At 38.2% G+C, this 129446-nt stretch overlaps 2 protein-coding genes across 5 annotated transcripts; one reads left to right on the top strand and one right to left on the bottom strand.

Annotated features, from left to right (window-relative positions):
* The first annotated feature begins 23449 nt into the window (after nucleotides 1-23449).
* On the top strand, nucleotides 23450-53978 carry RHBDD1 (rhomboid domain containing 1). 4 transcript variants are annotated; one of them, XM_082056816.1, is made up of 9 exons: nucleotides 23502-23519; nucleotides 24683-24814; nucleotides 25777-25866; nucleotides 31172-31690; nucleotides 33171-33303; nucleotides 33769-33857; nucleotides 35485-35535; nucleotides 39499-39618; nucleotides 51663-53978. In XM_082056816.1, exons 4-9 carry the CDS (start codon nucleotides 31258-31260, stop codon nucleotides 51779-51781), a joined length of 945 nt encoding a protein of 314 aa, XP_081912942.1. In that variant the 5' UTR covers nucleotides 23502-23519; nucleotides 24683-24814; nucleotides 25777-25866; nucleotides 31172-31257; the 3' UTR covers nucleotides 51782-53978. The 4 variants fall into 4 exon arrangements, with proteins under 4 accessions (XP_081912944.1, XP_081912941.1, XP_081912942.1 ...); XM_082056818.1 differs by lacking the exons at nucleotides 24683-24814; nucleotides 51663-53978 and adding an exon at nucleotides 41879-42258 and having other exon boundaries at nucleotides 23450-23519; XM_082056815.1 differs by lacking the exon at nucleotides 24683-24814 and having other exon boundaries at nucleotides 23455-23519.
* A 6904-nt stretch (nucleotides 53979-60882) lies between these two features.
* Nucleotides 60883-124839, bottom strand: COL4A4 (collagen type IV alpha 4 chain). Its single transcript, XM_082056348.1, has 46 exons — nucleotides 124746-124839; nucleotides 123285-123324; nucleotides 121161-121238; nucleotides 110405-110539; nucleotides 109648-109692; nucleotides 108039-108155; nucleotides 105225-105293; nucleotides 104966-105001; nucleotides 104127-104189; nucleotides 103613-103648; nucleotides 103409-103450; nucleotides 102380-102460; nucleotides 101066-101119; nucleotides 99804-99863; nucleotides 99127-99171; nucleotides 97996-98049; nucleotides 94316-94385; nucleotides 93046-93150; nucleotides 92315-92479; nucleotides 91674-91766; nucleotides 91189-91352; nucleotides 90399-90471; nucleotides 88819-88925; nucleotides 88097-88280; nucleotides 87242-87310; nucleotides 86072-86176; nucleotides 85295-85513; nucleotides 84248-84409; nucleotides 83449-83619; nucleotides 82445-82588; nucleotides 81639-81746; nucleotides 81201-81379; nucleotides 79963-80026; nucleotides 78303-78377; nucleotides 77745-77852; nucleotides 77306-77413; nucleotides 73281-73352; nucleotides 72371-72499; nucleotides 70419-70526; nucleotides 69405-69560; nucleotides 68648-68746; nucleotides 67334-67465; nucleotides 65095-65211; nucleotides 64175-64363; nucleotides 62116-62402; nucleotides 60883-61499 (listed from the first exon to the last, which is right to left on the bottom strand). Exons 1-46 carry the CDS (start codon nucleotides 124799-124801, stop codon nucleotides 61236-61238), a joined length of 5037 nt encoding a protein of 1678 aa, XP_081912474.1. The 5' UTR covers nucleotides 124802-124839; the 3' UTR covers nucleotides 60883-61235.
* Between the last annotated feature and the right edge of the window lie 4607 nt (nucleotides 124840-129446).

Genomic DNA, 129446 nt, shown 5'->3' with positions numbered 1-129446 from the left:
GCAAAGTTTCATCACTGTAAGCCTGTAAGAAAAGCAGCATGACGACTCTTTCATCAGCTTGGTCAATTCACCCTCCAGACCCAACTGACTGACAAAGTCTCTTAGTGTAACCCCCACTCCAGCTCTTCCTCAAACACTTGATCTCATCTTCCACCTCCAGCTCCTCAGTTAAAATAATTGTGAAAAACTCTACTTCTGGACAGAATCTCATGAAAAAATAAACAGGTCAGGAAATCAAAACTTTCTGAACATTATTTTCTTCCATTTCCTTCTGAGTTTGAGTCAAATTGTCTAGCAGGAGAAATGAGTCACTCTGCAAGGGAAGGGCAGCTGGGTGCCGGGGCAGTGACCTCCCCAGGGGCAGCCCACTCCTGGTGCACACAAACAAGGTGAGCAGAGCAAGCCACCGACAGAACCCAGGATCACACAAGAGGTGAGGTTGCGAGGGACCTCTGGACATCATCCAGTCCACCCTCTGCCCCCATTTTAAGCAGGGTAAAGCACAGCAAGTTACTCAGGTCCTTATCCAGTTGGGTTTTGATTACCTCCAAGGATGGAGATCCAACAAACTCCCTGGGCAACCTGCTCCAGTGTTTGACCAGCCTCACAGCAGGAAAGATTTTTTTTTTCTTACAGAATTCCCTGTATTTCAGTTTGTGCCCATTGCCTTTTGTCCTGACACTGAGCACCATGGAGAAAAGCCTGAGTCTGTGTCCCTCCCATCACATGGACACAGTTATGTTCTGGCCATCATTCCAATGTTAATTTGATTGCATATTTTATTTATTTAAGCTCATTTGCAGTATTTGTTTTTCTACATTCAACATTAAGGATGAAACTTGTGTAACTCCTCCTTCAAAAATAGTGTAGTTGACTCTAAACTAGTTAAATCATTACTTAAGTAAACAAGTTGTTTAATTTCTCTGTTAAAAGAATGGTAGTAATATCATTATTACAATGGAAATGCAGAACAACAGATCTTATGGCCCTGACTTCTACTGTCATCTCTTTTAGGCAAATCAAGAGCACAGATGGAATGACTAATTAGAATCTTCAAATGTATTACATTATGAACAGTAAGCATATCTGATTATTAGCAGCTGTATTCCACTGTATCACAGTAACTAGAACTAGAAAAGTCTAAGTCATCATTTCCACACCTCACTTATTAGGATTGTTTCTATAGTGTATTCTTCACTTCATGTATAAAACAGTTCTACTCATATCAGCATTTAGAGAACATACATCAATTATATGAAATATTTAAGTCATGTTCTTGTGATCGGTTAACCAACTTTGCTCTTAAACATACTATTCAGTCATACAGATTTTTTTTTTAAATTTTCCTACCTCCCTGTGTACCTTTGTATGTCTCTGAAGCAGCCAGAAAAGATAAAACATCATTCCTAGGCTTTCCATCAAGGAATATGGATATCTCACTGAAATATCACTACACTAACAGGAAGCTAAGCAATGCTTTGGGATAATTCCCAGACTACACTGATCAACCTTCAGTTCTGCATCTATTATCTTCAGATTTCCATCTTGTAATATGTTCAGAAAAGGCTTCAATGCTTCCCAGGCTTTTTTTTTTTTTGCTTTAATTTTGTCTTCTTCGCCACAGACAAAATTGCCTGGAGCATGAATTTCAAAAGGAAAGTTACAGAATCTTTTATCCAATTTATAATAATTTTTGTCTGTGCATGGCTTAAAGCAATGGTCTCAAGCAGTTTTTGACTGAGAAAAGGAGTTTCATAAGTCCATGGGGTTTTATTTTGTTTTTTACCTCTGTGGCAAAGTCCACAGCGGTATGAAAATGAAAGCCAAATAGAAGGTTTTGCCCATGGTTACTTGGTGATAGCAGCAAGTCTTGGTCTTACTGAGAGTCAGCTTTATTTCATCTTTTAGGTGTCGTAGTGTTTAATTGTCACGGAGGCACCCCGAGGTTAATTTAAGGGACAACAGAGTCCAAAACAACTTTTATTAAACCGGAAAGAGAAACAGGGTTTTAGCACTCCAAAAGTGACTTAAATAAAGGTTTGGATATCAGTTGAGGAAAATTATTGAGGGGCAGCAACTAATACAACAGGCGGTCCACAGTGTGCATGCACATGGCTTCACCAAAACAATGCCGGAGCCGTCCCTGAGTCCCGGAGAAGTACACACTTGCCTAAACACGGTGCGGGATTATTTTTAAAGAGATACACGCACTCGTAGTGAGTACGGGAAGTGTACACTCGCGATTCCGCGAGGGTAAATTTATAATACACTCGCAATCCTGCGAGGGTTAATTTACTTACACGTGCAAGTGTGCACGGAATCCTACACGTGCTTATGTGGAAGCATGGGAGGAAAATACACTCACGATTGTGCGAGGGGCTCTCGGCGGCCACTCGCGATTGTGCGAGGAAATAATTTATACACGTGCAAGTGTGCACGGAAGAAAAATACACTCGCGATTGTGCGAGGAAATAATTTAAAGTACACGTGCAAATGTGCACGGAAAATACATGTGCAAATGTGCACGAAAAGTATAAATATACTTGCAATCCTGCGAGAAGTTTTACTTACACACATGGTGGCAAGGCAAGCGGAGTCTCAGTCCTGGGGAGGGGGGCTCTCAGCAGCAGCATCTTGCTCGTGCTCCGAGGGACCCGCGACAATGGGCGGAGTCGCCGACGAGAATCCCATTTTTATACTGACTGATCAGATCTGACTGTGGGCACTCTAGAAGCTTCTCTGCACCCCCACACTGTTTGTGGGATGCCCCTGAAGCCTTCCATCATCCCCCACACTGGCCGCAGGCACCCAGCGGCTGGGCACTCCCCTCTTCTAATGGCCCTGGCCAGGGTGCTCTGGGGCCAAACAAAAGAAGCTGTTAGCCTCAAGTAGCAGAGAAGGAGGGAGATGTGCCCACTCCTTCCAAACTGAAGGAGGGAGGGGGAGAGAAGGGGGGTTGCATTCTGCCACATTAATGAATGATAAATAAAGCAGAAGGTAATGTGCATGCTACTGCCTGCAGTGGTATTTAGCAATTACAGAAGAAAAGGAGAAGAGGTGTTGCTCCCTACCAGATCCCATAGGCCTTCTGAGGCACAAATCAGCTCCTGGTCTGCAAGTGAATGGAGCCCAGCGGTGCTGACCCATCTGCTCATACTACGTGCCACTGGGGTGAGTTAACAGCACTTTGGGGTCTGCTGTGCCAGAAACCACATGGAAAGCACGTGGCATGAAGTCAGAGATCCTTTCCTTGGCCATAAGGAAGCTGCCGGTGACCGATCATCTTTGCTGCTAGTCCTTGTGCTGCGGTCTACTCTCAGGGCTGATTGCTTCCAAGCCAGACATGCTGCTGCTGTTGGATCCTTACTGATTCCTTGGTTGTGTCAGCCAGGAATGGGGGACTGAAATAGGATAACAGAGAAAAAGAGTAAGCAATGGTCTAGAGAAAAAGAAGTATTAATGTGTTTTTCAAAGAATTTAGCAGTTGAGCTTATCTAAAGACCTGGCTTATATCCAGTGACAGGGGACTGAATTTATTGATTTTTATCAACCTGAGAAGGCACAGACTAATTTTGCAGGCTCCAGCTGTGATTCAGGGTTCCTTGAAATTTCTCTTGTGTGATAGGATCAAGCTTAATGATGGCCTGCTGATCATAAATGCAACATACTTTCTTGGTCTGTGTTCTTTCAAAGGATCACTAAAGGTTCAAAGAGTTGCAGAAAACCTCATGCTACTATGTGATGCTGCGCAATAAAATGGAAAGGACAAACACATGCAGGAAAAAGCAATTCTGAATTTACATATTCAGTGACGGGCTCTCAGTTCATTATGGCTGCTTTCGAAGAAGCTCTTGGAATTGTAAGAGGTAGCTCTATGAAAACATCAGCCCAATACTCTTATGCAAGCAAAAAGAACATCAGGAATTATCATGTAAAGGAGAGAACACAAAATAGAGAACAATATTTTTTAGCTGCATCATCTATTGTGCACCTTGTCCTTGCTTACTGCGGAAAAATTCTACTTTCTGGTCTTGAAAACAATACTAAAGAATGGGAAAAAGATAAGAGTAGATACAAAGACAGTCTGCTAACTCAGTTTGAACTAAGATTTTTCAGGTTGGAAAAAACAGTGCCTGAGAAGGGATGTGACAGATATCCAGAAATATCGTTACTAGCATGGAAAAGGTGAAAAGGACTGATTGTTCCAATATAAAAGGTAAAGGACATAGACTAAAACTAGAGGGTTCAAAACAAATACAAAGTTACTTCTTCAGACAATATCAGTGGCCCCAGGAAATAAATCACTGTCACAGGATGTTGAAACTTGACAAACCAGTGGATTAAATACTTGGGGAAAGCCTGTGCATACATTAAAGACACCACAGAAGTTCAGAGCTGCAGGAGGCTGTTGTTGTTATGAGAGATGGTCAGTGGAGTCCAACGTTCAGCAGGTTTTGTCAGACTAAAGAAACGTTGCTATTCCAAAGCACAAGCTCAACAAGCTGTATCTCAGTAATCCTCTGGGCACAAGGCACAGCCTAAGAGAGGCAGCAGCAAGTCCAGGCTCTGAGTAATCTCCAGAGTTAGAGCATAACAAATGATGAAGCAGTGCAGATGAGGACATCCCCTTCCATCTTGCAACAGTTACTGCATTGTACTGTTTTAAAACACTAAAGAAAAAAGACAAAATAGTTTCCTTCATCCAGGGAAATTCATAGGAATATTTGTAAAATTTGTTTTCTACATTTAAGAAACACACTGAGTTGCAAACAGTGATATTAATTTTACATTATTTAGAAAGGAACATTGAGGAGACTGCCAAATATCCTTCTAAGTTACTGCAGTAGGGAATCCGCTGACTTTTTTAAAAGAGCTATTGGACAGGGAATGATTCAAAGTACAAATTAAATTACTTGCTTAGTATGGTTTAGGAGAGGTATGGGATTCTATCTCAGCAGTTTCTGGGATGAGACCCAGAAAACATCCATGTGCTTCGTGTATGATGCAAGCAGCACCAATGTAGTAACTTCAGCATTTATGCACTCTTCTTTACACCTTCCATACAAAAAGCCTTTGTGTACGGGAATCAATACCCCAGAAAATGTCATCAGGACGCCTTCCTCAGCAAATGGCCTTTCTAGGATGGTCTGAACTGGACTCATGTTGGAATCACCTGAACTGGATGCAGCTGTTACCAGTCTTCACCTTTACCACTTCCTATTTGCAGATTTCTGCTACACATTTTTAACTACTACTTCCATAAGGAGGCCTAACATCAGGGATCAAGAAGTTGTCTGGTAAAACGCTCAGGCAGAAGTTGTCACCCAGCCTCTGTTTTTCCTTTGTTTTCTAGATGTACCTGTTGCTGATTCAAGTGCAGGTCATTAGCTGCAGTGTTTCAGAGAGCCCTCTTTGAACTTTAAATATAAAAATATGGCATAAGTGCACTTATGTATGTTAATTCCTATGCTTTATGCTTTAGTTTGCTCCAGTTGCCAAAAGGCATTATCCGCACTGGGGAGGATTTGCAGGGTGGATGGGGGGTTGTATGTATATGTATGTATATTTACTTTCACATAGGCCCACAGGTAAGTGTGCCTGCAAGCTGATATGCTTTACCGTGCAAAGTAAGGCACTGGAAGAATTTAAATCCCTTTTTCACATTATTCATTTTTCTTCGTATTTTCAGGACTCAAAATTTTCATGACTGATCGCAGACAAAAAGCAAATTTAGGAAATATTAGACAAAAATGATCAATTGTTTTGAGTTCTGTCTGCATGAAAAAATAACCCAAACTACATTTTTCTTTTTTACCACTATTCAAATGTTTCCTTTTCTAGCATGCTCTGAATAGTCTAGTCAAAATCCATTAATTTCTCTCAACTCCTACTTAGTGCAGGTTTCTTGTATAAAATGGAAGGTATCACATGCATTTAAAATGTTACCACAGTAATTACCACTTAAATGATACAAGCCAAATTAGAACAGTCATTTTTGGGAACATTGCTGAAGAAACTGATTTCAGCCTAATGGAAGTTAATAGCTGCTACTTGGCACATTATTATTATGATTGCCTAAATAAGGTCAAATTTAATTAATAGGTCATGAGCAAGAATATTCTCAAAAGTGATCCTGGTCCCTGCAAGTATTTTACAGCCCCAGGTGAAGGTGCAGAGAGGAAGCCCTGCAGAGACTCCTCCAGAAGTACCACAGTCCTATGAGGCCATGGCCAATGCCCCCCAGGCCTGTGCAAACACTTTGGACATGCTGAGCACCCAAAATGGCACCAGCCACCCAAGAATGGGCACCTGCCCCAAAGCATCTCAATGTCCTGGTTGCCCCAAAGAGGTGATTTCTCAGATGAGAAATATTGATCTGATTCAAGAGCACAGAATTGGGTGTGAAGTAATGGGGTTTAGGGTTTAAAAGTTCAGGAACGCCAAACAAAATGGATTATGTTTCCAGAAACACATCAGTGGGACTCCAATCAATGGAAACTACTCTATTCAATGGAATATTTAGTAATGGTAACAGCAACTTTTCTTTTTTTGTAAAGGCAAATGAGCAAGAAAAATCAGCTGTGAAGAAATCTTAAGTTTACCTGCCTTCTTAAAATGTTATTTCTCTTTACATTTTAGTATGTCAAATGTTTTAGACTTAAGCAAGAAAATCAGACACTTGGTCCCAGAAAGACAGTAGTTTTGCCTTGTAGGCTAAAATTTCTAAGATATTTTTAAAAATCATTGTAGAATTGTACATAGATTAAATTACTGAAATACTCAGAATTAGCTTATGTGTCTAAGATCTACCAAGTTTGGAAAAGTCTGTGATAAAATAATGTGCTTTGTTTGTCATCTTCAATCCTCCATCGGAGGTGGTCTGAATTAGAGATGACTTTAGGACTATCATAATAAAGGTCCAATTTTCATATTTTACCACAGAAGCAGGCAACTCGAATATATGCAGCTAAAAGCCATTTACCAAGCCAGTACGTACATTTATTCGTAAATGAATCTGTTGAACAGTGCTGTTACATAACTATTCTTCAAAGTACTTGCTAGAAACAAGTTATTTAACAGATACTGGAACTTCCTTCCAAAATTGCCTTTCGAGAGTTTTGGGAGCTTAATCATAGAGAAACAGATCATTCTGTTTGAATATCAGAAACAAGAAGATAGGAAACAGCCTGTCATCCAAGTACAGTGTTGACCTAGCCATAAAACAATTATTGAGCCTATTTTTTAATGTAAAAAAAGGGGCTTTTTGTATCTCAGTCCAAACTCTGTTTCAATAGTAAATTGGGGAGATCCAAGTTCCTGTTAATTCCAGGGCCAAGGTAAACTGTTTACCCTGAAAGCATTCCAGCAGAAAAGTGTAGTAGATCTAGAAAGATTTATGCACATTATCTGGAAAAGCTGTATTAGTTGAATTAAGAAAAATCTCATTGAGTAGAATGAGACAGAGACCATTAACATTCACCTAATAGTTTTTTGGTTTTTTTTTTTAAATTCTGATAGTCTTTTAGCAGACCTATACCATGTCACATACGAGCCTCTGAAGTTACACAATGAGGATAAAGGGGCTCTGCTCTTTCTGCAGGGGAGTTCTCCGGCTCTTGCATTCTCTCCTGTTTCTCAGCCAGGATCTGCACTCACACCCGGACATGCATCTTAAACCCTACAGCTATAATTGTAAATAAAAACAATCTGAGGAACTGCTATTATTGTCAACAGCAATTGCTCTTCTCAAAAATTAAGCAAAGTTATCTAAATTAAATGGCATCTGATTTCCTTACTGTGTATGCTACAATTAGAAACAAACAAACGAACTTGCTTTCCTAATACTGTACTAAGCACGATGTAGGTAATACAAAGCAGGATTTCCATCTCTTTCACAGACCAGTCCTATACATTTAAATAAAAAAATAAGCTGACAAATCCATTTTCTTAGAACAAAAATAACATTTTTTTGTTAACTTTGTACACCAAAAGCCAGATCTTTAAAGAAATCCAGGTGCCTAATTCTCATTAATTTCAAAGGGAACAGAGACAGTTTCCTGCAAGAAATATTGCCCATAAAAATGCTAATAAGTAATCTGTTTTGCTAATTCTAATATGTAAAACAAGTACATTTCTTATTCCTTTTGCTATGCACTCACATACAGCCACATACGCAAGTATTAAATAATAGTATTTATACATACAAGCTAAATACATGAATACAACATATTGCTCTAGAGTTATTGCTATTGGGTGATTTTTAGTGCTGAAAATTATTTTGCATCTGTTTGACATGCGCAGTGCTACAGGAGCTTCAACCATTTCATAGTCTCTACTGACAAATAGGAGAATGTCTCCATGCTTATTACCCTCTGCTAGCTTTTTTAACCACTTTAACATATTAATTTTTGAGGATGTTTTATTTAATTAATTTACATAAATACATCCTCTCCTCCTATTTTGTTATTAGATGCATTACATATATATCTATCTATATATTTTTACAAAGCATTACTGGGCATTATTAGTAGCCAACACATACCAGGCAACACACTGTCTTTGCCATACGGTCCAAAAAAAGAGACAAGTTATCTGTACACTGTTTCCATGGTCTCCTTATCCAAATGTACATGCTGGTGTTTACACTGAAAGTACAGTGAGCAGCTGTTTTTCACCCTGGACATGACACCAGTTATGGAGAGGAGGGTCTCAAAGTGGGTAATATCTGCATTTTTTTCTTATATGGACATGGGAAAAAAACCTTTCCCAACTGATGGATTTAGGTAGCCAAAAAGGAGCCAGAGTCCAGTTAAAAAATCTGGGAGAATCAGGATGATTATAAAATGGAGAAAGGGGGAGAGCAACTGGTAAAATTGGTTGCTTATATCTGATTTGCAGGGCTACCCTTTAGGTAACTCCCATGCGATCAGGAGATGTGCTGTGCAGCCCAGCGCACAGACTAGCAGGACTGTGCTTTTGACTTTGCACCCTGTATTTGAGAAAAGCCAGAGCTAAAACTGCAAAACTCAAGGGCTGAGTTGTAGAACAGAATGCTGAGGTTTCCTCATACCATATAGTTTGTACATACAAGTCTGTTCCCTGCAGGAATCCTATCTTTGTTCTTTTTTTGAGGGCTCTTAGCTCAAGGACCTCATTTCAAGTAAACAGAGTAGTTTCACTGATTTTCTCACCCAAGTTCTCCCCAGGTTCGCACCAGCTGAGTTTATCAAGCTATGTAATTGCTTCTGTATTTATTGTTTCATGTTACAAGTACAAAACTAATGTAAATACTGTGAAGTAAAATATCTGACTTTATTCAGTATATTTTGCACCCTATCATTTCCTTGTTGTTACTGTCAGCATTTATAGAGGCTGGCTTCAGACACCCCTTTGGTGTCCATCTGCAGTTCCTCTGCTTGCTTCCTCAAAGATAAGCCTTCAGGACCACACAATTTTCCAATTTGAATATTGTTACCAAAAAGAAAATCAGAACATGCTACTAAGGATATGCCAATTTCCACAGATGACTACATCTGCCTTACTTCTTCCTCCTTTCAAAAGATTAAACTACAAATGCAAACATAGTTGTTAGACTGATTTCTCTGTTTCCTCTATTTCTAAAAATAGCACCCAGGAGATAGGAACAGATAAATACTGAATTTCATATAGGGACAGGATACCTCTCGGGCTTTTTAAGCCTCTAAAAATTATTTAGCAGCGATGACAGATGCAAGACTGTCATCTCAATACAATGAAACCCTCAATTTATCCATGCTATCAGCAAGTCTCCAGTTATATAGCCACGCAGTTGGCTGCTGAATTAATACTTTCCTATAGAATAGTGATTAATAATCTCAGCTTCTGTTGTTTAAAGCAGATGTTTCTGGCCACACAATGACAAAGATCAATTTAAACACATGAACAGAGTATAAATAACATCTTCCTGAGTCTGCAGAACAACCTGAAAAAAAGTTAATGGAGAGGTTTGCTTCCCCCTAATCATCTGAAAGGGTTATTGAGTCTGGAACTGAAAGATAAGTTAAACTGTTGCCCTCAGTAATTATTTCTATGTGGAGAATTTCAGCAGAAGCATCCAGCTTTTGTTCTTAACCTCTAGTCCAAAGCTGCCCATGTGGTGGGAAAAGTAATAAAAAAAATTAATATCCCAGAGGAACTCATTCTCATTATGAAATACTTCTGTATTTAACTAACTTCAAATGTCTTCTTTTGACTTTAGTTAAGCTACTGCAGAATATTGAGTTCCTTATGTTACATTAGACTGCTACAGCAAACTTGGTATAAAACAACGGTCCAGCTTGCTGAACAGCATTAGTGTCCTGAACACATGTGCCCCAAGGTCCTGCATAGATGTGCTCCAGCAGAGTAAAGCTTCACCCATCTGCCACCACCTTGCCCTGATTTCAGTAGGAACTACCCTCACTACCCTCCTTCTATTGCCAGAGAACTCCAAAAACCAAAAAGGGAAAAGATTTTAGTCATGCCCTCCCTCCCACCTGAACCTGGTGACTCCAATACTGGCATTGGTCACTTAATAAACCCATTGGTTACTTTATAGGTGTCCTCTGCACAAGGTTTACAGCTGACAAACTGGATTGCAATGGCTACCTCTGCTATCCAACTGGAGATGCACCCTGTGCTTCTTGCCCCAACAGAGCAGCAGTACAACATGGATGCCTACCCCACAGTTTTTAAGTCCTGTGTTTTATAGCTATGACTTTTGCACATCAGAGCTCATACAGAAAGCATGCCTATATGAAATAGGTGTATTATTTGAAGTCTTAGGACTTGCAAATGAAATATATCTGTTTAGAAGTGCAAAACCTTCACCAGAGAATAGAATCATAGAATTGTTTCAGTTGGAAGAGACCCTTAGGATCCTTAGTCCAAGCATAACCTAACTCTGGCACTAAACCATGTCCCTAAGAACCATATCTAAATGCCATTTAAACACCTCCAGGGATGGTGACCCCACCACTTCCCTGGGCAGCCTGTTCCAATGCCTGACAACCCTTTTCATGAAGAATTTTTTCCTAATATCCAATCTAAACCTTCCCTGGCACATCTTGAGGCCATTTCCTCCTGTAGGGGTTTGCTAGGGGAACTGGAGAACTGCAGTGGGCTCGGTGGAAGCAACCTTATACAGCCAAGAGGCATTTTTAACCTGCGACGACAGTCTTCCTTGATAGCTGCATTCCTCAGAAACGAAGTGACCACTGTCCTGGATGAAACTCCACTGAGCAGGAAAAAAAAACAACTACCCCCCAGCTCTCCCCCCAAACCTGTTGGCTTGAAACTCCTCATGCAGATGAAATTAGAATGACCACAAATTCAGGTTTAAGTGTTAAAATAATTTAACTGTGCCTTCCCACAGCAACAGTTAATGGGAACAAAGGACAAAAATACAAAAGTAAGTGTGAAGTAGGAGCTAAGAAATACAGGAAATACTCTAAAGTCAGACATCGCATAAGCTTGGCCCATACATATGCCTCCCCTTGCCTTGTGAACGGGAGAAATCAGACCTTTGAGTTCTGTGGTTTCTGTATTTGAGAACTGGGATACTATGCTACTAGCTGTGATTATAACATTTCATGTGGGTTTCCAGGTCATTATGCACACCCAAGGTCTTTCACTATAGGAGCACACAATTCCCACTGAAGTCACTTCACTGGGAAGAGGGTCAGATATTATTCAGTCCAAGGAACATCCCAACTCTTTTGCATGCTTGTCTTATTCGGTATGCGAGTTGGACTATGCACAGTGAAGACTGCAAAAACCAGAAGCCCACTGCCCAGCTCCTGGCTAAATCCTTTCCCACAGTTGCATGAAAGGGAAATAATTTCAGCGGAATCAGCAATGAGTTTGATTCAACATCAGTGCAATATTCAGTAAGTGTAGTCTTTAGTGCAGAGCGCGAGAGACAGATCTGTTGCCATCGACCTTAATACTACCGATTACCATGTGATTTGTTGAGTAAGCACTGTGTAAGTGAGCAAGTCAGAAGCATATCCTCTGAATAAAGATAAAACTACGTCAATATGCCATTAAGATTAGGCTAGCAACCTAAAAATATTTGTTAAAGTAGTAGAAATTCAACCATATGAAGCCCTCTTTCAGTTCAATTCTAGCACAAAAATTCTCTGCAGAGTGACCGTGCAAGCAAAGACCGCAGGATCGTATAAATAACAAGCAACAGTTAGGGTTTGCACATATAATTACACCTTTGTCATCTCCTGATGTTTATGAAAAAGTGTATTTTTTCCTAAGATATTTCAATCCTTCAAAAATTTTTGATTGTGCTTAATTTCAGTCCACCGAGGAATGCCTTTGTGGGGACTACTGTCTCTAAGAACGATTTCTCTGCAAAGCCAAAGACTTCACACTATTACATGAGCAGATGACTTTCATCATAACATAGTGCTGAGTTAAATAGCTCTCAGTAATCTTGCAAGAAAACAAACAAGAACACGTTGTATATTACTATTCTGAGACTTGTCTACACAAAACTAACGATGCAACATGACTGAAATGGGCAGTGCCACTTTCCATTTGTTGAAAATGTGAGTGGCAAAGGACCTGGAAAAGCAGTACCGGCAGGGGTCACCTCACTGAGCTGTTTTCAAACCTTGCATAATTAAGTGGATGACACAGCCATTAACTTGCATATGGTTTTGTATATGTCAAAGCAGACCAGCTTAATCTAAAGGTGAATTCAATAATGTTATGCTGAATCGCAGTCCAAAAAAGCCTGCAAAAGCCTATGATTATGGGTCAGCACATCCGGCTTCTGATTTGATGTCAGCTGCTCACCTTTCTCTAACCTTATCCCCTGCAGACTTTCTAACTGACTATTACTAAGGATATTTTACAGTGTCATCTTGCTGACTTTCACTGTGCAGTGAGAAATACCATCACCTTTGCTAAATTAATCTCAAAACCTCTTCAGTGCACCTGGAAAACTAACATTTTACTTTAATTTCCTAAACCTGCAGTAAATTGTCATCTCACATCAGGAGGACATGAATGGAAATTATAGGAAAGCTTTTTTTTCCTTTCAAGATAACTATTTCATCCATTAGCCAGCATGATCTCTGGAGTTTGCATGCATTTCATAACTGCACTGGTGACAAAAAATTAATCATCCTTAGTGTACCTGTGTGGAAAAAAAAAAACAGCAGAAAATTTTGCTTATGCTATATAGGAAATCATTCACACTGTGTGAGATTTCCTACTTTACTGACTTTTATTGTTTTTCTATTTATTCATGTCTCTATATTTGACAGGTTAGTGTCTCACTTCTGGTGTTGATAGGCTGAAGCTTGTTTATGCTTTTGAGTAGGGCAGTCCAAATCTGCCAAAAAATAAGGACAAAGTCTGAGAGGCTGTATCCTTCCACATAAAAATAGAAACTCTCTCTCAGCTTGGCTTTCCATTTGCATCAGAAAACAATCTGTTCATTAGAAACATTTTGTAATCTTAAATGTTTCTCTAAGCTCCATACTAACTGATTCTTGTTACAAAACAAACAAAAGTTATAATTTACAACAGTGAAAGGTAGATAATAATGGTAGTACACTCAGTTATTATATCATTTCCAAGTACAAAAAAAGGATATGAATGGTTTGAACACCCATATACAATAGCACACTTTTCTTCGTGAGAGTAAATGAAGAAGTTTTTCGGCACAATGAACGTCTCAGTGCACCACAAAGACTTACTTGATAGTAGAAAAAAGATACATGAAGAATTTCATATCTAAATATTTTAGGAACACTGATCAATTAGGGCACACCTTGGAATTGTTCACAACATCCTCAGTTTTTGAGAATTACGTGCTTTAGGCTGATGTACAAGAAAAAAGGAATCACTATTTGAAATAATATGCTAGCATTCACCAATTTTTAAAGTCTGTTTAGATTTGTAAGAGCCTCAAAAAAAAGTAGCTATCCAATACTGGAGTTATGCATTAAGATACAGAACACAAAAGATGGGTTTTAGAATTGTACCAATTATCCCACTCATTTCACCCCTCCTGCCACATTTAGGGAAAATGGGGCTTAATTATAGAACCTAGCAGCTGTTGTAGATCCATAATACATATAAATAATACACCAAAAGACTGAGGGGCCTTTTGGGGTTACTATTTTAATGAAGCAGTATCACAAGTTCTAGCTTATTCCTCCATTTCCAGTGTATGTATCAACAGTAAATCTAATCAACTACATGCAGCATCACTGAATAACAGACAAAACCTACTGGGATGTAGCTGAAACCAGTGTGAATTTAGAACTATACCATCCATAGCAGAAGCTGCAAGTTCTGAGCAGGGACTGGGCTTGTTGCATGCATCATGGCCATTTCAAAGTATCAAGTAAATAAGCATCAAGCAAATAATAATAAAGTTCAATAACTCGGTTATCAATGTGACTAAGCACAGCTTTCATAAACATAATAGATCCATGCCTGCAAAGCCTGATAGTCAGTTTGGTCTTTACTTTCAGCCAAAAAGCAAACCTTCATTATCACTTGAAGTCCACCTGGTTCTCAAAACAGGGCTTAAAACACCTGTGCTGCCATTCCACAATAGAGCACATTTAGTCCCACTTCATTGTCATTTTTGTTAGATTGGAACTGCCCCCCAGTCTATCTGTCTCTCATTAACAAAGCCTACCCCATTAGTAACCAAAAGGGCTTTCTCATATATGGCAGATAAAGAGAATGTGAAGATATTTGCGGGATGTCACACTGTCACTGACTCCTATGTCCTCCTCAGTAATGCAAACCTTCTATAAGCATCAGTAACTGCATATGCACAAAACACACGTTTTGCTTGCTTCCCATGCAGGCTCTGGTTGGCACATGCAGGAGTCTCATTCTGTTTGTGTGAAAGTTTCATATCTTTTCCCCATTACTAGTCCCCACAGCCCTGATTGATAGTAGACCCAGCTGTCCTTCATAATTACATTTTAATGACTTAGGATGGTTGTTTGCATTTTGGCAACTTGTTTAATAGTGATGACATTTAAATTGTCACAACTAGGCTTCAAAGTTATCAATTTATTAGATGATCAGGAAACTTCACACCTATGCTGGTACAGTTTTTTGGCTGCAAACTCAGTAATCCATCAGCACACTGATTTATATAATGAAGGCTATTTCATAGGGATATGCTTTAGTTAATTCAGCCCTGAATGGGATTAACTTGCACAAATTAAAAAGGTTCTGTTTACTTATTTATTATTACTTTAGATTGACAGATGCTCTAAAAACACACAGATTGTGTTTTATCTTCTGTTGCTTTCTTCATTTCAGTATATTGACTTTTCTATGCATACATCTTTATTTCTTCTCCTTCTGCAAATGAACCTGGGATTTGCAGAATCACATCCAATTCCTTCAGAGAAACACTTCTCTGATACATCAACAGAAGTACTCAAATACTGCATAGATTATACACTTGGTAGATTTTTCTGCTAAGTATTTCAACAACAGCACCCCCCAATGCTGCATCAAAACAGGTATTCAACTTCCTATATAAATGCAGAAGTCATGAATAGCAGAAAAATTAACTCTGATTTCCTGTTATGAATATCAGGTTCAACCATTATACTGTCAGAGCTCCCCACATTCTGCTTGTTTATCCCTCTCCCTCCTGCTGCTTTCCATTTCCAACCCAATGATTTCAAGTCTCACCAAAGCCTCCTGCCCATCTGTCTTTGACCTACTGTCTAGGAAAAGAACTTCCACATGGTACGGGCCAATAAGGCTGTGCGAGCGAGCTCACAAATCCACCAATGCACAGAGCCCCAGCTGCCCAGAGGGTATGGATAAAATGATCAGTGTAGGACAGGCCTCTTAGACAAACTTGGTATCTTCTGCCATGTCTCCAGCACCTAAATTCAGCTCTGGGATTTGCATGCACACCTTGGCCATTCCCATCACACAGCAAAGAGCAGCTCTCCTCACCAAAAAGACTGACTGGAGGTGGTGGACCTGCAGCCCATACTTCTGGCAGATGACACTGAAACTGGTCAGTTGATCCAGAAGTTACTGGGGGAGACCAACATGCAGGTAATTGCCACACATGATTTTTTCAGGAAATCAACTAAAATACACTCAAATACATAGCTGGTGATTGATATCAACATGGATATGCCAGTCATCACTGGGGAAAGCAGTTCAGGCAGGAGGGGCACTGCTCCTCACTGCCAGGTCCCCCGTAGCACAAATGGCACTGCTGAAAGGCACTATGCAGATGCAGGGTAACATCTTGTAAGCTCCCACCTACCTCAGGGACTTGGCCCAGTAAAGGGTCTGCCATATAATTTTTCACCTGAGAGAAAACTGGTTTTTATACACAAACAAGAGGAAAAAAAAAAATCTAATGAATGTAGTTCTCTTTACATTTTTGACTGGCTTTTCCTCCTTATCAGTGGTATTACCTTCAAGCAAGCAATCATTAAGTAAACTGATCTCAAAGAAAAGTCATTTCAAGTACAGATTTCTTCCACTAAATTCTCTGGAGTGCCCACTCTGTAGCCCTTGGGTAAAATCCAGCATGAATTTATCTCAAGAATAAGCCGATGCTCATTAATCAAGTGAAGGCCTGGCTGAAGTTTTCACAAGTGGCTGCACAGAACGCTGAGTCACCTTGTTGTAACTGATTGAGGTACTCTGCAATTGCAAAAGCCAAAAAGCTGCCAGAGATTATTATTTTACAGACAGAAAGCCAGTAAAGAGAACAAGGAAAGTAATTAAAAAATATATTTCTCAACCTCATTGGACATAGATAAAAATTAAAACACAGAGTGAATAATCAAAATAAAAGTGACATGCAGCAGAAATATATTTTTCAGCTGCTGAAAGAAAAAGCTGCAAACAGACTCACAAGTTTTTAGGAGAGGATGAAGAGGTCCCTGGGGCAATCCCCATGGGAGTTATTTGGCTCTGGGAAGTGGGAGGGTTCATTGCATTAATGGCTGAAAAACTTGCCCTTCTACCTAGAAAGCTGGAAGATCCCCAGAAACCTGAACAAGTCCTAGAAAGTTTGCATAAACACCCACACAGATGGATGAGCACTATCTTTATGCCCTTGTCTGTGCTCATTCCATGCCAGTTGCAAGCCCTCTGCCCCGACCTCTGCTTTGTTCCAGAAGTGGCCTTTGAAGTGTGAGATTCCCACTGTGGAAATGGCTGGTGGGACAGGACAGCCCAGGGCTGTGGTACTTGTTCTAGCTGGAGCTGTACTGTCTCCTCTCAGCACACACAGAGGATGGAGTGAATCCTGCCAGCACCAGCCCCACCCAGCCCCAATCTGATCCCAAGCCCCCAGCCTTGTGATTTTGTTTAAAGAAGATTAAAGACCTCTATCAGCAGAGGGCTGACAGGCAATCATCTCCAGCAGAGTGGAAAATAAACCAGAATAGCAGGACAGCAACCTGTTGCAGCGGTTTGCACGGGCACAGCACCATGACATACGGTTTCTCAGCCTCAGCCGCGTGTGGTGAGAGGCAGGCACAGAGGTGCCACATGGAGGCACCTCCCAGTGCTGCCCCAGGTCTGAAGGAGGGCTTCCCATGAACTTGTTGATGCCACCACCAAGAGGTACTACATCTGTCTTCACACTTCTGGCTTTGTCCTAAGGAGACCAGTACACCTACAGCAGCCCTACCACAAAAACAGGTGAAACTTGCTATTTGAAAACAAGCTAAAGACTGATGCTTATTTCCAATACATACACAAGTGTCATCCCCAACAGACTCACCAGTTATTTCCACCCAGGTGCTATGTATAACTTCCAGTATACTTTAATCAAGAAAAATGGCCTTCAATTTTTATTTAACATTGAAGTCCACTGCTTCTATTTCAGATCTGAATAAAGCATCATGCACCTGAAAGCTTGTCTACTTTTCCCAGCTACATTAGCTGATCAAATAAAATATATTTACCAGAAAACTGTGTTTTGCCAGGTTAGAGTGAAATTTCTGTTAAGCTAAACCTGAGTAATACCCAGCTACAAAATACAAGCTCTCAGATTTAGTGATATTCAGTAGTTTTACTTAAGTTTGATTATAAGTCACACATTAATTTCTATGCTACAAATGCTTAAATGCTTCATAATAAGTTTGATCTTCATTTCATTTACCTTTCTCCTTTCTACTACATCTTTATAATTTCCACTGAATGTTTTAAAAACAGACTAATAATGAGAAAAAAATAAAGTTTTGGTAGAACTTACCAATTTTTAATCATAACTTTCAGATTCAATGTCTTGAATGCCATATTCGCTCCCTTCCTCCTAGGGGACAAGCAATGCTAAGGGGGCCCAGTTCCAAGGCACCTGAGCATGGGGTAGAGGGTCCAGGGGTGGCAGCTGAGCCCAGCCAAGGGTTCAGGTCACAGACCAGGCCCACCACAATGAGGCAGGTTGGAGGCAGAACCAGGAGAGCGAGACAGAGCCATCATCCCCCAGAGGCCAGGCCCAGCTCAGCAGGGCTCAGAGGCAGAGCAAGGCCAGAGTAGAGCTGAGACTAGCACTGCTACAGCCCTGCTCAGAGAAGAAACAGAGGCCTAGGGCTCACCTTAAATGGAGCCCATGGGCAGAGGTGTGTGGGAGGACACAGGTGATGCTGGTCAGGACAACTAAGGCCCATCAGTGCACTCTGGGCCATGACAGGTGCCTTTGTTAGGCTTAGTGTCATTAAATAAAACTTAGTATGTTAAAGATAGCTTTAGAAAGTCCATTAAGTTAAAACAAAGAAAAAACAAATAATCAGCTACCATTTCCATGTTATACCATACTATGCCTCTTCTCTGAGATTCAAACTTCCAAGGGAAATACAGCTTCTTTCATTGTATGAAAACAGAAATAGAAGGACTAAATCATGTAATAAAATTTTAGGACCAGGTTTCCAGTGGTATCAGCCCATCTTCAAATGCTTCCCCACCCATGCTCTGCCTCTTCACCTCCCTGCAGGGGACATGAGTCAGGTTGGTGAGTGTGTACGCTGCAGAACCAAAGTCAGCATAAAAAGACAAAAAGCACGAATTCTATTCATATATCCATGAGAAAACACAGAGCAAGAAAAGACTTCCAAAAAGGGGCTTAATGTAATTTCTGGAGAAATTCCTTTACTATCTTTGACAAATCCCTCCTTACAAGGAGTGCCAGATAAAGCCCGTCAGTATTGCCTCTGGATTAGCCCAACTTTGAGAGCTGGGAATGTGGGAGTACTACAAATGGACACTTCACCTCCCTGGGGGAGCACGCTGCTTCCACTGTCCTGGCATCCTGCAGGCCAGTGGAGGACACAAAGATGTCACCAGATTATTGGTATATCCTTTCTATAAAGCAGTTAAAATTTCATAAAAAATTGGATCAAACCCCATGGTAGAAAAGGAAAACATTATGTGAATGCTTTATAGAAATGGGAAATAATAATAAAATTTTCACAGCTACAGTATTAACAAAAATTCCCTGCCAGCAGCAGAATACAGTTTAACTTCACGATTTGGATAAACTGTAAGTGATGAGATGTAAATTATGTTGCCACTGAAAAAATAACCGTATTCAACAGAATATTTTCTGCCTATAGTAGTATTTTGGTTAACAACTTTCAGACTCTTTTAGTAATGATTATTTAACATTCCTCTGGTCAAGCAAAATGTAGATAAATGTTTGCATATACATGTTTTAAAATAAATTTTAGATGACAGCAAGTTACTCTCTTGTTATTCCATAGCCAATAACTTTTTACGTTACAGTTTGCTTTCACCAGTGATCTCAAATTATGTTCTCTTTGATTTTGATATCTTTTTTAGAAAGCCCTTTAGTTGTATAGAGGGATTGCCTGGTACCATCATCTTGGCACATTTCACACATTCATTTCCTGAACATTAGCTTTTGGTCTGCTCTCTTCTGATCCCATGCAACAGCTCAAGCTTTTGAGGATGAAAAAGCCTTGGTTTAACTGGAGTGTCTCAATGCAATGTGGAAGTATCTGGATAAGCAGGAGGTGACTAGATGATCAAAGGCCCTTTTGGCTGAAAGTGTTATGAAACCTTTTTGATGTTAGTCCATTTCTTCTAGCCCACATTCAGACCAATACACTCTTTTATTTTCCACCAGATGTTTCTCCTGTTTCTTCCGGCAGACTGTACGAACAGATCAAGAACCTCCAGGATATATTCCTTTTTATCTCTATAAGCTGGAGGGAAAGCATCTACATTTTTCACTCCACTTGTCCAAAGTGTATTATAAAGTTACAGTGTTGATGATGATGGCAGCTGAACTGGAGAAAGCGCAACACTAGCTAAGGAAAAGTTACCATGGGTGGGCTACACAGCAAAGACAACATTACTGCAGATCAAAGACTGCCAAAGGGTAAGCCCTGAAATTCATACAAAACTGTTGCTATCAGATTGTATTTCAGTTTGGATCTCTCAGAAGGGCTTGCCTCCACAGTTTCCAAAGTGTTGCGTTGTTTTCAGAACCAGAATGGTAACAGTGGTGCAATAGCTGTATATAAACTAATAACATGTTTAAACCAATCTTTTAATCATCTGTAACTCGTTAATTTTCTGTCAGACTCATAATATTCCATGTATCAAATTCTGGATTACTGCTTCTCTCTTCTACTATTTGTAAACGCTGTCATGTACTGACAGTCTAGGGAAGTCACAGCTCCTTTACTTTATGCTTTGACATTCTTCTTACTTTTGAAGGCTAGTCCTAACTAGTTCCTGCAAATTAACATAAACAGTGTTTCAAATATGCTGCTATCAGATTCCCAGCATTAATTTAAAAATATCCTTTAGATATGGATCTAATTTGCATCCATGTATTCCATAGCAGGCTGTTGCCTTCCAATTTTTTCATGTTGAAAAGCCTCAGTATAAATCTCAGAAAAATGACTGAGACCTACTCTACTGCTCCTAAAACCTGTTTAAACCTTGTGTTATTAAGCAAAGGAAAGATCTCAATGTCACTTTTTCATTATGAGTCAACATATGACTAAGCTGCATGTTTACACTGATAATAGGTGTATTATAAATATTTACACGGATTATATAGTTAGCATTAAGGCGTAAGCAGTGCTAACCCTATGCGTCACTCCTGTGCTACCTGTACAGGGGTTATGAAAATTATGTTTTTGTTTATCTCTTCTTTATTTTCTTTCCAAGTATTGAATTCTCTTTAGAAAGAGCCAGGCATAACTAGGAAACAGAACCTACACTGTTAGTAGTCACTTGAATCGAAAGGGATATTGTCTTATATGAACTCAACTAACCTTTTATGTGCCAGCCCTCCAGCCCAATTAAATTGCTATTCTTACTCAAGAACATCTTTCCTATTGAGGAAGACCAGTAATTGCACATATGGGACATGTAAGAGCAAGGATAAAGGAATAAGTTTCATCAACATTTGACTTTTTCCATTAAAAAAAGCTGTAGTTTGTGAACAGTATTTCTCATTTTATTCAATTTTATTGATAAGAAAAATGAACATTCAGTCAAAAAGGTAAAAGAAATCCATGAGGTAAATAGTAGCATGAAATTAAAGAAAGAGAGCAGCAGGTGTGTTGTTTTATTATTTTCTAACCAGCTATTTATGTAAGCACAAAATAATTCAAAAGATCTGGGGTTTTCTAGCAAAATTTGCGTAGAATAAGAACAAATATTCAGAACTTAACGGGTATCAAATCCCACACTTGGGCAAAGAGTACAAGAACAGTGTATTTTGTTTTGCTTTTCAAATGTCTCTACATATGTGGCCCATTATTTCCAGCATCTAAACACGTAGTTAATTTACTTAGTCTCCCACTTATCCTGTGATTTCTATTATCCCTGCCATATCAACACGGACCTGAAAAGATGGAATATTAATAAACACTTCCTCAGGTTGACCCAGGAAGTGAACTAGGAATGAAATCCAGCTCTTCTAGGTCCCAGAAGAGAATCACAACCTGGTGATTTATACATCCAGTAATAAGATCTTGACCTGTACATAAACACTCCATCGCTAAGAATTATGGACTGGAATTATGATTGCATGAAAATGGAGTACATTATTACAGAAAATGGTGACAATTATAGAAAACCTCATGTATGTTAGAAAATCTACCAGTCTAGGCATGAATAACTCCCACATCCTGTGACTTCTATGAATTATTATTAGCATTAATTGAGGTAACAGATCTAAATGTGCCAAAACTACGGAGCTTAAGATAACGTGTCTAAATGGTGGCACACACTGAATCCACCCTCCTCTTTTGGCTTCTGTTCATTCTTGGAACAGGAGACTATGCTGAAGTTGCTTGTTTTGGCAAAGTTTGCTCCTTTAACTTGATCTCCACCCTATTTCTAGGAATTCAGACCCTTTCATGCCTGCCAGTCTGCTGAGCTGTGTGCTGGTTTTGGAAGGGCAGAATAAAATTTTCTTATAAATTCTATGACATACTTGTATGAACTACCAAAATATTATATGAAACCTAAATGCCACATAAATGACAGCAAAATAGAGCCATTTACATATAGCTTTGGCTATGGATTTTGTATGATTAATTTCTAGTCACATATTTGCACCATCAGTTTGCCAACATTTCCATGATAACCTATTATTTTAGCCATTTATAATTTGCTCAATGTACTCCCTACTGAATATTAATAACAAAGCTCCCAGCCTAGATATCTGTATCAAATTCGGGGAGTAATATTTAACGCCAGTGACTAATACCCTACACAAGTGAAACTATGTTCATCTAACTGCCTTTAATGCATGAAAAAAATAAAGTAGTTGAACTATTAAACTTACAGAACTAGCTACTGTTTTGCACGTGCACTAAGGCATTTTCAAAGGGAATATAATTATGGATTTTAATGGCAAGTAGTACTAGTAATCGATATTTTGACAGATGTCGTTAAACACAATTTAAAGCCTTCCAACAGGGATTGGGCACCTTTTATCACCTGTCCCGGTGTGTCACCAGAACGTTTTCACTGAGTATCCGGTGTGTTATCCACCCGCTCTTACACACTCCCTCATCTATCTTAACTAATTTGTATTCGCCTCAACGCCCTCCCACAGCCTGTACTGCAGATAAAACTCACAGGAGGGACTCGCCCCCTCCTCAGTAATTACCTCAGCTACTGGGCGGAACTTCACTGAGCGACGCGGCGGCACCAGGCGGTTGCCGACTGACAGACGGCCTCCTGTCGGCCTGCCACCCCGGGGCTGTGCTACTCTCCAGGCCTGGCCACTATGCGTCACTTTTAACGCCCACGCCACCCTCGCAGCGATGCCGAAGGTCTCACCGGCCCTGTCCTATTGTCATCCTCCGCTCCCCTCACTGACTCACTGACTCACTGACCGACTGTCTGACCGTCCGACCTGCCGGCCGCCCCCAGCGCACGCGCGGCCCAGGCACCGCCCCCCTCGCTGCTGAGTGGCGGCCGCGTCACGTGGTGCGGCGCGAGGGCCTGGGCTGCGGTTGCCGGAGAGCGTGAGTGCGGAGGCGGGAAGGGGAGGGGGTTCGGGCTGCCGGAGCGGCCGCCGCTCTTGGCTGCTGCCAGCTGCGCAGCCGTCTGCCGCCGCCTCCCGGCGGGCCTGGGCCCCGCGCCCTCAGCCCGCCGCGACGGGCCCCGCGGTGGCCGTGGCGGCGGCTGCCGGGGCGGTGTGAGCACCCCGGCGCCCGCGCGTCCATGGCGGAGGGCGGAAGTCGGCCGTGGGCTGCGGCGGCCGTGAGGGGCGCAGCCCGAAACTGGTGTGGTGTCCGGAGAGCCGCCGCCCTCCTGTGCCGGCGGCTGTCCGGTGCGCCGAAACGAAAGCGCCTCAGAGGCGTTTGCGGTGGGGAAGGCTTCCCCCGAAGCCGTGGGCTCTCCGGAGCCTGTCCCTAGCGAGCTGCGCTCCGCCGAGCTCAGCCCGGCGCGCCGCACTGGGAGCGGAGTTGATGGAAACGAATTGAGTTTCAGAAATAGCAAAAATGCTTCATATTTCGCACTAAAACCTCAGCGTGTCCTCCGGCCCCGTGTCTGGGGTTTGCTCTGGCAGAGGCAGCTGAGGCGGCAGCAGGAAGGGGTACCCGTGTCGTGACACAGGGCCAGGCCGTGCCCGCTGGTGTCCGCGGTCCGGCCCCGCTGCCCGTGTTATCAGGAAACGGCAGCGGCACCTTAGTATGTGCTGCGTGTTAACTCCGGTAATAATGTTATTTATTTATTCCGTTTCAGTAGTATTTTTGCAGGTTATGTAAATAATCGGCGAATTAAAAAAAAAAAAAAGACCAGAACTAATATATCTTTCTTTCCTTGTGAAAATGGTAAAAAAACCAAAAACATGAAATAACTTACACCTGTCTCGAAGGAGAAGCAGTAACAATGTACCTCAACTATATTTGGTAAACTTTCTTATGTGTATGTAAATACCTAGTTTAAGTAATTCAAATGTTTATAAAATTGATTTAATGATGCCTGAGTTGGTTTAATTTCCTGAGATAGTGCAGTGGTGTTCTTTGTGGAGTTGCATTTTGTTAATACAAAGAGATGTGAGGTCTTGACGAGAATTAACGTTAATGCTAGAAAGTATATATTTCTGAATGGTTTACATATTTAACTAATATTATTTAAAATGCATTGCAGTAGGAAGAAAGCTTTCTGTCCTTTCTCCTAGAAACTGCAGACAAATATTCCTTCAAAACAGCACAAATGCTAAACTTCTAAGAGCCTTTGTGCTTCACCCTTCTGAAGTGGAGTCAGGGAAGCATGGGTTGTTTCATTTTAATTATATTACAAAATTCTTGAGGTAAATAAAGGAATATGCTCTTCTGATTTAATTGTCCGTTTTTAGGATTATGCAAGTGTTAAGTATTGCAATCAAACTGAAAAAATAATCAAAACCCCTGACCCTAATTAAAGTAATTAAACATCTGTGAAGTTAAAGCTCTCTGTGGCCTTATCAGAAGTTGACTGTTGTTCTGATGTATCTTTATTTAAGCTGTGACCAGACCTCACCTTTACTAGTACAGTGATATAACTATAAATAGTCACACTGATTCTACTTCTCTAACTTGAATTATGTGTAGATGCATCTTAGCGTTTTGAGTGGTAGTTACTAATTACTATCTATTATGAGATGGGGATAGAAAGAATATTTATCAAAACTTTCAGTGTCACTTTCCTTCCACAAAACTGGGAAGGGCTTAACATGTTCATTATCTGCACTCAAAAAGTTATGACAAAATAGTTCTAACTGACTGCAGAGGTTCAGCAACAGCTGATGCTTCTAAGAAATAAATCATCTATTGAAATATTATTTTTCTTTTTAGCTTGGTCAAAAATGTTTATCTGTTTGATTTTATGTGGCGTATACATTTAGAAGTAGAGAAAACTATCTCTATGGTGCTTTTAGGTTTTCTAACAAAAAAAAAAACCAACCAAAAAGTGTTAACACTCTTGTGGCTCCTGTACAGATCCTGAAAGGATTTTTTTTTTTTTTCAATGAAGGAAAACTTAGCAATTTCTAAGGAGAGTTGATAAAATGTAGACTTTCATAGGTTTAAATTATAAAAATCTATGAAGGCTTCTGGTTTTTCTGTCTGTTCTGTACTAAGGTGACATACTGATTTGGCAATTGCAGCAGAATTTCTTTTATATAGAACTTAAGTAAGCAAAAACTACTCCTTTTGATAGTGTATTTATAATCATCTTCTTGACTAGAATAAGGTATACAATTAAAAGGATTTTTATTAGATGGTTCTGTTTCAGGAGCTGATTTGTATTGTGCTGTGAAAAGTTTGGTGTGATCTTTGTCTCCAGAGGAAGAACTAGAGAGTGTCTCCAGTAAATGTGTGACAGGTAAATCCCCTTCACCATAGATTAGGCCTTGGCTTTGAGGCATGTTTACAAACAACTCCACAGGGATTGCCTACCGAAGGTAATGGAGAAACAGATCAGAAAGTCATGTGTTTAGTGGTAGATTAGTCACATAATGAATACATTTTCAATAATTGCCAGTATCACAACATAAAGAAGTTTTCAGTAATTGTTCTGATTTTTCACAAACTGCAGAGGTTTTGAAGACTTTGTTGCATGAAATAACATTTCTCATGTTGCTACTAGGGGTTTTTTTTGGACCCTTTTTTTACTTCTGTCATTTATTCTTCTTGCAACTTGGGATCATGGGCTTTGTTAAGATTCGAGCTGCTTAAGTCATGGTTGTTTAATGTCCAATGTGTGAGTTGTCTGCAATATGTCATATCAGCTTGAAGGTCAAACTGGTGTCTGAAACACTTAATGTAATTTCCAGAAAAAGTTTTCTAGTCCATGCTTAGTCAACATTGTTGACTCTGAGGGAAGTTCTGACAGAGGTAATGAGGAGCTGATTCTCGCTGTACGTGGTAGGGCAGTAGCTCCTTAGAACTTTAGGACCGTTTGGACAATCAGTCTAACGTCTGCTAGTATTAAAACTTTCAAGTTTCTGTCTCCCTGAGAGTGGCCTGAGGAAGCCCATTGGATCTCCATGCTGTGTTCTTGCGTGGCATGAGGAAGTTTTGTGTGTTATGAGTTCAATGTCATTGTAGCTGAGTGAGTAATCTGAAGACTTTGAATTAGAAGTGGGTGCCATGTAGGAGATAAAATACAGTTATCTTAAACACATTTTAGAGATAGTGTTAGTAGTCTCAAATGATGACAGAGAATATAAACTGGTCTGCATAATGATAAGCCTTAAAGAAAAGTCCAGTGGATACTTGTTCTGATGTTTAGCTTTCTATATTCATTCTTATTAAATATATGATAAATATATATAAAGTAAATAGATTTCTCTTTTGTGAATGAAAACATTAATCCAAAATTGTCAAGGCTTCCAGTGATATTACAAGTTAATAATGATAATGAAACAGTTTCAAGAACTCTGTATTTTAATTGAAGGAGGTACAGGTTGCAGTCTTCCAGTATTTTTCTTTCTAGATTAAATAGCAGTAGTCCAACTACTGAGGCAATTAAAAGTTTAAATGCATAGTGTCTCAGATGTTCATACTTAAGATGTGAGGCAAAGTATGAGATTTGATCTAGTCTGTTCCATTCTTTCCTTTGAAACCTTTCTCCTTTTGGGATAAGGTGTACAAAAGTATTGTTGGCATGTATTGTTCAACATGTATATTTCAGCGTGAATAGTATTTGTCACAGCCTTCAGAACAAAATTCTAAGTTTCAAGTTGAATTTTGTTAAGGCCTCCTTTTTAGTAGTGCTTCGGAGGATTTAAGAACTATAAAACTTTTTCAGATTTCCTGCTGAAGCAGACATAAGAGGCAGAGGAACTTTCTCACAGAAGACTTTGAAGGACATTTCATATAATATGTGGCGTATTAAAGACTTGGTGATATAGCTTTTTATGCAGTCATTTTACGTTGATATTTAACTTTGTGTTGTTTCCTTTCAGCAAGGTAGTTATGGACTTGAATGATTTTAAAATATTTGTATTACAAATGTATTACTTCTCATACCAAATTCTGAAGCGTGTTTTTTCAGTTTAGAGTTCAGTATTCCTTTGTGAATGAAAACACATTATGCCCTTTAAAGGCACATTTGATTAATCCAGAAGTCATTCTTTATGAAGTAATTACTTTTACAATTAGGTCAGAACCTTGCCTTTTGTTATGAACGATGTAATGGAATATACATTTCAAAGCTTATTGTAACTGACAGGTTGTGGTTGACCTTCTCCTTGCATACATATTAAATATAAACAGGATGATTCATTATGTTTCAAGTTTGTGAGTTTTTTCTTATGTTGGTGTGGTGTTTTTGTTTTTTCTCTCCTGTTGTGTTGTGCCTTCCTTTTTCCACCACCTTCCAGAGTTTGAGGGCAATAGTAAAAGGGTTTACAGTTTGTTCTGCTTCCTTTGCAGGATTCTTCTTTTGCCCTAAAGACACTATTTCTGTTTCGGTCTTTATTTGGATAAGTCTTTATATCCTGAGACTGTATCTTCATAGACAAATAGTGTGTGCCTGTTGAGGCTTATCTGTAGTGTGGGATGGTTTATGCTCAGGACCTGTTACGTGCTTCAAGTATTTTTTAAATTGGTCCAACTCTAATCTGGACATGTAGGTTGAATGCCCATTTTTTTTCCCAGCACACTGGGTTCTTTGCTGGAATATGTATTCTGGTTTAATTTAATCTAAAAAGAGACTAGTTCACCCACACTTGAGCCACTCCACGTGTGACTTTTTGTGTGTGTGGTGGGGTTTGTTTGGTTTGTTGTTTTGTTTGTTAGTTTTAAGGGGAGATTGATTGTTTTTAGTAGAAGGGTAATGGGCTGGGCTTTCCTTCACATAAATATAAATCAAACTATTAGGGTAGTTCTGTTGGTTTTGAGGGGAACAAAGGTACAGAGAGATTCTTTTCATTTAACTTCAAATTAGAGCTATAGGAAAGGCAGTTTAACATTTCATTTTAACTTGTATTTACTAAAATATTTACTTTGTTACGTGAATTTTCAGTAATATGAAGTCATAATATTTTATGGTTGCCAAGTGAGCAAGGGGGCTGTCACTGTAAAATACAAGTTAAAATCCTTTGTACTTGGTTAGTACAAAACAAACAAACAAATTCTGAGAATTTTTAGTTCAGACATTTATCTTGAGTAGGTGACAAAAATGCAGACACGTGGCAGCCTAGATGCAAGACAAATGTCCACTTCAAGTCTGTTCTGGAAATTTGTACATTTTGAAGTGGGTGGCATGTTTTCAAAAAAGAAAAAGGAATAAGTGCTTATTTGTTTCAAGCCTCATTAGACTTTTAATAAACAGAGTAGAGGCTGAGTAAGAATGTTCAAAGACTTGAAAGTCTTGTGTATTTCAAGTGAGTTGCATTCCAGAAGATTCTCAAATAACTACTGTTTTCTTTCTTATATATTTTTCATTTATAAACAAACATATAATGTGGCTGACGTTTTTGATTACTCCCAATTACTACTGTAATCATGGTGTAAACTATTTCCAGTCATGTTACAAGATTATGGTACAGATGTGCTGTATGAGGGTATCTTTTCCTAGGTGCATGTGTCTTAAAAATATGTAAATTTGGTATCAAAAGGAGGGGTGGGGGGAGAACCTTAAAAAGTAAGACATTTGGCAATTTGAAAATTGTGGTATGGCAAGATTTTGGGGTTTCCACATAACTTGGGTTTAAATTATAGTGACTTTAAATTCTAACAGTTTTATGTCACCTGTTTTGTGGTGGGGAAAAAATTTAGCAGTGTCAGCGGTGTGAGAAAAGTCAGAGGTTTGGGCAGATGCACATAAGAACAGTTTGGGGATGTACCTGGGATTGGAGCATGTACTGTGGAAAAAGAGATTGACATTGACTAAACATTTGGTTATCTAAGTACTTTTTTTAACATTGACATGAAAAAAAGTCAAAGGCTGACAATGTTAATTACCATCTGCAACAATCAATTTACACTTTAAGAGGTCTTAGCTCATTTGAATTTTATAGGAACTACAGCTATGGTCTCTAGTTAAATTGTGAGGATTAGAAACTGTTTTTTAAAGGTACCAGTGTAGTTAGAGTTACATGTTCAAGAAGCATGTTTCTGCTATTTCCACCCTGATTTGGGCAAGACTTAGACATTATCTTTCATCTTTGAGATTAGACTATGGGAAAAAATACAGTGAACTTCCGTTTAATGCTTCAAATAGATTTACTTGCTTTCTATTCTACTACAGTTGTCTTGAGGATTCTGGCATGGTGTGTTGTGGGGTTTTTTTGTGGTGTTTTTGTTTGTTTTTTCTTTCTTGGAGTGCTATAATAACCATAAATGCATTTTAGAGATAAATTCAGAGACTACAATAACTTAATTTGATTAATTAATCAATGCCACTTCTTGTGATGTGTGTGAGGAGGTATGTGTTCCTTTCACTTACACCAGGTAGAGGAGGCAGTCTGGCCCTTAGATTGTCTTCTTTAATTTCAGCCCTGTGCAGGTTTCATAGTTCCTTTTGCCATTGTAGTAAGGTGTTTGCAGGCATACCAATGGTCTGTAGAAATGTGCAGTTTGCTAAATCCTAATAGACATAATGCGAAATGTTAAACTTCACATCTTGAGCTGTTGTCCTTTTCTCTTTACAAAGGTGTAATTTTTTTCTGCTGTCTTCCAAAAGTATTAGATTGTCGCTTGCTTGTCTGTTAAAATGTTTACAGAGGAAGCATTTGATGTGATGATTGGAAAGGAATTTAAACTAAATAAAAAGTATATTAGCAACTTATTCTAACAATTTTATAATACAATGGAGAAGGTGATGAATGGGGTGTTGAGATGTGGGAGAAGGCCCAGAGGAGCCACAGAAGTGATCAGAGGCTGGAACAGCTCTGCTGGGAGGACAGGCTGAGAGGGGTGGGGTGTTCAGCCTGGAGAAGAGAAGGCTCCAAGGAGACCTTATTACGGCCTTTCCGTACTTAGGAGGGGCAGTAAGAAAAATGGGGACAGACTCTTTAGCAGGGCCTGTTGTTACAGAACAAGGGATAATGGTTTTAAATTAAAGGAGGGGAGATTCAGGCCAAACATGAGGAAGAAGTTTTTTTACAATGAGGGTGACTTCTAGTCACTAGGAAAGCAATTAAAAGCTTGCATGTAGGAGTTCTTAGGTGTGTCTCTGTTACTTTTTGAAATTGTAACTTAATTGTCATTCTTGGCTTGTATTGAATACTTGTGAAAAATGGAAAGATGATCATGAAAAACATTATACATGTAGCAATGATGTGAAGCATGAAAACTGAGAGTCTAGGGAAGAACTTTTAACTGGTTTCCTTCCTAAAATTTTAGTAATTGTTAGTGAATCAGGATATTAATAACATGTCTAGAACACCCAGGATTTTAACAGATAAAGTAAAGCCTGTCCAGGGACATGAAAGAGAGGTTGCAGACTCCTTTTTCTCACAGTGCTTGTCCAGTTTATCGTTTATCTGTATAAGTCCCTTTTATGTGTTTTATGCTATTTTAAAATTATGGTTCTTCCCCCCACCCTGAATTTTTGTTCTGATTTAAAAAAAAAAAAAAGTCTCAGTTGATTAGCTTGAAGAATTTGCTTAAAAAGCAGTGATGAGCTTGAAAACACACATGTATATGTATAATAATGCAGCTGTCTTTTTTTCTTTCAGAGTGTCCAAGGCTTGTATGGTTTTGAATTTGAACAAAAGATTAGAAATCTGAATAATCTTCATATTTCTTTGATTAAGAAGTAGCAATGCAACGAAGGCAGGGAAGAGTCAGTGCTGGACTACTTTTGCTGCTTTATCAAATTTCTCAAGTTGGACTCCAGAACATTCCCTCTGTTACCCTTGGGGTACTTGCACTGAATATTTTTCTCTTTCTGAATCCTGTGAGACCTCTGCACGAAGTGTGTATCAGTGTAAATGAAGGCTTCTACAAGAGGAACTGGCAGCGTTTATTGCTTTCTCCTGTCCACCATGCAGATGACTGGCATTTATACTATAACATGGTTTCCATGCTTTGGAAGGGGATAATGCTGGAAAAAAAGCTTAAGAGCGTATGGTTTGCGTACATAATTGCAGTATTTTCAGTGCTCATTGGGATTGTTTATATGATGTTGGAATTCATGCTTGTGGAAATCCTGGATGATCCTTCATATGGAATGAATTGTGCTGTAGGTTTTTCAGGTAAGGCACATACTTAGTCCAATTTATATATGTAAAATTAATATTTAAAGGTAGTATATGGCAATATTTGTTGAATGCAGAAAATGGAGATATATATATATCCATAGGCATGTGTGTTAGTGTTGTGTCAGTGATCTTATTTTTTTGATTTAAAGCATGTACTCTGGTTATGACCATTGTGGTTGATTTCATGTTCTTGTGACCAGCTTTGTCTTTACCTGAGAACATGAAAAATATGATTATCCCAGTACAATAATGTTTTGTGTTTAATGTCACTGACTATTTGAAGTCTAAAGCTTTTAATTTTCCAATGTCAGTAATGCTCATTAGGTGAGTTATTGAAAGGCCTATCACTTTATTATGATTATTTCTGAACATATTTTCTGGTACCAGCTGTAGACTTTAAAATTTTTATCTTCAAATTACAAATTATACATGCTTGTCTTTAGAGTGACTCCAATAGATTTGCTTCTGCTAGAAACATCTAAGCACCTGATTTTGGTCATCTTCCAGTAATGGTCTTGTGTTTTCATTCAGGAGATCAAAGTTGTAAGTGAATGAACTCCTGTTTAGAAAAGACACCTGTAGTTAGTGGAGCAGTAGCACCACTTCCCATGCCTTATGGCAAAAGGGACCAAGTGACTGAGCAGCAGTGGTACCAGCAGGCAGGGCGAACACTGGTGATGGGCTAGAGGGGATCCCCATGTCATTCCTTGTGAGAGATTCATGCCAGCCATGCTATCATTTTTTTAAGTATATCTGTATTGATGTTCAACTCTGCTATCTTTTCCATGTCAAATCTTTCACTTGTGCATTTTTCCAGATTTTTTTTTTCCAAACAACTGTGTGAGCTTTCTCTTGAAAGGAACATTTTCAAAAACATTTTGGAAGTTACAGTAAATCATGTGAATTCATTCTGTCACATTGGCTATTGCTTGCATGATGAAACAGTTGCAGTCAATTGGAAATGGATGATTATTTATTGTCATTAAAAGTGATTTATCTACTTTTTTTCAGAACAAAGTGATTCTGGAGTATATGTAAGATGACTTCCATTAATTCAGAATTTGAACTTGCTGTTGAGCTTCACATGCATCTGTTTGTCTTGTTTTTAGTAATGGCTTTTCTCAGCTCATGAGACTTTTTAGTTCTATAATTTTGTCAATTACTTCAATTAGAATTCCCATTTTAAAATTGCTTGTATTATTTTGAATACCAAAATAGCTACAGTGAGTAAGCATCTTAAAAAGCGTCTTGTGTTATCCATATATGTAATTTTTAATCCTTCTATTTTTTTAAATAAGTTACTGAAAATTGTCACTGAAAAACACCTTAGAACTGTTGTTCCAGCATGCCACAGCATGCTTTGTGGTGCTGTGAAACTGCATGGTACTTCCATTTCAGTAGTTACGTTATTTGCATTTCTTTATTATTTAGTCACAAGTACTTCTCTCTTCATGTGATTTCTTCTTGTTTGCAGGAGTCTTGTTTGCTTTGAAAGTTCTTAACAACCATTACAATCCAGGAAGAGTCAGCAGTGTCCTTGGTTTGCCGATAGCCAGTAAATATGCTTGTTGGGTGGAGCTGGTGGCTATTCATTTGATCTCTCCAGGGTGAGTGCATTTCATATTTCAAAGTTAGGCAAAGGGCTGTCTTGAAGTAGTTTGAAATTTATAAGGAAGTATGTGTAGTGTTAGCTGGCATCCAAATTGAGTGTTGAGGCTACAGTCTGTTTTCTTCCTCAATATCCTCTATTTTGACCACATTTCAAAATGTAAAAAAAGCCCTGAAATACTGTGCCCAGAAGATATGATTAAGTATTTGAGGGAAGATAACAAAAGTTGATGGGCAAGGAAAAGGGACGTGTGATTTCAGCAAAGGAACTGAACATACGCTGTAGTGCCGACGGCCTCATTAGCAAACCAGCATTCCACTGTTTGCTCGCTATTTCTGTCTACTGATAGTGCAGTAGAAAGTAGGTTTTTATGCTTTCACTTGAAACTAAATTATTTTGGTAGACCCTACCTAGACATTTCAGTGTAATTCTGTGGGTTTGCAAGACTTTTCTTTTTTCATAGGACTTCTTTTGCTGGACATCTGGCAGGGATTCTTGTTGGATTGATGTACACTATGGGACCTCTGAAAAAGATCATGCGAGCCTGTGCAGGTACATAATTTTGTCCAGTTTGTCAAATCTGTGTAAGAGACGCTTTTAGCTGCAAAATTCAGTAAGTCTTGCATATAGACGTTCAAGTCATTCCTGCAAGCTTTTGGGCAGTTAAAGATATGCTGATTATTGAAGTGAAAGCAGAAGAAAAAGATCAACTCTTTTTTAATTAAACATGGGTGGTAAGAACCAGATATTTTTACTTACTTTCAGATATTTTTACTTAGAAATACCTTTTACCCTTCTTTTTAAATGCTTAGAGAAAATGTTTCACATAAGATGTCAATGAAAACGTCACTTTAAATGAAGCGTGATGAAGCCACTATATTGATTTCTTCTACTTGAGTCCATTTTAGTGGAAGTCCCTACAATTTGAAAAAGGTTCTGGGATGCCTGAGAAATTTTTATTGAAATTCTGAAGCTTTCCAACAATGTGTTACTACAGCTTTTCATATTGTAGTTATACTTCTTTTTAAAAAAATATTTTATCTTTAGACATCTTTAATCTAACAATTGTTTTAAATATAGCCCTGCAATTTTTTTACATGAACACTCCCATAAGTTTCAATGTTTTAATTGGAAGTCTAAGCCATCTCATGACAGCTGTGCTGGGGTTGGTTCTCAGAATATTTGTTTTTTGTGTCTCACTACTTAATATGTTGAGTACTTTATTCATGACTATGCCATCAAGTTGACCATGGATATGGGGTTTGTGTAGTGGGAAATAATTTGTTTAGATGTATCTGCTTTTCACAGGAGATTTTATCACAGTTTGGTGATAGTCTGTAAGTTGTGTGTTAAGCAGTTTTATGTGGAAAAATAGAAATCAAAGCATCAGATTTCCTACCCCACTGGTGTGAACATACATAAGGTATCATGTTAGATGTTAATGTTGCATGTCTTTGTGTCCTGGGGGCGCTCTGATGGCTTTTAGGACAGTCAGGCATCAGAGCACACTGCCTGGGGAGGTTCTGCAGTCCCCAGCTGTGAATGTTTTCAAGATGTGACAAGATAAAGCCCTGACTGAGTAACCTGGTCTGATCTCATAGCAAACCCTGCTCTGAATGGGAGTTGGGCTTGGGACCTCCTGAGGTTCCTTCCAAACTGAATCATCCTGGGATTTTATGATAAAACCCTTGGTACTGTTAGTGAAATGTGCTGTGGAGATCCCGCTGCTGTGAAGGTGGTTGTGTGACTAAGACCTGGAGGGCTGTTCCAGTACACAGGTCATCTTTTCCTCCCGTGTAGCACAGCAGAAACAGTGCAGTGTTATTCCAGTCCTCAGTCTTCTGTGTATTCACCCACTTTTACCAAGGTACAGTCTCAGTGCAGAAATTATTCATATATGTTCTGGAGAACATTTGTTACGTTGGTTTGCATTTTTCTAGTCTACGTGGATATGTTGCTTAAACATGGCACACTACTATAAAATCTGGAACAACTACAAGCTTACTAATACTATATTCTCTCACTGCCAAACAATTCATAGATACATGTGGTTTAATATTTATATCTTAAGTAACAGACTCTGAAAGAAAGAGTGCTTTAAATTTGATTTTTGTATTTTATGAAGAAAGATAATGTGATTGTTTTATTCTACTAGTACATGTGGTGTTCTCATATTTAGGTGGGATTTCTTCATTTGCTGACCCTGCCAGACCCAGGGACTACTATTCAGGTAAGTACTCTCACCCACTTAGCTGAAAACTTTTTCCAGCTTTAAAATAGGGACATCATTTTTACTAATGATGGAAAAGCTACAGAGGAGCTTGTTAAATGGAAACATATGTAATATACAAACTATTCTGCACATACGTGTATTTGCTAAACTTATTACTTTTCTGGCCATGTCTCACCTTTCCTTTTTAGGGAACTGTATTTTGTACAAGAGGCTTTAAACCTCACATTAAGGTCATGACTTTATAAAATGCTACCCTGGGGAAATACCATCCCTTTTGCAGAAGGTGTATTGGGGGGAAGTTGTGTCCATTGAAAGCAGCCCTTTCAACCTTGGTAAATCTGCTCTGATGTGTCAAATTTATCTGTTCCATTCTAGGGTGGTGGGTTTTTTTCCCCCCCTCCTCTGACAAGGAACTTCTTCCTTTGAACACTTTCTGTAAATCAAATAATTTACACATAAAAAGCCCACCCCTCACGGGAAAAAATTCAGGCCATCTTCGCAGTATATAGATGGATAGTTGGAATACTGGCATGCTTTGAATGTACCGTGTTTGATTCACTTCTCATGCAGAAAATTGAGTCGTATGTGGAGTGTGTAGAATAATAGGTCTGAGAGGGAAGGTCAGAAGGGGAGGCAGCTGTGAGAAGGTCTGCGTGTTGGATCAAAGCTAAGGGATGCCTGCTCTATCTTATTTCCTACCGTGATTGATACTCTCTCCTAGGCAGCTGCTGTAAGAACAGGATAAATATATATAGCGATAACTTCCTCAGATATCTGCCAGTGTGCAGTGACTTGTGGCTTAGATGTGTACTCAGCAGAAAGTTTTATGAGGGAATTTTGCCTTTAATAGCCCATGATAATTCTTCTTCCATGAATTTGTCAAAAGCATTTTGAATCAGCATGAACTCTTTTAACACCTACAACATCACAGAAGAATTTCACAGTTTACATCCTGGTGTAGAATCTGTCATTTTTATTTGTTTTGAACCTGCTAGCCACTAATTTCATTTGATGCACATTAATTCTTGCCTGTGAAGGGAAACTAAATCTTCATTCTTTACGTGCTTCATATTCTTTATGGTTTTATAGACGTCAGTCCTATATTCACCATACTCATCTTTTCTCTTGGGTTGCACAGTTGTAGTCTATATGGTTGCATATATGAAAACAATTTCATACCTTTGATCATTCTCACTGTTGTCTGATATTTAGTCATGCAGACTTTTTTATTTTTTATAGTAATCAGTGAGATGTACTTACTGTGAGCCCCAGTGAGCCACGCTTAGTCTTGGGCAGTCCCCGAAGTGGCCAGGCTGTGGCGTTGAGTCCTTGTGGACAAAAAGGAGATAAAGGAGAGTCTTAACCTTAATTATTCTGTCTTCCAAACTTGGCTTTAGATGTAGCTACATATTATTTTTTTACACTGAATTAATTTCTCCAAAATGACGTACAACTGCAATTAAAATATATGTATATTTATTATGTTCATTCCCTGTGTATATACTTTGTAATTGTCTTTCATCCTATTTGCAGAAGTCTTTGTGGAAGATTTAACCTTTTGCTTGATGTATGAGATATGTAATAAATTTGGCCATTTGTGATTTAAGAAAACTTTTTATAGTGTCATAGGTTAATGATGCATATACAGTACATCCTTACCTTGATTAATTTTTCATTTTCTGGTATTGCTGATTTATTACTATCTGTCTTAAAATACCAATTTATATAGAAAAATAGGTGAAGTTATTATCAGAACAGATTTTAAGAAACAGTACAAGGGAACAGCTTTAGAAGAAAAAATATTTGAAGTGTAATTTTAACACATTTAGTGTTTAGTAACTGAATTAGTTTTTTTCTAAATGCAGTGCATGAATAAAGTATTAGGACATTTATTTTGATTAGTAGGAACACCTTGAACATGTCAATGTTACTGAACTGTTTCTTTTCGTAAAATAAAGATTATGGCGTTCTGAGCACTTATAACTTGATGACAATGTAAAACATCAAAGAAACAAAAATTTACAGTCATAGAACAAACTTAAAATACAACATCCTTTTTCTTTCATCAGATAATGACAGGCTTATAGTACCAGAAGTTTTATAGTCTTCCTACATGTAGTTTTGAAGCCTCCAGAAAATAACTTATAGCTGAGGAAATGTTCATTCAGATTAATGTAATGCAAAGGGGAATGAGGGAAAACATGAAGATTGCTTCCAAAGTGTACATATGTATATATAACAGCTAAATGGTAGCCTGCAGTCAGTTTCATTTTTCTGCAGAATCATGTCTCTTAAGTGTAGCCAGTATGACTTAAAGACTTTTAAAGTTTGGTATAAAGATGACTGTAATTCATACAGATTAAAAAGTAAAAATAATCTCTTCTAAGTAGAAGAATTGCTGATCATTTGAGAAATGGCGGAATTTCAGGTTACTGGAGGATAATACAGAGTGTTCACTGCAGATATATGAAAATTCTCCCAATGTCAGTGGTATGTTCCAAAAATGAAATTTGCACACAGATGGAATTACTTTCTCCCCCTCTATACGTGTATATAATGTATATATGTATACATGCATCTGTGTGTACTTACTCATGTATATAAAATACATGTAGGTATATTTGCATGGTACACACAGAGGAATAGATGTGTTCCTGTATAGAATAGTGTGTAGTTACTCTTACATTTTCCCTGCCTTTCCTGTATAACTTTAAGATAGGATATTGCTATTTTCATTTGTCCTAAAGTTCTAGAGCTTGTGATTTTTTTCTTTAACACAATATTATTTTTTAAAAAATAAATTATTTATATGTCCTCGCTTCATAATTTGTGCTTGTTACTAATCGCACAAACTCCACAAGAAGGTTATATATGGAATCCATATAACTAATTAGATAACTTGAGACTGTCGTTGATGCTAATAATCTGAAGATAAAGGGAAATGGTGTGCTGTATTTGTTTCCTACAAAAATCTTTCTAATTGTATTTGTGTAATATTTACTATTAGTTGGAAGAAACTGGCTACATTTGGCCCTTCAAAATCCCCTGTCCAGCTGTCTGGAGGAGAAATTAAAATATCACCCAGAGCTTTGTATTTTGAAGATGCAAAAATAGAATAGAAAATTGGGAGTTTTCTCCTTATTTTTCTCTGTTTAGATTTTTCTGTGCTCCGGCAAGATCAAGTTGTGTTTAAAAGAAGAGATTCTCATTCTCCAAGTATTTTTTTTTCTTTTAAATCCCATGTGTTTGGGTGGATGATGGTTTGTTTGTGCTTGGTTTTGACCGACTTTGCAAATGGTCAGAAATTCTTGGTTGTCAGCGGCACAGGCAGCACACAGGGATTGTGACATGAGATGTGATTTGTGGTGTGTTCATTTGTTTGAGTTTTTTTCTGGGCAGATGTAGCTGTGCAATAGCACAATATTAGCTGGATATTACTGCAAAAATTTGCCAGAACCTTTTCCCAGGCATTTCTAGGTCCAAACATTACTTGCATTTATGATGACATTGGCGTGTATTATTTATGGACACTGGGCGGGGAAAAAAGCCTGAAACCTACCTGTTTTGTTGTTGCTGTTCTAGTGACATTAACAAGGTGCCCAAGTATTGACAATTAAATGTTAAAAGGAGCTGGTGGAAAGTGTCTTTCAATTTCTATGTGAAACTTCTTAATAATTGCAATTCTATGACACTTCTAACAATTATAAAAACCTGAGATGTTTGATCCATGTTTTTTTGTTTGGTTGGGTTTTTTTCTTCTCTCCTGCTATCGTAGTCTGACTTTGTAAATTAGAAATTGATTAATGGCATATATTATATAAATAATCGAATCCTAATAATGTTTTTCTTTCCCAAATTAAAATATTTTGCAGAAGAAAGATAGTGTAAAGATAATATCTGATTTTACACTCTTACTGAGCAGCAGCAGTTTATTCTCTTTATTTTGTATTCAATTTACAGAGTATTATGGCTATCCAGGCTATCAGTACAGCACACCACGGAGCTATTATGATTATACAGGTGGGCTTTCTGAAGAAGAACAGCTTGAAAGGGCAGTGCTAAACAGCCTTAATGAAAGAGGTAGGAATTTTATTGGGTTTTGTATTTTAAGTGATAATTCATACTGAGAAAGGGAGTGGGGGTGAGCAAAGGGAAGATGTATTATTGCTCGTTATTTTCAGTAATTTGGACGTGTCTTTGGAAACAGATGGAAGTTTTCTGGTAGCATTTTCAGACAATGCAGTGTGAGGATGTGGTATCATTTTTTTAGTGTAATTGCATTTATTCATAATTACTTACTGTTTGATTACCTTGTTATTACTATAGCAAAAGTAAAATAAAACCACCTGAAGTAAACTAAGTTGCTGTGCCAAAAATACCTTACAATACTCTAAAAAATAGTATGAAATGGTATAATAGAATAAATTATGTTGCCAGTATTGAAACTTTCTGTGTGTATATTTTTGCTTTTTATACAAATTTAATTGACAAGGAATGTACTATTCACATTGTCTGCCTTAAAGGAAGCCTATATTATAGTTAGCTGAAAGACCAAAAAAAAAAGATAGAAATGTTTAGAAATAAAAATGGTGTTTGTTTTTAACTGAAATTTATTATTTAAATTAGTATAAAAGACATTAATTAGATATTATCTTTTTGTAACGCAAGCGAAATCAAGAGGGAAAGAATACTGTGTTTAATTTATTTCTCAGATTATGAAAACTTCAAGGCTTGAGGGCAAATCTGTTTAGTAGTACTGGCAGTACATGATTGGAGCTTCATGTGTACAATTTACATCACACAGTTATGCAAAATTTTTATATTGAAGTGATAAAATAAAGGGCAGAAGTGAACATAATATCTGTTGTCAGGTATAGAGTTTTTCATATCAAACATTGCATCCTCTTTAATCTGTTACACATCAATATGGATTCTTCTGGGAATTCAGCCAAAGGCTTTAGGTGCTCCTTAACTTCAGAAATCTGAAAGATCTCTTTTAAATTTGATGAAGCTGTAACATTTAATCTTAACAAAAATAATAACCCGACTGAATATCTTATCAATTTCATTTTCCTTGTTCATAATCTTGGTATTCTGTCTTCCTGGGTGCAAGGAAGCATTCATTGGGAAAAAGATACAGAAGCCTCTACTTGTAACTGCAGCCCTTGAAATGCAAAGCACCATTCACAAATATCCGCTCAGAAAATTAATTTTCACCACTGTGTTATGGCTGTCAGAGAAATACCAGGCAAAATATGAAAATTAGTATCTTGACAAATCTTCATCACTTTTACTTTCACACCTTCTGTGATCCTATTTTTTGTTACATGTGCTATCTGGAAGATGGTTTTAAAAAGGCAGCAGATGAGGCAAGATTGTGATAGGAAAAGGCTGTATTGGGTCTGAATAGCAAGGTTTTGATAGTGTGGGGTCTACAGAGGTGGCTTCTGTGAGAAGCTGCTGGAAGCTTCCCCTGTGTCTGCTAGAGCCAGAGCCAGCAGCTCCAAGGCAGACCTGCTGTTGGCCAAGGCTGAGCCCCTCAGTGACAGCGGTAGCGCCTCTGGGGTAGCATAGTCAAGAAGGGGAAGAAACCCAGGCATCTGCACCCAGAGAGGAGTGAGAACATGTGAGAGCAACAACCCCGCAGACACCAAGGTTGGTGAAGAGGGAGGGCAGGAGGTGCTCCAGGTGTTGGAGCAGAGATTCCCCTGCAGCCCCCGGTGCAGCCCATGGTGAAGCCGGCTGTCCCACTGCACCCATGGAGGTCCACGGTGGAGCAAATCTCCACCTGCAGCCCAAGGAGGACCCCACGCCAGAGCAGGGGGACACCTGAAGGAGGCTGTGACCCCATGGGGACAGGAGCCCAGGCTGGAGCGAGTTTGCTGACAGGACTTGTGGCCCTATGGGGGACCCAGGCTGGAGCCACCTGTATCTGAAGGGCTGCACCCCATGGGAGGGACTCACAGTGGAGCAGTTTGTGAAGAACTGCAGCCCATGGGAAGGAGGAGAGCATGAGGAGTCTTCCCCCAAGGAGGAAGGAGCAGTGGAGACAGCGTGTGATGAACTGACCACAGACCCCGTTCCCTGTCCCTCTGAGCTGCTGGTGGGGAGGAGGTAGAGCTTTCGTGAGTGAAGTCAAGCCTGGGAAGAAGGGAGGGGTGGGGGAAGGTGTTTTAAGATTTAGTTTTCATTTTTCATTATCCTACTCTGATCTGATTGGTAATAAATTAAATTAATTTTTCCCCAAGTCAAGCCTGTTTTGCTTGTGATGTTAATTACCAGGTCATCTCCCTGCCCTTATCTCGACCCACAAGCCTTGTGTTTTCTCTCCCCTGTCCAGCTGAGGAGGAGAGTGACAGAGCAGCTTTGCTGGGCACCTGGCATCCAGCCACGCTCAACCCACCACAAAGACTTCTCCAGTTTGAAAGATTCATTAACCTATTTTTTTAAAGCAAATACAACTTTTGCTTTAAGTTTGCATCTCTTGTGACAGTCACCTAGAAGGCAGAAGTGCAGACTTCTATGGAAAGTAGGGGGTTTTAAAATTATTTTTTTTTTTAATAGTTATCTTCATTTTTGTGTTGAACTTTGTTCTTCAAGTGTAATTCTGTCTGTTGTTCAATGTTGAGAAGCTAGAAACTTAAAAAATTCTACAGCAAGGTTATTACTGTAATATGTTTGTTCTAGAAAAGTTTGCAGTCTGAGCAGTCTCATTTCATTCAAACTGTACTGAAAACCTTAGAAGATAATGAGAATCTTAGCTTTCAAATAAATCAATAAAATAGCATTTGGTCGATCTGGTTGTCAGCAGAAGACAGTGAATTAGTTACTGTTCATGCCATCTTAGGAATTCTTAAAAATTAACATCATATCAATAAGCTGTCTTACCTAAGGACTAGACTTTGGGAAGGAACGGGTCTAAAATGAGCTTTATTGTGAGGAATATTTTTATTTTACTGTCATTTTTGCATGACATTTTACATAATTTTTAACATTGAGCTTGAGAAAGAAATCCTTGAAAGCTTTTAATATTAAGCATGCTGAAAAGTTATCTGCAAGAATGAACCATGTTTGTGGGTTTGTTTTTTCTTGAAACTATAAAGGAAACAGTACAAATAAATGGCAATATCATGATAATATGACTAGATAATATGCACTTCAAAGGCTTTCATGTATCAGTGTGAAATACCTGCAACTTTCTTTTGTAGCCTTAAATAATCTACATTGTTATAGCTAAGTATTTTTTATCTGCTGCTTGTTTCTAAAAAAGGTAAGTATTCAACTATAAGCGGGAATATATTCTTATTTGGAGAACACCCTATGGAACATGAGAGAAGATTTAAATAGCATCTCTAGGTATATCTCACTGGTAGATAACTGTAGCATACCAAGTCACGTTTTTAACTTCAGTTTGAGACAACAGCATTTCTTAAGACTATGGTACTGTTTGGTTTTGGTGCTCATGTAGTTTTTAAGCCTCACAGATAAGTGAAGCTGAAAAATGTATCTTTGTATATTATTTCCAATATAGTAGGGTGTGATCCATTATCTACGTAGATCTTGTTTTCAGTGGTTTAATTTTGCGCCTGTTTCTCCTGCCTGCTGGAGCATTTCAGTTTGGAAAAGCAAGACTTTAGAGATTAATTCATAAAATAGCTCCTTAAACAGCCTGCTTAAAAGTTAAGCTTGCCTATAGGCAGATGCCTTATTTCACAAAGAAAGTAATATAGAGCATGTAATTGATCATACCTGTTTTAGTTACAGAAAGGATGAGATGAAATTCACTGTGCTAACAAGCAATTAGGATATTCTTCCCTGTCAGTTAGTTTGAAAAATAATTAGCTTGAATGATCACTGTCCTTTGAACACAATACATTTTTCCCTAAAGAATAACATTTGCAGTTGCTTGCAATTACAGGGATGATAAAGCAGGTACTTAACATGACTAAAAATGACATAAAATAATTTGAAATAGATAGCTAAATGGATGTAATAACAGGTACCACAATAAAAAATGTAGGGTGCTCTTACCTTATTAATAGTTTTGTTTTTTCTTTTCCATCCATGAGGTTTAAACCATCCACAATTGCTCCATTCCTTGGACAAAAAAGTGTTGTAGTAATTTTGATATATTTTTTTTTTCAAATGCAGTTATTAGGGTTTTTAGCTCCCGTAATGTCCCATCACGGATTTGGAATGTTGATGCATTGTTGTAAATCACTGTGTTGGTATCCTGCTAAGCTATTACCGAGTCAGTGGCATAGTACAGTTTCCTGGTATCAGTTGTTGTCCACAACTGAAAACTAATTTTTGTTAAAACAGACGTTGAATTTAAGCTCAGTAGGTACTCTTCTGTATTCCTGTACATGTGTCATCTAAACCCACCATACAGGTACTGAATTGCTGCTTATTGTGCATTCAGGCATTCATGAACTGCCGTTCTAATACTATATCCTGAACATTTCTTACACCATAATTATAATAGGTATCTAATGCAACCAAAGAAATTAATAGACTTGTTTATGGGATTTATTTAAGCGTCATGTTTAAGACTGTCAGGACTGTCATAATGATTTAGGTCCATTTACTAAAAGGAACTGTTATTTATATTCTTTCATTCCCAGTTTTAGATATGTTGCCTCAAACAAAAATCAGTTCAAACTGTTGTTGTTTTGTTTTGTTTTTTTCTCCAAAGCAGTGGGGGTTTTTAAAAAAATTTCATTCCTATTCTCATAATTCTCTCTTGGTCACAAGTTGCAATAATTCTTTGTTTAGTTAAGTCAGGAAAATAATTTTGGATTTAAGAGATCAAAGCTTTTGATATTTAAACTATATGATTTCACTGTTACTTTAATATCTATGGCTGCCATTTTTGTTTAATACTAGTGTGAGCAACTTTCCTTAATGTAACCCCAGTAATGCCGTAGCTCTTATCCATTGTTTACTTGCCATTGTGCTCAGAAGAAATATCTTGATTAGTGTGGGATGTGGATTGGGATTTTTGTTGTGGTGGGTGTTGGGATTTTCTGCGAGTTGAACTTTGAAGTGTCTGTGTTTTGATCGTGTCATGGTAAGAATCCCTCGCGAGCTCATGTCTCTGCACAAAGGAATTTTCCTCTTTTTTAAACACATACGTGATAGTCTATAATCTGTGATTAAAGAGAAATACCTGTAAGTCTACTTATAGATATTCCTCTTATATTTTATAATGAAACTCTCTATATGCATTTCCTTAGTTCCAATTTAAAACGGAAAAAACCTCACCATCCTCTTCAAGTTTTTAGATGGCCAAGTATGGGCTAGTCATAGGTACATATGCAATGTATCAATAGTTAGGAAATATCTAGGCGTTTGGCTCACCTGTTCTTTGCATTTTGAAGGGTTCCCATTTTTGTTTTACTGAGTCTGGACTTTTTGCTATTAGTCTATGAAATTTGCCAAATCCAAATCAGTACATTTTTCATTTCTGTACAGAAAGTGTTTGTGTCTGCTCAGCCTACAGTAGCAAACCACTTGCGACGAGAAGCATATCCAGAATTCTATTATAAATGTTCACTGAGCGTTATCCAGAATTCTATTACAAATATTTAATGACTGTATAGCAATATTCTTCCTTCTGTTGCTTCATAAAAATAGTGGCTAATGTAGGATAAATCAGGTTTACTGAAGATTAGAACCAAAAATGTCCTGATTCTCTTGATAATGGCCGTAAAAATAAGATAAAACAAAGTACTACTAAGCCTTTCACCATGAGCTTATTTTTTAAAATGGAACCACAACCAATTAGCACCTGTGAAATACCATGGTATAAATAATAGTTCTTTAAAGAACTATGCTTAAGCTTTGTGCTTAAAAAACTGCACTCAAGTCTTAAGTTTTGAGCATTTTAGTGAGAGTTTTGTTGTTTGTGGTGTTTGATCGGTTTACTTTATTTTTTTAAAGCAATACTAAGTTGGCTCAGATACTAAAGTGCAGATAATAGTTTAGGACTAATTGTGCTTGGTTCAAGAAGATACATGGGGTACTTGATCATTGTGCTTAACTTTTTAAATTGCGTAAAGACTTTGTAGCATTACCATAACTGGGGAAATGAGTTTCTCCTTTGTTTCCACTGTCTCTTCCTCTTGTCCTCAGTGCTACACATTTTACGTCATTTCTCCTACCTTTAGGTTTATCGTTATTATATGTGAATCAATACAGACATTGTGGCATTCTAGGAGAGGCACGGTTTACTTTCAGGAATAGTGTGTGGAGAGCATTCCTGCAGATGTCTGAGGAAAAATGTACTAAGAGAATGCTTTTGATGGATGAATCAACACCAGAAAAATGCTGTGCAAACTGCTAGTTGTGCTCTTTAGTAGAGTGAATTTTTTGCCTTTTCTATGTTCTGTCCATTACTCAGGAGTTCCCTGTGCATACTCTTCCTCTTGCCTTTGAAACACTTCTACATACAGAAGAAAACTAGTTCAGTAGTTAATTAGTAAATTGGAAGACCTGTGTTCTGTTGAAATATCATTAACAGAAACTTTTTATTGATCCAATGTACATTTATATAAAAGTTGGTTATGCGAATGGCTGAGACTATGTTCCTGTTTCTCTCATTTGCCTTTCCTGAAGAAGTCCTGTCTGTCATCACAGACAGTATTGCCTCTAGTTTTGGGAACATCGGGTGCAATGTTCCTGAGTTACATGTTACAGGGATTAAAAGGCAGATGCTGTTAATTTAGAAACAGGGCTTCGTTCTGCATGGGTGATAAAGTGTTTGCACTTCTCTTTTTTTCATAATTTTTCACTTCAATGATAATATTGACTAGTACGCTGGGAGTAGTTTAGAATGTAATTTCAGACAGAGTTTGACCCCCTTGTACAGTGTATATTTCAAGACTCTTTTGCTCTGTTTTGTCTTGGTATTATTTGCTTCACTCTGATTTGCCCTGGATTGTAGCGCTGTGCTGAGGTTACTGTGTTCCGTATGTAACATTCGGAAGGTGCTGGTTTCTTCTGCAATGCAGCACATCTGTCATTCCATCACATGCTTTTTGGAAGCACTGCCTGACGAGTTAACTTCCTTCGATCTTTAGGCAACACATTGACAGGGACATAGTTGTTCTTGGGTTCTGATTGTTGCTACAAAAGATTTTGATGTAAGAATTTCCATAATGATTAATTTTGTTTGCATTTTAAAAGTATATAGTACTGACACAAAGCATTTATTCATATTTTCATGCTAAAATGTATACAGTATGCTGATTTTTTTTTTTTTTTTCTGAGACTTCTTAAATATGCAAACATTCTAGAAGGTGCTGCCCATGCAGCTTTCCTTTGGATGGCTTCCTTCTTGCAAAGGTTTCGACTGCCAAAGACAATTAAAATAGGAAGAAAATGCTTTATTAAATAAATAGTTGAATCTTTGATGGTAGCTAGAGACTTTTTTTTTAATATTCACACTACATCCATTATAAAAGCATAGTTTGCCTATGGAGGTGGATGCTGTTCTTGGTATTTTGATCCAAGGTGTAGCGACAGAAATGGGAATAGTTGACTTCAGTGGTATCTGGACTTTTTCCCCCCCTCGGTAACTTGAACTTTTTTGTAAAGGAACAGAAGTTGTTCCTTTCCCAGCGGGTTTGGCAGGGTCCCCTTGCTGGAGAACAGGCAGTTCTGCTCACCAGGCGTGGGCATAATCAGAAGCAGCTGTGTGGGGGCTGCATAACAGGACTTTCCTCCACTGTGGAGAAAGTGGTGGTTGCTGTGGAGCAGCTCCCGTCTGCGTTAGTGTCCCCAGCATCCCGCTGGGGTTCTCAGTCCCGGCACTGGGAATCAGGCGTTGTTCGGAGTTCCTTTGTTGGTGGGCGGCTTTGTTAGGCAAGCAGAAATGCAGTCAAAGACAAACAAAGGGGTTGTTTACCATATGTAATTATATGTATATTAAGATTCTTATGAACATTAACAAGCTTACTTTGGGGATGCTGCTAGTGGTAAACTAAGGTCAATGAATGTTCCAAATCTTGGATTTACCCATGATTTACTATTTTAACTCTTGTTTTATCGTTGGATTAATTCTACAGACTGAATGTAGTTTATATTTTGTTAACTGGGACTATCTTAAAAATGATGTTCTGAATCTTTCTGAATAAATTTCTAGTAGTTTCAAGAAAACTATATATCTCCATATTATGTCTTATTGGCCAACATTGTGGCTGCATCCTTGTGGTTCTAAGGCCGTCTGTGTTCTGGTTTGCTTCTCTTCTATACTTTGTTTTCTATCTGGAGTCTCTACCTTGCATTTACATTGATAATTATTTTGGGCGTTACATAGATTCCCTATTTAAGTCTGCAGCAATAGGTTTTAGGATTATGCTCTGAAGGAATACATGGGACAATTTTGTCTTTTGTAGTCAATCTAATGTGACTGTGCAATCTTGTAGACAGACAGGAGCAAGTTCAGCTTGCCCTGAAAGCTGGTTGGACATGAGCCAGCTCTGATCAACAAAGTCTTAGTTTCATTAGCTCAAGAAGTTCTGCAAACACAGTTACATGTACCAAGCTTAAGTACAGACAGATGTGATCCTTTCTGTGAATGTCGGCACTTGTTAAGCCTTTCAGTGGCTCGGCAGAGGATGATGTAGAACCGTTTCTATCCTGTAGTATGTGAAGAGGTGTGCTAGCACCTGCGTTTGATGAACCTGACACGACTTAAATCTAATTTCAAATGTGTTTTTTAAAGAGGGAAAAATGGTGATCCAGACCAGCATAACTTGGTACTTTTTGTCTTTATTCGTTCAAGTAATTACATAGCTTCAACTTACATTTAGTCAGTTTTCAAACAGATTGCTATGACTGATGATACTATAAAGGATGAGTAATAAGTTTATTTAGTACTTTTAAAATCAACTTCATGTGAAGCAACATTGGGATGAAAATTAGAATTTAGTTGAAAAAATAAATATCCAGTTAGGTTTCAGGATGCCTTTAACACCAGCTATAAATAGAAAAACAAAGCCAATTTGCCTTATTCAATAAAGAAATTACTGTTTGTGTTTAAACAATTTGCCAAAATCATTTGCGATCCTGATGGTATTTGGGATTTTTGGAGTTACTAAGGCTCACTAGGTAGCACTTTTTTCAGTTATTTGAAGATTAATATAGACTTCATTTTCATTTTCCACTTTATTTCTTTAGATGAACAAGGTAACTGAATAAACCGAAGTGTAAAATCTCTTGCAGAGCGTGAGCTCAACAGGCAATAATTGATACATTATGGCAGAAGCTGTTGTCAGATTTGGATCTTGGGGTCTGAGCAAGTGGTCTGCACAGCTCTCTGGCTCACCTGCGCCAGTAAGCACATATTTCTTAGTTGTTGTTTTTTTAGTTCAAGGGTTTTTTTAATAGTTTAAGAATACAGAGCTCAACAAGTCCTAATGATTTCAAATAGGCTCTGTGAAGAGGGAAGGATATTTAAGTTCTGGGTTTAAAAATTGTCATTTCTTAATGGCCCTTCTAACACCAAACCTCAAGAAAGAATACCGGTTTAGTTGTCTTAGGAAACTTGATCAAGAACAAAAAAGGGAATAGTCAAAGGAAAATACAAATTAATATGTAACTCTGCAAGAGGAGGAGGGATCAAAGCAGAAAATTAGTGTAACTTCACAATGTAGTATTCACGTCAGAGGGATAAAAGCTGGGAGGAAGTTGACTTATACAAATTTAATGTCTTTGTTCGTAATAAGTTTTGTATCCCAGATAATGGCAGAATGGGCAAGGTCTTCCAAAGAGATCGGGACAGACTAGAGAGCTGGGCAGTCACCAGCCCCAAGAAACTGAACAAGAGCAAGCGCAGGATTCTCTCCTGGAGATGGGCTGATCCCGGTTACGCGGGCAGAGCAGGAGCCAGAGGCTGGAGAGCAGCCCCGCAGACAGAGATCTGGGCTGGGGGCTGAGGCAGCGACTGATGGTCTCTATGCAAGTTACCAATGTCTTTTTAACAACTTTTTCACTTGAACAAAAGTTCATTATTTTGGTGATGAGGCTTAGACGCATGATAAAAATAAATTTTAAAATCCTCATGTAGGAAGGGATTAAGAGACCCATATTTAGTCTTAGCCATCTCTTCTTTTAACAAAACAAATTATCAGGCCTTTTGGAGGGCATGGGTTTGTGTGTTTCTCAATTTTATCATCTCTTCTTTTAAAAATGAGAGACACTGTGTTCAAGATTGTTGTGTGCTCTTCTAACAATCCAGCTGTATCCGGATTCATTGCATGTTACTTTCATTCTAACTTCACCAGCCACAACTAATTTCCTGCTAATTTGATTATTTTTTCTTTGTCAGCCATTCCAAAGCACAGCACAGAAACAGTAGTTAGACTGATATTTCTCTTCTTCACCAGTTTGTGTTCAAGTCTGTGGATGAAGAATATCAGCACCAGCACCAGGAATAATAGCTTGCTTCATATCATGACAAAATTATTTCATGCATGGACATAAACTTGAAGGGCAGTGTTAGAAACAATAGCGTAGGTTATAAAATGTGCTCTGTTTGGAGCTGAGTAGGAAAAAAAATGGACAGTGGTAAGTGCTAAAAGCCAAATCTGTCAGACTGGATAGCATGTCTGCATTTTGTAGGGGGGGAAATGAGGGAATAAAAGCAGATTTGCTATTTTGTAGCTTTTCTTCAACTGTAGTTCCTGTCTGGCTTCTAGTGCAACACAGAACAGTGGAAAGGCTGCTGGGAGTGTTTCTGTGCCTCAGCTCTTTCTGGAAGCCTCCCGGTCCTTCTAAGGTATGAGAGGAGGAAAAATTGTGTTGCACTTGCACAGCCTTCCCTTCGGAATCTCTGTACAGCTCAATAAATCAGAATGTAGTTGGTTACACTAACCTTAAGCCTTGACTGCTAATTGGGTGGAAGGTATGAAAGAACTACAGCAACCCTGGGCATTTGACTCCAGCTGCTCCCTGCCCTCCAGTTTACTTCTTCCAGTTCCATATGCATCAAAAATAGCTGGTTGGAGAACGCTCCTCTGCGTGCAAAACGCTCTCTGTTTTCTCAGCTGAGAGGCACGTGCTCGTTCATAGTGGGGGGGAAATGGTAAAAAGGAAGGAGGATCGGTGTTGTCACCTTCATTTCAGGCTGTCTGTGATTAACCCCATTCCTGGTTTTGCGTGCTGGGTCACCTTTGAGGCAGTGCTTAATATGCCTATGGGGGCTGTACATTCAGACTAATGTACTGTCATGCTTAACTACACCAAGTATTTTAGGCATGATAAGCATTTTTATTTAACATGTGGATTAAAATGCTTAAGATCATTAAAGCTTTACCTGTATTACACTAGTACAGGTTTATTTAAACTAGTTGCAATTACAGTGATTTTCTTGTTTTGGTCCAAAGCCCTATAATTGTAAGCTTACAGAAAAAATAATCAAAACCAAGCCACACGCACAGAGTGACAGGGCAGGTGTGGAGGGGCTCAGTCTTCCACATTCACAGAACACAGTTCTAGTTCACCATAAAATTAACTTTATGCTGTGTAATGGTTAGAGTTGTGTTCTAACATTTTTGTGCTATATCCTTTGGATTTGTCTATCATCAAATGTTATTAAGTATTTAAAATACTTCAAATACAATCTTAAAATCCATTAGTCTTGAAGTTTTTGCTGACGTGCTGGAAAGATCGTGTTCATTTTTTGCACAGGCGTCCAGGTGCTGTTCCAATTGTAGCAGTGGCCTAACTACCATGTCTGAACACTGGCTTGTACATATTTTGGTTAGATCAAGTGTTATTTCATTAATATTCCTATCATAATTGAGGACATTTTAAGTGTTTAACAATCTGGAGTACACTGTATAAAGTAGGAATCGTGAGAAATGTAACCTCCCAGGTTACTACTTGTTAGATATTTGGGTGTTCTTTTGGTTGTGGTTTGTTCGTTTGGTGGTGGTTGTTTGCTTTTCAGTGGCTTCAAAAGCAGTTGCTGGAAGTTGTGATTGCCCTGGAACCATCAGAATTAAAAACATTCCACTCTTTAGTTTCCTTTTTGTTGTGATCTTTGGATTACAGGATATACATGCATTTTTCTCATATTGCAGAACAAAGTAACAGTTGTTTTTCGTTGTGTCTTGTAGATTTTGGTGGAGCAACGTATAATAATGAGCGGCGACCCTATGGTTTTTGGTTTCCACCTGAGCGCCGTTCAGAAGAGGAAATAAGAAGGCACAGGCTTCGTAGGTTTGAGAGACGATGAAGTTGGCAGGTGTTGAAGTGCTATTTTCAGAGTTATCAAAATATTTGTAAATATATTTGTAATCTGCAGATTCATTTGTACTCCCTTTTTTTTTTTTTTTTTTTTTTTTTTTTTACTGCTAGTTGTAAAACTGCAGAGGGTTTTCTGAATTCATGCTCCAAGTTGGGACTTGCATAAAAAGTGTGAGATAGGAATCAAAATGTGATCTTTGGCCATCTTAGTGCACCTTAAATATGGCAGAAGACTGATGGTTTTACCAAAGTGGCTTTTTGTTGTTGTTGTTGTTTTTTCTATAAGTTCTTTTGTGTAGCTTCAAGAATTCCTTGGATTTTTGACCATGGATATTCTCAGACAACAGGTTTTCTTCATCCCGCACAGATGGAAAGCAACTTTATATTTTCTATAGAACTTTAAAGCTATGCAATTTTTCCTCAGAAACCTTGCTCTGTTTATAACCTTCCTTTATCTATGGTGACCAACTGGGTTTGGGGTTGGCATGTGAAATGCCACTTGAAAAGATTGCTTTGATGACACCACCTCGATCAGATGAGTCCAGGCTTAAGCTCTTCCAAACCGTGTGAAAACCAGGTGCAGCTGGCCTTATCCTAAGGAATTATTTAATATGACCTTCGGTGTTGCAGTCTTCCTTAAAACATGCCATTTTCCCTAGAGCTTGTGTGAGATAAAACCGAGTTGTTTCTACTTATGATTTCCTAAAACCTTTCTAATATTTATATTTTAATTCAAAAAATGCTTCCCTTTGCGGAGTTGCAATAACTTGTTAGTTTTGTTGAAAGGGAGGTGGATATGCCATACAAAGAATATATTTATTTAATAACTTATACTTTTTTAAAGCGTCTGTTTCACTTCTTAAGAAGGCTTGGAAATTGTGTTAGGTATATGCTGTTCATGAAACTCTGGAAGTTCTGCTGTTTCTCTGTCAGTGTCTCATGTGACATCCAGTAGCAGCAGGCAGAGCTCGCAGCCCTGGGGAGATCTCACCTCAGCACAGGCTGCCTTCAATTCTTCCTTTTCTAGAAGGGGTTTCTCTACCCGACTCTGGAACACTTGACAGGAGACCAGAGAGCTCAGCTGTCGCTTTGGACAGACCCTCCACTCGCCGCTTGTCACCCAGAGGCTGTCCTGCTGGTGGCACATCTGCCTATTCAGTGGCATTAAATAGTAAACCTGAAGGCTTTTAGTTCTGGTATCACTCTGAAAAATTACTAATTGCTCAGGCCTTTTTTCCTCATAGTAGAAGAGATTCTTCTGAAATTTGGGACGCTATTCCGTAACTTTTTCAGTCCTGGAGGGGTGTGATTGCACAAGAACAATTTGATGATTGGCTTTTGGCACAGAACTGTTGGAATCTCCTCAGCACTAATTTAATAGAGCAATAGGATGAGCAATTTAATGGTTTATTTTCAGGTACATGTGGTCACCAGTCTGTGCTTTATGAAGTCAACTTCTCTATGGACTTATAGTTTGAATGTAAAAACATAGTGCTGTATTTTTCATACGGAAAAAAAATCCTGAAACCAAGTTTTTGCCTATGCTCTTTAAATAGAGAGTTCACCTTCTGGTTGTCACTTATGTAAGCAGGGGAAGCTGTTGTTTGCTGAAAAATGCACGAGCAGTTCTTCCTCTCCTGTGCCAATCGCACTTTTACCAACCTCCTTACACCTGGTGTTGTTTCTGTGCCAAGAAGCAGCACAAGATTGTTACACCAGCTGTGGGGCTCAGGCTTCTGAGTGCCAGAAGACACAACTGCAACGTGACTTCGGACACACTCGTTCGGGTAGTGTAAGAACACTGTGAATATTCTGCAAAGCGTTTTCTGGATTCTAAGACACTTTGTACATAAGGAATGCTACTTTTTGTTGTGTTCTTGGTTGTTTTATTCTATTGCTACTGCACACAGAAAACCAGCAGATCATTTTATAGTAGGCTACCTTTTCTATGCCCAGTAAAAATAAGCATCAAAAAAACTGCATACAGTTTGCATATTTGTCTCAGTGGTTAATAATGATGTGTAAACAAGGAGGAAGTATCATTGTTTCCTCAGACTAATCTTCTAATGCTCTGGTCAAAAAGTTTCAGAGTAACTTGCTGTGCCTGTTAAGCTCTGTTATTTTAATTCTTTAAAACCACTGGATTAGCCACTAGTCGGTTGAAAAATATACTTAAGTAAAAATATTTTAAAAAAATTATTACAGTTTTAAAAGCACTTGTTTTTGTAAAGTGAGGTTAGAAATCCTTGCCTTTAAATATTCATCAAAAATGTCAGTACTAATTGTTCAGCTTTTTTGTATACAAAATTGAAATAAACATTTTTTTTACCTTTAAAACTGGTTTTCGTTTTAGTAATTAATAAGGCATATATTTTAAATTACTGAGCGGCCACCCTATTGTCAGAAATGAAGACTCGTGATACTAAGGGTCTAGATAGGTTATGGTGTGACTAATTTTGTTTCTTTTTAATTTAGTGGATGTTTTGGGATTGGATTATTGGAAAGTTCTGGTGCTTGGTAAGTTTATTAACAGAATGATTCCTTAGTAGGATTGTTAAAAATCCATTGGTTCAGGTTTCCGAGCACTGCTGATGGTAGGTGTGAGCTGCAGGTGCGCTCCTGACAAATGCTCTGGTGCACTTTATCTCTTCAGGGACAAAAAACAAGGGCGATCCCCCAGCTGAGTGTCCCGCGTTGCACTGTGCACTGCCTGACGGGCTCTTCGGCAGAGTGAGGGTTCTTTAAGAAAACGTAGTTTTGTATAAACTATTTTAGCATCTGAGGTTTGATTCATTTGTTGCCGGAGCTGTGATTTTGTGTGAGTTTTTCATACTTTTTCTAAACTCTGTGATCAGGTACCATGTAAGAAATTCCACCCTTGTCATTAATCTTAATCAGCAGACTTGTTAACAGGCACATTCTTGAAATTTAATGGTTGAATGACCTAACATTACTGCTAATAGAAAGGAGTTTCTCACAGTCCAGAATGAAGATGTGGTGAAAGAACTGGCTGTTTAACTTTTGAAAGTCCTTTCCCTCTTCTGTTTTGTCCTTAAGCACAAGCAAATTACACGTTCTTGCTTTTTTTTCCTGGCAGTACCACTTCTAACGGGGGATAAAATGCCCTTTAAAATACAGAGAAAACGGTATTCAAATGTGTTCCACACTACAGTGGGAGGAATTGTGCTAGATGAGTGAAGGTGGAAACAGTGTCTCAATAGAGGCTGCAAACAAGATCAAAATCTGTCCTGCCCCACTTCAATTGACATCTTGGTGCAGGGAGAAGTGTTTGTGGGGCAGGGGGGTCATGTCGCTTCTGCTCCTCCTTTCAGGGAACTCATTAAGCCTGAAGCTTTGTTTTCCATGGTTCCCTTTCAAACAAGGTTTGCTTGTGTGCTGAAAACCAAAATCAGAATTTCATGGTCCATGTTTAAAAAGTTTGACTAATGCCACCTTATTTAATTTCACATGCACCTTAAAATCACTTCAACAACTGTTGGTTAAAGAGTGTAGTAGGAGACAGTGAGCGGACTGGCCACTTCAGAGTTTTGCCTTTGAGTTGTTTGGTTTTGTTTGAAAGGGAGAATTTAACTCTCTTATCATTAGATAATATTTATTCATACTGCATATATGCAGCTAAGGAAAAAACAGCCTAAATGTTGGTTCATTAAATTAGTGATACATATAGAAGTCCATGGAATGGTGATGTGTCTGGGGAGAGAAGGAAATTCTTTATTAAAACAGACCTTGCCAGAAGACTTATTTTAATTGAGCCAAGAAAGTCTCGGTTTTGTTAGCTCTTATGCTAGAAAAACAGAAAGGAAGAAAGAGGCCGTACCTGATAGAGGTGAAGTCTTTGTATCAACAGTTGTTATGGCAGATGACTTAGTTTTTATTTTTACATGTACATTAAGAAGCTTAAATTGTAGATGACAGAGCAAAACAGCTGTGAGCATTGTTAGTCCAAGATAGTTATTCTGACCAAATGAAGGCAAAATGACTTTTCTACTCTGTAACAGTTACATGATGGGAAATGCCTGCAGGACAAAAGTAACTTGTTATCCATTGTTCTCTTTAATTATGACACCCACACATGCTAAGTGTATATACTGTTAAATACAAGAATTAACTGTCAAACCTTTAAACCTCCTGCTTGTATCTGGACCATGGAACTCAATAGGTGTACAATGTCTGAAAAGTGCACAGCAAATCTGAGTGAAACTTGAATGAACGGCTTAAAAAACAGTTGAGGCACAGCTGCATTTGTGATGTGATGGGAATAGGTGTTGCAGTTCATTTTCATTTCTGATTCTATGACTGAATTGTAACAGCTTTCACTTAGCACTGAATGACTAAGTGTGAATCACACTTGAACAAAACAGCTGGCTGACATACTCGTGTTTATGGGCTGTAGCTTCTTGAAGGAGTGTGCAACATGAAGAACGGAATCGTTCTATGGTTTTATTATAAGCTACTAATTGTTTCCTATGTATATTAAGAATAAATGTGTTTTTTGTATTTGTTACCAGTTTTCTGAAGGCAAGGAAATGTTATAACAATTCTGAGCTTTCAGTTGTAGAACTCCTTTTTTTCTAAAGGAATATCATGCTTTCTAAAAAGTCTCAATCTTGTAATAAATACTGACATCCATTTGCTCTTTCGGAAACTGTGAAAATTGGAGAAAGACCATTTGCCATGCAAATTTAATGTGGTTTGGGTATTTATGTTTACATGATGTACTCGGAATGGTGAAGCACTTGGTTTAGTAAAGATTGAGCATACATATGTTAGCAGTCTTCTGCTGCATGTGAACAGTGAGACTCCATCTCTTTTGTCCACTGACAAGAAGAAATTGGGCTAATTTGCAGCAAAATGCACGTAAGCAAAAGGTTTCTAAACATATATATAGTGAACTTTTCTGGTAGGCTAGGGATATTCTGGAATTTCCTTCTTTAGTCTTTTTGAAGCAGGTTAAACAAAGCTCTGTTTAGGGCTGTTGAGCAGGTAAGCAGTAAATGTTCTTGCCTTAGTGGAGAATGTTGGATTGGGTCTGTCACCAAACTGTTCCTTTCAGAACCTATAAGAGCCATCGCTAAGTCACTTGGTGTGTCCGTGTTTTCCTTCCCCATGGAACAAGTCAAGGAACGGCTCCTAAATCGGTGCAGTATTAACTATGGAATGACCTGTTTGCTGACTCTATTTTAAACTCAGTAACTAAGTACCCAGTTCTACATCTGAGAAGGCTATTGTGTATTCTTTTGCCCAGTTAACAGGTGGATCATGTTGTCCCTAAAGAGAGAGACTCAACCATCGTGTTAACAATGTAACTCAAGTGGTTTGGGCAAGAATCTTTCATTTACATGAGTACAAAATGTGATTCAGCAACGTCTGATAAAACTTTAAAATATCTGGTGTGCAAGGGTCAAATTTTCCGTTTTCATTTTGTCCAGCAATTTGGAAAAACAGCTTAGGTCAGAGCGGCACTGACTGGAAAGCTTTGCTGTTCAAAGCAGCACTGAAGGACGTGCTTGTGGAAACGCATTTTCCTGCGCGGGACCAGAGGCCGCGCAGGTGTGTGGGTGTGTGCCGCGCAGGGGGGTGTGTGTGTGTGTGTGCCGCGCAGGGGGGTGGGTGTGTGGGGGTGTGGGGGTGTGTGTGTGGGTGGGTGTGTGTGGGTGGGTGTGTGTGGGTGGGTGTGTGTGGGTGGGTGTGTGGGTGGGTGGGTGTGGGGGTGTGTGGGTGTGGGTGTGTGGGTGTGGGTGTGTGCGCGCGCCGCGCCGGAGGGTGGGTGTGTGCGCCGCGCCGGGGGGGGGGTGGGTGTGGGTGTGCCGCGCCGGGGGGGGGGGGGGGGGGTGCTTGTGTGCCGCGCCGGGGGGTGCGTGTGTGCCGCGCCGGGGGGGGGGTGTGTGCGTGTGTGCCGCGCCGGGGGGGGGGGTGTGTGCGTGTGTGCCGCGCCGGGGGGGGGGTGTGTGTGTGTGTGCCGCGCCGGGGGGGGGGTGTGTGTGTGTGTGCCGCGCCGGGGGGGGGGTGTGTGTGTGTGTGCCGCGCCGGCGGGGGGGGTGTGTGCCGCGCAGGGTGTCTGTTGGAGGAATCAAGGTAATTGTTTTGCTGCTGTTTAGAGCTGAGGCTTCTGTTTGCATTGAAGACAGATCATTCATTCCTTTTTCACTGCTACGTTTATCTACAGACTGGAAATCCAGAATGAGCAGTTAGCTTGTAATTTTGTCTCATGTGTCTTGTATTTCTGCTTTGCTTAATCTGTGCAAAACATTTAAATATGTGGGATCTCAAATACTACGAAGCTGAAGTCTGTCATCTTTTGAGGAGTGTTCGAGCACCGTGTGGTCAAGCACAAGGTCAGATTTGCTACGAGGTGGTGGTAGATGCTGAAGGCTGCTGACATGAATACATTCCTTCTGGAATGATAAATATGGAGTTGTTTTTTACTTTACACTTACAAAATATAACCTCTAATTGAACTTCACTTTACTGGACCTACACAAGATGCGACACTCCTGAATGCAATAGTAAGGCTAATTTGGACTATAAGGACGAGCACAAGGCCATCGCCTTTAGGAGCGTTTTAACTCTCATGAACAGTTTCAACAATTCCTTTTCAACATAATATCATAATTAGGTCCCATATGAATAATTTAGCAATTATTTTCTGCTGAGAGTCACTGGACACATGATTACAGAATTAAAGCATATACTGCTTTATACTTTGGTCTTTGTTGCTTTATAACATTAAGCAATTTATCTGCTATTTTATCTTGAATTATAATAGCATAGTATTTCTGACAAAGGCCTTAGAGTCAGCTATGCATGAAACAGGAATTTACCCACCTACTAGATATTCTATCAGTGGCAGCTCAACAATACAGCTCCTGTACCGTATGTTCTTATAGAATATATTAAAATGTAACTGGCACAGGTGCAAAACCTTTATATCGAAATAATAGGAAAACCCAACTGTTTTACATGATTTTTTAAAACCAAACAAGCAAGATGGTAAAGTGCCATGAAGTGACTTATTTAGATTATCAGCTATCACATGTTTTTAAGATTTTTCTGTGTACTTGCTCAAGTTGAGATGAACACAGATTCAATTCCAAAATCCCATTTTATTCCATGGTATTTTTGTCCTATTATGACAAAGCTTGCAATAACATAGTGTATAAGGACGTCTGTACTGTTTACCTAAGTGCAGTTAGTACCAAGAGCTATGCTGTAAATATTCCCAGCAAAGCAACTGCCTTTCTCCAGAGGGTTTCTAACCTGAAAAGAGGCTGCAAATGAATCACAAGGAGCTGGTGAGTACTGTCAGGAAAAGCTCATGAGACGTTCGTGTGGAATTACCTGAATCCACTGAGGGAACGGGAACATGACCTGAGGAAGGTGGGTATTTGTCTGCTGTGAACACCAGTGGAAGCTGTCAGCCCATTGTGGTTTTACTTGTGGCCTTTTTGGAAGTAGAGTTTGCACACCTTAAAGAGCAGCTGACTAAGGCCTGGTCCTCCCCTTCACAGGCTGCTTTCTTCTCACAGGAGTCTGGTCTTAAGCTACTCCGCATCTCGGAGAGTCACTGCTGGTTTTTACTTCAATCTGGAAAGCTGGTCTTGCCTGTGTGTGGGATGCTGTCTGAAGCAGGACAGGATTACATTCTTTCACCCCGTTGAACGGTGGGGATTGGTGCCTCCTCAAAAGCTCCTGTGGCATGGCTGGTGTGCAGCGTGCAGCTGGGATCACCACAGAGGGAACCGAGAGGTGTGTCCTGTCCTGTGGGACCAGATGGGAAATGTTCCCCAAAACAGGTGGGGACAGGGACATGCCCAAGGAGGACTCTTGACCCTCTCCCAGGTGAAGAGCAGGGGGATTAATTGACCACCAAGGAGGCAGAGCACATCAGCAAGGTGTGCCTGGTTTTGCCAGAAGGAAGTTGCGCAGTCTGATGTATTTCCACGCGAATGGACTTACCCTCTGACTGTTTTCTTTTCCCCTGGCTGAGACTGGAATGTCTCCTTCCTGCTCTTTGAGTTTGGGTATCCAACTTTTAAATTGGCTGATCAGCCTGTTGTACTCATGATGGCTTCAGAGGGAGTTTTCTTTGAATTAGGATTCTTGGACATGGATGTTGCCCTGAAAATCCTTTTGCTGGGGGCACCCTTCTTGGTGAACACAAATTGAAATTAACAGCGCTGGAAAAAACATCTTATTCCATTCTAGTAAAATGTAGCTTATTGAAGTGGTAAAAGGAGCATTTGTGACCCTTCTGCATGTGATGAGTTCTCCATTTGCAAAATGTTTTCAGTAGTTTCGCCATAATTCAAATATGCATTTAATAGCTCTGGTTTTATAGCTGAATGAAAGAGGTATACATGTGTTTAACATTTTAAAGAGGTGATTTGTGCTTTAGCTTATAAACATTTTAACAATCAATGCTTTAAAACATGAAAAACATTTCTAGAGCTATGATTCCGTAAAGATCTTAAAGCTGATGTTTCTTTCTTTTTTGGTGGTCTATAAAAAAAAAAGCAAAAAATGAAGAAAATGCATTGGCTTCAGGTTTAGACAATTGTTGTAACGTTTCTTAACATCATCACTCAGATAAGTTCACCCATTTTGCCACCATGCTACTATTTCTTTACAATTAATATTAGAACCTGCTTTGTTTCTTCAGCTGCTTGGATTGGAGCTTGATTTAATTTAACTGCTCTTAGAAATTAATTGCAAATGTAAATGTAGCTTTTTAAGGATTTGTTATCTCAGCTAATTTTATTTTCTTACATAAACTGCTGTTAAATGGATTTGCAACTTTTTGCTTATGAAAGCCCAAGTAACAGTTCTTTTGCAGTTTGGTTCAGTACTGCAATGGTAAAAGACTTTGATCTTCATAGTTTTTATTATGAGGTTTTTTAACAATTACGTTTTCCCCTTCCCTCAGAAACAGCATGTGTGAGTTTCTTTAGCTTGGGAAATCCAGCTCTAGGGCTTTAAGACATTTCTATGTTTGCACATCTGTACCTATAAGGATAAATATTTATAATATAACATATAAATGCACATACTTTTCTTGTTATAAATGCCATTTCTAACAGGAAGTCCATCATCTTGCACACCATGTGTGGTTTCCTTGGTATTCTTGACTTGATTCAACCCTCCAGGCCCACCTTGTTACCTGTATATTGTGGCAGTAGGCTCCAATGTGCCGGAGTTTCATTTTTTTGAATTAAGTTGTTAACAGTAGATTTACTACCTGTAGATGTGTGTACATGGGTGGGTGAGGCTCAACAGATCCTTCATCTCTGTCTTGTGTATCCATTCAAACAAAAAGAACAGTGCTGCACACCTTCAAATATATTCAAATATTAAATACTGTTTAAACCTGTAGCACATTGTTCATCTTTATGCAAGTCCCCCTCCAGCAGGTTTTTCTTTGCTTGTTAGCCATGCCGTAGGCATACCTGGCATCTACTGATCTTTTTCCTCTGCTCTTGTCCTTCTTTAAGAGTTCCTGACAGGGGGGCTGATGCAAACTGCAGCTCGGGCATCACTGTTGTTAGCCAGAAACTGTATTCGTTAGCAAAGAACTGACACGTTCCCCGCTGACCCTGGCATTCAATGAATGGTGCTGATCTGAAGTCTTCTAGGCAACTTCCAGGTGACATCAGAGACTGTCCACCACCCTGATCACCAGATCCAGTGTGCTGGAAAGAACAATGAAAGAACTTGATAACTGTGCATGAAAAATAGGTGAATTACATTAATCTGTCATTTTCTGACTTGATTTGCTTTTAACTGCACTATTTTTGGTGATCTTAAATTGGAGTAAGTTGTCTTTGCTGGAGAAGATCTGAATACGCTCTGTAACGAGTTAATCTCAAAAGTCTAGAGCAGCTCACTTATTTTTCTGGTATTTATCAACTGAAGAAAACAGTAACCCAGGTGGATTCTGAACAATGCTGTTATCTAAACTAGGGTAAATGTAACTAGAGGATGGCATTAAAAAGACCTGGATCTCTAATTCTGAAAAGTGTGTCTTCGTGCATGAAAATCCCACTGTTTATTAAAAACAAGCAAGTAAAATCTTTGTAATTTTAAGAAATGTGTAGCGTAAGTCTATGACTTCAGTCTGTATAACTACAGCCAGGTTCTGCAGTTTGGAACTAAGCCTCATCTTGTTTCTTTTTGTGAACTTTCCTTTTTAATGTTTGCAAGACATTGGATAGTTTACTTTTCAGAGCTAAAAATATTTGAACCTTTGGAACATGAAACACTGTATGAAAGAAACTTCTATATATGACCATGTGCCCGGACTCTTACCATCAAAAAAGAATATCCTATCCAAAGACTTCTCCAGTTGAGCGGGCAGGGAGGAATTGACTGATCCTGGCTGTGAACGGCCACCGCCTGAGCCGGGGCCTCACACACGGCACATCTGCTGATGTATGGCTGGATTTCTTCTTCAGAAAGGGGCGTCATTGGCAAAGGAGCGGCACTGGACAACCAGTAAGACTTATCATTTCGACTGGCATAGTAACAAACTTGGTTGATGTTACAGTAAGCAAAGGGCATGGTGTTAAATACGGGAAGACAAGATCCTGCCAGACCTGAAAATAATAACATATGATGCGAATTACTCCACTTCTTTCTAGGTAAGTTGAGAACAGTATTCTGGCCAATGTTGCCATAAACCTATGTAACAGGAGTTATTCACAGATCTTAAACCTCCCAGGCTCTTTACCAAAATGGCTAGTTATATTGAAAACAAACTTTTTTTAATAACAAGTATCTTCCTTTGATCAATAATGTTTGTGTCACAATCCGGTATTTAAACATGATGTAGTTTGTCACCATGGGAAACAGTTATGATAACAAATTTCTTAGCTGTGCAAACACTGAAAAATAAATTAGGCAAGAGGCGGTGGCTGGTTTAAAGGGAGATAAGCTACTTACGAACTCATTAGGAGCAGTGAGAAACCAAATGCCAATGCTCGTAAATAGAAAAATTTTGTGAAGTGTGACAAGCAGTTGTACCAGTGCGTTAAGGTAAGTCTCAGTAGTTGTTCTATGGCCTTCCAGAAAGGTCTCACAGATTCTCAAAGTGAAATAAAAGGATTGAGGGATTTTGCAGAGCAAATCCTGCAAAATTCTCATCAGGCAGACATTAGTGGGAATTAAGAAAGGACTAGTACATACTTCAGAGGTGAAATTCTTCTCCTAGAACTGACCTCAGCACAGTTTCATGATGACCTATTTAGTTAACAATAATAATCACTGCATATATGTTCTGCCTTGAACTTTGTGCATGATTTGTTATTTCTGTAATGCCTCAAAACCTTAATGCCTTCTTTAAAGACGTGACATTTCTATACAGAAGCCAGTTTTGTTTGTCACTGGTAATTTTCTATTCTAATCTGGAGTAGCTTGAGTAAGGAAAATGCCTGCAAAAAGAATACACTGGTTACAGGAAACAAGGACTGACTTTTCTTTGAATTTATTTTTTTCACTACTCTTACAAGGTGTTCTCTTCCCAACTGGCTCTCCTGGGGAATGCCCAATAGTGAAAACATTTCAGAACAACACTGCTGTACTAAAATCTCTCTTCTTGGTACTCTTTTAAGCATATCTTTTTTGTCCAGCTTATTAGGTCCTTGATCTTTCCTCCTAGGAGGCTTCTCTGTTTCTTGTATAATGAGATAAAAAGAATTCAGGAAATTTCTTCTGTGCAAATTGGAGCCAATCAGTTCCTCGCACTGCAAGTCAGGTTGCTTTTTTAGACAGCTAATTTTAGTCGGAACAGTAGAAGCCTTAGAAGAAGTGACCTAAGACACCAAAAGGAGCTGTCTTTAGGAGAAATTTGACTCTGTCTTTTCCAAAAAAAATCAGCTGCTGACTGATTCTGCTGCACGCATCTTCCATAATTTTATTTGTAAAACTTATATATATTATTGAACTGTAACCATCTACTTAACCAGCTCTATTTCCCAAGTTGCCTCTACAGTAAAAAGGAAAAGACCCTCCAGGGAGCTATTTCAGAGTAGCCAAATGAGATTCCTGACCTAGGAAAATCTCACCGGTGAGTTCAAAGACAGCCCTACTTGACTGGCCAGGGTGAGTGAAACAAGCCACTCACCTCTCCAGCCTCTATTCTAAATTACTTAGAGAAACTTTTCATTCAACTGCATAGCAGCAAAAAGCCATTTTAAACGGGTCGCATAATAAGGCAGCATGACCAATTTCATTGTGATCAGTGTAAGTTAGTTTTGAGTCTGTAGAAAATAAGTGAGGATTCTATAGTGTGCTCCATTTGACTTTTCGTTGTATAGATCACACTGTATTAGAACTTAACTAGAGCGCAGTTATATACCACAATACATACCAAGGTCTTGATTATGAGCTTTCTCTTGTCCTTCCAGGTACAGCAGACTATAGCCAGTCCATAATTTTGGCATCCCCTGTGGACAGAGTGGTTCTCTGTCTGACTGACTGTGCAGGATGAGCAAGAATCCACTCGCAGATCTAACATGAGGGCCTGGTGGTCCTGGGATGCCCGTCTGGCCAGGTGGACCTTATATATAGGAGAAAAGGTAAAAGGAATTTACTTCTATGAACACATAGCTAGTGTGAACTTTTCTCTTTTACTATATTTAAGTGTTCAGTAAGGAGTTTCTGACTGAGTATAATACAACTTCACAGCTTACCATGAGCAATAAAAACAGCAGTAACCTCATCTTACCCTTCTGCTGGGAGAGCAATGAGCTAGATTGCCACTGAGTGCTTGTCAGTTGGCTTTTCTGTTGTGCCTCTGCCCTGTGCACTGTGGACTGAGAAATGAACTAAGGTGGGCAATGATTTCCGAGACCTACTAGGATGACTTGTCTGGACTGAATTTGAATCCCTTCAGTAACAGTCGATGACCTTTCCTCATGTATGTATTAAATCATTAATTTATTAAACAGCAGGCACAGTTAAAATACAATTTTAATTATTCACATAGTTGCTCCATTAGCCCTGACTCAGAAATGCATACCTATTGACATATGGTGTTTAAGCGTGTGTGGTTATTTGCCTTTCTGGTCAATAATGGATGCTGAGATAAATTATCTTCCAATAGGTCTTTTACGTATTATAAAATCACTCACAAATGTCACATCAGTGCTTGAATTGGGAGGGGTAAAGAAGTGTCGTGGTATATCAGGCTAGAGATGGATGTATCCACGTGTGAACTGGGGGGAGTACAGCTTAGTCTATAAGTCATCTCACGCTTCTCTTCCCCGCAAAGTCACATTCCATTCTTACCTTGTGGCCCAGTGTACCCTTGCTCTCCTACATTCCCCTGGTCACCTGGCGGTCCCGGTGCCCCTGGTAAGCCATCTTGACCTGGCAGGCCACATGACCCTTCTTCACCTTTTCTTCCTAGATAAATACAAAGTATGCACTTTCTGTTTATATGGCTCCATTTAAAAGTTATAGATTGTCCAAACATCCACAGCATGTAAAGGGCCAGTCAGCAGATCTGACAGCACCAAGAAATGATGCTTTGGGACAGAAAGATACAGAAATTCTCTTTGCTGGGAATTGTATTTACAGCTTCACCTTGTGACCACGGTAGTAGCTCAGAGGTGCAACTTCAGCAACAGCAACTGCTGGAAAGGTTTTATGTCCTCCCTGTAGAACTTGTGTGATTTACAGCAGAAATCAAACCACTAACAAATATTATCATGACAAAGTCTCTTGCAGAATTTCCATCAGTATCATCTGTACCATGTAATGAGTTATAATTCATCCTGTGCCAGTCCTTCATCTTTTAAGACCCAATTCAGCAAAGTCTTTAAATGTGTACTGAACTTCCTGCGCAGTAATGTATGTATTGGAGTACCTACAGAACAGGGAGGGACTGTAGAATGGGACTACATCCAGTGGGGAAGGTTAAAGACATTTTAGGCTCCTGATGGCCTCACCTTTCTATGATTTTCATATGTATGTGCATTTTTATACAAACAGATAATGAGGTGTGGCCATGACAGTAAGAGAGACATCTCATATACAGGGCACAGACAGCACTGGTCCCGTTCACTCACTGCGCTAAACATAATTGGAATTGAACAAAGTTATACGTGTCAGATATTAATGCCCTCAGCATTGTTTTACCTCTTTTGTTAAAAAAGCTCACATGTGAGTATGTTTCTCTGGCACCACAGTTGTTTCCATTAATGGTGTGCTTCATTCCTTGCAAATTTTGCTATTTAACCTGCAGACTGAGTAATTCAAGGTTGTCTCACGACATTCAAAACTTCCTCATGCTAATTGTTACTAGATTCATTCCGAAAATCTAAACCAGTCAAAACAATTTAACAGCTTTTCGAGGTTGGTAGCACAGCTATTTTGCCAAAGCTCAAGTACACTGAAGTTTTAGTAATACACTTTTCTTTTGCCAGTAAAACCTCCAGTATGCCTTCTAAACTGGGAAAAAAAAAATGAATTCTGCTATCTTAATGAAAGGAAAAGCATTACTAAGTGTTTCTTTTATAAAACCAGTGCAAGTATGTATCATTGTATCATCTGGTTTTACAGAAACTGCTTTAATGCTTGTATATAATGGAAACACAGCAGTTCAACCCCAGAAACAAATTTTAGTTGACAAATCAATTAAGATCTGTAAAACCAGATAGTTCACTGAAAATTGCCTCATGTTCACTTTCATGAGGGGAATGAGTACTGCAGGGAGAAAATCACAGATTTTTCTCTCTGGAGACATAGCATGTCCAGTGCAGCCACCACAACAAACTTTGGTTCCCCAAGTAGGAAATATCTAAAACCACATGAGCGATTCCACTATCTAAACTAAATATATCACCTTTAGGCACAACCTAAACTGAGGGCAATATGCAGACATGCTATGCTGTGTTTCCATGAAGATGGCTGCTCTGTTGGAATCGTCAGGACCAGCATTGCCCTGTTTTCTTTTTATCTATCAGAAGAATGTTTCAGTCTTTCATCACTTTATTTTTAGTCTCTTCAGCCAGTTTTCTTTTGTGGTAACTTTTTGTGTTCCAACAGATAAAAAGTGCTATTGTAGCCAAGTCTCTGACTTCCGTATCCTTTAGGATTTCAGTTAACAGAGCTTTGTGATTCATTATTGCTAAATTTTAAAGCATGTGTATTTTAACGTCCTCCAAATATAACCTGTCTAAACCATAGGAGAGGTTTGAGGCATTGCTTTTTCATTGGTTGGTAAAAAGGACAAATACTGTTTGAAGAATTGTTTTCTCCACAGTGCAGGATGCTTCTGCCTTCCTTCCCTGGCCCAGAGAAAGGAAACGCGGTGCAGGCAAGTGCATATCACCTGTTTTGGTTACACTGATTCACCATCCTCAGCATTAACCAGCCCACGACATGTTTCTGGAGACTGTTAATAAGTCTTTAAGGGGAGGAGACAGGGTTAAACATGGAGAAGTAACACTGATGCTCTGACCCTTTTCAATTTTTTGTCAAAATAGTTAAACTAGACATCCAGGCTTTCAAAACACAAGCTTACCTTGGGGTCCAGGGTGGCCTATTGGCCCTGGTAATCCTACAGAGCCATCGTGTCCTCTTTGTCCTGCGTCCCCAGGAGGCCCTGGGACTGCAGAGCATGAATCATCTATTTTTCCTGGTTCACCAGGGTCACCTGGAATGTGTAATAGGAAACAAAATTTGACAAAAGATTGGTTAATAGCTCCCATGTGAAAAATCAACATAACTGTTAGCTGGTTTTGGTATTCAAGTGTATACTTTAAGTATTTTAAAATCTTGAATTATTGAGTCTCACTGCTTCTAATTTTACTCTTGGTCTATTAGCATGGCATTTTAATAGCACGGCAAGCATGTGTTAGCAAGTGCATGTGTGTATGCTAGATGCTATGTTTCAGATATTTGATGTACAATTTCTGTGTTAATGTGCCCCAAACTGTTTTGAGTTAAAGCCTAAACTCTGACCAATTTCAGCGCAAACACCTTAGCACACGTGAACATTTACAGTATTTTGCCTATTCTTTGGCTGCAAAACCATCAATAACCAGGCCAAGGAAGCTAGCATACAATATCCATTTAAAATAATTATAATAATAATAATTAAAAAAAAAAGGGCACATTTTATATATTGAAAGTTACTGGGAGCCATTGGCTATTTGCATTTTGGAACAAAAGCAGAATCAGATCAATTTAGTCAGATTAAGGGTTCAGTGTTTTACTAATCCAGTGTTAGGATACAAGCTTTTGCTAAGTTTTTTGAGTAGAAAGCATCTTGTGTGACAACTAAAACCCAAAATGATGATTTGAAACAAAAGTATTTCACAAGTTTGACATCAAAGCATGAGACTTCAGTGTAGCATTATCATGATGTTGGTCTGCTTAGAAGTGCTAGCTACTGATGTGAAAAATCTATTAGAACTATGTTGTTTTAGCAGCATCTACCATTCCTAGCAGCCAAACCAAGAATAGCTTCTAATAAGAATGGAATGTATCTATATAGAAGGAAGCCCATGTGAAAAGAACAATAATTGAGTCATGAACTTACCTATGAAACCTGAAGGATTTGAAAAATGGAAAGCAGATTGTGGCCATTGTGGTGCACGTAGAAACAAGTTTCAGGCATGTAAATTAGAGTAAAGAATAAAATGAGAACTGAAATCACCTACATGAAGTGACATTAGAAACAAATACATGGTTCAGAAATTTTTACACATGAGACATCAGTTGTGGTTTTTCTTTTTTTTTCTGAGATTGTTCAAATTGCCTGTATGCAGGTAAACATTAAGATTATATATGAACAGAAAGATCATTATTACAATTGAGTGAGGTTCATAAGTACCTGTGGGACCTCTGGGACCATGTTTTCCTTGAAAACCTTGGTCTCCTGGTTGTCCTATAGCACCAGGTGGACCCTGTGGGCCATGGATTCCCATAGGACCTGGAAAGAAAACAGTTGTGGAATTACATGTGATTGTATTGTGGGAAAGTGAATATATGAATAAGATGAAGTCTTGGCTGCTTGAGTAAGAAAAAATTCTTGGGACAACTTGGGTCTTGTTGTCTTCCAGAAAGAAATGCACATTTTCTTCTTCTCTCCCTGGTCTTGAAATGAATTAAAATTCAGGACTTTTTCTAGAGATTGGAAGGGATTATTGTAGGCAGGAGTTCTCTGCAGTGTGTGGAAGAAGCTGGGTATCTAAATCCCTGTTTTCAAACTAAAGAATCTGTTGAAAGCACAATGCTATTGATGTGAGGCAGATGTGAGACTGTCAGTTCAAACACATCTGCATCTTTCATAGTTTCTCAAGCCTTCTGCAGAGAGGTCAAGGTTTGCTTTATCTGGCAGATTCAAAACTTTTACTGCCTCATTCTCAGTCTGGAAGGGGAGTCTTCCAAGAAGCTGTTGGAAGCAGTACATGTGACTCTGGCTCTACTCTGACCTTCTACCCCAGCACTATCTTATCGGGAGGTGTGCAATGTCCAGCCTACCCCTCCTGCCTGGCTCAGTCTCCAAGGGCAATCCCCTGTACACAAGGCTCAGTTGCTAAGGACTGGCTGTAAGTACATGTGCTTGTTAAAGACATCTCAGACCATACCCTGTAGACCTCTTCTTCCTTGGTTCCCTGGAAAACCTCTGGCTCCTTGTTGCCCTCGCTGCCCAGGGTTACCTGGTGTCCCTCGAATACCAATATCACCTGGATCTCCTCGCACAAAGATGGTCTCTCCAGGAGGACCAGGATTGCCAGGCTGACCTATGGTAAAATAACTTTATTATATTTCATGAACAAAGCGTAAACTTCTAAAAATAGCCATGTTCCACTGGCTTTTTTGCTTTTGGGTTTTCTCCCTGGGATGTAGGACAGCCCTTGCATGTCTTTGGAAATATTAGCAATAGCCTTTGTCCAAGGCATTGTAAGGAAGACAATAATAGGAATAGCTCCCAAATCCCCTGTAGATTTGTGCAAGTAGAAGGCAGCAAGTTAATGTTATGGGTGTTGAGACGCTGTTACTCTATATTTATTACAGTGTTGCTTACACATCCAATCTCCCTACCCTGTTTCATAATAGGAAGTAAGGACTGGTTCAGGTAATACTTGATGTAAGGGGCCAGAACAACTTGCAAGAGCTCCATGTGAGGACCCAAATCGATAGGAGTTGACTGGATCCCTTGGCAACCCCTGTTTGTAACAGAAGTGAGGTCTACATAGATGCTTACAAAAGAGTTGCCAGCTTTAGCTTTCCCAAGACTGGATTTAGATTGGAAAGCTTTTTGTGGGTTTACCAACAATGGCAGGCCTCTGGACAACATCTTTTATCCTTCTTGCAAGGAAGAGAGGCCAGTGATCTTATTTGTGTTGAAATTGAGATATGTTGTGGCAGCAGGACTTGTACAGAATTACCACACAGGCCAGAAAACTAAATCTGGAGATCTCTATTTTATTCTTGCTCTGGTGATCTCTCTGCTTCTCTGTGTATTCACTGAGGTATTGATTGGTTTCTTTGTTCCCCTATGCACTTTTATCCATTGTTCCATAGACAGCAATCCAGTTACTCCTAGTAGCTTCAGGGGCTTTTTCCATGATCAAATTGGGTATTTTTCATTTTAATACCTCTGATGCCATTTAAACCAGGTGGTCCTTGATCACCTGGAGGACCAGGAGAAGCACTATCAGGAGATCTTCCCATAGGTCCAGTGGGTCCAACAGGTCCTCTTCTACCTAAGGGATCATATGTTACAAAACAAAAAAAAAGAAAAAAAAAAATGAGGTGTTTTTTTACATTACAGAAATAAGCTACTAACTAAAAGAATGCTGACATGAAGTCATGGAGATAATGTATGCTCTCACTTGTATACTGAGCGTACCAGTGATTAGGCTAATGAAGACATCTTGTGAAGTGAAAATATTTATCTTCTAAAATTTTTAATTCTTCCCATAAAATGTACTTAAACTAAAGAATGCATCATCACACCTTGACATATTGCTGCAAGTAGCTGCCTTCTCCTGAATTCTAACAAAGGGAGAAATGGTAGAAACATGAATCAAGACTATAGAATCATTCTGCCCGGGACAGGATAAGTATTCACAGGTTGTTCCTAGCAAAAGTGAGTTCAGCCATTTCCTAAAAATGTTGTTGAATAAGATGAATTTACTAGCCTTAAATGTATATTCTTTCCCAATTTGTAATCTGGATTTTTTGCAAAAAAAAAAAAAAGACATTAGCACTTTTACGTATGGCGGGCAGAAAGAGTTACAGGTTATCATCCTCTGCATAACACTTTTGAATAGTTGCAGCTTGTTAGAACATGTGTTGCACTGTGGTGCCTTCTCTTTTCTACAAAGCAGATCTAGTTTCTTCAGTCTAGTTTTTGACCCCATCCTTCCATTTTCTCTCTAATGAGTTCTTCCCAGTTTGTCAAAGCTGGACACAGCATGCCATGGGAGGCCTTGCCCATCCTATGTCAAGCAGTGTTAATACATCTTAGAATAAAACTTTTTTTTTTTTTTTCCTCAACGACACCATTCTGTTGACTCCCCCAATTCACGAACTAGTAACTGAATTCAGAAAAATTATTGTCTTCACCTTAGAATAATTCACCTCACCAGAATTCACCCCTGCTAGTTTTGTTCTCTATGTTATGACACACTGTGGCAAGGTTTGGTAGAGCAAAGCTCATGTCATTTCTAATCGCAGAACTGCTGAGGCTTGAATGGGCCTCTGGAGACTTTCTCGTCCAACCTCCTCCTCAAAGCAGGAGGCTAGAGCAGCTTGCCTAGGACTCTGCCCAGCTGGGTTTTGAGAATCTCCAAGGTCAGACACTTCATAACTTCTCTGGGCAACCTGTTCCCATATTTAATCACCCTCACAGGAAAAAGAAAACTTTTCCTTATATTTAAGTAGAATTTCCTGTATGTCAGTTTGTACCCATTGCCTCTTATCCTGTCCCTGGATACCACTGTGAAGAATCTGTCTCCATGTCCTTCCCATCAGATACTTACACACATTGATAAAATCCCTCCGGAGCCTCCTCTTCTGGGGGCTTAGCAGTTCCTACTCCCTCAGCCTCTCCTCATACAACAGATGCTACAGTCTCTTAACCTTCTTAGTAGCCCTCTCTCAAACACTTGCTTTTTCCTATTTCTATGCAATTCCTGTCTCACCAAGGTTCTGCAATAACCACAGCAATCTTGTGATACAGTTCTATGCCATTTACATCAGAATAGTTGATAAGATTTACTGTATTTCTGTGACTACCAGATCTCTTACACTCTCATTCTTCAGGAATTTCTTCCCAAGAGTCAACTCCACCTAGCAGTTCCCTGCATCTGTCCAAGTCCATCATTCTCTATTCTCATTCTTTCTTTTTCTGTAACATAATAAACAAGAAATACTGGGATCTCTGAATCTACTCAAGAAACATCAGCATGTTATTGCAACAAAAATGTTGTTAGGGAGGGGATCTTCTGGGTATGCATTAATGTTCATACTAACCAGGGGAAGACCCTGTATGAGCTTCATTTCAACTCAGCAGGGCATCACTAAGGAGAAAACCCTTTCTTACCTGGGAATCCTGGGAATCCCCTTTCTCCAGGGGGGCCTGGAATAGAAATACCAGGCCATCCAGGTTCACCTCTGTCTCCTTTTGGTCCAGGTTCTCCTGGGTATCCTGGGGCCCCTGTTTCACTTTGACCTTTATAGGAAAACAATTATGTACATAAAGCTTGCAGTGAGTACAAATACAGATGTGCAGAATAGAAATATCAGCTGCAGATGTTCTTCCTTGCAAGGGTTGCCTAGTGCTATTTTTCTGGTTCTCTCTTGGAAGCTGGATAGAGTTTTGTTGAATCTGGCCCTAATTCATCTCTTTCAAAGAAAGCAATCTTTTTGCTTTAATGTTCTTCTTCAGGGGTTATTTTATGATGCCACTACTGTTTGTAACTTGAAGTACAAACTGACTGCATGGTCCTAAATTTAATTTTCTACTGATATAAACTTATAATCTCTAGAGAGATGGTGAGCACTGTTTAATAATGCTTCAAAAGCACCTTTTGAAAGTTGCAAATAGATTAGTGTGAGTGAAATCCAGGTTCCTCTTAAGTTTGTGGCACAACTCCCATGGACTTTAATAGGGCTGGGATTTCATAAATCTCCCTTTAATTTGTTAATTTATCTTTTACATATATAAAAAAAAAAAGGAGACTTGGCTCTACTTTGAATCATCTGCACTGAACATTTTCATTTTATAAACAGCCTTGAAAGGTTCCAACATAACTATGAGTAATGGAAGTTTTAAAGTTTTCCCCACAAATAACCGCAGGTGTGTCATTAGGCACACTTGAGATTCTGTTTGAAAGTTTAGTCTGGGCCTTAATCTCTTCTGGGGAAGGCAAATATCAAAATAACGTGCATCATTCCTTGCACGTTCAGTCACTTAAGATTTTCTGTTCCACATAGCTATTTCTCTTCTTTACCTGGAGATCCTGCAGAACCTTTTTGACCTTTTAGTCCATCCAAGCCATCCAGTCCAGGCAGTCCGGGAAGACCTGAGAGGTATTACAGGCATGACTGGGTGCCACAATAATTCTTTAAAGTTGAAATTAAAAATTATGCTTTTTTTTTTTTTTTTTTCTGGGAACACATTCTGGATCAGGGCAGGGTATTTGCTGAATTTGATTCCTATTGGCAATTGAAGATGAAATCACATTGCACCTGAATGCAGTCTTTTCAGAAAGGAAAATGTGAAAAATCTGAAAATAGCAATCATGATCCAGTTTCACCTCAAAGCAATTAGCAAACATACCTTTTAATCCTTTAGGTATTGCAGCAGGAAGCTCAGTATGGGCTTGACTCTACAGTGAAGCTCCTGTCTGTGGCCAGACTACTGTTGGCTACAAATACTGCTAGCCCAATGTTGGCTGTGCTGTCACTGCCTGACCAGGTGACCTGCATGCAGACACTGCCTAAAATAACTTTAAAGCTAAAGTTCCAAATATAAGTGCAATTTAATCTAGATGTACTAGAAAGAAGATAATTTTTCACCTTGCTGCTTTCCCCCAGTCCTTCAGATTTCACACAGAAAACAATATTAGTTGGTTGGTTGGTTGGTTTTTTCATGATGCTATTACAAAAATTCTTTAAACTGAAAAGCACAAAGTCTTTGAAGACAATGAATCTGTAATTAAGACCTATGCTGACATGGGCTAGTATACAGCAACTCTGTCACTAGTGATTTTCATGAGGTGACCAGATCACAGGCTGAGTGTTCATGGTAGTCAGGTGTATAACTTGTACTTTATAATCTGTGCTTTTTTGAAAATTGCTAAAACACAATACGCAAAAACATAGATGGCATTTTTTTATCTCTTCTTAAAGTTGAACTAATCTGAGATTGTGTTTGTTGCTTGCAGTAGAGAGTAAAAATGTAATGTCATAAGCACTTTGTAGTTTCCTAAGTTGTATAGACAAAGTATCAAATGCGAAGATGTGCACCACTAAATGCAGATAGCAGCCTGTCACCTGCTGATAGGAACAGATCTGGCAAAACTGATGGGTCATTTTGTAACAGGTTTCAAAGAGGTTTCAGACAGAGGAATAGACTTGGGACATTTCTTGCCTCAGACAGGGACAGATTAGAGTGGACACTGGTTGTCAAGAAGTTGAACAATACTGGCGGGGCCCGTTCCTGTCTCTTTGCCATCTTTGTTCTGTCTACTTTCTCTCCCCACCGTGTCCTCTCCTGGTCACATAGGATTCCCCGTCCAGTTGCAGTGGTATTCCACAAGTCTAAATTATTTTTGTCTGTCTCCTTTTCCCTGTCTCACCAATCCCTGGCATAGAAGATGTAGGTTCTCTGTTTCAGTTCATGTGCTGGATCCCAGCCTGTCCTGCAGCACGCAGATCTGCTGTGTATCCAGAGCATGAATCACGGGGGAATTTATTGCTCTACTTAAGCACATATGAATGGATTTTATTTTATTTATTTATTTTCTTTTTAAAGTTTATAAATTGGGTCAAATTTGTCAGGGACAAATTGCTGCAGGAATAGCAACAAAAATACCCTTCATTAAATGCTTCACCTTCCAAATTTAAAGGTCCCTAGTTCAAAGATAGGTCATCTGAGAAAGGAAAAATAAAAGGGCACTAGAGTCCTTTAACAGACACACCAAAAATAATAATTCCATAGCTTTGTTCTCAGAAACCATTGAATTATTTTAGTTAAAATTTAACAAAAGAATGAAAAGAAAGGAAAAAAAATCCAGCCTGTAGCAAACACTGGTCTGGAAAAATTTTAAATTGAGAAGATTGTTTGAAAACCTGCAAGACATGGATAATATACTCTTCTAAGTAATCCCCTTCATAATATGGGATACTAGTAATCCAGCTTGTAATATCTTTTCTGCCTTTAATTAACTGCTCTTTAACTTTTCATGACATTCTAAGTTTCAGTCCTGCTCTCTGTAGCCTGCTTGTACTTTGGGGATATTCCCATTTTCAAATTGGTGTAAAAGTTGCATGCCAATTTGGGGAATTTAACAGTGGTATTTTAAATTTATTATGAACTTCTAATGATTTTTGGCACCCATGTCACCATTTAAAACTTTTTTTTTTTAGCTCATTCAGTCAGGATTTGCTTGGTTTACTTGCTTTCCAGGGAATTTCTGACACATTTGCCAACAATCTATTATAATATCAACACATATAATTCTAGATTTTTGGATTCCTATAGTCCCATATTTCTAGGTACAGCTGAATTGGCTGACCTATGTATGAACCACTGTTCCTGTATTTTACAGCCCAATTCTGCTTCTACTCACACAAGTAATTCTGCTGATGTTCTTAATATTACTTGCTTCATCAAAGATTACTCATACAAGTAAGGCTTGCCAGACCAAGCCCTTAACTAGTAAAACTATCTCTGTAATAAAGAAAACGTGATTATGCTTTGGTAGATGCTGTTTAACTGATTTTTGTAATGTAAAAGTTCTTCAGGCACAACACATTTAATGAAAATGACAAGCAATTAGACTAACAAGGCCATGTACTTAGATATGAATAGCCAATTAACCGTTTCACTTCTAATGCTAGGAAAAATATTTATTGAAAATGGCATTAAGATCTATATTCATCAATTTAACTGAAATAAAAATTGCATTCTGTTTTCATTACTGGATATAATCTCAAAGGTGTCAACCCTCTTTTCAACTATGCTGGCAATATATAGAATCCTAAGGCTTAGCAGGCCACTCGGCCTCTAATGAATCACCATTTGGAACTGAACTTTCCCCTCTGCAGCACGTGTGTTAATTTGTTACATTTCCTGTGCAGGACTTGGAATAACTTCTGTGCAATATAGAAGTGGCTTACTACTTACGACAAGAAAAGAGATTCCATCTGCTACTAAGAAGTTTTCAGCAGAAGAATGCTGCTCTTTTATTTTTTTTGGACCCCTCTCAATTTAGACATCCCTGTCACTACAGATCTCTGCCTCTGATACAGGAAATATTGTTTGCAACAATGAGATGTTCTCTTGCAGATCATGCACCAGCAAGGAATCTGTTATGACAGTTTAAATTGGCACCATGTACTTTACTGCAAGCAATCATAAATGGTTTCCAATTTTAATGTAAATTTTCAATAGTTTATAGAAAAACCTCAATTTTTCCTTAGGCTGAATTTGAAAAAGTGCATGTTCCCTCTAAGCATTTATCATAGCCCCAAGTGTTACTTTACTGTGATTGCTGCATATGGGTCACTAATATTCTTCCTGTCCAGGAACTGGTTATGAAGCACAGTATAACACAGAGAGGATACAATGTACATAGCTGATTACCTTTCTTTATAAAACATTAATGCAACTTATAATTTCAGTATGTCATTCTCAGTATAGCAAAGGTTAATCATGTTCTCCAACAAAAACAACTTGATAGATGAACTGCTGTTCAATCTAAACATAACAATCCTTGTGAATAAGTGTAAAATAGGATTTGGGGGAAAGGTTTCTACATTAAATGGATTAAAAATCAGGTTTTGGAGAAAACAAAACATCAAAACCACCAACAAAAATAACTCATGTTATCTTACAACAAATAGTTAAAACAAATTTGTAAGCAAATTTTGCCTGCACAAGTTTGCTGGTTTTGTTAGAGTAACAGTGGCACTCCCTGGTGAAAAGGTAGAACACAGCATAATTGAAGTGAAACATCTGAATTACTGCAAACTCCTTTTTCTTTCCTTAACTACTGCTATCAGTTACATCAGCTGAGCCAGAATCTGTTTCTGCCTTTTTCCTTACTCATTTTAGGTTGCATCCCATTTTTCTGAGGTGGCATTTATGTTATTTTTCAAAGGCAATGGGAACTGGCTTAATTCTTCTAGCAGTTTGAGAGAATACACAGTCAAAATGTTGCTCACAGGCCTTTTCCATTTTCACTACTAAAATGGTATTTATGTCTGGTGCTGTTACATGACCAGCAGAACAGCACTGTATACTGTTTACCTTTTCTGCCTTGTGATCCAGGTAATCCTTGCAGTCCTGGAGGTCCCAAAATTCCATGTTTCCCTTTTTCTCCAGGTTCTCCTGGCAATCCCTGATGACCTGTCGCTCCTACACACACACACACACAACTATGAATGTGCAAATCTATTAAACTGTTGATTTATTTTTCTTTTTTTCTTCATGCTATGCCTCACACTGCATTAATCAGAGGTACCTGAAAGTGTATGGGAATGTATGAAGAACTGATGGATTCTGCTCTCCGAGAGTGAGCAGACTATTGCTGCTCTCTATAGGCATGGAAATAGCTTTCAATCCACACCTTCATATGATCTATGATTTCTCCAGCATCCTCCACAGAGGTGCCTCCTCAGCCGAATTTTCCTGTTCCGTGTATGTTTTGAGCTGTTACATGGCACTATTTTTTAAACTTTGGCATTACCTGGAAATCCAGGTATTCCTGGGTATCCAGGGTCACCCTTGGATCCTGGTCGTCCAGGTTGCCCTTGGATACCTGGTGAACCCTTCTCTCCTGGGAATCCACAGAGTCCTTAAAGAAAAAAGAAAATCTAGCATTTATTTGTTTAAAGTTGCCCATTCTTCATCTCATTATAAGCTTACAAATATAAAAGTCCAGTAAGGTGTTTCTTGACTAGAAAAATAATTTTATTCAAATGATGCTGGTCCTTGCATCTATATATAGCAATGAATTCTACCGATCTCTCTGGTGATACCTGAAAGAGCAGACATGCCCAGCAAGAAACAGCCAAGCCAGGTTTTATTCTGGTGTCAGTTTGTTGGTGCTGTACTAGACAAGAGTAGCCTCTACCTCCAATGTTCATTCTGGCTACATTGCACGTTGTGATGCCTCTCTAGTCCCTGGGCTTACAACTATAGAAAATACCACTCATGAATACACATGAAGAAGAGCTCTCTATCCACTAACGAAACTTAGAGAAAATAAGTTTTTGTGTCCAATTTTTTCTTCAGTCAGAGGTACCTGGTAATCCTGGATCTCCAGGAGGCCCTTTTCGACCACGTGTACCAAGCAGAGGAACTGGGTCACCTCTCTTGCCTGTTGAGTGACAACAACTTTCATTTCATACAAGTATCCTTTTCATCCACAAACCCAAAATTGGACAATTTTCTAAGATCAGATAATTTACTATATATATTAGCAGCTATAAAAGGGACTGAGAACATAGAATGAAAAATGCTTTGGCCCATGCAAGTTATCTGCCAGCTCAACTTGTCTTGAAGTATTAACTCAATTTGTGTTTCGAATGACTCCTGGCAGCATTCATGTAAATTTTCCATAACAAAAAAAAAACAAAAACAAAACCAAAAATTATGGGAACTTTACCAACACTGACAGCATATACTGAAAAGGTATTGAATAAACTCCCTGTAACACTTTATTAAACAAAGAGAACTCCTTATGTAGGTTTGTGAGGATATGCAAAATCAATATAGTGTGAGTCTATTTTACTCAGTAAAGACCTTTCAGGGACTCACTGAGGACTTTAAGCCAGCACACCTTCTTCTTTCGGTCTGTGCTGAAATTCCTGTTTATCACATAATCAATAATTCCGAGCAATTTTGCCTTACATTGTCTGTACAAATGTCTGACCTCTCCTACCAACTCATGCTGTTTCCAGCTTCATTGTCTGATTTTACTCTGAAGGCTTAAGAGAAACTATCAAGTTCAAATGTTGCTAGAAATCCCCTGCCATAGCAACCCCCACCTTTACTGGCTATTTCCTGCTTTAGTTTTAAGGAAAACTTTTCCAGTAAATTTGTTTTCAATATATTTCATAGAAGTTTTCTTTATATTGACTGTTTTACTTCTTTTTTTTTTTTTTTTTTTTTTTTAGTAGGGACATATTCCCTGGCTGAGAAGGTCTTGAATTTTTGAAGAAATGGAAACTGTAACTGAGAAAATAATTTCTCCTGTCCTCTTAATGCTTTTTTCCAAGCAAAGATTTAATTTTGTTATTAGTAATGAAGTCCTGCTTCATGGAAATTTGGAATATGATGGACAATACCATTTTGTCCACTTTACAAATCTAAATATTATAGATAATTTTTTCAGAATAATCTCTACCTATGCAAAAAATAATATGCAAAACTTTATCTTTTCAACTGAATAATTTTGCTTGCACGGGTATGAACTCTGCCTGATTTCTTATGCTACACTTTCAGATGTTCCAAGAATGCAAAAATCATAGCCTGGAAAATAAGTGATATAAAAAAAATATAAATCATGTAGAATATTCTAAAAAATCCACATATCTGTATAATACTATACCATAATACCATAAACAATTGCATTTTCTCTTATTTGATTTGACAAATTTTACATATCCATAAGAGTGGATTTTTGCATGTGTTTGATGGAATATTAAACCCTATGAAATCTGACACAAACTTATCTTCTAAAATAGAAAGATCTACTTTAGAAGGGACAAACTGTTAAAGAATATAGCAAAAGGCAAATTTTCTCCTCAGGTAAGTCAGACTTGTTTCTAATGACATTTGTGTTTTAATTCTTTTCACTTCTGCCTGTTTCCCCCGTTCTACTGAGTATTTGCCATCTATCAGAGCACACTCATCCTAACAATACTGCTCTTCTCAAAAGTACATCTATTTGAACTCATTACCTTTAGATCCTTTGGGGCCAGTCAGTCCTGGGTTTCCAGGGATTCCTGGTAAGCCAAAATCACCCTGATTTTTTTAAAAAAACAAAATAAAAATGTTTGACATAGGATATGTGTAGCAGGAATGATCTGTAAGAGCATTTGGTTCTCTTACACTGGTAAACGGACCAGCAATCAATATGAATAGCAAAACTGTGCCTGAAGCTCAACAGCAAAGCATGCTTTCTTTGTTACATGTCTAACAGTGACCACTAACACTTCCAAGAAGCTGTAGATTAAACTTGCTAATCATTTTGAATTTGTGCTTCCATAGTTTATGCTAACTTTTGGCTTGAACAGCTTAAATTCCCCACAGATGGCTTTAGTAATTTGATTTAAAAGGTACCATAAAAATGTACCAAATATTGTTGTATGTTGCCCAAAATTTACTATAAACATTAACCAGAAATACGTTGTACTGTAACAGTAAGAATGTAAAGGTTTCTCTTAGTTCTTCTTTTGAATAATGTCCTGTAATCAGCAAAACAGATTACCTCTTCAAATAAATATAATAAAAGCCAAGTGTTTGTTTTTGTAAAGGGACATATCTTTGGTTCAAACAAACCACAAAACAACTGTGCTTTAAGCTTCATGTAATCTCAAAGCCTGTCTTCCTAGCATACAAGCCAGAGAAGAATTTTATCTTATATGTGATATATGTGCAGTTTTCTCTATTTGTTCTTAAGCAATATTGCCTGCTTGGGTTCTGTTTGGTGTAAGTTGTCAGTATGGGCACAGAAGACTTGGTTTGTCATGTCTATTGGCTTGGCTGCTCCGCATAGCAAGATATGAAGAAACAGCTATACGTTTTCTTAATTTCATACTTGTGCTGCTGCTACATTATGATCTCTGCAGTAAGTGATTTGTCAATCTGTTCTTAGGAATCATGGTAAAGACTTGATTGTGCATCCGTTTTTTTTCCTCTCCCTAATTAGTGTGGTGTAGTATATGTGGCCATATATTATAACAAAATCACAACATGCACATAGGAGGGAGGGTAGATGCCCTTTGTTGACTCTGACTACAGTTCCTGCTAAAATGTTATCAAAGGATTGAAGTGTTGCAGAAAGGAATTTCCTGACAGTCTGTTTTCAGGAGGAGCATCTAAAGGGTAAGTACAATAGAAGTGCCCTTCACCATGTTTCTTGGAGGAAGGAGATAACTGCAAAGTCCAGGACACTTCACTACCACTTTCAGTTTACCTGATCACCTGGTTGTCCTTGAAAACCTGTACTTCCTTTAAAGCCCTTTGGTCCTGGGAGACCCCGTGATCCTGGAAACCCCATCAGTCCAGTGTCACCGTGGTCACCTGGCAGTCCCGGGACACCGTTCTTCCCTGGAAATCCTGGGCTGCCTCTGAAACCAGTATTGCCTTTTTCACCTGAAGTTAATTGCAGAACAAGATAACAACCAATATAGTCAAGCTATGATTCGGCACTTATTTTGCATATGGCTATGCATTCTCCTATGTGTATTGCCTTAATAATTGTCCAAAGAAACTAGTCTGCTATTTTAAGAATCTGTAAACACGGTAAGGTAGCTGGGTGTTACTGCAACTGTGAGTCCAAACCTGTGAAAAACACCAGTGATTTACAACAGATGAATGTGTGTATATGCAGGGCTTTATTTTATGAACCTACCTCTTTCACCTTTAAATCCATCCTCACCAGGAAACCCTGGTTCCCCCTTTTGTCCTTTCTCAAGACGGAGGTTAATGCAGCCACTGTCTCCTGGAGGCCCTCTTTCACCTTTGAACCAAACATATGGAATGTAAGTAAATCCTCATGACATGTCCTGAAAATTAATTTTAGTGAAGACTTCCATAACAGAGACAGCTTTCAAATGCAGTTCTCAGTGGTTTCAGCAGGCTCACTGCTCACACAATTTATTAGCCTTCTCTCTCTCTCTTTTTTTTTTTTTTTTTGGTTAGTTAATTCACTAGTAACCGAGGTTATGTTAAATCAGAATTATTCCCTGCTTGTCTGGAATATGAAATATGGTGATTGTATTGTCTACTCCATAGTGTACTGTCTGTGATTGCACCTTGGAGTTGGTTTTTCTCTTTCTTATATTAATATTTAGAGAGATTATTTCCTGTATGTTTTACATAGATTGAAGAACACAGACAATATAATAGAAAACTTGAAAAATCTAAAGTTTCAGATGTGTACAGGACAAAATTCAAGGTTTGCCTGAATAAGTGATGTTACTGTGTTTGATTTAGTGGTAAATGCACCTATTCATCTGAGCAGAATTAATTTTTCTTTAGTTATTTTTCATCATGCATTTGTAAGTGAGATAACTGTATCTAGGATTTAGTATCTCTGAAAATAGAAGTGAATATACCCTTATAACAAGAAGAAAAAGTAAATATATTCTTAACACAGTAGTAACAAAACTAAACATAGCAATAATATAACTACAGAGTGAAGCGATTTTTACAAACCTTTTATTCCCATATCTCCACATTCTCCACTAGGCCCAGGTGGACCCATTTCTCCTTCTTCACCTTTAATACCAGAAATTCCCATTGGGCCTTGTGTTCCTGGGAGTCCTGGGAATCCTTGGGGCCCATGAATCCCTTTGCTTCCTGGTAATAATAAATGCTTTATTTACATATTCAGCCTGCTATGCTGTGGCTGTCATATTCTAAGGAAGAGTGTAAAGCAAAAGGCAGGATGTTTAGCAGGTCTCCTTAGGGAATCAGCAAAGCTAGAGACCCAATAGCTGGAGCGTGGCTTCATGCCAAGATCAAACTTGCCTTGAAAACCAGATTGCCTTGAAGCAAATAATTATTTTCCCCCTCCCTGCTGCCACCCTCTGGAGCTTTCAGCTTCACTCACTGTAAAAGCAGCTATCCTCAGCACACCTCAAATACCATGCATAGCCTAAGACACCACCAGATTTTGCTTGTGGCTACTGGAAATCACGACTTCTCTGTTCAGATGACAGAAGAAAAGAGGATTTTGCTATAATTATTGAGAACTTTTGCCCATTAGCCAGTGATGACTCAGGACCAAAATCACATTTTTTTAATAAGTATTAGACAAACTGTGAAGCTATTTCTCCACTTACTAATCAGCATACAATCACAGACTGCATCAGTAAAGGAGATAGTGTGGATGTTATAAACAATATATTGTTCTTATTATAGCATATTATAATGTCAACCTATTACAAATAGTCAGGAAATAATATATGGAAATATGTCAGTGTTGTAAAACAACTAAAGCACCAGTATGCATCAAGCTATTTCCATCCCTTTGTTTTCACTATAAAAAAAAGAACAAAGGATGCTATTGTTCTTGCCTGTGCCCTGCTCCAGGGTCTTATTCTCAAAGCTGGAAAGGGAGGAGGGTGCAAAGTACTTCCTAGCTTTAACAGCAGTAGGAACAGCTCCCTCTACAGGAGAAGTTACAGATGAGGTGGTCTGCAGGGTGTTTAACATACCTGTTTGTCCTGGGAAACCAGGGGGCCCTTTATTGCCTGGAAGTCCTGGAAGTCCTCGGGAGCCTGGAGGACCTGGGGGACCTTGTGAGCCAGGAGGACCTTTGAGACCTTTGATTCCAGGTGGCCCAGTTAGGCCTCTGTCTCCCCTCTGACCTTTAAAGCCTGGTAAGCCTGAAGAAAAAGAGCTTTATTCTATGTATGTAAATGCAGGACAAGGGTTCAGCAATCGTATCTAAAAAGTAAAAAATGACAGATTTTGGTTTAAATTTGAATGTCATAAAACATGCCAAAAAGACTTGGAAACTCTGCTACTGTGCTGAAGTCCTGACTGCCTAGGTTTTTTCACCTGCAATGTTTTTCTTGTATTTCTTCAGTGAGAGACATATCAGTAGAAGCATGCTGTGAAAAAGCCCTAATTCCTAAACACTTTTGATGTATATGTCTCCTAGCTCTCCATAAATAACAGTTCTGTTTAAGAATAAGGAAGATAAAAGTATCACAGTAATGACAGGACAATAGAATAAGAGTTACTCTTCTGTGGATAACTTGATAGTGAACACACTGATTTGGCCAGTTAAGGAACAGTATAGGAAGGGAAGGAAACTTGGGAAACATTTGAGATGTATGCTATACATTCCTTGAGTTTGAGGAAATGTGTAAAATGTAATGTACACCCCCACTAATGAGCAGCACTCTTGGAAGTATTTGTCATGACAGCCACAAAAATCATGCGATTAAATCTGCTAGAACAGATGTGCAAAACTTAGAGCTGTGAGGCAACCTGATGGATGCTGTGTACCTTGAGGTCCTGGCAGGCCTGCGACACCTCTGGGTCCTGGTGGCCCTGGTAAACCTGGGACACACGGTGGACCAGGGAAGCCTGGACATCCTGGTGCTCCTATATCACCTTCTGGGCCTCTAAAACCTTTGGCACCTGGAAATCCTGGGGTACCAGGCTGTCCTGGAAACAAAAAACATTGTAAAACGTTTTACTTCCATTACTTACCATCCCTCAGAATTTCTAATTGTAATTTTGAAATTACACATTCAGTTATTGTAATATCCTCCAGTGTTTGTATAGTTTCTGAAAACTGATGCTTTTCTGCAATTTAGAATTGGCTGCTGTGAAGAGCTTCTTTCTTTAAGGGACAAATTCTAATTCAACCCTCACCTATAGGTGAAAATTTTAAGGCACAAAAAGCTAGTTTCTGGTGTGTAGGAGCAGAATGGAAGGAACTCACTGGCATGTACCAGCTATGCAGTGCTGGGCTCAGTTCTATAGGTGTTCCCTGCACAGAAGGGGGTGTGTCTCTGCTCAGGGCCAGGCAAAATGAAACATCTGCTATGAAGTGGGAAGGAAGTGGCACTGTGGAAACACCTGCAGCAACCAGCAAAACTCCCCTGCAGAAATGAGGACTGTAGTGCCCAAGATATTGAAAATTATTATGTATAACTCTGGGCAAAGAAGTTCACCCTTTCTCCCTGAGCATTCTCCCACCTCTTGCCAGTCTTTTCAGGTATGAGTAAGCACCCTGAGGCAGGGCCTATCTGCATGGCAGAGCAGGAGGCCCGAAGCGCAGATGGCCACAAGGCAACAAGTAACAGTAGTAAGAATAGGAAGTTGCACTCCATGGACTGGGCAAAGGCAGTTTCCCCCTCCTGCAGTGCAGATCTCCTTAGGAGGATCCACCTTAACTTAAAAAATATAAGCATAAAAATAGGGCATACCATCCACAGTCACCATTAGGGATCCAGATAAGAGTAAGTTTTATCTGAATCGGTGCCACCTTTGCTCAGATTTTCCCCTTTGAACATATGGAAAAGCTTCATAAAAACTGGTTCATACCTCGAAGCCCAGGAATGCCGGGATCACCCCTTGCTCCATGTGCACCAGGTGGCCCTGGCAGTCCCCTGTTGCCTGGGATTCCTGGAGGGCCATATGTGGGATCACCTTGAACCCCCTTCTGACCATCTATGCCAGGTGGTCCTGGAGGGCCACTTCTACCATCAACTGTAGATCCTCTTTCACCTTCATCACCAGGATCACCAGCTCTGCCTCGAAAGCCTGTTGATATTATTTTTAAATTCAAATAGGGCATAATTCAGAAGTTGGTTGGTGGTGTTTTGTTCATTGTGGTTTTACTTTTGTTGTTTGTTGTTTTTTTTTTTAACTGGAATGTTATAATGCAAATTTAACCAGAATTAAGTTATCACTTTGCAAAGAAAAATAACATCATACATTAAATTTCAAGTTTCTCATATATAGCTAATGATACACAACGATTTAAGGAGGTAATTGTTCCTGTGGGAAGTGGCAGTGGTTTCCTTTGGGGCAGCATCTATCTTGTATACTGTCACTCTTGTCCACTTCAAACCCTTTGCTAAAATTATGCTAATCATTCTTAGTTTTCTGAGAATATGTCCTCTCTGGACACTGAACTTTAGGTCATTGAGTACCTGCAATTCTGGAGGAAAGAAAGGGAAACAGGTGAAGATTCCTCTTCCATTAGCTTTCATGGAAATGTGCTTCCTATTCTGTTCTACCATGGTAGCTACCTTACCCTGCATGTACGCATTACAGCTTGGCTAGCAGGTCTCCTGGATTAAAAAAAGCACAATTCACCTTCTGGCCCAGGGATTCCTGCTCCTGGCCTCCCTCGATGGCCTTTTTGTCCTTGAAAGCCATTTGGTCCAGGATAACCGGGGAGTCCTTTTAAACCCTTTGGTCCTGGAAACAGAAAGAAAACATGTAAAATTAAAAAAACAAGAAAAAAGATAAAAAACCTCACCAACTGTCGAGAGTTCTAAAATGTGTGATATAAGGAAACAGTATTTCTTCTTCATTCCATGCAAATTCATGTACTTTGAAGACAAGTGGTTTTCATCTGTTTTTAAATATTTTGGGGACGAGGACTTGTTGTCCCTAATGGACTTGTTCCCTAACGCATAAACAGCAGACTGCAAATCACCGAGGTAAATTAGCAAAAAAAGAATTTCCTGTAACATTAAGATCTTATAGGATATCAACAATATTCACCTAGTTAATGACAGGTGTCAACTTATTCTTATGTTCTCCTGTGCTATATGCTGTTTCTGGTATGGTGCAGATGAGCTCAATCCCTATTGTTTCATGTCTGTATAAATATTAGCTACTGCCTACAATACTGATGTATTACCTGTGTAATACCATATTAAGGAGCATGAAAATCCAGAATCTCCCTTTGTTCTGATCAGGATTTCCTGAGGTATTTCAAATGTTTTGGAGATGACCACAAGCAATATTTTGTCAGTTTCTGGATAAGCTCTTTGAATTTAAATTAAGTTGAACAAGTTGAAGTAATTGTAATAAGTATTCAGATTTTAGGGCTCAGTCACAACTTGCCATGAGCAATATAATTTTAGAAATTACAGATTTGCAGTGTATTTTTGCCTTGCATAGCTTTTTTTCCTGGTATCCAGATGTACATATTCTAAGTCTTATCTGACTCTAGCCATCTGTGTATTTTAGACTCTCTCGTGCATTTTAATTGAGGCAGGACAGTTTCAAGCTACCTTCCTTTAGTCATTTCTGTGGTGGCAGCCTGCACACCTTTTGATCATACAAATTATAGCTGTCTAGCTCTTGGTTCTATTAGATGAGTATGTTCCTGTGTATTTGCAGTTTTACATTGTGAGGCATATATCTGTTGAAAAACTAGAAGAGTTTATCTTTTTAGAATATCTTCTTTTTTTAATGAGCAACTTAAAACTCCACTTCAATTAAAGCCAAAAATTTTCCCATCTGTAAACATACCTTGAACACCTTTAAAGCCTGGGGGACCTGGATTTCCAGGGTACGGTAAGGCAAGGCGGACAGTCTCACCTGAAGCAAGAGGGAGAAACTGGTCTGTTTGATTTTAGAATAAATGGAATCTGAACATTTACTCTAATATTTCTGTGGAACTAAACAACCAGATGTGTGAAGGTAAAGAGAAGGGACTGTTTATGCACATTCTTATTTCCATATTAATTAAGGTTTGATGGGGAATCTTAAAGTACTTGACGATTATTTGGTATAGAATATTGGTAATGATTCAAACTGTTGTAATACAACTGCATTCTGTAAAGGCAAAGACTTTTCGGTTTGTTTGTTTGTTTGTTTTTAGGTGCTGCAGAAATTTGTATTTACAACAGTTTGTTGCAAGAAAGAAATAGTATTTTCATCTCAATTCTGTTTACATTTCTGGTTCATACATATTGCTATCAGATTTTTTGTTTTTATTTTGGTAGGGATTTTTTTATAACCAAAAATCAGACCAATTCCTAAGTATGAGATGTATTTCCCTCCTCCTTCAGCAAAAAAAACATTGCCTTGCAAATCCTTACACTCAGGAATACTTTTCACTGCAGAAAACAATTCCTCTGACAGCGTGCAAGTGGCACATTGCAGGTTTAAGGCCCCTCGCAATTCATATCTCACTAGTGTCTGCTGCTGAATGCTGATCGTATTGTACCTTTCAGTGGCTGTATTTTTCATGACCATGGAGCTGGCCAAAATTGATTTTCACTGTAAATTAGTAACTCTGTATATAATACACATGAAACTGTAATGGATGCCACCAAACATGTATTTTGTCATTTGGTTCTTAATTTAAACATTCAAAATTACCTTTCTGGCCCTTTGGACCAGGTGGCCCAACATTACCAGTATCACCAAAGTCTCCAGGGCTACCTCTGACTCCTGGAGGGCCAGGAAACCCCAAACCAGGCAATCCCATCTGTCCTTTTAGCCCAGGAAGTCCTGGCACCCCAGGGAATCCTTTATCACCCAGCAGTGGGACTCCAGAATCACCCTAAAAGAAATAAATTGTTGATAAGAAATAATAAGACCTAATTCCTTTCCTCTCTTTTGATTTTCAGAAGCCATTTAGAGACCTATATGGAGAAACCGCTCTTCCACAGTGAAGTGACACGGATTATATTAGTAGTTTAAATATTCAAGGGCAATATGAACAAAGGGTAGAGGTTTGTGGGAGTTTTTTTGTTTTGTTTGCTGTGGTTTGTTTTGTTGTTGTTGTTTGTTTTGTTGTTGTGGTTGGTTTGTTGCTTTGTTTTGTTTTTTCCTTCCTCTTCCTGATCCATAGTATTGTCACATAGTATATGCAGAAATTATATTCAGGAATGAAAAATAAACAGTAATGCCCCCAAGAAAATAATGTTTAAATGGATAAAAGCTATTATTTTTTTATCTAGGCTAACATAAAGTTATAAAACTGATTAATCTGCTAGGAAATTGGAATAAAATTGTACTTTTCTTTAAGTAACTAGTCCTTTAATAAAATAATATGTTAACTGAAATGGAAAAAAAACTTCTGAGAAAGTCAAGCGTACCTCAGCTCCTTTTTCCCCAGGCAATCCTGGTTCCCCATCTCTGCCATCATTACCTCTTTGGCCTGGAAATCCTGGAACCCCAGTAGGACCTCTTTCACCTTTTATTCCTTAAAACAATTAAAAAAAAAAAAAAAGTATAATATTTGCAGTAAGGTGGTTGATTTGTGGTAGGTTTTGGTGTGTTTGTTTGTTTGTGGGTTTTGATTTTTGTTTCTTTGAGGTTTTTTTGTTTTGTGTTTCTTTTGAGTTTTTTTTGTTTTGTGTTGTTTTGGGCGGTTGGTTGTTTGGGTTTGGTTGTTTTTTTTTTTTTTTTTTTTTGGTTTGTTGCTTTTTATTTTTCTCTGCTTAGTTAAATGCAGGGTAACCACTCATCATATCTGTATGATAATTTCCAGTTCTTTAATTCACCTTTCCTTAATTAAGTATTTTAGGCTTAGGAAGGCAGTATGTAGTTGGACACTTCATGGAACAACTTGATCTCTCTGTAAAAGGAGTGTTTACAGGCACCACAATAATGTGGCTTTTATTCATGCTATATACAGAATGAGAACATTTTGCTATTGAAACTAGTCAGAGTTTTACTTCTTATTTCAGTGAAATCAGGAAATAGCAATGCCACATGGTGCAGAATATTTGCATCAATATTCCCCAAAGTTGTGGGGTTTTTTTTTTCTTTTTTTACCCCTAGGTTTCTCTTGCATTGATATTTTTGAAAACATAATTTTTGCATAAAGGACTATAAAACTATTCAAATCCAAAGATTCATTTTTCTGTGTCAAGAAATCCTTTGCAAATAAACAGTGAATGTTTTGCCCTGCTCCGACATCTGTAAACAAACACAGGCATCCAAAGCTAACCTAACTTCTCCTAAACAATGAGATGGACAATCTTTTGTCTGAATAATTAGTTTAGCATTTCTAGCTAAGCTTTGCTATCATATTGCTGTAATTTGTTGTTGCCTGTTTCTTTTGCTTTTGGAAGTCGTAACCATAACTGTGGAGAGGTTTTGATCTATTTAATTACAAAAATTTCAGTTGTGCAACTGGTGGCCTATTGTTCCTCTTCAATGGTTGGTCAAGAGTAACTTTTAGAAATAGGAGCAGGAATCTGAATAGTCATTGAGTCTTTGAATTTTTTCCCAAGAAGGATGTTGGTGCTTTATGTTGCAATAACAGCTGGTATACTGGAAGAGGACACTTCAGGAGGTGGCTTCTGTACAACATTATTTCTTCACGTTTTCACAATATTCTGCTTAGTCTCTGCTACACAGACCTCTGGAAGACTCTGATTATCAATCACATGACATAAAAAGTCATTTTTAGCATTAATGATAAGCTGTTAAACGGTTTTATGGCTCAACTATAGGATAAAACCCACAAAATCCTGTGTCATTCTTGTGTTTAGCAAGAAGAAAATGAATGAGATGGTACCAAGAAAGCAGTTTGGATATACATAACCTCTATGCTTCAGTAACTTACTAAACTAATGACGTTTTTTAGAGTAGATGAATATGGTTTTCTCACACTATTGTCTAAGCATTGTATAGGAAACAAAAACGCTATGATAAAATGTGTGTTTACCTTTTATTCTAACTTGTCCTGGATCACCCTTCTCTCCTTTTTCCCCATGTTGTCCAGCAGCACCAGGTGTCCCCTAATCAATGACCAAAAAAAAAAGTTGTCAGTTATCTCCAGCAAGGAAGGAAGTACGGGAATTGAGGGGAAAAAAGATCTCTTGCTCTTGTGTTGTTTCCCAAAACCAGATCAATTAAAGTAACATTGAAAGATGTCTATAAAGAGGTGTGTGAATGGCACCTGCCCTTTTCAGCCTGACTCTGCCAAATGCAAAGATACAAAACTATAAGAAATTTTAACAGTAGAAGAATTGGGCCTATGTCCATATACAGCTGTGGCTGTAAATGCGACAATGTCAAGCTGCGAATGATTCACAAACTCTTCCCAGTGCAGGCTTCAACCCACAATCCACCAAGGCTACACAGGAAGGGAATCTCCGGAGTGCGGTGGCTGCTGGAGGAGGCTGTTCTCCCAGAAGTGAAGATGGCCATAGGTAAGTGATGTTTTTTTTGCTGAGTGAAAGTCCACAAAGCTGCCAATAAAAAAATTCATCTGCATCTAGTTGGGTACACAGCATGGGATTCTGTCTCTTGGTGTAAAGCTTTGCCCACTGCTGCAAGGGAAATCAGACAGAAGCTAATAAAATGCTTCTTCCAACAAGACTGTAAGAAGCAAAAGTAGATAAAACTTTCAGATAGTTTTCCAGGGCAGTTTCTCCACCATTCTGCTTAAATGTCTCCTGCGTAAGTGATAACTTGATGTTATTCATTTACGGAAGCTCATGAAAACTACTCACAGGGAGCCCTGGTGATCCCGTTGCACCAGATAAGCCTGGATCGCCCTTTTCTCCATGTCTTCCAGGGTATCCCATTTGTCCTTTCCTTCCTTGAGTACCTGGAGGTCCTTGCACACCACGGGGACCAGGAGGACCAGCACCACATGAGCAAAGGCCTTGTTTTCCTAAGTAAATGTGTCAAAATTACATTGAAACAGTTACAAAATTATTACACAAAAAACCCACCTTTTTTTTTTTTCCTACATGAGCAGTGCACAAACCATTTTATCTCACTGTGGCCTTCAAAGGGATAAAGCATAACAGTCTCTCTTTGCAGTGCTGAAGAACTGCTGCACTGACGTGTCTTTACTGCCTTAGAAGTCCCAGTGCCAACACACCATTTAACTCCACACCTTGATGGCCTTATTCTCCAAGTTACCATAAACTTCTTGCAAATATCTGGCAAAGGTCTCTTATTCCAATTGTTACTATCCAGGTGTACTTACCCTTTTCTCCTTTTTCACCTTTTCTTCCTGGAAGGCCTATCTGACCTTTTGTTCCAGGTTCTCCAGGGATCCCTCTGTCAGTACAGACTACACCTTTGAAAAAACAAATTGTACAGGTAGTATAAATCAGGTTGACTGTTTCCATGCTTAGGTCACGTGTTCTCCTCTCCCTTATCTTGTTATCTTCACATGGAAAGCTAGAGACCTTAAGAAATACTTTACAAGTCATTGCTTATAGATCATACAAGAGTCAGTTCGGGTAGACTTGATGTTGACATATTGTTTTCTCATTGCCACTACTTCTACCTTTTTCCACTGTAGAATTTTGTAACTCCTGATTCTTTACTTAAGGATGCTGATTTGGGTTTCCTGCCCAGTTTGCTGTATTTTTAACTACCAGTAATGTATTTTTAGGGACATTTTTCATATATGTTACTTTGTGGGTTTAAATCCCTGAGAAAACCATTAAAATCTTAACATTTTACTGATCAACAACTAATAGGAAAAACTTGTTTTCTGTATCACATGTAAAGTGTGATACATCTGTCAAAATGCACTTTTCACCTCTATGTTTTTAGTAGAACCAACAAAAGCAATTAATCTATTAATATTCTCGACATATAAATTGCTGATGAACCTACTGGGTAGTCCGGGTAAGCCTTGTCTTCCCGGCTGTCCTGGTAGGCCTGGTGGTCCAGGAAATCCAGGTCTTCCTGGGATCAATTCACCTGTTCCAGGGTAACCAGGATCACCTTGAAAACCCTGAGGTCCTGGTGCCCCACTTACTCCTGGCAGGCCAGGCAGACCTATAAAGAAAATAAAGGTATGTAGCCCATTCAGCTTCATAGTAACAATTACATCAAGATATCAAGGATGAAATTACAGACCATTCAGAACTGTCCTGAAGAAGAGCTTTCATATAAAAAGACTTAAATTTAAATCTTTAGGTTTGCCAGGATTCCCAGGGAAAAAACACTCCTGCTTTAGACCTTCAAGTGCTTCTTTTCCTCCTTCCCATTATCTTTTTTCCAGATATCTCAGTTATTGTAGGTCATTATGCAGAGCAAACTCATCCTCATCACCTTCCTTTTATATCTTTTTGAGATGGAGAAGAAAATTTTTGCGCACAGCATTCCAGAAACAGGCATACCATGGATTTACAGTGCATGGTAGCATTCTGCTTTGTCTTCTGTTCCTTTTCTTTTTTTTTCCCTCACTAAGTGCTGGAGCTAATATTTTTATTGAGTTTTCTGTAGAGCTCAAATCCTTACTGCCGGAGATTTGCACCAAGCAAGAACCAATAACAGTTTTCTTTTAGCTGCTTTTTCTCTTACTGATATATAATTGCCATTTTATCCCCCACTTCTCTTACTTGTTCCATCATCTCCTGGTCTTCCTGGCAGGCCTGCAGGACCAATTGGTCCAACTGACCCTGAATCACCAGCAGGACCCGGAAACCCAGGATCTCCTTGTGGACCTACACAGAATTATAAAAACAGGTGAACTGAACACCTTATGCAACTGACATCTTAAATCTAAAACTGCAACCAAAATTATAATTTGGGAAATACACAAAAGTAAAATACAGCAACAACTTTTGTCTTTATGAAACATTATTAAATGTGTAACAATTTCATTTAAAGGTGGGAGGATTTGGTTAATTTTCTATGGATTCTTGCCCATTTCATGGGCTCGGTTTTAAATCTTTGTCACTCCATAGTATTATCTTTGTGCTACATATTTCAGAATATCAAGAGAGGTGTTTTTCCCAAATAAATACATGTAGCATATAAAATAAATGTGCATCTCATGTTATGCACATTTGGCAGTGCACACAGGGAGGTAATGTCAGGATCATCCTAGTTGAAATTATCCAAATTTTAAAAAGTATCTTCAAAATTGCTATAATGAATAATTTTTAAAATTGCAAATACATAGTGCTAAAGAAAATCTGTATCAGATATAAAGGGCTTAATTAAATTACAATACAGGTTCCCCAAGTGTGAGATGCCAAAGCAAATCCCTTCCAGGCAGTAGGCTTGGCTGTTCCCCACTGCCTCCTGCTATGAAATAAGAACTTTCACGCATCTCTTCACCACTTAGATGATAAAGATGAGGATAAAAGGAGCTATGACATAAAAACCTAGCCTGAGGTTTAGACAGGAAGGTAATAAGATTGACAGGTATTCTGTTGGGAAGTACTAGTTCCAGGATTTCATCCCTGCTATGCAATAGAAAGCTCAATTGCAGTCTAAAAATCTGTGTGTTGTGGTAATTCTGAAAACAGGAATTCTGAATTACAATGGGAAGGCTGGTTTTCTTATTTGACATCCATTATCCAGAATGGGCTTATTTTTCATAGCTTTTTCTTAAATATCCTTAGGTTCAATAGCGAGGCATAGTCCTGGGGATCTACCTGTGACTGTATGCATGAAGATCTTTCAAGCAAACATTTCGCCTGAAACTTTAATGTAGTTCCAGTAAGATCAGTGAGACACAAACAAACACACAATGTGGCCCCTGGGAAGATAATGTTTTAGGATTCTGTCTCCTGAATCCCTAGTGATCACTTTCAAACACCTTAGCAAAATAGGTCCTATGCACTTTATACAGCAGAAAGACTAGTTAAAACTAGCTACAACCTTTTATAGGAAGCAGTGAAGTTCCAACAGCTCCAGGAGGACCTGGGGGTCCTTTTTCTCCTGGATCCCCCTGTAAAAGTCCAAAAATAAATTTTACTGATAGATTCAAATACACAATGTGCAACCATATAATTGAAAATTACAACAATGGTGGAATATGTAAGGATGTGAAACATATCACCTGGGAAACTCCATTTTGAGAATTTACAGCATTTAAAACCAGACCAAAAGATATAAATATTCATTATATTTCAGGATACCAGTGACTAAACAGTAATATACCTACTGTTTGAGTCACCATTCCTGGAGGTGTCTAAAAGATGTATAGATGAGGCTCTTAGGGACATGGTTTAGTGCCAGAGTTGGTTTATGGTTGGACTTGATGATCTTAAGGGTCTCCTCCAACTGAAATGATTCTATGATTCTATTGCACATATCTATTTGACTCTTCACAATTTGCGACTGCTGCATTTGACTTCATTCATGTATTGTAAAGATGAATCAATTATAGTAAATCAGTACCCTATTTAATGGAGAGGTTTTGATTTAACAACCAAGTTGTAATTCTTTGCCTCAAAATTCTATACCAGAATTTGGAAATTACTTCTGTGTTGACAGATAAGCATTAAGAAATGAGGTTTCACAGTCTACAGATTATCGAGGGTAAGGGATACTCAAAGTTCTTAGAAGAAGTTTAAAACATCTGCATCAGGGAAACATAAAAGTGCCTACTAATGGCAAGGAAAATCACTTCTGCTTGGGGGATTTCTGAATTTGCTTGGATTTTGATATTTAGAATTGCAAGCAAAACGGATTTTAGGGAGGTCTTTTATGTGGCAAATTGTATTACAATTTTGCTTTGTAGATTAGGAATTAACCCTGCTCTCTGCAGCAAGTGGGAACTGAGAAAACAAGAATGTGAATGTGGGAACTGTGTAGTGAGGCTGTGTGCCTGGGACTGGAGCTCAGGGCCTTTTAGGACACAGACAAGGAAAATTGGGACTGCAAAACCGGATACCCATTCTTACACAAGTAAAACCAAGGAGTATGTGCCTCTTTCTAGCCCCTTTTTTTTACATTGACATCTCTATGATATTTAAACAGTTCTGGAGCTCTCACTGACTGCTGTCCTCTTGACTTTTGGCTGGCCTTTTTCCCTTCACTATATCTTGCAGAATGAAATAATGTCACTATCTCATCTTTGGCTATTTTAAACAGGAATGTAAATTTGTCTTCCCTAATGACATAGAAGAGTCTTCCGTGTGGCAGGAAAGAAAAAATAAATGTAGCATTTTTCTTCCTCTGATAAACTCAAAAATTATTATGAGATTTAAAATTAATTTAATTATGAGAAAAGTACCCAAGATTTGCACAATATCACACTGATTTTAAAATGACACAACCAGAACACAATGAGCCAAGGTAAAAAATGACAGTTCTTGATATCTCCTTAAGTGACAAATTCCAGTGGCGGTCTCTGAAAATGTCTGTCTTTAGGCTGTTAGGTTTTATGACGCTATCTGGCTGACGCCTTTGTACTTGCTCTGGTTTCACTTTTGCTACACTCCTATATAGTGGGATATATGTGTTTGGATTATTTTGTTGACTAATGCTGCCACAAACATCCAACAGAAGCATATCTCTACTGTATTCTGTAACCTGGAATCTTCTTAAAATGAAAGCTTATAATCACTTGTCAGTTTTACTGGTATCCTTATTAAGCATTAAACATAGTGTTTGTTCTGTAGGTTTCTATAACTTTATATAATGTCAAAGGCCAAGAACATTTTGCACTTCCTGTAAAGACCATTCATTGTTTTAATGAGACTCATTCCATAAGTAGCAGAGAAGAATGGTCTCTGATTGACTTCAACAGGACTCATATCCTCCATTGTATTTTGCCTGAATTTGCCTCCTGTCTTTTTTCATATTTATCACAGAACGGATAAGCTTAGAAGGGATATCCGGAAGTTATCTTGTCCAGCCCTCCATGTCAAGCAGGACCACCTAGAGCTGGTTGCCCATCACCATGTCCAGACAGCTTTAGAATATCTACAAGGATGGAGATGAGTGCTGAGGGCAAGGATCATCTTCCTCAGCCTGCTGGCAATATTAATGATTTTCCTAACACAAGCCAGGTTACCAGTAACTGCCTTTGCAACAGGGGCATGTTGCTGGCTCATGGTCAAGATCCACACGGTGTTGCAAATGTCCAGACATAGGGATTGAAAGGTAGGCCAACAACTCCTTCAGGGCTCTTCTTTGCTTTAGGCAACAGTTCACATGTTTTAAGGATGAAATCTACTTTGAATGCAACTGTTTTTTTTCCTGAGACTGACTCTATTTTTTTCTTTCTTTCTTTTTTTCTCTCTTTCTCCTTCCTTCCTCTCCCTCTCAAATCTGAGTTTATTTTGGATTCTATGTGAATGTGTTTATTTCAGAAAATCTATGAGAGGATGGGTTATCTCAGGAGGGGTGTTAATCATATTCTTGTTCCTCCAGTTTATGTGATTATGAGATGAACAGCTGAAGCAGACTAGATATATCTGCACTTTCAGGGACACTCAGATTTATCCAGTTGTTTTTCAAGCAAAATTACAGCATCTGTGCAATCATTCTGAATTTTGCATATCTGCCTGAGTTAACCTGATATTTTGTGTCCATAGTCAATTAGTTTTCTTTCACTCCATGTGTTAGCAACTGGAATTTCATCTTTCCAAAGCATTACCGCCATCATTTAAACTCTTCCCTAGTATGATATACCAACAAATAATTATTCTTTGCCTACTCTTTGTAGTGTTAATTGATGGCTTCTCAGGGTCTGGGCTCAATGGAGACTGATGAAGGCATGGTTCTGTCTCTACAATGTATTGTCTCAACTTTATTAATGATCCCTCAAACTAAAACAATATGCACATCATGGTGAGTACTTTTTAACAGCAATACACTTAAGGTTTGATTCTAGTTTTGGGTAGTAATGGACTGTAATGATCCTTCTGTTACTAAATAAGATATTGGGTGTTTCTGTCTAATTAGTATCTAAATGATCCCGCATTGTTGTGAAGCTGCTAGTGGGCAAATGGCAGAAAAATTAACAACTAAGGATATTTTTTTTTTCCCCAAGTACAACAACATAAATGAAATCTTGGCTGAAGACGCTGATCTAGCACTCTCCTGGAAGTCCTACCTTAGAAACAAGTAAGCCTGTTACTAAAACAGATGTTTTTACTGTCTTTTACTTATTTTCTCCATGTGCCAATTTGAATCAAATTCTGCCACCTCATTTGGTGCCAATTATCATACTAGTTCATGGGCCAAAGTTTATAGGATTGTACGCAGACATCTCTGTGAAATGCAGCTCAACCACGGGTACTACAATTCACGGATTAGATAGATATACTGATAAAGGTAACTATTGGCAATTGGGATTAACCAATTTCTATGGTATGCAAAATGGAGTTCACACTCTCATATGCACCAAATAGGAATGGTTACTTACATTCTTATTTATTACCACAGTTGTTGAGTAACTATGACTATCATGAAAACAGTAAATCTTAAAAGTAATTATTTATTTTTTATAAAAGGAAATGGTCTGATAAGCAGGTACATTAGGGAGGAATCAGTAGCATTAATATAGGGGTTTGTTTGTACATGTGTGTTTGTTGGGTTTTTTTTACCTGTATGCCTGGATAGCCAGGTTGTCCAGGAAAACCAGCAGCTCCTGTTTCCCCCTGGAAAGGATCATGTAAATATAATTTGATTAATCTGTTAAGACATTAATTAATTGAACAAAAAACAGTAAGGCAGTCATACAACACCTTCATGTTCTAATAGTACCCACAGTTTGTTTCAGAAAATTCCCTGGGTGTGTAGAAGAGATGGTATGTTTCATAGAATCTCTTCCGTTTAGAAAAACCTACAACTTTTATTGCCAGGTTATTTAGACAGTGGTCAGTGCATTCAGTGTAGCTGAGGCACAGAACTAGCTGGAATACGTACCAGTAGAGTCTCATAGACTGTCTGCTTAATACAGCTGAAATTGGTTTGCTGCCTGCTGAATGACGCTCTTAAACTACTATTGCATGGAAAGCATCTGTGTATCATCTCCTCCTCTCCTTTTATGATCTACTAATACACTCATCCATCCAGTATTCACACTCTTCATGTAGGCAGTGGTAAAAAACAAAGTAAAAAGTAATTTTGCAGATGAAATAGTTACCTGGAATGTAACTCTAGATGCAAGTATCTGTACATTAATCAGATTTATGAATAGCATGATCATTACCTTAACGACATTTGAAAATGAGCTGGGAGAGGACATAAGAAAAACAGCAAGATGTAGATCTGTATACCTACAACTGTTGTTCTTTACTCCCGTAAGATGATGTAAGTTCATAACTAGCATTTAGCCAACTTAACTGCAAATTTCTTTGCTGGAATTTCTTGAGCCAGAGAGATGAATGAAACATGCATATAACACAAAATTATACAAACAATGTCACCATGGCAAACAAAGTTAGCATGCTGTGTAACTTTTCTCTCACGGTATATGCATGTCCCACTGACTTTTCCTCCTGCTTGCAACTTCAGATCCCATTAGCCAACTTAAGCCAAATTTCAGAGTGGCAGAAATTCAAAGACAAAGAGTTCATACAACTTCCCATGGCAACAGGTAGCAGGAGAGAAAGGAAGGAATGCAGTGTGAGCTATCAAGTATGTGGAAAGTCCAAATCTGCACAAACCCACAGAAACCCAAATCTCACTGCTCCCACTGTTCAGGGAGCTGCTTATACTTTATATCTACTTACCTTCATTCCAGAAAAACCTGCAGGTCCATAAGAACCAGGATTACCCTGATAAAAGCAAGCAGAATCTGAGCTAAAACAGTAACAGCTCCCTCAAAATTACACCTATTCAGAATTGCTGAGTGGTTAGCGTTCCTGAGATAATTATTACTTGGGATACTTCCCAAAAACTTTTCAAAGTTTTTTGTAAATACTTTATATGTGAGATGGGCACAAGTTTTAACTACAGACCAAGGCAAACCAGACAGGTCTCTACTCAAGTTTTTTATCTTATTGCACCAAGCACAGTAGTGGACATGTTGTTCCATGGGAGCAATGGTATAAAAATCGAATATAAACTGCTGTAAAAAACTGCTATTGGCACATACGGAATACATTAAAATTAATGTGCTAGTACTGCACTACTCCAGAGAAGCTTTGTGCAGGTCTAAATATTTAGAGGATAAGCCTACAGATTTACTTTCTTTCCAAGGACAGAAAGTCTGTATGAGATTATGTTTAAGTCTGAGACAGGGTGAGTCCCAGGGCAGGACCCCTAAATATTCTACACAGAAAGTACGACAGATTAGTTTAAAAAAATTCTTAAAATCTTCCTTAGAAATACAAACTTAAACTGCTAAATATATTATGAACCTAATTGCAGTGAATTTGTGAAGTAATTTTTTCTGCAACTTCCTTACCCGCAGTCCAGGGAATCCAGGAATGCCTTTTTCACCCTTTTCTCCTCTCCCAAGTACACCCTGGAGCATTCAAAATACTTTGTTTAAACAAGATGCTCAGTAAAGTTTGCCAAAAATTCTAAATTTTGTGCAGGTTTAATAAGTTATGTATATATTAGGTTAATTGATCTTATACTTTCTAGGCTCAGTCACAGGGGTTTGCTTCATACAGCACTGCTAGCAGTGCCTATCTAGCTTCAGTTATTCAAGGAACCTGCTATGATCTATTTTTCAAGCTTAATGTACTTTCAGCAGTTTGTTGTGTTTTTTTTTTTTTTTTTAAACTGTGGGCATCAGTCCATTTCTCAGTTCCTGCTTATAACTAACAACTATACTCTTATCCACATGCACAGCTAGTACTGGAGCAAGCATGTAAAGCTCATATTTTTCAAATTAATCTGATATAAGTAGATCTGTTTTTTCTCCTTTGCCAGTACTAAGTAAAAGTGGTCTTTTTATGGCGGAAAATTAATTCCTGAAAAAGGGCTAGAGTGGAACCCAGAAATGTGATGTTGAGGCTTCTCATTTCTTCTTTTCTGCCTACAAAGCTAAATAAGTTTTTAACAGAAACTAGACTTATTATTTTGTCCCCAGTCATCTTCTGGTTTTCTGAGTTCCAGTAGTTCCCTGCCTGTGGATTATCCGTCAGCAATAAAGACTCCAGAATCTTTTTTGTGGCTGCTTCTGCTGAGCATCCAGGAACTCCTTACTGGGACACCAAAGTTTAACCATGCTGACAGAAAGGAAAGAAAATGTAGAATAGATAGCAAAGAACAACTCTTTCTCCAAACAAGTGGGCTCTGCCTTTTCTACTCTTGAGGGTATCCATAACGTGAAGGTAAAGTATTTCCCTAACATAGGGAAACATAGATCATGCCCCACTAAGAACACATACAGATCTTCTCTATTTCTCTTAGTGAGAAAAAATAATCTCTGCTTTTATTTTCTTCCCAGTTTGTTACATGTCAACAGCTCGACTGGAAACAACACTCATCTTTCGCTACCAGGCAACAGTCAATAGGTGTGTATAAAACAGATTCAGAAAGGTTTTCCAAAGGGTTTTGAAATATTTTTGCATTCACACTGATTTAGATGGTGATTAAATTTTATAGCACAAGTGCTGTTGTTTTTTCTATCACCTTCTGCTTTGAAAGATTAACTTAATAACCACAGAAGGACTCTGCTAGCACCACGGGGAAAAAAAAAAAAATCACATTACTTACTTTGGGTCCACGTGGCCCTCTGTATCCTGTTACCCCAGGTTCTCCTTTTCGGCCCTACATATACAAGGAAAGTATATTAAATGCAGGACATGCCTATGTGCTGATTAACTTTTTTAAAGTCCTCTTCTGAATTAGAACTGTTAAATAGTATTTTCTTAAGCACTGGAGTCGTTCTTCTGGATGTACTACGCAGAAGAAAAACAATATGTACTGATATTTATTTATGTTAACACTGTCAAAGCAGCATAATGACTGTAGAACAAGATAGATGTATCTTTTTACTTGCAGGGGCCTGATAATCAGGGCTCTGTTCCTACAAACATCCATGGCAGTAGGTTGTAGGTTTTTTTTATGGTCTATTTAGTTTTTTGATGCAAGTATTCATATGCATAAATCTACACTTTTGTGCATAGCTCCAATCTGAATGGAATGCGTGGCTGGATACATGGTCAAGATTATGTCGTGTGTTGTACAGCAGCCTATGTCACACTTTGCAGTAACATGGGGAATTTATAAAAGTTCTTTTGGTCCCTTCCCTTTTCCTCATACACCTGTATATATAAATCTTTTGCATAATCAAAGACTAAGATCCAATACGTGAAATCTGTCGGTTCCTTGAGTTGAGGCTGCAGGGGCTGGCAATGCCAAATCCACCTTTTCATTTGTGTATTCAAGAAAATTGGACTTGAAGACATAATGACTCCAATGTAGGGCTCTGTAATGCAATTTTTGTAACTTCTGTTCTTTTTAAACAAATATTATAATGTTTTAAGGTACACAACTGTGGCTACAGTAGGTGTGATATTGAAAAAGTACAGTAAATAACAGGAACTTGCATTAAAAACAGACAACAAAATCACACTTTATTTACATATTAAAAGAGCACTCTATAAGGGTTAGGGTTGATAGTTCAAAACATTACATTGGAGAAATCTCAGAGAGAATAATTGCCAAAGATCTGAAAAACAGAAGAATTAGTGAAGAGCCACAAAAGAGGCTGAATACCAGAGTAACCAGATTTACCTGAGATGCCTGAAATATGATTTGCTAATCACAAAAAGTGAATAAAACCAAAGCAAAGGCAGTATCTCTTTCTGCATCAAGACAGTCTTCCATCAAGGACATGAGCTCAAGTATACATGGGCTCTCCTTTCCTTAAAGCCTGGAGGAAGAATGCTGAGCAACGAGACTTCTGCTGAAGCTGAGGGTTTCTTACAGAAAGAAAGGTTGGTCCTATGCCATCCTTGCAAAAATTTCTTTAGAGGATTGTACCTGCCAAGTTGAGCACAGTTAAATATGATGAAAAATGAACACCTTTTCTCCTTTGAACAGCTGAGCTCCAGGAGGTCCAACTAACAGCGGTGACCCAGGTGGCCCAGGAAGTCCAACATCACCCTGTGGAAGCCAAAGGAACAGCAGAGAAACATTCTGTTCCACACAGCATTTCAGTGAGACTCAGCATGTTTTCCTGTTGTACTACAACACTACATATTTCTGTACTCATTGAATATGCACTTGTGCTAATACCTATAGATAAAGGTTTGTACAAAGTTCTGTAAGCTTCTCTACTGTCTCCCAGATGAGCAAAGTCGCCAATCTTAATCATATCCTATTCTCCTCAATCATTAAAAATAACATTATGGCTAAGGAAATAAATGACAACTCTGTACTCATGGCTCCTGCTCCGAGTCTGCTGTGGAGATACTTACAGGATTGTCAAACCTCATGTGTACATAGTCTGTCATGTTCCAGACCAAAGCCTTTGAGCACAAGGCTTTGTGAATGTAAAGATGAAATTATTACTTTGCTGTGGAAAATTATGCTTGTTAGAAACTTGCATGAATTCTAAGAAGTGACTGGACAAATTCACAGAAGAAAAATCAAATATTCCATGTTGGTTCTATAAGCCCTGAGCACGCTAACATGTAGAGACTGGGAGAGAAACTATTATTATGTGCTTGTCCTTTTCTTACACCCTTTCCTTGGCATCTGTTGCTGGATATGGTAAGAGATGAGGTTCAGTGACAGACCCTGTCACTTGGAGGGTACTGTTGTTATTATTTAGGCAGTGTCTGCACAGAAGGTAACTGCTATGTAAATGCTAACATATTGGTTGTTCCTTTTCAAAACCTCCTGTATGTAGCTTACTGAAATAATCACTTCTGCATAGAATTAATTGATTCAATAACTTACGTTATTTCTCCTTTCATTCTAACATGATTAGTGGGAGCACACAGTCACAAATTCATGGCTTCCAGGGAACTCAACAAAACTCTACCATACTAACTCTACAGCAATAATATATTTAATAATATTTATTTTCTTTAATAGTTGTTTTCTTACCGGCTCCCCCTTTTGTCCATCCACCCCAATACCTGGATTTCCCTAATTGACAAAAAACATACACAGTGTGAAGATAATAAAAAAATGCTGACATTAGAATTTAGTCAAGTAACTCTTTTGAAATCTTGGTAACAAATAACCATAAGGAACTTTTCAAATTACTCTGTTATTTCCCTAACAAATTCAGGAAAAGTCATTGCCTACCTGTTCACCTGGCAAACCAGGGTAACCTGGAATACCCTTTAAAAGAGAATGAAGACAAGTTAATATGCCTGATTTAGAGACAGCTTTGCCTTGAAAATTACCTCCTCTTGCCAGTAGCACCCAGCAGAATTTCCTCTTGGGCTGTACCTGTCCCAAAGTGCAATTTACTTCACCTGGTCGCTGCTTTCAGGAGGGTTGATCTCTGGCTTCCCACATCCCTTGTCACCCACAGAGTGGCCTCAGTGAAAGGGAACAAGGAGAGAGCACTAGCAGCATTCCTCCTTGACCACAGACTGCCAGGATGAAACGGGTTCACGCAGGCACGGGAAGGAATAACATATGCTCCAATTCCTGAACTTCCAAACTCATAAGGTAAAGAAAAATCTCTCTTTTTAGAATCTGCCTCAAAAATTATTTCTAGGCTTTGATTCACATTAAGGCAAGTTCAAAATCGGTAGACCAGAATTCATGCATATCCTGAAAATGCAAGGCTGTATAACTGTGGTGAGCTTACAGGCAAGCCTGGATGACCTGGGTATCCAGATGGGCCCGTTGTACCTCTTGAGCCTCTAGGTCCCTGGAAAAGATGGCAAAAGGTCTGTTTATGAAAATGCCAATAGTGTACCCTTTTCTCCACAAAACTAGTCCTGTCAAAATGCCTACGTCACTTGGAATCAGTCTGCTGGCCACTGCATTCCACCCATAGCCTAAAGTTTATACCATGCCTGAAATCTCACTGTCACTTGAGCAGCTCAGCACCAGTTTCCTGATAATACCATACAGATCCTGTACAATGCACAGATATATGTTATTAATGGATTGAAAGAATACTTTGTTGCTAATTGTGGCACAGTGTAGGAACTTGATACAGTTCATCAGTGAATACTTTTTTGAAGGGCGTAAGAGAAACCCAAAGCCATTTAGAGTGTGAGTCAGCAACAAAATTAAACTCTCTCTTCTTCTCATGTGTTTTCACATGTTTTTATGGCCAAAATATGCTTGTGTACCATGTGTTCTTAGGAGATCCACCAGATACCACTGAAGAAGGTGTCACATCTCTACGGATGTTGAATTTCATGGAGAAAATATTCTGCAATGTGAGTACCAGGGTGACAACTGCTCACTGCAAAGCTAATGCAGATGGGTGTAGTGTCTGTTTCTGCTCCTTGTCAGCCAGCATGAACTGGTCATGGGGACAGACTAGAGGGACGCAATGTTTGTTAGACTTTATTCTGGAATTTTGCTATTTAAGGCAGATAGGGAGAAACCCCAATATGTCTCTGCACCAAGAAGGAAAATTCATAAGGTCTTCCAGACAAAAAGCATGTATAGGACCCCACTGAGTGTACTTACAGGCATGCCGGGGGGTCCAGGATCACCTCTGTCTCCCTGTAATAACAGTCATTTAACAAATGAATCAGTACAAGCTTTGTTATGGGTATTTTTTTAACTTTATAGCTTTTAAGATCACAAGCTATCTGTTCCAGTTGTATATTTGCTTTTAATCTTTATTTTGCACCAAGCTGTATTGAACAGCGAGGAGTTATAAGAACAACATTGTTTGCCATACATATTTTCCTACAATATATGTTTTTTTTTCACAGACACTTACTGGAGGTCCTCTTCCAAACTGTGCAACATACACCGAATTTCCTTTTTCTCCTTTCTGTCCTGGATCTCCCTTTAAAGAAAAAAAGTCTTTTAAAACATGATCCACCTATTGATATCCTACATTTCTATGGAGATTGAATGGGAATTTCTCAGGCTGTCCTAGTGCCCATCATACAGCACTAGGTAACCCACTAGAACCACCATCACTGCATGAGCAATTTGCAGTTCTTTTATCTAACAAGACCCTTAAAAGTAAAATTGCCTTATGTACAGTTGAGGTACAGCTCCTCACAGCTTCTAAACTCCTGCTCTGTTAGATGCTCCATAGCTCTTGGGTAATTCAATATTCTACAGTCTTCACAAGCACAGCCTTTGCTGTCAAGTGTATCAATATGCCTACCTTTCTGTCAGTGAGTCAGTGGCTTTAAGAACTAATATTGGCACTCTGCCTTCTCCAAAAGTTCATGCTGTGATTTAGAAGAATCTGCTGTGATTTTGCATATGGTTACAAAGCTGAAAGTATGGACCACGTTATGCACATAATCTTGAACATTTCCATCTATTAGGAAACGCGTTTCACAGTGTGTTAAAAAAAAAATAAAAATCTGATGCCTAAAGGCCCTGTTTTTTAAAGACTAAGTTCCCACGGTACTTGCTGTAGAGTCCTTTATAAAACTTTGCCAATCTTAGCACCCTCAAAACCTCAAGCTGACTTAGCAGGAACAGATGACTGCTTTTGCAAAATTTAATTGTAGTGCTCAATTGACTGTTGGGAGCATGGTATGTACATATCTGAAGAACAGATATATTAAGGCATTATTTCTGAAGTTTTTTCATTTGAAATCCAAATGTACTGTACATAATTTAACTGAAGCCTATAACTACTTAATTACTGCTTTCCATAAAATGGGATACTATTTTTCACAGAATTTAACCACTTTAAAACTGTACTGATTTCCTGATATGATAGTGTCTGTTCAAATCCTGAAGTCAGAATGAAACAGGGAAAGTACTTATCCCTGGAATGGTACAGTAAAAAAAACAGTTACAGCTGCCTGCAGCTGGATATAGCTACAGTAGACAGGATGCAGATTACAGGTCAAACAACAGCTGCTAGGGAACACATTAAACATATCAAAAGTTACATTTGTCTTTGGTTACTTTATATGTGATTTCTTGTGTAACAAAACATCTTTATTAGATTCAGTTTACTACCTTCTGCATGACTTAGTTAAGGGCTTGCATATAGAAACTACTTCCTTTTCCAACTTATTGGTGAGGTAAATGTACAGATTCTACAAGGTAACAGAAGTAAAGCTGATAAATATGTACATAGTGTTAAATAAAATTATACGGCACAACGTTATAAATAAGAATAACATAAAAATGTTAGCTGTAATATATAGTCAAGTTGGTTCTTGTTGCCACAAATGGATTTAAAAATAGACAATCTGCATAGAGGGGTTGGAATAGCATTCTTGTACACAAGCAAACATGGTTACTATGTCTTGTTTTTCTGGGTAGCTAAATTAATTCGCACTGGAATTTTAGTGTGCATATCCAAGGCTACATGCCTATTGTGTTTCTCGTTCTTTGTAGGTTGCAAATGCTTTTCCAGGCCTGTCAAAGAGCATGCTCCTGGAACTGTGAGGCTTTATGCTGTAATTTGTCCCATGTCTTATTTTTCCTTTATGTCATTTGGCCAATTATAAAAGGCAAAACTCATTTTTTAAAGCTATAGTAAGAAAGAAAATATAGGTAAAATTAGAGTTTGAGCAGAAGTCATTTTACCATTTGGAGATTTAATGGGTTACTTTCATGGGTATAACAAATGAGGTTATTTTCAAGTTTTTTCTCAGGTTGTGTATTTCATGGAATTTATTACAAGTCCAAGACTAAAATGGTATGTTTTTTCTAATTGCTATACTTTGATAACATCTTTTCACTTTGGCACCCACTGCACATTTTTTTACTCCCTATGGCTGAATCAGCATTGTATTTAGCTCCTACTAAACACACTTGACTTTTCACGTAAATTGCAGTTGTTTTTATTGTTTTATTTAGAAAATTTCAGGGAAGCTCTCAGACCAACTAATCAGCTATTAGTCATTCAGAACTAAAACTTGTTTCCACAAGAAGTCAAAGACTAGGGACTAGATCCATTCAGCAAAATTTATTTGGAGCTACAATAAGTTATATCCCTTACTGCTGTGAATCTGTGTTTTATCCTCACTAGAAAAGCACTGCTAATATAACTATTTAAACAATTTTAAAATGCTTTCCGTTTTAACAGCAAAAGTAAACAATATTAAAGTCCTAGTTTTAGATCTACTAATACACTTGTGTGATCAACCACTAAAAATCTTTAAGTGTTAAAGGACTTAGACTTGTTGAAGCTTCCAGTTATTGCTAATTCATCTCAGGCATGTCCCTGCTATTAAGGCTTTTAAGAAATTTCAACTATTGATAAATGGTATAATGGTTTCAAGCTACTCCTTCTCAGCTGTATTTCCATGGAATTGTATTATTTTGGTGTGGTTACGTACTAGGGAAACAAAGCAGAATTTAAATATTAAGGTAGACACGTATCCTTTAAGGATACAGGAACTTATCTGACATTCAAGCTTAAAGTTAATCTGTTAAGGCACCAAATGTCCTTCACTCCCATTAACCTTAGTAAGAATGCCTGGAAATTCATTGAGCATTGTAAAGCTAGTGCCATAGTCTAAAACTCCTTTCATTTTAAGCACTGTCAGCTTGAAAGGGAAATGCACACATACAGTATTCATAGACAGTAGGAATGCCTTTCACGTACGTAAGGACCTCTTGGTCCAAAGTAACCGTTTTCGCCTGGAAATCCTGGATCTCCTCTTGAGCCATTGCAGCCATCTAAACCACGCAGGCCCCTGGGTCCTTCACCTCCTGGTAATCCCTGAGAGACAGTTGAATATTTATTAGAGATACACCACCGTAAATAGGAAATTACTTTTTAAATTAACAGAACAAACACCTCAGATCTGAAATGGAGGACATCTCACAGTGGTCCAGGCTTCACAGTCTTTGCATTAGAAATGTTTTCTATTGTGATCAATAGAATTTTTTTCATGTATAAAAAAATGATACAAGTATTTTATATCTTGTTCTTTGATACACAGCAAACATAACAGGAGAGCACCGGTTAAGAGGGCCGGACTAGACTCTCACTTGAGTTAAAAAGTAATGTGCTGTCTTCTCAGAGAAACTCAAGAACTTAGGAACTGATTTTCTAATCAAGCAAGAATTAACCAGTGTCCAGATAGTTCTACTGCAAATTAGACACTAGGCAATAGAAACAGTGAGATTTCCTTTGGAATGATCTTTCCATTAAAGGAAAAAATATTTTCACAGAATTTATCTTTTTGACACAATTTTTTTGAGGGGTTCTGAAAAATTATCAGGAAAGCATGATGGCCATTTGCCTGAAATTTTATCTTCTTCCTATCTTTAAGGTTCTTCATCCTAATTTGTTGACACTATTTTTTAATTAACATTTTTCATATAAAGAATATACATTTCTTGGGAGCACTTCTTTTTTGTTCTAAATTCTGGCCTTGTGTCATCTACATTACACAGACACTCTGGCAACGGTCCCATTGTCAAGTGTGGACAGCTGACCAGCAGATGCTAGGACTCCCACTCAATTTCTGGTTCTGTTTTCACTTTTAAAATTCAACAATTTAACTTTGTTTGATCCATAAGAAACTAATAAGAGCATAGGAATTCAGTTCTAATAAACAGCATTTTTCAAAATACTGTATCTAAGACATACTATCTTTCTTTCACCACACACACTTCCACACTGAAGAAGACATTCAGAAAAATATATAATCAATCACAGGCTTATAACAGTATTTTTTGGGACTCAGTTTCCTTCTTCAGTCCCTATTCAGGTTAAAATTACTGGACTCAGTGTCTGCAAAAGGATTACAGGCAAAAATTTGAATGTTTGAACAGAAAACAGTACATCATTCGAGATACTTTCAGAGATGTTAATAATCCAGCAAACAGACTACAGCCTACTATAGAGCCGGAGAAAATAAAGTCATCATTTTTAAACCTAGCAGTAACACTTGCTATGTGGATATGGGCTAGTCTCCACCTTTAATGCCCCACTGAAAATGGGGCACATCTGCTCTACCTTCAATGCGCCACAATGAAAATTATGTACTTACCTCACTGGGATTTTGTGGAGTTTATCAGTAGTAAACACAGTTGAAGTTAGCCTGGCTATTTTACATTTTTGCAAAACATTTAATTCTGTAGGTGATGTGATATCAATAGGCATAAAGCAAAACCATGTATTAAGTGTATTATTCTATTAGGGGACTTGGTATGACTTTATAGAAACTGTAATTTTTGTAAAGCAATATTTATTCAATACTTACAGGAACACCATCTAAACCAGGAAATCCTGGGACTCCCGTTGGGCCCTAAAAACAGGTGACACGAAAAAAAGGAGTTGCTGAAGTCATTAAATCTTAATAAGAATGAAAACCAAGAATATGTGATACTATATAGCGAGAAACAAAAAACAGCATTGTTTGAAATATGAATCAAAAGCTGTAGTTGCCAGAAATAAATATCTGAAAAAATTTATATGGGCTTAGCAGGAGACTAGTGCCAATAGCCAGCCATGCAACCAATGGTACAGTACAGGACAAATGTCTAAGTCTCATATGCATTTGTTCTCCAAAGATTATAAAATAACAGAGAAGTTGCCTGTAACTTATAAAATAAACTCATTGGTAATTTCTCAGCCCTGCTCCTGTTTTGATAATAATACCAGCAGCATGATTTCTATTTATGGAACTTCAGGTGTGCTAGATACTGGCATTAGTGATTTCAGTCATCCACTGAGATCAGTGGAATTAGACCATTAAAACTAACCTAAAGTACCAAGAGCCAAGCACAGGGATTGTATGGCTACGGAAGATATGGACCTGAACTGCAATTTATACTCTGTAACTGGTAACAAAATTCTGTTTAGTGTACAGCACTTTTAAAAGGACCATACTGCTCCTTCCAGCTCCACGTTACTCAAACAGTAAAAGCTTTTTGACCATTTAGGTTCAGCTTTACTTGCCAATATTTAACATTACATACTGTATATACCTAAAAGAACTGTCTGTGGTGTTTTCTTACCTTATCACCTTTTTCTCCAGCTGGTCCAGGCTGCCCATTCTCACCTCTTTGTCCTTTTTCCCCCGGCAGACCAGCTGGTCCTGTAGATCCCAAGGACCCAATTGGACCTTGAGCTCCCAGCTCACCAGGCTGACCCTGAAAAGAGTTCAAAGAAGTGAATGACTACTGCTGTAGACCTCACAGCAGGCAGCATTTGGAGATGACTGTATGGATAAAATAGGGTTTACAATGTATACATACTCATGATTCAAACCAGCTTGCTGTACAGCTTGCAGATCTGTTTTATGCATTAGATGCTACAGGAACACAACTTTTATATGTAACTACTTGCTCAAAGTGATAATTTCTTTTTACCTTCATCGGGTCTCCAGAAACACCTTTCTGAGTTGCTTGGGATAAACTGCAAGTCTTGCTGATGCTACCAATGTAAGTAACACACCTTCTACAAGCATAAGACTTGTATTTTTGCCACCAGAGAAGTGATGTCTCATTTTTCCACAAAGGGTGTTTGTACACAATTAGAACAAATCAACAGACTTCCCTCTTTCATTTAAGTTACACTATCTGCTAATTATCTTAAGTTTTTCTGTCTTCCATCGTCATTCTCAAATGTAAATGCCTTATTTAAAAGTTATGAAGTTTCCTGCAGTAAAAAATGATAGTTATTAGTCAACATATTTACAGAATGTATCAGCTTCAATAGATTGTGTTAAAATGGCTTAGGAGGTTGCAGAATGTCATTTATCTACAAATAGTTCTAAATCGAGTATCTGTACCTACAGTTCCATACAGAGCATCTCCATGTATTTCTACTAACTTTTCCAAGCTAACATATAATCTCCTGAAGTAAAATTACTTCCCATGCCAACTGGATTTTTCAGTCTACAGCAGTGATGTAGAGTTATTTTGGATTTATTGTAGTTTTTGTTTTGTGCTACTAAACAACTATTGTTGTGTATTCAAAGGGCTGTAAAAAGCAAGCTTTCTAATCAGACTTTACATGTGACCTGTCTACACTTTCACCCTACAAAATCTATGTATTTACAGGTCTTCATTTCTCTTACTCATCTTTTTCATTCTGTATCATTATCTTTGTTTAGCTATAACTTTTTTTTTTTTGTTTCCCAACTGAAGAGTGTTTTGCCTTCTTTTCAGAATTCATCAGTTATACCACATTTTAAAAAGAAAGCAAAATGAAGCCCCATGCATTCCCAAGAAGAGCATATGGCTCTAAGACCACTTGAGGGCAGTGAAGGATATGTCAGTACAATCTCCATTCACAGAAATGACAGACCATACCTTAATTTCTATGAATGGACTGAAGGAAAACAAAATGACAGAAATCAAAGTGATTGTAAGCAGACATGTTAGCTTTAGGAGCCAAATTATGCTGAAGCAACAGAGCTGAATTGCTTGTTTCTCAGTGTAAACACTTCAACAGACTGAATCTGTCTGAAAAAAATCTTACCTTGTGAATTGTAAGCAGGGACCTAAACCTCTTTTTATTTATTCTCTGTCTTTTCAAATATGTCAATAAAATCAGTGTGATATGACACTTGGACACAAAGTGAAGAAATGTATGGTATGTATCATTCAATCAAATCAGTAAGGAAACGAGTAAAAAAAACCGTAACATATTACATGCTTACAATAGGAACATACTATAGCCTTACACTGTACTGGAAGCAGGACTGGATCACTACTGGCCCTGAAGCTATGAACAAGAATTTAGCCCAGAGACTAGGAAAATAAGTCCTACACTTACAAATAAGGACTACCTGAAAAAGTATCCTCATACACCTCATGTTCCATTTCTCTTTACTGGCTCCTCTCACTTAAACCTTGATCCTGCTTCCAGTGATGTCACTGGCAAATATTCCAGGGAGGAATCAGCATGTTATCTTCAGCAACAGTTACAATTTTTTTGATACCATAATTTGAGCAGTGTAGAATATTATGCTAATTAAGGGATACTAGAATTAAAATGTGCTGATTCTGCATCCTTGTTAACAATGAATGGACAGTCAGGATTCTGCATGTTTGAGTATTTGCTTGCCTGACCAATTGCAGCCTGCCTGTTGGCAGTGCCTTGCACATCCTCTGTTGTAAAACTGAATTTATTCATTAAAGTAGTCTTAAAGCAGCTCTTACACCCTCTAAATACCTGATTAAAAAAAACATGCAAGATGCAACATTCATCCACAGGAAAAAAAGTATAAGGTATTTCTCACTAATGCTCTAATGCCTTTGTTTTAGCAATGCATTTTGTTGACAACAAATTTCTGCAGCAACTTTAATATTTTTAATTGATATTGTATATGCTCTGCATTCAAGAGTAGAAAAAGAAAATTGTTGAATCATATTATATCCTTCAGACAGCTGATATTGACAGTACTCAAAAAAAAGCTGAGACACTGTTTTAATTGTATAGTAATTAATTATCCATCATATTTGACCAATAACCACTTCTAGGACATGTAGTCCTTTAGGTTGACAAAATGTCTTCGTTAGTTGCTACCCTGTGAATTTAATTGACACCACAGTTTATGTCTTCAGTAGGAGGTAGTGAAGTCATAAAACAGAGTCACTGAATCCAGAATTCACAATAGGTTTGACAGCTGATACAACTTTAGCATGCCATGTGAAGCTGGTGGATTGTCTCTCTTTCTTTCAGCTCACAGACTGATAATGACTGGGAGCTTTGTTAAGACCAAACTGATACCATCTCATAACATCTATTATCACATCTATTATTTGTGCCCATCCAATGTGACTACCACAGCATTACAGTCTCAGGACAGCTGTACAAATAAAGAGGATGAAGGTAGTCATGCTCATGTGGAAATGACAAATTAGCTCAGTTAAAATGAACAGAATATTATGCCTGCTCTGCCATCTGATGCCAATAAATTCCTTTAGGATTTCAATGCCTTGCTAATTGTCTAGGTCAGGAACTACCCATGCCAAGACTATGGTCTGTTATTCTAGCATATCCTGGGCTTGACCTGCAGTAAGAAACTGACTTTTGACAAAACAAGACTATATTTTTAAAAATTAAGTATGTTTCCTAAGACTGCAAATATTTCAGGCTCATGCAGCAAAGCATTTAATAGTTTGGAAAAGGCAATGCCAAGGTTATTCAGAATTACCTTTTTTGTTTGCCTGAGCCATGAAAGAACACCTGATTTTTAGAGTGCCCCAAACACTTAGTTGTCTGAAAGCACAATGTTTTAAAGGAGTCTTTATAAGAAATCAAAATAACTGGTTCATGCTATTAGAGTGAATTCTGTCTTGCTTCTCATTATGAATGAAGTCAAAAGAAGTCCAGTTTCTGCCTTCAGTTAGGGCAGTACCCTATGTTACAGGCAGTGTGAATGTATCAGTAAGATGTGAAATGCCATTTACCTTCTGTTCATGTAATAAAAAATGAACATGCCAGCAACTCCACAGAATCAGATTGTAGGGAAATAATATAGAAACCTTTTCCATGCTGTGCTAGACTCTGGTTTGTAACCAGTCTTTCTCATTTTACCAGGACAGAGAAAGGGAGAAAAGTGGAGCAGTTTGGGGGCAAGAGAGGAGTGCACACAAAGGCATGTGCAGACAGATGGGTTTTTTTGGTGATTTGCTTAGTGAGGTGGGACCATCTACTGCTACTCTAAGCTCCGCTCCACCCTTGTCCTCTTCACTTTACAAGAACAGGTCTATTACACAGCAAAACCATAGCTCCCAGGGCCTGTAAGGGGCGTCCGTTCTGGGAAGGTTCCACTCCACCATTGTAACTGTGTGGGACTGGGATCTAAACTATTTCCAGTGTAAGTCATGGCTCCAAAATAAACCTCCTAAATATTAATTTTATCAGGATGAGATAAATTGAAGAAAGCACACAACTTGGCATTAAATCCACTCTCTTGTCCTCAATAGAACAATTTTTCTGTGACTGTCAGTTAAACAGTGAGTAAGGGTCAGACGAGTACATGGCATGTACTTCATTCTCTGTTTCTTCAGAAACAGCAGATCGCATAACAACTTCTTAGTATTAGACAACTTATTTTTTTATAGTCAGATTTTGAACTGATTAAATGCAATACTAACTCTTAGTGCTTGACTTCCCTCAGCATCTGGATCATGCTGCAAGCTACCAGAAAATTCTGTGCTCTTCTATCATATTTTTCAATGATCTAATATGCTACAGGAACATAATATCCGATGATGCAGCTTTGTGTTCACAGTGATACTTCACTGAAGCACAACAAATCACAGTGAAGTGCTGAAAACGTTTTTCACAGTGTACTTTTTGTGTTTTAACCCTGTGCAACCTTGAAAAGAAAAAGTATTCAATAAGCCAGTGGGTGTCACTATTGTGTTAAACACTGAACAAGACAGAATTTGGCGCAGAAACTCTTAAGAAACATTGTTAATGGTTGAAAGCAGAGAGCTGCAAAGAGCATTTTAGACCACAAATAATTAACATCATATTAGCTAATAAAATAAAATTAACTTCTGCTCCAATTCATTTTATTGAAACAAGTCACTGATTGGCAATTTCTGGATGATTCAAATCTATGAAAAGGAATGATTTTGTAGAATTTTGTTTTGCCTGATGTGGCAAAGCTTGCTGATCTGCAGCAACTGAGAAAATAACTATTTTTAGTATGGTGGGAAAGGGAAACCAGGAGTATTAAGGAAAGAAAGATGATCAAGAACAAAAGGAGGGATAATTTAACAAAATCAGAATTTCTGAAAAATTTGGGAACATGTCTAATAGAAAAATGCCAAATTACAGATGCTGTAGCTGGACATCATATATGAAGAACAGCCTCAAAGACACCTTACGGTGAGGAGAATGGAGTGATCCTGTTCCTATTCTACATTCTGGTAAGCAGCCTCCACTCCCTACCAGTTCAAATCCTAACTGCTGGAACCAGAGAACTGCCTACTGTTCTGCCTAGTTATATAAAAAAAATGTGGTCTGCTTCAGATATAAATCTAGGGGGTCTCATTTCTCTAGTCTGTTTTTCTATGATTCTCAGTGAACATAAGTGAAATGCAACAGATATACTACAGAAATGGATAGCCAGTCTTGAGAATCTTCTATTTTAAAACTGCATCAGAGCTAATTTACAGATGCTGTAACAGATGTACAGATGCAGGGAAAAGAGATCAAGTATGAGGCAAACAGTGGGAGAGATCTGGGTTTCCTCAGATGCCAGTGTGTGTACATCTCTGACAGTGGATTCAACTAAGCACATGTATTTGAGATCAAATAGATGGAGTCTACATATTCATGTCCTGAGTGTGCAGCTCTAAAATATAAATAAAAGTACTGGATATTCTGTGTGAATGACAGGCTGCCATTGCATACTGATATGCAAAAAAGTGTGATTTAATAAATGCCTCTTACTCCCCAGAACAGACAGAATTTGCAGTTTCCCAGTTAGTGAGTCTTAAATATGTTTACACTGTGCTGTAAATTGGACTCAACCCACATGATCTACTAGGGAGATGTGACCACCCACAAGATCTATTAGGGAGATGTTACAAGAGAAGTTTTGCCAGAAAACAGAGCTACTGTACAATTAAATTTCACCGTTCTTACTCCACTGCCCTGAAGTATACAGCAGCTGACTTTCTAACTTACTGGTGACAACCAACTGACTTAGTATCTCTTTTGAATGCTTACTCCTTACACCTCATATGCCAGAAAATGGCAGACCTCCCTCTTAGACTTCTGTTTGCTAGGTTCTCTCCTACACTAGTATGAAAATAGGCCACTCGACTCATCTACAAAAGAGTGAACATCAGTCTTGCTGAGTTATATTTATTATTCACTTTGCTCCAGGCATTTCACATGATCTCATAGAAGCTAGATCAGGTTGGGTCATGAATAGTCGCTTGCTTTCTAAATCTACTTAACGCTATAAACAAAGCCAAAGGAATTGAATGGGATCAAACTCTGGGGTCGGCACAGGACAGGTTTACAATCGGCCAGTGCTAACCACAAACAATTTTTTAACTATCTAAATTCTGTTAGAGCAGCCAGAATTTTTGGAGGCCTCTGACACAACACTGCAGGAGTTATCAAGGAAACAACTTCCCAAGTTAGAGAAAGAGGGGGAAATGAAGGAAAGCTTTCACTGTCTGTTTGACATAGCAGGAGAAAATTAAAATCACAAACTATGGGAGACCAACAAGGAAGGGGGAGAGGGGAAATTCAAAGCAATGAAGTGCTGTGTGCCTTTAGTTAAAAACATTAACTGCTACTGCCTCCTGGAAGACCACACATCTTGACTGGGAAAGAAGAGGTGAGAGAGAGTCTCAGTTGTTCTGGGCTGGCACCAAGAATCATGTAGAACGCTTACTGGTATATTTACTTTCTCTAATGACTTTCTCCCCTCATTTATCTGTTCTGTAGTTCTTAAGTGAGTATGTATAGTAGCACACAGTATGAGTAAAGAGATTTAACAGCACAGTTTAGCAGTCCTATGGAAAAGGGTCCTTTTGAGTTGTGACATAAGAACAAGAGATAAATAGTATAACATAAAACTAATTTCAACAAGGCTGTAATCCAAATTAAACTGAAGTTGAACTTTCATTGTGATGTGGACAACTGTAATGATATCATAATGGGATATACTACTAGCAATACTGACCAGAATGTTTTTCAGTGATTTCTTACTAATGAATAGTAGTGCAACTCTGTTTATAGCACAGAGTCATCTAAGGTTGAGAAACATAAAAATCAACAGGTACACAAGCTCTTCTAAAACCCAATATAGCAACCAATGCGTAAGTATACTAGTATCATATACATATTAAATAAAAGTTCAGCTAATTGCTTCTATTTTTCTTCCAGCTTACTCAGTTTCAATACATTCAAGTATGGCCATGGCAGTTTCCTTTTTTTACTCCCATGGTCATCTTTTCTGTAGCTAAAACCTCAATGATCTTGTCCACTTACAATGAAGAAGGCTTTCTATGTTGACATTCAAAAGATTTTCAGATGGGCAACTATAAGAAAAAGTCTTAATTCCCACTGTGTTCACAGTCACCTGCACAGTTTTCTTACACTGTCCTGGTAACCACAGCTTTAACTAATCATACTTAAACTGCGTTCAGAAAAATAGATAGGAAGAAAGGTCATTATGCCAAAGACAGTAGGGCAAGATTGGAGGTCTTCCTTTCCTATGGAAACTTCAGAGTACACCACACTCCTGACAGCCATTCTGCTTAACTCACAAACCTCAATATTATTTAGGAGTTTAATTTTAGGTTCTATTCTCTTATTACCCTATTTTTTTACTATTTCAGTGGAGAGACATTGAGGGCTACAGTTATGTCATACACAGCTTACAATGTTTTTAGTTTTACAAAATGTAAACTCACTTCACTTATGATTGGTAACTACAAATAAACAAGCTGATTTATTTCAGCTCTAAGACTTCTGTTCTACCTTAACTTTAGTAGAAATCTTTGTTACAGATTGATTGAGTCCACTCCAAACATAGAAATAACCTGTTTGTTCACTTTACTAGCTAAATTCCAGTGAGCAATGCTTTTACTGAAACTCAAAAAAAAAAATCTGTAAAATGGCATCAAATACCTGTCATAGTGGTTTATGTGTCAACAAAAAATCCCTCAAATGGAACTAGCAACAATATTTTCCTCACAATCTCCTGACAAAGTGAAACCCTTATCAGATTGGCACACCTTGACTTTGAAACTATAAAACTGCTGTTTTATCAGCAGACAGATATTCTGAGTTCTCTAAAAATCTCATTTTCATTAGTGTGTGGAGAAGGATCTAGGAAAATCACCACTAGCAATGTGTGAAACGAACTGCTAGGTTCTTACTCAGATGTCAAACTATCACTTGTAAGTTGGACCTATGATATCTGTCTAGCACAAACTCTACAATATGACACAATGACCACCTTTCCTATGGATAATAATTCCTATGCATTCCACCAGATGTATTACAAATAATACACTTTGCTAAATAGCTTCTCCCCCAGTGCACTTTTTAGGGGAGATAAAAGTTAACAGAAACTTTCAATTGAAACTGGAACTCTCTCTGAAAGTATTCAGCCAACACCAGGATTCAGAATAACATACAAATGGTCGTGTTCCAGCTAGTCTAATGACGGATTTGGTTGCAGTTCTTGGAAGAGTTTGAATAACATGTTTAATCAATTCATAATAGGTCTGACCTTGTGTGTTTCTAATGTAATGATACCTCAGCAGTACAATGACAAGACAACTTGCCCTTGCTCCCCTGTAAGTCTTAGATTACCACATTCAGTGGAAGATCATGAAGGGAATACCCCACATTTGACTTCCTTTGGTAAAATAGATTAAAAAATAAACAACAACAAAAAATTAAAAGATAGGTGGACTAGTCTACATATATAAATGTAACTCACTAAATTTACTGATATAGCTCACTCAGATGCTGTCTTTTTCATTCAGGCTCTGCAAAAGCCCCTGATACTGCCGTTGGTTTAACTTTGAGCACTGCTGTAAGGTTGGATTTCCAGCTGGTCTGGATGAGATTATTGTTCCATTGCCTTTTGCCAGCAAGTACGTGTATTCTCTAGAATCTTTTTGTGCTTTCAGCAAATGTTTACTGAGGTAGCAAGCTCATCCTTAATTTTGACAGCTAGCCTGTGCTAAACAGTGAAAAAGGAAAAAAATACAGTGCTAGGCAATCAAATTTATACTGTTGCCCTTATCTCAGCTTCTTTACAGAGATGGACTATTTAATAAACTGTACACTTCTGGAATTTTAGGCTTGCATATTATATATTGCCAGAGGTTTCCAATTATCGTTTATTTCTTGCACTTTAAAGACAGGATTGAGGAAACCCTGAGTAACAAGCCTGGGAGTAGGATTCAGACAGAAAAGTAGATAAAGCAGATGTTTTGCATTCTAGGAAGCTAACAGTAAGATAAACAAATCTTTTATTTTGTTATGGGTAGTCTCCACAGATGCTAAGAAAGCAAAGTTAGTGTGTCAGAGTGTAAAGACAGAACACAGAAAAATTTAGAAATCAACAGGATTGTAGGATGAAGAAGGATTAAGTAATCCTATAGAAAATAATTCATCACCACACATTAGTACACAAAATATTTGCAATCCATCTGAAATGGTGTGTAATTAAGCCATATTTCATGTACAGTCTGATAAGTATTTGTATTTCTTGTATATTGATTAGTAGAAATTATTGCATGGAATTTAAATTCACATTACATTGTAGAGACTTTATCCATCAGCGTGCATATGTATTTTAGAGCTGTTTCAGAAAATGGTATAATTCTCAAACTTACATTTGCATAATATTGAATTTATTTTGAAATGTTTATGACACTTGTATTTGGCACTTAGGTCCAGAATCTTGGAAGTATTTAGAAAACTAACTGCAAATGCATGAATCGTAGCTCAGTTTACCCGTGGTGGGGAAGACAGCTCAGGAAAGAGCCATAATGACAGCAGTGAGTATTTATTGACTGATTACGGGAATGTAAATCAGAACTTTCAGGCTACTGAGACAGAACTAAAGTAAGAGAAATTTCCTCTAATTTCAGAGTCATTTGTTTTTAAAAGGCACTTCAGACCACATTTTGGATATCCAAAACAGTCTATTCAGTAGCACTGAGAGACACTGCAATGCTGCTAGTGAAAATACTTTTTCTGGGATGCCCTTTTGTTAACACAGTGTTACAGAGACAGACACATCCTAGGCCCCTATTATGAAAATCCTACAGCATGGAGGACTTTCGTATAGACATAATCCTGGAGGATTAGGATAGCATCCAAGGACATCAGAGCAGTGATCGTGACACAGCAAAGCACACAGCTAACTGCAGACATACAGGAAGGAAAAGGTGTGTCTTGTTTTTGTGGCGACTCAGGCTGTACACAAGCAAATGGGGTGTGCAGGTCTTCTAAAAACTGACCCACCAACGCTAAACGTTAATAGTATTTTGAATGAAAACAATTTCCATCACTAACTGACAATTTTTCAGTTGTTCACTAATGAGGGAATGTATCCAAATAAATCCTTTCCTCATATAACAATTAAATTGTTTGCTATCACTACATAGTAGGTGTACTTTGAGAAAGAGCAGCCAAGATAACAAACTAGTCATCACTGGACCATATTTCCATTAACAAATAGCAACATGCACAGTTACTAGTTTTAGTGTATAATATGAAAATGCCTTGGCTTCATTCAATGTTTTACAGTTATTTATAAGGCAAAGACAGTTCAGATTTTTTTTTTTTTAATACTTAGTGCATTAAGCTAGTAAAATAAAAACTCTGCCATCTTTTCCAGAAACACCTAACCAAAATAAGAAATACCTATGTTCTCGTAAAACTAGTAAATGGCATAGACATCCTCTTTTAACCAACCTCTTAGTAGAAAAGGAGCATGGATTTCTAAACTTACATGTATTAAGAATTACCACTGTTTAACTGTTAGATTGATCTCAAAGAATCCTTAACACAAAAAAGGTACCATGGTTATTAGAAACCTAATTTACAAGCAAATCTGTTTACAGTCTTAACTTCCTTGATTACACCTGTACTTTGGATCAGTCACAGTATTATGCTAGTTTGCTATATCAGAATTTATGTCAAAATATTGATTTATTGAGCATTGCTGCGTTGAAAACTCAGTGTGTTTGACATAAATGTGTACAAAATGAACAGTATTTACAACAGTATTTATCATTAGTTCTAATCATCGCTTACCCTTGATCCTTTTTCTGGAAAGCACCGACAAACCGAACAATCCTGTCCTCCACATGGGTCAATATATGCGTATCCTCCCTAAAAAATAAAAGTTTGTGGATTTGTTAATATATAACAGACAACAATCACTTCAACAAATATGTCAACTGGACATATTGTCCAGTTAGATGGTTTTTAAGGCAAAAGATTTGGCTACACTTGCATAACCACACGGCAGTTTATTGCTGATGAAGAAACTTGGCATAGCAGCAAACATCAGAATATCGTGTAGATCTTCAGCTTGACACATACAAACCTTGTCCAATGCCTGCTTAATAGAATACAGACATCAATACTACATTTAATATACTCCTTATCTTGGACCTCTCATCAGCATAAATATGCTGTCAAAATAGAAGCAATACACAAAAGCTTATTACTGTTGCTGTAGAAGGTGAAAGACATTGCCTGCAAGTTATGTTAAATAATACTAAGTATTACAGCTAAATACAACTAAGGAAACAGCTGCATCTAGAAATATTTTAACAGAGTCAGAATTTAGTTTGTAATAATGTGAAATTTGAAACCCATTACATTAGGTTGGGAGATTGATTATGATTAAATGATAAAAGGCAAAACAGGCTGAAAAGGAACAGGTTTATGCCGTGATAAAGCCTTGTATTTAATCCTTGTCTATTAAACGAAAGAAAGAAGTATGTGCATGGTGTAATTATGCATTGTCTACCATTAATTTACTTATTTCTTCTATTAAAACTTCCCATCATTGCCTTCTTAATAGCAAAAAAACATCTAGTTTGTTTCATCAAATTGCAATGGGAAAAAAAGCATATTCGAGGACACAACAACAAAATGTAAATTCAGTAGATGTAATGTGTGGTAAGTGAACATAATTTTATTGTTCTTTTCTATTACTCAAAGTGTAATGTTAAACATATACCAATTATACACACCATATGCATTTATAAATGCACTTCGATGGTTGGAATGTTTACTAGGTGACATTATTTTTTTGACAAAATTGTGTAAATATCAAAGTGGTCTTGAAAAGGATAGCAAGGGCTTAAAATATTTAAGTATAAATTAGGTAAACAAGTAAACAGTGATAACATGAAAATATTTGCTCATTTCTATCAAGGTCAACATTGTTTTGTTACTGGTTTTAATAACTGACAGAACACAATAGGTTCATACTTCAGTTTTTCAAGGAGAAAACACTGATAAATATTAGATAAAGAGGAAAAATTCTGTTAATTCTATCTACAATATTTTTAGAATATGTGCTACTCCCAAACCTCAAAACAAGAAGGTATTATGGTCTCTCTCACATACTGCTTCTCTTTCACACACTGAATTTCCCATGAAATTACTAATCTACTCCACACTAGTCTCTCAGTTATTAAAAACTTGCCTCTACTGAAATATCAATGGAATGCAAGTTTCTAGTAACATACAAGCTGTTACGCTTTGTTCTAACTGAACCCATTTATTTTTTAAAAATACTTAAATACTTAACTTTTCAGCAGTTCAATTTAAAAAAGTAAGAGTTCAGGGGGAAAACAACAGGAAAAAAAAGAGCTTTTAAATATTTGAAAGAAATTAAGAGGACAGACTTGAAAGAATTTTCAGTGAATGCATTGCAAACATAAGTTTAATATGGAGGAGAGTACAGAGAGGAAAATAAAGCAGATAATGAGACTATATTATATGTGAAATTTTGGCTTCAGAGAGATGGGAATGTACAAGGAGGCCAGTTTAAGATCTAGATTAACATACAGAGAAAGGCTTGAATGCTAGAATGAGTTTCACATATGCTATAATGTAGCACCATTGAAGGGACTTAATGAGAAAGGGACAGTGCATGAGAGAGGGTTTTTTACATGCAGCTTCCAAAAGCATCTAAAGCTGCCAAAATTAGAATCTAGAAGAACACAAAGGAGAAAATTACAATGTAGTAAAGCTGAACAAAAGGAACAGAAAGGAAAGTGAGAACTGCAGAAATACTGAAAGAAACATCACAGTTATCCCATAGAACTACAGATCATGTTGGTGTATATGGTGTTACTTGCTTGAACTATACCATCCTATCTATCAACTATCTGTAAAGTACATATCAATGTCACTTACCCCATCGATTTCTTGTGCTGAAAAAACAATCAGCAGCCACCTGATTTAAAAGAAGGAGAAAGCTAAATTAAAATAACACTTCTACCATCCAGCTGTCACCAAAAACGTAGCCTCTAAAAAGTGAGAAGTGTGATTAAGTCTCAGTACAGGAAATATATGGACCTGTTGGAGAAAGTCCAGAGGAGGCCACAAAAATGATCAGAGGGCTGGAGCACCTCTGCTATGAAAAAAAAAAGGCTGAGACAGTTGGGGTTGTTTAGCCTGGAGAAGAGAAGCATCCGCAAAGACCCAATTGCAGCCTTTCAGTACTTAGAAGGGGCCGATAAGAAAGATGGGGACAGACTTTTTAGCAGGGCCTGTTGTGATAGGACAAAGGGTAATAGCTTTAAACTAAAAGAGAGTAGATTTAGATTAGATTAGATTAGATATAAGGAATATTTTTTTTTACAATGAGGGTGGTAAAATGCTGCAGTCTCCCCTTTTTCCAGTCGTTTACAGCAGGCATGTGTTTGCCAGATTGTTCTCTGTCATTTCAAAATCCCTGCCTCCTGGCACCAGACAGACATTGCCAATGCACTCAAATCAACACAAGACTGTTAGAGGTAAGTCATTGACAAATAATGCAGAAAAATGACAGGAAGAGCTACCCTAGAGAGATGGCTGGGATAAAAGGCTGCCACATTGGGGAACACCTGAATAACAAGCAGCCTGGGTTTGCATGAACCAAATAAACATGAAAAAGACACTGGAGCAAGTTCAGGCATGTTAGCACAGTGAAGGACTGCCTACCAGCAAGGGCGTCAGGTTCAAGCAAGGTACCTTTGCTGGGCCAGGTTCCCAGCTAGAAAAGCATAATTTCACATTCCTAAAGAGCTTGGGGCATGAAGTTTTATAAAGACCTCAAGCAAGAAGGAAAATTACGTGACTTGTCCTATAAGATATTATAGAGATGGAATCATTGATCCCACACGCTACTCTGAAAATTCCTGGCCACGCTGATCCTAATCTCTTCCTAAGGATCATTTTCCTCTAGAAAGAACTCCTGCCACAGCTGCTAGCAGGTGTTATCATCATAGTCTCTAAAAGTTTTCTTCATGCCTTTTAATAATTCTTCCTCATCTGTAAAATTATTCTGGGACAGGAATTCAGGTTTGGGTTGGTCATTACTTTTTCTTCTCCAAATATGTTCTTCACTAGAATGTAGGAATATCTTGTCTCTTAGAATCAGAATTGTAGTTCCTGTTTCTTACTATTTAAATAGCGTAGTACTTGAAATGTAAATGGTTTGATCCTTATAGACCAGAAATCAAAATCAAATAAAATAAATTATTGTATAAGCTTATCAAATTTATGATAGGCTACAAATTATTTAACTGGTGATTTCTTATTACTGTTAATTTGATAGCTAAGAATATATCTCAGTGAGTCTAGTTAAAAAATTTAGTGATCTGTAAAACTCACCAGGCAGCTGTGATAAGCCACTTAATCCGTTCAAACGAATCCTTTGTTAATGCCATTCACGCTGATTCAGGATCTGTATATGCAGCACTTTTTTTTTCTTTTTTTTTTTAAACAGCAGATCTTCTTTTTCCTTCGGTTTGTGGATGGTCTATAAACACTGTTCCATACTGTTGTTTTTTTTCCCCTCTCAACCTGTTTATATTAAAATATGCATCTGATGTACAAACATGAATAATTACCATATAACCAAAATAAGTCTTAACCATTTACACAGGTCATACTGTACAGCTTTATGTTGGCACTACATTATCTTATTCCTATTTTATTTATTCCTATTTATTTCTTCCTATATTATTCCTATATTTGCTATACTTTCAAGACAGCGTCCTCTGCAAACTGGGCTGGACCAGCACCTGCATATACAACTGAGCAAAGGAGGACTACTCTGAATGCAGAATATAAGTATATAAGAATATATAAGAATATAAGCATTTTCAGCTTAAGAGTTCTACCCATATTCATAAATAGATGACACCATTGGAAATGCTACTTAGATTTTTTTTTTTTTTTAGACCATTTTTTTCCACAGCTTTTGCCAGGATGGAGGAAGCTGGAAGCCCTAAGCACAGGACTGATCAAAGGCCTCTACAGCTCTAGAGTGTGAAATTTTGCATGCATAAATTAACTACACAGTGCATCTGTGACCTCTGACTCATGTAGTTTTATGTGCAAACGTGCTGCACTGATCTTTGTATAAGCTCAACCTTCACAAGTCCAGAGAAATGGCCCTCTCCTGTGCAAACTTTTACATCCTCAAAATAAGAAAAAAACCTGTAATCCTTTGGAATAAGGCGCATCTGGCAAATGGCTCATAGTGGTTATTTCAAACTGAGGGCTTAAGAGGCTGGGCTTTTCCTAGGACAGCACAAATTATCACAGGCTTTTATTTTTCAGTGCTGTAGTCTTCCAAATGTGGGGAGGCTAATTTTGAGGATACTGAACACTGACTAGAGAACTGACAGGGGTTTGCTTCCTTTGGAGAAGTTTCCTGAATAAGCAAGACAACCACTCACTGGGAAGGGAGCAAAGATGTGAACCTGCAGCAAACTAGCTGCTCTCTGAGAGCTGTTCAACAAGCAGCCATCTCTTCTGTGTAAAACAAATGAGTATACAGTTCCTGAAACATTACTGTCTTGCCTTCTATTATTTAGACAGTGTAACATCTTTCTTTTTTTTCCACAACTAATCTATAAGTAATATTGACTCCTCTGTGTGTGCACAGTATATCCACATCCCACAGTATGAAGAAGAGACTTCGTAAGCTACTGTGCACTGACTTCTGAATAAAAACCCCAAGGGCAGCCAATCCATGCTGCAAGATCACACCCTCTGTGTGTACAGTACTCCATTCACTTGCCAAACTCTTGGTCTCTTTCTGTGGCCTACTTCCCCATCTCTTAAAAGAAAAATAAAATAAAAAAGGAAAACAAACAAACAACAACACTTCTAATAATAACATAATATTCTAATAACATTCCTACCTCACTGATTTTTTACATTAATAATGCAAATAACATTAGCAAGATTGTAAGGCAATAAAATACTGCAGGGATGGATTGCCTCAAATGGAAAATCCAAGCCAGTCATAGTGCTAGACTTGGCAGAAATTTGTTCCTGTTGTTCCTTATCCATCTCATTATTTAATTATCCAAACAGCTTCTGAAAATAAAATGGAAATTGAAATTCGGTATGTTTGCTTCGTATTAGCAGAGAACCTTTTATTTTCAAAATAAAATCTATTTTTTGATCCAATCCATTGACACAGTTTGAAACCATACTTAATGCATGACTGGAAGACTTAAGCTACTCTACTTGCTATTTCACCATGGCTATCAAAAACCCATCAGTATCTGAACAACTTTCCTATAGTCTGAAGTGTTTAGCAGCCAGTGCAATAGTATAGGGACTACAAAGTGTTATTTAGATTATCTAATTGATCTCATGTTTTATATTTTGTAGTAATCACAAGTTACCTCAATTGAATTCTTACCTAATTCAAAAGAAGATAAAATATGCCCACAATAAAACACTCAATACCACCAAAGGAATAGATTTTACGAAAGTATCACCAAACCTTGGCTCATAAAATTCTCAAAAGCCAAAGGAAGAAAAGCTGTCACTGGAGGATAACCTAGATGTTTAGTTTCTTGACAAGGACCAAGAAGGAAGACAATTTCATTCCTAGGAGCTCTGGACATGAACCATAGTGTGAGGCAGACACACAACTACAGTTATTGAGGTATAAAATATTAGAGCAGCCCTAACTATATTCTCATTACATCAAAAAAGACCAAAATCATGTGTTACAAGGCCATTGAAGTTCAAGTCAAGGACTCGAAAGTTAGGAAATAAAAATCAGGGTTGTGTGCTCAATTTTAATGTGGTTATTTTATGCATAGGATTAGGATAGTTGTTTTAAGTACAGGAATGTATATGCTGTTTTCCATACGACTTCTACATTACTCATGATGGATATATTCCATACTCTTTTCACCCTTTTCCTCAAGTCCCTTTTTTACTTTTACAGTATCTGATGAAACTTTGCACTTTAAACTGAATTCATATAACTGTAATGTTTCCCTCAAAAATATGCCGTATCTGTAAAAAGAGAAAACACTGTTATCCTTGCTTTACCATAGTGAACTGACGAAACAAATCAAAGCTAAAGTAATCAAATATCAATTACTGTTAAAAGAAACCCCAAACTTTAATTTGTTGCAGCTTTCTATTGTAGTATTAAGGTTGACCTCCCTTTCGTCCATGCACTAGTGCTTTCTTGTTAAAGTACACACAGGCAGATACAGGTATACATTTTGACACAACTGATGTTAAGTCTGCTTGCCCAGCTGTTTTGCCAGGCAAGACTCTGAGTTTGTAGCTCTCTGAAGATATTACAGACTACAACGGTATCAGCAACACAGTCTGCAGAAAGGTTTCATAGACTTTCTTTGGACAGATGCTATCAATTATGGTAGCAACAAGCAGTAGAGAGAACATCAGTGGCTGGTCTCACTTTTGTTCCAGCTCAGTGCTGCTTTGAAGTTACCTGTCCTAGAAGTTCACATAAAGGCATATGTGCTTTTATGTGACAACCTTATAATGCAACATTATTTGGTGTTTCTTAACTATAACAAACATACAACTTGTCATCCAGCTGGGCCACGCTCCTTAGCAGCTAGCTGCTCAAGGTCAGTGAAATATGTAGGTGGTATTGGGATAAGGCTGGGCTTGAAGAGGACTTCCTTTTGCATCTTCCTTATTAGCACTTTCCCATCTTTGCTTTGTGCTTGCTGACTTCTTTTGAAAGTCCCATGCAAGGTTTTCATCATTTGAAAACTGACTCAATACCTTTTTATTATAGCAGTATTTCATTCACTAGGTATTCTGCACGTATTATTTTATTTATCCTAACAGCGGTTTGCCTGCTTTCTTCTGTTTCTTGCAATGTTTCTTTGGCCTAGTATTCAAGAACTTTCCTTTTAAGTACTATCTTCTTTACTCAGTGAGAGTTATAGTGTTCATCCTGCATCTGAATTCATGTCCTTTCTGAGGACTGACCACCCTCTTTAACTGTAGTCTCGCTTACTTTGACCTTCTTAGAGAACCTTGCACGTTTTGTTTTGGCTTTTGTATAAATGAGTCTCTGCCACCTTCTGTCTAACACCAATTATTCTCATGTTAAATTTCAGTGGCAGATTTAGGTACTTACAATTTATAGGTGCCTACAGCTTATAAACAACAGTAGACCCCATTTTTATCCTTATTACAGTATTCCTGCTCTAAAAAAATGTAGTGTTGTTACAGTAGACAGGCTTAAGAATTTGACAAATAAAATGCACCAGTTTAGTGGTTTTATCCCTAAGATACTGTTTCTTCTACATGGTCACCATCAATCTGGCTTGAAAATGGGATTTTTTTTTCCTTTCTCCCTATACCTGCCAGCTTGCTTTCACTGATGCTTGTGATTTTAGAGCCAATGTGATAACACCTGTGCTGATGTACAAGATCTTTGACACTGAATATAGTGTTCTGCTCTTCCAGAGATGTGTTCTTGCTGCTAGTACCAAACTTTTGGGAAAAGTAGTCTCTACTAACTAGCTTTCACAGCGTATTTCATAGGAGGTTGACAGTAACTTCTATTGAATGAAGATCCAGGTCTACTCTTATGCCTGTAAGAGAAGCTGTGGTTGGTTTTATGCTCATGAAAGGCTTTAGATTTGTGTCTCATGAGTAGTCCTAAATAGATTTATATACATTCAGGGTGTTTCAAAAAGATGGACCCAATTTCAAAGCAGTATATTTCACGATGGCAACATGTTACAATTACACAAATATTTACAAATGGTTTAATGAAGCAGTAAGAAGGTTTCATAAAGCGGTAATCATTTGAAACTTTATGCACTGCCCTTTCAAGCGGTAAGAGTTGGATTCATGGGCGGTTCGTGGTCACAGATATACACTGATTTCAATTGGGTCCATCTTTTTGAACGCCCTGTATATTATATTGCTGCTTTTTCTGTATCACTTGTAGTGCTTAATAAAACCTGTAACACAGGTTTTCCTGTAGAGCACAAACACTACAGATAATAAGGTGCTGTGGCCAGCCTGCACCATCTCAGAACAGCACTTTATTCGTTGAGA

The sequence above is a fragment of the Streptopelia decaocto genome, assembly GCF_964273445.1.
Source record: "Streptopelia decaocto genome assembly, chromosome: 6".
Taxonomy (NCBI): Eukaryota; Metazoa; Chordata; class Aves; order Columbiformes; family Columbidae; genus Streptopelia; species Streptopelia decaocto.
The sequence above is the reverse complement of the archived record's forward strand: the minus strand, read 5'-3'. Positions and strand labels throughout refer to the sequence as shown.

What these genes read in the sequence shown, in the direction of transcription:
- COL4A4 (XM_082056348.1), bottom strand. Translation starts at nt 124,801, where the DNA reads ATGGCATTAACAAAGGATTCGTTTGAACGGATTAAGTGGCTTATCACA. An exon ending in CTGGCTATCCAGGCATACAG is followed by an intron (nt 94,386 to 97,995) that starts GTAAAAAAAACC and finishes GGACTTTTACAG; the next exon opens with GGGGATCCAGGAGAAAAAGG. An exon ending in AGGAAGAAGAGGTCTACAGG is followed by an intron (nt 68,747 to 69,404) that starts GTATGGTCTGAG and finishes TTTTCTTTCCAG; the next exon opens with GTCCTATGGGAATCCATGGC.
- RHBDD1 (XM_082056815.1), top strand. Translation starts at nt 31,258, where the DNA reads ATGCAACGAAGGCAGGGAAGAGTCAGTGCTGGACTACTTTTGCTGCTT. An exon ending in GATCATGCGAGCCTGTGCAG is followed by an intron (nt 33,858 to 35,484) that starts GTACATAATTTT and finishes TCTCATATTTAG; the next exon opens with GTGGGATTTCTTCATTTGCT. An exon ending in ACCCAGGGACTACTATTCAG is followed by an intron (nt 35,536 to 39,498) that starts GTAAGTACTCTC and finishes TTCAATTTACAG; the next exon opens with AGTATTATGGCTATCCAGGC.